At 41.5% G+C, this 121,269-nt stretch overlaps 2 protein-coding genes across 16 annotated transcripts; both read right to left on the reverse strand.

Moving 5' to 3' along the window:
• Window positions 1–18,336: 18,336 nt before the first annotated feature.
• LOC106604587 (PDZ and LIM domain protein 1) lies at window positions 18,337–35,048 on the reverse strand. 2 transcript variants are annotated; one of them, XM_014199376.2, is made up of 8 exons: window positions 34,630–35,048; window positions 34,224–34,344; window positions 31,578–31,729; window positions 26,605–26,689; window positions 25,458–25,645; window positions 24,478–24,614; window positions 22,994–23,108; window positions 18,337–19,348 (listed from the first exon to the last, which is right to left on the reverse strand). In XM_014199376.2, the coding sequence occupies exons 2-8, from the start codon at window positions 34,314–34,316 to the stop codon at window positions 19,162–19,164; spliced, it is 957 nt and encodes a 318-aa protein (XP_014054851.1). In that variant the 5' UTR covers window positions 34,317–34,344; window positions 34,630–35,048; the 3' UTR covers window positions 18,337–19,161. The 2 variants fall into 2 exon arrangements, with proteins under 2 accessions (XP_014054851.1, XP_014054859.1); XM_014199384.2 differs by having other exon boundaries at window positions 34,567–35,048.
• A 4,739-nt stretch (window positions 35,049–39,787) lies between these two features.
• On the reverse strand, window positions 39,788–119,290 carry sorbs1 (sorbin and SH3 domain containing 1). Of its 14 annotated transcripts, XM_045719267.1 has the most exons (27): window positions 119,130–119,270; window positions 85,264–85,306; window positions 83,770–83,865; window positions 82,958–83,074; window positions 81,785–81,894; window positions 81,296–81,440; window positions 79,736–79,890; window positions 79,263–79,323; window positions 79,034–79,111; window positions 77,364–77,399; window positions 77,044–77,140; window positions 75,639–75,753; window positions 73,993–74,076; window positions 66,316–66,365; window positions 62,940–63,115; window positions 55,948–56,024; window positions 55,480–55,653; window positions 51,173–51,219; window positions 50,787–50,901; window positions 50,217–50,342; window positions 49,740–49,934; window positions 48,955–49,503; window positions 48,088–48,186; window positions 47,425–47,471; window positions 47,287–47,339; window positions 46,848–46,954; window positions 39,788–44,772 (listed from the first exon to the last, which is right to left on the reverse strand). In XM_045719267.1, the coding sequence occupies exons 3-27, from the start codon at window positions 83,801–83,803 to the stop codon at window positions 44,722–44,724; spliced, it is 2,898 nt and encodes a 965-aa protein (XP_045575223.1). In that variant the 5' UTR covers window positions 83,804–83,865; window positions 85,264–85,306; window positions 119,130–119,270; the 3' UTR covers window positions 39,788–44,721. The 14 variants fall into 14 exon arrangements, with proteins under 14 accessions (XP_045575223.1, XP_045575199.1, XP_045575238.1 ...); XM_045719243.1 differs by having other exon boundaries at window positions 47,287–47,471; window positions 119,130–119,290; XM_045719282.1 differs by lacking the exon at window positions 47,425–47,471.
• Between the last annotated feature and the right edge of the window lie 1,979 nt (window positions 119,291–121,269).

The following is a 121,269-nucleotide window of genomic DNA, read 5'->3' on the forward strand; positions in this document are numbered from 1 at the left end:
AAAGCCAATTTGACATTTGCTAAGTACATTGTTTTCACTGAGGAAATGTACAAGTCTGCTGTTAATGATAGTGCAGAGGATTTTCTCAAGGTTGCTGTTGACGCATATCCCATGGTAGTTATTGGGGTCAAATTTGTCTCCACTTTTGTGGATTGGGGTGATCAGTCCTTGGTTCAAAATATTGGGGCGATGCCAGAGCTGAGGATGATGCTAAAGAGTTTAAGAATAGCCAATTGGAATTTGTGATCTGTATATTTTATCATTTCATTTAGGATACCATCAACACCACAGGCCTTTTTGGGTTGGAGGGTTTGTATTTTGTCCTGTAGTTCATTCAATGTAATTAGAGAATCCAGTGGGTTCTAGTCATCTTTAATAGTTGATTCTTAGATTTATATTTGATCATGTATATGTTTTTGCTGTTTGTTCTTTGTTATAGAACCAAAACGATTGGAGAAGTGGTTTATCCATACGTCTCTGTTTTGGATAGATAACTCTTCATGTTGTTTGTTTAGTGTGTTCCAATTTTCCCAGAAGTGGTTAGACTCTATGAATCCTTCAATTACACTGAGCTGATTTCTGACGTGCTGTTCCTTCTTTTTTTGTAGTGTATTTCTGTATTGGTTTAGAGATTCAACATAGTGAAGGTGTAGGCTTAGGTTTTCTGGGTCTCTGTGTTTTTGGTTGGGTAGGTTTCCCAATTTCTTTATTAGGTTTTTGCATTCTCCATCAAACCATTTGTCATTGCTGCAAATTTTCTTAGGTTGTCTGCTTGAAATTGCTTGATTTTATATGAAAGCTGAGAGGTCAAATATACTGTTTAGGTTTTCTACTGCCAATTTACACTTTCAATATTACAGTGAAACGTTTTGTCCAGGAAGTTGTCTAAAAGGGATTGAATTTGTTGTTACCTAATTGTTCTTTGGTAGGTTTCTACACTACTTTCCTTCCATCTATAGCATTTCTTAATATTAGGCAGTTCCTTTGGATTTGATGCCTCATGATTGAGTATTGCTCTGTTCAAATAGACTGTGATTTTGCTGTGATCTGATAGGGGTGTCAGTGGGCTGACTGTGAACGCTCTGAGAGACTCTGGGTTGAGGTCAGTGATAAAGTAATCTACAGTACTACTGCCAAGGGATGAGCTATACTGTAGGTGTACCTACCGTAAGAGTCCCCTCAAAGCCTACCATTGACGATGTACAGACCCAGTGTACGACAGAGCTGCAGGAGTTGTGACCCATTTTTGTTGGTTGTTTTATCATAGTTGTGTCTAGGGGGGCATATTTGGGAGGGAATGCTGTCAACTCCAGGTAGGTGTTTGTCCCCCTGTGTGCTGAGAGTGTCAGGTTCTTGTCCAGTTCTGCTATTCAGGTCGCCACAGACTAGTACATGTCCCTGGGCCAAGAAAAGATTGATATCCCCCTCCAGGATGGAGAAGCTGCCATTTTTAAAGTATGAGTATTCTCCGGGGGGGGGGGGGGGGTAGGGGTAGAGGTAACACACATGAGGACATTTTTCTCTGTTGAGATCATTTCCTTACTCTTTTCTAACATTCTTACATGTAAAATGTTCCTGTTTTGACATTTTCCTTTCTATCCAGTTGTAAAATGTTCCTGTTTTGACTAATTTAATATAGTGGGTTAGGTCTGCTCTATGCTAAATTAGCATACCCCCTGAGTCTCCTCCCTGTTTCACACCTGGTGGTTTGGTGGATTGGACTACCAGCTCTCTGTAACCTAGAAGGCAACCAGTGGGTCCGTCTCCTCTATACCATGTGTCTTGGAGGATGACAATGTCTGTATTTCCAATTTCTTTGATGACGTCTGGGTTCTTGCTCTTTAGGCCAAGGGCAGATGACCTCAGACCTGGTATATTTCAGGATGAGATAGTAAAAGCTGTGTGTTCCGTAGTGTCTAGTGTTGTTTTCGTGTGGTTTAGGCCTGGACCATTACAGTAGGTGAGAGCAGAGCATGTTCAGCATCGGATACATACCTCTTAGTTTGCATAATGGAGCTTAAGTGGGTGTATTAGCGGAGGTTTGGCCTGTTGCTCTGCTCACCCTGGCAATATGTGCAACTGTCATGTTGAGGTCCTTGCTGCAGGGGCGGGGGGTATGGGGGGGGGGGGGGCAAAAGGGTCATAGGTCTGATATTGGGGGGCCTATATAGGGTGTGGTGGGGGATGTGGCTGGTGATGCTGTGGTTCCGGGTGTAGGTCTTCTTGGTTTTGAGGCACTTCTAGCTTCTGTTGCTAGGGCTGTTGCTAGAACTTGCAACATTCTGACCGGATTACGTAATGAACCAAGGTATCCGTTGCTATGCTGGTTGCTTGGCTCTATTTTACCTCATAGCGAAGGAAGGAGGATGCGGGCAGTTTTAGTTTTATTTCACTGCATAAATGCTCGCTCAGTCCGCGCAAAATTATTACCTCAGAATTGCTCTCCAAGGACGATGTTTTTAATGGTGACAACCTGCTGACTACATGCTGCTTCAGAGGACCGAAAAGCCTGGAAAGAGAACAATTTCTTTACCATGTATTTGTCTTTATATGAGTACGTATTGTTAACTAGGAATAAATAATTGAAGCTGTTGTTACATTGACGTTGCTAGCTACTGTACTTAGTTAAATACCACAGCCTGCCTAGTCAGCTAGCCAGCTACAGTAGTTTGCCAGACAGTTTTATTTAGCTAATGTTAGCTAGCAAGCAAGCTACTGTGACTGTTATTGCAGCTTTCTGTTTGTATGTAGCTTGCACTTCGATGGCATCCCTCGAGGAGATTTTCTTTCCTCTTTACAACCAGGTGAAGTACTATGAAGATGTAAGGGAATTGTAATGTTTGTGCTTTTCTTTTAATTTATTTCTGTCTTCTATTCATGTGCTGTTCTAATAACCAATTTCTTTGTTAATGCAAGTGGCTGACTGTACAAATCCTCACTTATCAGTAGTTGCAATTTGGCAGTACGCCCAGACCTTGTTTTGAGAACAAACAAAATATATCTCAGTTTCAAGGTCTCAGCTTAGAGAGAAAGAAGCCCTGTGGAGGTATGTGACGAGGTATGTGAGGTATTGGTCTGTCACATGTAATGAACCAGTATTGGTCTGTCACATGGATGAAACAAAACGGTAATGATTAATTAATTATGCTAAATCATACAAATATAACTTGTCTGTGTATCGCCGTATATAAGACAACAGCTGGGACTGCCCAAAGAGAGCTCCTGAATGACATGTGTACTATGGTGCATTGAGCTGGTTAGAAACCCTCCAGCGCGCTGACAATAAACAACGATTAATTTAAGATTGACTTTGAGTGTCCCTGTGTAAGAATTTCCATGACAATTTGGCGTCAACAAACAGGATGATAAAAAAGAGCGTGCAAAGCTGTCATCAAGGCAAATGGTGGCTATTTGAAGAATCTCAAATATAAAATATATTTTGATTTGTTAAACACTTGTTTGGTTACTACATCATTCCATCCTGTTAGTTCATAGTTTTGATGTCTTCACTATTATTCTACAATGTAGAAAATAGTAAAAATAAAGAAAAACCCTTGAATGAGTAGGTGTTCTAAAGCTTTTGACTGGTAGAGTATGTATGGAGAAATGAAAGAAGAGAACTATTTCCGAATATGCTGTTAAATAGAACCAGTGTAAATATCTAAACCACTGTATGAATAGAACACTCATCTAGAGGAGGAATTTGTGATGTAACACAAATGTATAATAGTTTACTAGAGATAAAGTAACATAATATTGAGAATAATGGGTTATTATGATGATCTGATTGTCACTGGCGTCGAAAGGATTAGACCAAGGCACAGCGTGTATAGTGCTCATCTTTAGAGTTTAATGAATGCACTTCAAACAACAAAATAATAAACGCTCAAACAGTTCCATCAGGTACAACAACTGAACGGAAAGTAACCACCCACAAAACCCAAAGGAAAACAGGCTGCCTAAGTATGGCTTCCAATCAGAGACAACGAAAGACACCTGCCTCTGATTGGAAACCATACTCGGCCAAACATGGAAAACGAAACATAGAAATAGAAAACTAGAACAAATTCCCCTAGAAACAAACAAACCCCAAAACACACAAAACAACCCCCCTGCCACGCCCTGACCATTCTACTATGGCAAATGACCCTTTTCACTGGTCAGGACGTGACACTGATGGAGTAAGAATAGAAAAAGAATAATAATATATAACTAACACACACACACACACACGTAGACATACTTGAGTGGTGAAAAAAGTATTCTGAGGAATGTTCAGAGTGGTCCCTTTATGGATCATTTGAGAAATTATAAGAGTTAAAGCTTTGTACGGGACTTGACTTACTCCTAACCAACTCCTAATACATGCTTAGAATATTTCCTCCACCCTGGTAATGCATTTTGAAATAAGCCCACACCTTGTTAAATAGAACCAATGAATGTTGAACATGATTTTCTGTTAACTAAACTTAAAAGGCAAAAATGTATTGTGCTCCCGATGGAGTTTTCGTTGATATCCCAAATGATGACGTTATAAACCAATTCATGAGTAGGAAAAATGGAATTAATTAATATTTGTTAGTGGTAAAAACATTTTTTGGTGTTGTTTTCAACGGTTAGAAAGTATGCTGTACACAAATGAAAGTTTATATCATCAGAGTTTTCGTTGCACACATGTAAATTCTCTTGATTAGAAGAATTGTACTGAAAAACCCAATGTAAACCTGATACACAAAATGTTTGAAGTGTTTGAAATATCTTTAAATAATGTCTGAGGTACAGGAAAACAAAAACTCACTAAATAGGGCTGACTGACCTCTGATCTCTGTTCTGACTTCCTGGTGAGGCCTGATCACCCTTACTAGGAAGACAGGAGACATTGTTTTTTTATGGGCTATGTAAAAACAAATAATTAAGACATTTATAATTTATCAATAGTCTGATGTGTGATTCGGACCACGAGAAGGACAGAGAGAGAGAGAGCTGCCTCTAGTCTATTTTACCACTACCTTATGGGATACCATTATTTCCTTATGGAGTTATCAAGAGATAATTCTATTTGATTCATTCTAATTTGTTTATTTTCGATTTATCAGGCAGTGTTGTTGTTTTTCTTTTCTTGTATTGCTGTTGTTGTTTCCTTTTCTTTGTTTTTGTCCTGCTTCAATAGCAAATCTCACCAGATTGGGTCTGCTGGAGGTCAGGATTTCTCCCTAAGGATTAGCCTTCTGACTCCCTGACCTGTAACTCTGCAGTGAGATCGCCAAGATCAGAGAAATTCACAATTCAGGGTAACATTAAGCAGTTAACTTCAATTAGATAATTGGACAACCATTTTTCAACAACCATTTTCCATCTAACTTTAGCTAGTTGCAAGCTCATATTGAGGTGTCTAGCTATAAGTTAAACCTGATCAATCAAATGGATAGGTGTAAGCAATTATGGTAATTCAAAATATCCTTAACGAGGTGTCTTCGCTAGACAGATACAAGGGGGGGGAATTGGTGAAGAGGAGAAGGAGGCCGTGCTGACCGAGATGCATGCTGGCCATTTCAAAGCACATGATTGCCAAAATCAACCTGCGCTTCTTCTGACAGGGAGTTGTCAAGGAGGTGGACAGCTGGGCAAGTGAAATAACCTTTTGTTTATCGATCACATTCTATTATATCTGAAATTATTATGATTTCAATGAATGTCATATCAGAGAGCACACAATGTTTCAATTTGACAGTTTTTGCTTAAAGGTCAGTACCCTGTCTAGCCTGCCAGAAGTTTGAGATGGCGAGGACTGTGAAAGTTGTTTCACCATGGCACATGATCAGTAAGTGTCCCAATTCAAATTATGCCCTGATAAGTTGTTTTGTAATGGTTTCTTTATTTGACCACAGCAGGGTTCAATATTATAGAATGTGTGTTTGTGTCAGTACCCTTACAAATATGAAAATCTGCATACTGTATGACACAGATACGGGTAAGAATAAAGTAATCTCTCTAACACTTTAATTAAATGTTAGGGGTGGACCTCATCGGACCCTTCACGAAATTCAGGAATGGCAACAGCTGGTGTCTGACGGCGACCGATCACTTTACCAAGTGGGTGGAGGCAATACCCATTAAGGTCAGTAAAGGAAGAGTACGTGCTTAACTCTCAATTCCCTTCTGAAACCCATTAAAAAAGGGTGCTTGGAACCAAAAATAGATTTTCGTTTTGTATGATACCCATCAAGGACGAGACTAGAGAGGTCACCTCCAAGGCGATGGTGGACATCTTCAACACCCACAGTTCTAATTGAGTAACTCAGGTCATAAACACTGGAACAAGGTACGGATGTTACAGGTTATATTCTGCCACCAATGGTTTGTTTCATTTATTTTTTGCTATCATACATTTTTTCTTCCATGGTACATAATCAGACATATTTCAATATCTTACATTGTCAATAGATATCGGTTTCCTATCCCGAGTGCAGACGGGAGCCACAGCTGTTGACTGAGGTAAACAATGCAATTGTATATACAATTATTGCATATACTGTAGTCTTTCAAATTGTGATTGACTTAGTGTTGTTGTTTGTCTATTGCTATTTTTGTATAACGTACTTTCAGATCACTGAAACCCCACCTGATGTGGTGGAAGTTGTCGAACCAGATCAGAACGTCTTGGAGGACCACCTTCAGGCACGGACTGAGAAGGATGTGGAGGTTTTTAAAAATGATTGTCCGCTGTTCATTTATTTTCTGGCCCGCCAAGAGATATGCAAGAAATGTGTTTGTAATATGAAATATAATTGCATGTATTCCTGTCATCAATCAAGGTGAGACTGAACACGGACAGGGCGCAGGAGAAACAGAAGGAGAGCTACCGGAGCAGAATCAAGAAGGGGATCAAGTGCTACGACATCTGGGAAAATTACTTGGTTTGGAAGAAGGACAAAAGGAAGGCGAGACCTGGGAAACCTCGCTGCTCTTTCGCTCATAGCTGGGGTCACCATCTGTTAAAGTGAATATCAAAAATCTCAAAAACGATTTGCATTTGCACACAAAATAACCTGAAGCTAGGTGAAGTTTCCCTAACACTGATATTTTTCTCTTTGTCTTCCTAGGGTTACCTCAGTGGAAGCCAACAATCTTCTACAGTTGGAGCAGTTGGACAGTCGACCACTGGAAGCACTGATGCCTTACACTTCAGTGAAGCCCAATAGACAAAGTATGTTAAGCTTTGGTTGACATTTGAGAAAGCAAGAAATGGGATTTACACTAAGGTTATCGAAATGTACCTCTTCAATTTTCCTCTCCAAATTACTATTGGACCATCGACTGTCCGAGCCCCGCAGGAGGTATCCCGTTCACCAGAACCAGTGAGTTCAGATCAGTCTGATTCTCTGTGCTCTGAGTCGGAGGGGGACCAGCTTGAGGTAGGCTATACCTTCCAAAAGTGTTGAAAAGTATACATCTCCCATTTATAACACTGCACTAATCCATCACATTTTCTCACAGTAAGGTGTGTTTGCTTGTTTACGTCTCTGTCTCCAACCCTGTTCCCTTTAACTCTGCTCCTGTTCTTCAGGACCTAGGGGTTTTGCCCAACACCCAGACGTGGATCCACCAGATGTCCTCCATTACCAATCACCCTCCAACTTTTCATTACATCATCTACAGCTACTGTTGTTGTCATTATCTGTTCAGGAAGTTTTCTTGCTCTATCATACTGGGTACATAATATGTTCGATACACAGATGAACTTAAAACACTACATTTACATTTACATTTTAGTCATTTAGCAGACGCTCTTATCCAGAGCGACTTACAGTAGTGAATGCATACATTTCATACATTTTTTTTTGCTGGCCCCCCGTGGGAATCGAACCCACAACCCTGGCGTTGCAAACACCATGCTCTACCAACTGAGCTACAGGGAAGGCTAGCACTGCAAACACTCAGAACAAAGAGAGCAGCACTCTTCAAGTCCCCCTTCTGAGACTGGTTGTCTATTGAGAACAAGTGATAGCCAGAACCTCCCACTCACACAGCAACCACCTCCTCTATATTCCACACACCATAATTCAGTATTTTAGTCTATGATTGCCATGTGAGTGCACAAACAAATCTGTGAAAATTAATTAATGACAACTGTACCAAAACCTATCAAAGTTTATGTATTAAAATCTTAAATATTGCCAGGTTGGCTTTCACAGCTGTTTCACAAGGTGTTCATTATTGTAAGTTGTAAGGTATCCCTTGATGGTATTTATTTGTTCCACATTATTCATTGTTGTATCCTAGGACCTAGAATAGATCCATATATATTCAACCACAAGGGTGTACCAATGAGCTCTGTGAGACATATTTCTTTAAATAATAGAGTACTACTGAAATTATATTACTTCAATGTAGACAAGGGAAAGGCAGGTTAAACTAAAAACATGACAGCCAGACAAGCCAGTGTATGAATCAAACGGATTTGCATATAAATGGAGTGGAAATTAGCTGACTTCCTGATCTGTAAGGTAAGTAACTTAATGTGTCAAGCAGATGACACATTTTCTTTACCATTTCCCGAAACGTAGCAACATTTAAGACATGGATTTCATGTTGTAATGTTAACAAGGTACCCAAAAGTTGTTCAAATTAATGTTTTCCTTTTATTAGCTAAACAAAGATGGTTTGACTCTCCTCTTGGGGCTGCTCGTCTGCTGAGCAGTTTGAGGATGAGGTGTTATCAGACTCACTCAGGATGGGGGGGTCGTCACCAAGAGAGAGCTTTTCCTGCTGAGCTCTCTCTGCATGAGGATGCCCTGCACGATTACTGTCCCAGACTTGTACACGTTGACAGAGGTTGTTTCAATTTCTAGTGTCTAATATTCTGAGTTTCCACACTGGGCCAATACCCTCTGTCTTGACATAGGGGTAGTGTGCTCTTATAGCACTGTGCCCTGCCAGGGGATAGTCTGTGTGGGAAATTGCTTACATTCCCCTCTTTGTAGCAGTCAGCAAATAGTGTCTCTGAATTGTCCTTGAGAAGCATCTTTTTTTACTTATTGCGTGCAGTATTATTTTTTACACTACCGGTCAAAAGTTTTAGAACACTCATTCAAGGGTTTTTATTTATTTTTGCTATTTTCTACGTTGTAGAATAATTGTGACCACATCAAAACTATGAAATGACACATATGGAATCATGTGTGAAACAGTGTTAAAACAAAATAAATGTTATATTCAATTAGCCACCCTTTGCCTTGATGACAGCTGCGGTATTGGAACACCAAGTCTAGGACCAAAAGGCTCCTTAACAGCTTCTACCTCCAAGCCATATGACTGCTGAACAATTAATCAAATGGCCACCTGACTACTTACATTGACCCCCCCCCCCATTTATTTTGTACACTGCTGCAACTCGCTGTTTATTATCTATGCATAGTCACTTCACCCCTACCTACATGTACAAATTACCTCAACTAACCTGTACCCCCGCACACTGACTTGGTACCAGTACCCCATGTATATAGCCTCATTATTGTTATGTTATTGTGTTACTTTTTATTGAAAATGTTTTACTTTAGTCTAATTGGTAAATATTTTCTTAACTCTTCTTGAACTGCACTGTTGGTTAAGGACTTGTAAGTAAGCATATCACGGTAAGGTCTATACTTGTTGTATTCAGCGCCGGTGACAAGTAAAGTTTGATGGGATTTGATTTGTTTTGGTGTCCATGGCTCTTCAGCGAGAGCATAAATGTAAGCACAAATGCAGCAGGGCCACATGTATTCTACAAGAACCACCAGTGGTCACCACTAGCATCCAGCTCCCCACTCTGCTGGTCACCATTCAGACAACCAGCAAGTGCTGCCCCAGCCAGAAGAACATGAAGCAGACACTGTGCCTGCGGCCTGACCAGCTAGAGAGACACAGAGACGAAATTGTCAATTACTGTACAGTACTTTACAGATGAAACAGAGTTTTGAAGCATGTACTGTGTGGGCTTACTTACCTGTGCAGTGCCTCCTCTTGCTGGGTCCAAGGTGGCAGGTAGCTCCAGGGGTGGACAGCCTCCCACCCATCCATCCAGGAAAAGCTCAATCTCAGTCTAAAATCCTCCAGAATAACTGAACTCCCTGGCCTTGAGGTCCTGGAGGGGCTCTGGGTGTCTCCTCCGCCACTCTGCCCTCATCCCCACAGGGCCAAACCCCTGGTGCCCCCAGACACCTCTGACAATAGGTCTCTCACTTGGTCTCATTGGGCCCACAACTTTTCCACAGTCAGCCTCTTCCTCCCATCCCTTTTGGTCGTCCAATCATCTTCTTGTCTCTATCCTCCATGGTCTTTATCTTTTTGCTCTTTGGGTGCCTGAAGAGGGCACAGCAAGACATGTTGCTCCCTTGCTTTTTGAAACAGTGCTGAGCACAATATCAAAACTGTGGTGTATTGGGGTCGTGCCACAGAGCATCATGTGTTGAGATGAACATGTTTAGATAAATGGTTGAACTAATTCCTGTCTCCCATCTCATCATTATTGAAGTGTAATAAAGAAGTGGTTATGAAACTCAGGAACTATACAGGAACTATTCTGTCTGTAGGAAGTCGGTTTTGACATGTTTAAAACTGTTATTTTCTGTGGTTTTAGTCTAGGCTAATGTTAGCACAGTGTATTGCTAACCGAAGCAAGTGCATAGTCGAGCTAGCTAAGAGAGAGAGAGTTAGCCTCGTCATGGGCGGCAGAAAAGGTTTAGAGACGAAAGTTGGAGCGGGAAAACAACATGATTGAAAAGGGAGGAATATACAGTGAGTAAAGGAAAGGACGTATTCAACTGTGAAGATGAACTTTGGAATTAAAAACGGCTAAATTAGCGAACTTGAAGATGAAACATCAGTGAAGTGAATTAAGTTCACATGACTGAGGAAAATATTGCCGTGGTTGGGGACTATATTAAAGTGAGTGACAATCAGGAGTCTCTTGAGAAACAAAAAAAAATTGCTGAAATTTTTTGGAAACATTGAACAGTTTGATGAAGGTATTGGGCAGTGGAGCACATATACAGAATGGCTTGAATATTTTGTTATTGCAAATGACATCGATGAGGACAAAATTGTGCTTACATTTTTTTGTGTTATGGGGCCAAACACATATCATTTACTACACAATTTATTGGGGATATTGTGGAAATACTGAAAGGAACACAACCATTTCACCACAACCATTAGTTATTGCTAAAAGGTTCCACAGAAGAAATCAGGAAGAGGGAGAATCAGTGTTTGCTGCTGCGTTAAAGAAACTATCAGAGCACTGTGAGTTTAATACTGTTCTAAATGACATCATTAGAGACAGACTAGTACAGTTGAAGTCGGAAGTTTACATACACCTTAGCCAAATACATTTAAACTCAGTTTTTCACAATTCCTGACATTTAATCCTAGTAAAAATGCCCTGTCTTAGGTCAGTTAGGATCACTACTTTATTTTAAGAATGTGAAATGTCAGAATAATAGTAGAGAGTGATTTATTTCAGCTTTAATTTCTTTCATTACATTCCCGGTGGGTCAGAAGTTTACATACACTCAATTGGTATTTGGTAGCATTGTCTTTAAATTGTTTAACTTGCGTACTATTGTTTGTACAGATGAACGTGGTACCTTCAGGCGTTTGGAAATTGCTCCCAAGGATGAACCAGTTTGTGGAGGTCTACCATTTTTTTCCTGAGGTCTTGGCTGATTTCTTTTGATTTTCCCATGATGTCAAGCACTGAGGCACTGAGTTTGAAGGTAGACCTTAAAATACATCCACAGGTACACCTCCAATTGACTCAAATGATGTCAATTAGCCTATCAGAAGCTTCTAAAGCCATGACATCATTTTCTGGAATTTTCCAAGCTGTTTAAAGGCACAGTCAACTTAGTGTATGTAAACTTCTGACCCACTGGAATTGTGATACAGTGAATTATAAGTGAAATAATCTGTCTGTAAACAATTGTTGGAAAAATTACTTGTGTCATGCACAAAGTAGATGTCCTAACTGACTTGCCAAAACTACAGTTTGTTAACAATAAATTCGTGGAGGGGTTAAAAAACTAGTTCTAATGACTCCAACCTAAGTGTATGTAAACTTCTGACTTCAACTGTACAGTGAGGGAAAAAAGTATTTGATCCCCTGCTGATTTTGTACGTTTGCCCACTGACAAAGAAATGATCAGTCTATAATTTTAATGGTAGGTTTATTTGAACAGTGAGAGACAGAATAACAATGAAAGAAATCCAGAAAAACACATGTAAAAAATGTTGTAAATTGATTTGCATTTTACTGAGGGAAATAAGTATTTGACCCCTCTGCAAAACATGACTTAGTACTTGGTGGCAAAACCCTTGTTGGCAATCACAGAGGTCAGATGTTTCTTGTAGTTGGCCACCAGGTTTGCACACATCTCAGAAGGGATTTTGTCCCACTCCTCTTTGCAGATCTTCTCCAAGTCATTAAGGTTTTGAGGCTGACGTTTGGCAACTCGAGCCTTCAGCTCCCTCCACAGATTGTCTATGGGATTAAGGTCTGGAGACTGGCTAGGCCACTCCAGGACCTTAATGTGCTTCTTCTTGAGCCACTCCTTTGTTGCCTTGGCCGTGTGTTTTGGGTCATTGTCATGCTGGAATACCCATCCACGACCTATTTTCAATGCCCTGGCTGAGGGAAGGAGGTTCTCACCCAAGATTTGACGGTACATGGCCCCGTCCATCGTCCCTTTGATGCGGTGAAGTTGTCCTGTCCCCTTAGCAGAAAAACATCCCCAAAGCATAATGTTTCCACCTCCATGTTTGACGGTGGGGATGGTGTTCTTGGGGTCATAGGCAGCATTCCTCCTCCTCCAAACACGGCGAGTTGAGTTGATGCCAAAGAGCTCCATTTTGGCCTCAACTGACCACAACACTTTCACCCAGTTGTCCTCTGAATCATTCAGATGTTCATTGGCAAACTTCAGACGGGCATGTATATGTGCTTTCTTGAGCAGGGGGACCTTGCGGGTGCTGCAGGATTTCAGTCCTTCACGGCGTAGTGTGTTACCAATTGTCTTCTTGGTGACTATGGTCCCAGCTGCCTTGAGATCATTGACAAGATCCTCCCGTGTAGTTCTGGGCTGATTCCTCACCGTTCTCATGATCATTGCAACTCCATGAGTTGAGATCTTGCATGGAGCCCCAGGCCGAGGGAGATTGACAGTTCTTTTGTGTTTCTTCCATTTGCGAATAATCGCACCAACTGTTGTCACCTTCTCACCAAGCTGCTTGGCGATGGTCTTGTAGCCCATTCCAGCCTTGTGTAGGTCTATAATCTTGTCCCTGACATCCTTGGAGAGCTCTTTGGTCTTGGCCATGGTGGAGAGTTTGGAATCTGATTGATTGATTCCTTCTGTGGACAGGTGTCTTTTATACAGGCAACAAACTGAAATTAGGAGCACTCACTTTAAGAGTGTGATCCTAATCTCAGCTCGTTACCTGTATAAAAGACACCTGGGAGCCAGAAATCTTTCTGATTGAGAGGGGGTCAAATACTTATTTCCCTCATTAAAATGCAAATCAATTTATAACATTTTCGACATGCGTTTTTCTGGATTTTTGTTGTTGTTATTCTGTCTCTCACTGTTCAAATAAACCTACCATTACAATTATAGACTGATCATTTCTTTGTCAGTGGGCAAACGTACAAAATCAGCAGGGAATCAAATACTTTTTTCCCTCACTGTATGTGTGCTACGGAGTCAAACAAGTCACGCCAAATAGAAAACGCACCAGTCACTTGAACACAAGTTCGGAGAAACACCAGAAATGACCCAGTGTTATGTGAAGTGATGGACATCATCATCAAAGCTAGAGCAGAGCCGCAGGGGATGCTCTGGAACTGAAACCTTACCTTTCAAGTATAACTGAGCTCTCAGTACAGTCCAGTTGTCTGCTGTGGGGGAGGAGAGTAATCATTCCGCCTGTTCCTCGTGTCAGAAGATTCGCAACGTACCTCAACGTACCTCTATCTGTGAGATTGCCCAGAGGAGGTGTGGTAACTCATACACGTCAACTTCGCAGGTCCATTTGAGGAAAGAATATTTCTCGTGGTCATGGATTCTCATAACCAGTGGCCTGAGGTTGCCAAGCTTGGGGAAGTGTTTAGTCGATTCGGATCGCCACTTCACCTTGTTAGCGACATCGGGCCGCAGCTAGTGTCCCAAGAAATGCCCACATTCCTACAGGTGAATGGTGTACAGCACATCAGGTCTGCCCTGTACCGACAGAATCAACCGTGAGTGGTCCAGAACTGCTGATGGGTGACACCCTGACCCAGTAGTTGTCACCTAGGGGCTCACAGTCCCCTTCTCAGGACTGTTGTTCATAACGGGGACAATTTAAAGGACCCCCCCCCCCCGAAGAAGTTGCCGCCACTATTTCTACGTAATTTTCTGTCCTAGAGACGAAATGCATGTTTAGGTTCCACCTCAGAAAAATGACGAAGGCTACTTATACATTTTCACGAATTGGGTGTGGGAATTTCCACGACAAGTTGATAAACATCAACAAATAGGGCACTGACAGCTGTCAGTGTAGCTAGCTAGCTAGCATGCTAACCTTATCTAACTAGCTATCTTGCTAACCTTATCGAGCTAGCTAATGTTATCTGTTGTTGCTGGGGTTTTTTTTTAACTACAGCGTATTCAGAAGATTAGCCAGCTGGCTCTATGGCTGGTTCTGGAGATACATAGAGGACTCATCTTTGTATCTGTACCATGGGCAGTGCCACTATCTCCATTTTAAAGTACTTTTTCTTTATTGGCTGATTGTTCCCAACTCATAGGAATCCCCACCCAGTTGGCTACTTTAAAATGGTGGAAGCCCTCAATGGCAACTTCCATGCTAAAACAGGTTATATCCATGATGAGTCCTCTATCTATCTCTATGACAACAGGGACAACTCCTATATAAAGTTGCTTTTTTCAAAGTTTCCGTAATGCCACGTGAGATCACTTACAGTGAGCTCCAAAAGTATTGGGACAATTACATTTTTTGTTGTTGTTTTGGCTTTGTACTCCAGCACTTTGGATTTTAAATTATACAATAACTATGAGGTTAAAGTTCAGATGGTCAGCTTTCATTTGAGGCTGTTTTCCATCCATATCAGGTGAACTATCAGGTGAACCGTTTAGAAATTATAGAACTTTTTGTACATAGATACATTTCCCCAATTTTATTGGACCAAATTTGCTTATGTGTATTAGAGTAGGAAAAAGTTAAGTATTTGGTCCCATATTCATAGCACACAATGACTATATCAAGCTTTTGACTCTACAAATTTGTTAGTTGCATTTGCTGTTTGTTTGGGTTGTGTTTCAGATTATTTTGTGCCCAATAGAAATGAATGGTAAATAACGTATTGTGTCATTCTGGAGTCACTTTTATTGTAAATAAGAATAAAATGTTTCTAAACACTTCTACATTAATGTGGATACCACCATGATTACAGATAATCCTGAATGAATCGTGAATAATGATGAGTGAGAAAGTTAGACGCAGAAATATCACACACCCCAAAAAATACTAACCTCTACTGTTATTGTAACGGTGAGAGGTTAGCATGTCTTGGGGGTATGATATAAAATGCTAACCTCTACTGTTATTGTAACGGTGAGAGGTTAGCATGTCTTGGGGGTATGATTTAAAATGCTAACCTCTACTGTTATTGTAATGGTAAGAGGTTAGCATGTCTTGGGGGTATGATATGTGTGCATTAATAAACAATACCATGCTGAGGGGTGGTAACATTCAAATAAAATCCAGCCCTGAAACGAAATCTGGGTTGAAAATGTATACATTAAAAAACAAATTTTACATTTAGATTTTAGTCATTTAGCAGACGCTCTTATCCAGAGCGACTTACAGTTGTGAATGCATACATTTCATGCATTTTTTTCTCCTTTTTTTTGTACTGCCCCCCCGTGGGAATCGAACCCACAACCCTGGCGTTGCACACACCATGTTGGCGTTGCAAACACCATGCTCTACCAACTGAGCCACAGTTCATATCATAGGAAAAGACACCACATTCACATGGATTTGCATGAAGTGGGCAGTTCAGATGTCACTTCAAGTCCAAATACACTGCTCAAAAAAATAAAGGGAACACTTAAACAACACAATGTAACTCCAAGTCAATCACACTTCTGTGAAATCAAACTGTCCAGTTAGGAAGCAACACTGATTGACAATAAATTTCACATGCTGTTGTGCAAATGGAATAGACAACAGGTGGAAATTATAGGCAATAAGCAAGACACCCCCAATAAAGGAGTGGTTCTGCAGGTGGTAACCACAGACCACTTCTCAGTTCCTATGCTTCCTGGCTGATGTTTTGGTCACTTTTGAATGCTGGCGGTGCTTTCACTCTAGTGGTAGCATGAGACGGAGTCTACAACCCACACAAGTGGCTCAGGTAGTGCAGTTCATCCAGGATGGCACATCAATGCGAGCTGTGGCAAGAAGGTTTGCTGTGTCTATCAGCGTAGTGTCCAGAGCATGGAGGCGCTACCAGGAGACAGGCCAGTACATCAGGAGACGTGGAGGAGGCCATAGGAGGGCAACAACCCAGCAGCAGGACCGCTACCTCCGCCTTTGTGCAAGGAGGAGCAGGAGAAGCACTGCCAGAGCCCTGCAAAATGACCTCCAGCAGGCCACAAATGTGCATGTGTCTGCTCAAACGGTCAGAAACAGACTCCATGAGGGTGGTATGAGGGCCCGACGTCCACAGGTGGGGGTTGTGCTTACAGCCCAACACCGTGCAGGACGTTTGGCATTTGCCAGAGAACACCAAGATTGGCAAATTCGCCACTGGCGCCCTGTGCTCTTCACAGATGAAAGCAGGTTCACACTGAGCACGTGACAGACGTGACAAAGTCTGGAGACGCCGTGGAGAACGTTCTGCTGCCTGCAACATCCTCCAGCATGACCGGTTTGGCGGTGGGTCAGTCATGGTGTGGGGTGGCATTTCTTTGGGGGACCGCACAGCCCTCCATGTGCTCACCAGAGGTAGCCTGACTGCCATTAGGTACCGAGATGAGATCCTCAGACCCCTTGTGAGACCATATGCTGGTGCGGTTGACCCTGGGTTCCTCCTAATGCAAGACAATGCTAGACCTCATGTGGCTGGAGTGTGTCAGCAGTTCCTGCAAGAGGAAGGTATAGATGCTATGGACTGGCCCGCCCGTTCCCCAGACCTGAATCCAATTGAGCACATCTGGGACATCATGTCTCGCTCCATCCACCAACGCCACATTGCACCACAGACTGTCCAGGAGTTGGCGGATGCTTTAGTCCAGGTCTGGGAGGAGATCCCTCAGGAGACCATCCGCCACCTCATCAGGAGCATGCCCAGGCGTTGTAGGGAGGTCATACAGGCACGTGGAGGCCACACACACTACTGAGCCTCATTTTGACTTGTTTTAAGGACATTACATCAAAGTTGGATCAGCCTGTAGTGTGGTTTTCCACTTTAGTTTTGAGTGTGACTCCAAATCCAGACCTCCATGGGTTGATAAATTGGATTTCGGTTGATTATTTTTGTGTGATTTTGTTGTCAGCACATTCAACTATGTAAAGAAAAAAGTATTTAATAAGATTATTTCTTTCATTCAGATCTAGGATGTGTTATTTTAGTGTTCCCTTTATTTTTTTGAGCAGTATATATCATATTTTGACTAAAACAATGACTTGACTTAAATCGTTGTGCAACATCATGGGTAAGCTCTGGCCATCGTCTTTCAACTCTAAAAAGTAGATATCTACTGGTGTGGGTGTTGAAGTAGGATGGGATATGTGGTGTATTGAGGTTGTGCCGCAGAGCATCATGGGGGTTGTAGGTGTTGAGATGAGCGCGTTCAGATAAATGGTTGAACTAATTCCTGTATCCCATCCATCATTATTGCATTGTTACAAAACCACGAGACAAAGGCACAAGCCTGTTGTGACTATCACCATGCTTACATCATAGAATTAATGTCCTGTAACCTGATGTTATAAGTGACTTAACCAAGTGGACAACCTGTTACGGTTATCAATGCAATGTGTGTTTTCATAATAAAAGTTTTAGGAAATTGAATAAAAACAGAAAGTAGTTCTAAATGTAGCTTATTTTTTGGGGGGGTTTATAAATAAATTGTCCCCAAAATATTGTTGGCAAATTGAAATTAAGAGGAGAAGTGTACATATATCAAATAAGAAGCTAATATTTGACCAATAATGAAAAGTCAGCTCTGAAGAACATTGTCCTAAAAACCCAACATTTATGCACACTTGATGAACCAACTAAACAAATGGTCACGGTTTGAGATTAAATATTTATTCAGTCATAATAATTACATTGATAGGTGCAAAGTAATTTGGAAGACCAATACAGCATTTTCACTATGAAAAGATGGAGCTCAGCAAAACATGAGAGTTTTGTTTATGATTCAGAGAATCCACCCAGAAGCAGGGCTACCAGAAGCCTGGATCCAACCACTATGAATGAGTCAAATCTAAGTACAGTCAGTCGCTACTGTATGTTCCTTGAAATAAGCTTGGTCACAGCCTGTTTGAGAAAACAAACCCAAAACATTTATTAGCCTACTGATTCAAATGCAAATGTTTTGGATTCCTTGAATTCAGACTAAACCATGTATGCCACACAAATTCATAGCATTTTTTGGTTCCTAAATGTATACACATGTGCAAATTATTATTTGACGAATAGCAAACCTCGTTAACATTGCATGCCTGGAAGTAACAGTATCCAGGCATAATACAATATAGCATTTTACAGTCTAGATTATAAACTAGGTGGTTTGAGCCCTGAATGCTGATTGGCTGACAGCCGTGGTATATCAGACCGTATACCACGGATATGACAAAACATTTCTTTTTACTGCTCTTATTATGTTGGTAACCAGTTTATAATAGCAATAAGGCACGAGGGTGTGTGGTATATGGCCGCAATGCGTCGTGCCCGAGAACAGCTCTTAGCCATGGTATATTGGCCATATACCACACCCTCTCGTGCCTTATTGCTTAAATGTGCCATCTTTAAATGCTGGAATGGTTTTCATGGCATCTTGAGACACTAATATGTCATGTGCAGTTTGAGGCCGTGTTCAATGAGCAGCTCTACTTGGGAAAGACAGTGACCACATCATAGCCTTCGGGTGGAGTCACTCGCTCACGTGCGTGTTTCTCACAGTAGATCTGGTCCTCCACAAAAAAATGTCCCTTCTGTTTCAGGTTGAGGTCACAATCTGAGCAGGTGTAGCACTCGGGGTGACGGAACTTGTCCCGTAACTTGACTACCATCCCCCTGTGTATGGGAAAGAAGAGATCACATACTAAATGGTTAGGTCAAATAAATAAATAAAAAAATCCGTAAAACTTATGAAAATCCTCTTCATAATGCATTATTTACGCAGTTATAATGCTTCATGAGCATGCACTATAAATGTATGACCTAGGCGCTCCTAAATATCTAACATTCATAAAGCATTATGAGAAGGCAGCATAATACCCCATGTAACAGTCTTATAATTAAGCAATAAGGTACGAGAGGGTGTGGTAAATTGCCAATATACCACCGCTAAAGACGGTTCTTACGCATGACGCAACGCGGAGTGCCTGGATACAGCCCTTAGTTGTGGTGTATTGGCCATATAGCACAAACCCGAGGGGCCTTATTGTTATTATAAACTGGTTACCAAGGTGATTAGAGCAGTAAAAAGCAATGGTGTCATACCCGTGGTATAGGGTCTGATATACCACGGCTGTCAGCCAATCAGCATTCAGGTCTCGAACCACCCAGTTTTAATGCTGTTAAAGCCCATACAGGTCATTAGCATGGCTAATAAGGAGGTATACATTATGAAGAGGGTATGAAGTGTTACAGGCTGACTACACCGCTCGCGTCGTGTGCGTTGCAAAATACATTTTGAAATCTATATTATTAAATTATTGCACCCACACTGCTCGCACGTGCCAATGAGCTTCTGCGTTGCCAAGGGCTAAAATAGAAGTCAGTTCTATTTGTGACGCAGAACACGCTGCAAGTCCAGCCTCTCCCATCTCCTCATTGGTTTATAGAAGCAGGCACCCACATGCCATCTCCTCATTGGTTAAACCCACGTGGGTGACTGAAGGACGATGAGGTCAGTGGTGGTAATGCACCTAATTTATGAAAGTTGCCAATCGCAATAAAAAGTCAAGAGAAGAAAAAGCCTAGAAGGAGATGACTAGAAACGATTCGGTTGACCGTTTTATGTGTGGATTAAATGTCGGAGTAGAGGACCTTGTGCATTTCAGGTAAAATAATAACTCAATGTTTATATCCCAGGACAAATGAGCTAGCAACAGCAAGCTAGCTGGATAGGACAAATTAGCTAGCAAGTGAAATTGACTAAATGTTTAATGCTTTTCGACCTGTCCCCAAATTAATGTAATTGGTTCAGAGTTAGTTTTGATATTTTAACCTGCCTGTCGTGATCGCGTTTGGTGTGGGGGGACAAAATAAATGTATGCACGATGGCGCACACGCGCAGCCGGTTTGGGTTCAGTGTTATATCTAAATGTAAGACACACAAATGGTCTAAAATACATTAACATGTTCATAGAAGCATGTCCTTTTTCAGCTCAAAATAGTAAGACAAATTGAAACAGATGCAGTTTTTCCCTACCACACAGTGACTAACACCATTCCACCTTCTTGGATCATGATAGGCAAAACACCTAATCTTGTCACCCAATCCACCTTGAAGGTCACACAGAAGGCATGTCCTAGCACCCTTTAAGTGTCTCTTAAATTAACACTTCATAACCAAGAGTTAACAACCCCTCAAGTACATAGCTGTTGGCAGCATGCTCACAGCATGGCTCTATATCAGCCAATTGAATTGACATATGACAAAACACTTCTGAAGGGACATTCTAGAAGAAACCACAAGGAGTAGACAATTACCAGTAGGGAAAAAGTAAAAACGATAAGACTAAGATATTTCATTTTAGGGGGCTGTCATACGTTTCAACCAGTCAAATCACGTTCGTATGTATTCCTCAGAGATCCTAGAACGTAACCAGACTTCACTATATCATTAGGGGTGTAGTATATCCTATAGGACACCATATTTGGTCAGAGAGCGACGCCTTCATGTCACGCTGATGACGCGGGTGGTCTTCACTTGATCGACTCTAACTTAGTCAAATAAGCACCAATCAGGGTCAAACAAAGCTAGCTAGATAGCCAATGTGCTGGGCTTTACGGGAGTATCGGAAACCCTGTATCTGTTGCAAAATGTAGCTGCTAACCTTGTGCAACAGCAAGTCTTTTCCTTTTAGACAAAAATGAGTTATGAAGCTATGAAAACTGATTGTTTTGCAAATGTTGAACTTATAGTATCCCTATTAACGGCAGGTCATGTGCAAAAAAGCCACTTCAGAGCAAAAAAAATATATATATAAACATTTTTTAAAAAATCAGATCTGAGGATTCAGATTGAGGTCGCATATGAAATGCTGGAATTGCATCAGGATTGAGAACCACATATGAATGTGGAATAAATCGGAACCCAAAAGATCAGATTTCATGTGGTTTTTGCTGTTTACACATTTGGGGGAAAAAAAAAAGGAAAAAAAAAATCAGATATGCCAATAAATCGGAATTGGGCTGCCTGTGTAAATGCAGCCCATGAGACAGGGGGCTCTATTTTAACAAACCTAACACAATGGTAAATCTAAGCACTGTCGGTTTAAGCACTGGTGGTAGCGCTATAGGTCCGGAGGTGTGTCAGAAATATTTTAGCTATTTTCACAACAGGTCTTAGAAGCACAATAGCTGGCGCTAGTGCGAAAGTGCTGGGTTTTGATGAATAAACAAGTTGTAGGTGTGACAAGGGCTTGGCCACTCACTGGCCAATCAAGACACTCCATGGCTTAATACTGCATGCGTTCGTCTCAAGTTCTGTAGGTTATTGACAGTCTTTGCACTGTCATCAACTCCAATTCTTCTGGGAGCATGGAATATTCTTGTCCTAGTCCACTGTGGATGATACTACAGTTTATTAAATAGCATAGGCTACATTAACGAGTGATAGCAACAGTAAAAAAATAAAAAAAATCATCCAGTGTTTGCTTGGTGTTGACAGTCAACATTGAAATTGGCTTGAACCAGCCTTCATTAAAGTAGGAGAAGTGTAGCCTACCACCCTTACCTACGGGAAAATAACTTAAATGTTTCTAAATTCGAGAGTCACCGGGGATGTCCACTCACTGTTTTGTTGCTGCCAAACTTGAGCTTTTAATAAAGCTTTGATGATTAAGATTTATTTCAAAGCGGTCTCACAAGCCAAACCCATTATCAACCGTCTTGGCGAATGCATTGGGCACCAGCCCTTCTTGAGAAGAGAGGAGGCTTTGCTTGTTTTTTTTAATCCAATGAAATGGGGACTAAACAGTCATGTTTCTAAATATGAGGTTTATGGGCACTAAATCTCTCTTGTTCCATGTGCATTATGCATCACTGCTGGATAGGCCGCGCTTCCGCTGTCAAAATCCATGCAATTAACCATTTGCGTTACCGCTAAGATCAGCTTTCAGTTGGTCTTAAATATCCCACCTGTGCATACTGAAATTGACACTTTGGCGCACGTTTTTAAGGAGACACCTCAGATATTCCCACCACAGCGCAAGCATGTAACACAGGTAAATTACCAATCTGGGCGCTAGTGTTTGAAACTAGAAGAGAGCCGGCTTTAACAGGACGAAATTGCAAAGGAGCCTGTGTTTGACAATTGTGCTGGCTTAACGCTGGTCGAAAATAGAGCCCAGGTCCTGTGTTGATAAAGCATCTTAGTGTAGGAGTGCTGATCTTTGATCTCCTCGTCAAATCACTGTGAGCAAAATGAAAAGTTTACAACATTAGCATGAGATCACGATTGTTTGACTACTCATATGCTGTACTTACACAATCCCTGATCCACATTTGTCACAGATTGGTAACTTGTCTGCATTTCTCACTGTTGAGCCAATTTTTGTGGCAGGCGCTTTCACACTCTTAAAACCAGAGGTCTTATCAGGATCTGCAAACAAGAGGAGATACACGTTATCATGGTTTGTTAAGCCACAACACTGCCATAAAATATTTGGAAAACCCTATAAAATATGACAAAGGCTCTTTAAGAAACAAGATTCTCTGGTCTGATGAAACCAAGATTGAACTCTTTGGCCTGAATGCCAAGCGTCACATCTGGAGGAAACCAGGCACTGCTCATCACTTGGCCAATACTATCCCTACGGTGCAGCATGGTGGTGGCAGCATCATGCTATGGGGATGAACAGAGCAAAGTAATGACAGATCCTTGAAAACCTGCTCCAAAGTGCTCAGGATCTCAGACTGGGGCAAGGTTCACATTCCAACAGGACAACAACCCTAAGCACACAGCCAAGACAACGCAGGAGTGGCTTCAGGACAAGTTTCTGAATGTCCTTGAGTGGCCCAGCCAGAGCCTGTACTTGAACCAGATCAAACGTCTCTGGAGAGACCTGAAAACAGATGTGTAGCCACACTCCCCATTCAACTTGACAGAGCTTGAGAGGATCTGCAGAGAAAAATGGGAGATACTTTCCAAAAACAGGTGTGACAAGCTTGTAGCGTCATACCCAAGAAGACTTGAGGCTGTATTCGCTGCCAAAGGTGCTTCAACAAAGTACTGAGTAAAGGGTCTGAATACTTATGTAAATGTGATTTCAGTTTTTTTTGTCATTATGGGGTATTGTGCAATGATTGATTGGGGGGGGGACTATTTAATCCATTTTGGAATACGGCTGTAACGTAACCAAATGTGGAAAAAGCCAGGAGGTCTGAATACTTTCCAAATGCACTGTATACACTGAGTGTACAAAACATTAAGGACACCTTAATATTCAGTTGCACCTCCCCCCTTTTTCCTTCAGAACAGCCTCAATTTGTTTGGGCATGGACTCTACAAGGCATCGAAAGCATTACACTGGGATGCTGGACCATGTTGACTCCAATGCTTCCCACAGTTGTGTCAAGTTGGCTGGATGTCCTGTGGGTGGTGGACCATGCTTGATACACACAGGAAAATGTTGAGTGTGAAAAATCCACCAGCGTTGCAATTCTTGGCGAAAACCGGTGTGCCTGGCACCTACTACCATACCTTGTTTTAAGGCACTTAAATATTTTGTCTTGCCCATTCACCCTCTCTGAATGGCACACAAACTATCCAATGTTTCAAGGCTTAAAAATCCCTCTTTAACCTGTCTTCTCCCCTTCATCTACACTGATTGGTGGATTAAGTGACATCAATAAGGGATCATAGCTTTCAACTGGATTCACCTGGTCAGTCTGTCATGGAAAGAGCATGTGTCCTTAATGTTTTGTACACTCAGTGTAAATATCAGCTGCATGTGTGTGTGAATAAGTACCTGACTCCAGAATCTCCTGCAGCACTTTGAATGAAGCTGACTGTCGAGGAGGCTCATCAGCCTCTTGGTTTTCCTGCAGCATTTTGTAGACCTCAGAGTCTGCCACTATTGGTGGCAGAAAACCGGAGGGATCTGGGCTGAAAAACAAATTACCACAATCAATACTAGTTTACATACAATGAGTCCAATACTACACAGGCGTAGTCAAATCACGGACAAACAAATGATGGTGATGGGGCCTCACACATCGCTATGTTTCCTTGAGCCACAGCTGAAGTTGAGTTTGACTTACTGTAACGCATACTGTAAGCATTTAACAAGGGAAAATGCAGTACATTCTGCTACAGTAAGACACATCGTCACTTGAAAAACATTACCCAGTGGGTAAAACCAATAGCTCCCCGAAATATCTGCATTGACCCTTTTCACACGAATCTCTTCTGACTCATCACATTTTTACATTTACATTTAAGTCATTTAGCAGACGCTCTTATCCAGAGCGACTTACAAATTGGTGCATTCACCTTATGATATCCAGTGGAACAACGACTTTACAATAGTGCATCTAAATCTTTTAAGGGGGGGGGTTAGAAGGATTACTTTATCCTATCCTAGGTATTCCTTAAAGAGGTGGGGTTTCAGGTGTCTCCGGAAGGTAGTGATTGACTCCGCTGTCCTGGCATACGTTGCTGTTACTGTTTATTATCTATCCCGTTGCCTAGTCACTTTGTCCCTACCTACATATCTACCTCAACTACCTCGTACCCCTGCACATTGACTCTGTACTGGTACCCCGTGTATATAGCCAAGTTATCTTTACTCATTGTGTATTTATTGCTGGTGTTCTATTTTTTTTTTCTCTCTGCATTGTTGGGAAGAGCCCATACGTAAGCATTTCACTGTTAGTCTACACCAGTTGTTTACGAATTATGCGACAAATACAATTGACGTTATTACAACCAGCTGGGATAGATCCTTACATGGTGCTGGGCTCATTAGCAGCAGTGCCGATGGTTTTCACGTCATCCATGGTCGCGTTGAAGTCCTTGATATTCTCTGAGGAGTACAGACCGGCAGGGTTGTTGTACTGATTGGTTACCACCTTGGGGCCGAACCCAGCGAATGGCGGGGCGCTCCTGTTGTGGGTGGAACCTATGCGTTTCACCTCCTGCAAGTTGTAGCCAGGGATACAGAAAGTAACGCGTACTGGAAAAAAAGTATTATATTCTAAATATAACTCAACTTTCAATGCCATCGCTCACACAGATGCCTTGATAGAAATAGTATGACAGTTACTTGACTAATTTGTGGATATTAGAGGTAAAGAATAGCATTGTCAAAAGGTTATTTGGGTACCCCCTCAATATCATAATAGCGGTAAACAAGGGGCCGGCCGAGACAAAATACAGTGAGCACACCATGCAGCACACCATTACTGTACGCAGTTAGTGAAAATACAAAATACCTTCAAATCTAGCTCATGCTCCATGCATATTTTCACAAAGACATAAAAAAAAGTGGCAATTTGGCACACTGGCGGTGGCTCCACACAACAAATAAATGCATCACACTGATTATCCAATGAAATTATTTAGAGAGGCGAGTTACCCGAAAGCTTTGTAGCACACCAGTGCTTTATTTGCCATGTTTTGCTAATTCACTCACACATCGTTACTCTCGCACATCTCAGGGGTGTGTGGCTGGGTTGTCAATAAAGTGAGAAATAAAGTGGCCCCATTAGCTTTCTGGAAACTCACCCCAGGTCATTTGTTGGATTCATTAAGAAACAAAAATAACCAAGTGAAACAACATCTAAAACAGCTTGTATAAGTAAAACATTTTTCTATGTATTCTGTGACCAAAATGCACTAGGTTTGTGACATCCCTGAAAGCTGTGGAGCACTGACAAAGCACATGCTTCCTACATTAATTCACACTTTGGTCTCAATTTTCCATTCAGTAAGCAGGAACTGAGTCTTGCATCAGAACTTGGCTGATAAAACTATGGTCACCTAGGGAATAATCTGTTGAGAAGTAAACAATGACAGGGACATACCCATAAGTCAACTTAATGCCTCATTTCCTAAAGCCATCTTTGGTCTGAGTGAAGTAGGATGTAAGACATACCTGTGGCTCAGATGCAAGATTCATCTTGTAAGAGTTGGTCTTTCCTTCCTCAGAAGAGAGCGGTGACCACATTTTAGATTCGGATCTAAAAGACAGTCAAACACAGTATTCAGACTTGCAATAAACAATATTCAGACATACAACTAACAATACTCAGACTTGCAATGAATAGAGATATCCAAAATATAATAAAAATGAGTACGGAGCAGTCCTCAAACGTGTTGATGGGACAACACCCATTTCTAAATAACCTATTTTGAGAAAGTACCACTGCACAACAGAGTTATGCCATGTTATAAAACTAAGTTTGATTGATAGCCGTTAGTTATTAACCATAATTAACTCCAAATGCCATGATGCCATAATTACATTTCAAGTATCAACTCCAACAGAAAAAAAGCATCTCGACATGATTTACCCGTTTCTTGCCTAGTATTTTGTTTGGTACAGCGGGGGTTAATATAATCCTCACTGTGTGCCTATTCAACATGTTTCAGGTTTTATTTGCAATCTCCATGCATATGAACGTGACAAGACTGACAGCTTCTCTGATCCTGGCAAATGTATTTTTCGGGATCATTATAATGGAAACGAAGGTAAGAAAAAAAGGAAACGTACATACTTTGCTATCATTTCAGCTGCTTAATGTGATTGTGTTAGCTTTAGTTGGCTAGCTAGCAAGCAAAGGAGAAGTAATGTTAGTTTAGCTATCCTCCATAAAGATTTTATTGACAATCAGCTGGTTGTTGCCCATTTATAAATTATTTCTAAAATCTTTAATTAAGTTATTGTCTGCCATCATTGAACCTCTACTAGCTAGCTATATGCCAATGATTTGTTTAGCATGTGGAATTAATAGAATGAACAACTGGTGGAAGGATAAAATAAAGTGTACTCATTCAAATAATGCTAATGAAAACGTGTTTTTTTTTATTATGTTGGCAACCGTTTTATAAAAGCAATAGATGGGTTAGCTGACAAGTCACGAAAACGATGTGTGCGTTTCCATGGGGCAGATGTCAGCATGATGTTGTGATTCTGGATGGCCAGATTGCTAGCAAAAATGCCAAGAAACTGATTTGTGGGTAATCGTCAGTGGCTCATTTCAGCACGTTTCATCTCGTTCTTTATAGCATGTCTTGTTTTGAGGTGTTTTGACTGATTTCATGTCAATGCTAATATGGCCCCCCCAAAAATATTTGCTAGCTAGCTAACCAACAACTGTAATGATGTATTTGAGAGACAATGCTTATTGTGCAAATGTATGTTTTCAATAAACATTGGAGACGAAATATAACTAACACGTTGTCAACAATCCAAGCCAACCCAGTCTGTTTTTCCCCATCGTAACGCACGCATCAGTTTTGTTGCTAAACAACCAACCCATCTATAAAAGGCATGAGAACCTGGGAATTATCGTTTGATGACTCCCTCCGGGAAGATAGCGCCGACGGAGATGGCAGCATCACAACTAGCATTTAGGAATCTTTGCAGTATTTTTTATGTACTATATTTTACATTATTAGTTCAGGAAATGTTTTGTGTCATTACATACAGCCGGGAAGAACTATTGGATATTAGAGCAACGGTAACTCACCAGAACTACCAGCATTACTACAAGGAATAGGACTTCCCTGGAGCGGATAAATTGCTCTGGGGAGAGTGAACAAAGTAACTTATTCCAGAGGCCAACCCCCCCCAAAAAAATAGCCAGCGGAGGAGAGGCACTCGAGGTGGCCTGCTGGTTCGACTTAGGAGGCGCGCACACACACCCACTGCTTCCGAGTAGATTCCTCGCTAATGTTCAGTCTTTGGATAACAAAGTTGATGAGCTTAGAGCAAGAATTTCATTCCAGAGAGACATCGGGGCCTGTAAGATACTTTGTTTCATGGAAACATGGCTCTCTCGGGATACTCTGTCGGAGTTGGTAAAGCCAGCAGGATTCTCGGTACATCTCGCAGACAGGAATAAATAACTCTCAGGGAAGCAGAAGGGCGTGTTTCATGATTAACGACTCATGGTGTAATTCTAGGAACATACAAGAACTCAAGTCCTTTTGTTCACCCAACCTAGAACACCTGACAATCAAATGCTGACCATATTATCGCACAAGAGAATCCTCCTCCGTCATTGCCACGGCCGTTTACAACCCCCCCTCAAGCCGATACCATGACAGCCCTTAAAGAACTTCTGTGGACTTTATGCAAACTGGAAACCACATATCAGGAGGCTGCATTTATTGTAGCTGGGGATTTTAACTAAGCAAATTTGAGGACTAGGCTGCCGAAGTTCTATCAACAGATCGACTGTACTACTCGTGCTGCTAAGACTCCTGACCATTGCTATTCAAACTTCCCGAATGCTTACAAGGCGCCCCCCCCCTTTCGGCAAATTTGACCACGACTCCCATCTTGCTCATCCCTTCCTATTAGGCAGAAACTCAAACAGGAAGTACCCGTGCTAAGAACTATGCAACGCTGGTTGGACCTATCGAAATCCACACTTCAGGATTGTTTTGATCACGCAGACTGGGATATGTTCCGGGGTAGCTTGCGAAAATAATCTAGACGCATACAGTGACTGAGGTTATAAGGAAGTGTATAAGAGATGTAGTACCCACTGTGACTATTAAAACCTACCCTAACCAGAAACTGTGGATAGATGGTAGCATTCGCGCAAAACACCGCATTTAACCATGGCAAGGTGACTGGGAATATGGCAGAATATAAACAGTGCAGTTATTCACTCCACAATGCAATTAAACAAACTAAACGTCAGTATAGAGATAAAGTGAAGTCGCAATTCAACGGCTTAGACACGAGACGTATGTGGCAGGGAGTACAGACCATCACCGACTACAAAAGGAAAACCAGCCACGACGCCAAGACCGACGTCTTGCTTCCAGACAGGCTAAACACATTCTTTGCACACTGAGGATAACACAGTGCCACCGACACGGCCCGCTACCAAGGACTGGGGGCTCTCCTTCTCCGTAGCCGACGTGGGTAAAACATTTATACGCGTTAACCCTCGCAAGGCTGCCGGCACAGACGGCATCCCTATTCGCATCCTCAAAGCATACGCAGACCAGCTGGCTGGTGTGTTTACGGACATATTCAATCTCTCCCTATCCCAGTCTGCGGTCCCCACATGCTTCAAGATGGCCACCATTGTTCCTGTACCCAAGAAGGCAAAGGTAACTGAATTGAATGACTAATCGCCCCCGTAGCACTCACCACTGTCATCATGAAGTGCTTTGAGACTAGTCAACTATCATATGACCTCTACCTTACCTGCCACCCTAGACCCACTTCAATTTGCTTACCGCCTCAATAGATCCACAGACGATGCAATCGCCATCACTCTGCCCTATCCCATCTGGACAAGAGGAATACCTATGTAAGAATGCTGTTGATTGACTATAACTCCGCATTCAACACCATAGTACCCTCCAAGCTCATCATTAAGCTCGAGGCCTGGGTTTGAACCCCACCCTGTGTAACAGGGTCCTGGACTTCCTGACGGGCCGCCACCAGGTGGTGAAGGTAGGAAACATCCCTTCCACTCTGCTGATCCTCAACACTGGGGCCCCAACAAGGCTGCATGCTCAGCCCCCTCCTGTACTCCCTGTTCATCCATGACTGCGTGGCCAAGCATGCATCCAACTCAATCATCGGGTTTGCAGATGACAACAGTAGTAGGGTTGATTACCAACGATGAGAGCCTACAGGGATGAGGTGAGGGCTCTGGGAGTGTGGTGCCTGGAAAACATCTTCTCACTCAACGTCAACAAAAGGAGACGATTGTGGACTTCAGGAAACAGAGGGTGCACCCCCCTATCTACATAAATGAAACCGCAGTGGAGAAGGTAGAAAGCTTCAAGTTCCTCGGCGTACACGTCACTGACAAACTGAAATGGACCACCCACACAGAGTGGTGAAGAAGGCGCAACAGAGCCTCTTCAACCTCAGGAGGCTAAAGAAATTTGGCTTGTCACCCAAAACGCTCAAACTTTTACAGCTGCACAATTGAAAGCATCCTGTCGGGCTGTATCACCACCTGGTATGGCAACTGCACCGCCCGCAACCACAAGGCTCTCCAGAGGATGGTATGGTCTGCCCAACGCATTACCGGGGGCAAACTACCCGCCCTCCAGGACACCTACAGCACCCGATGTCACAGGAAAGCCAAAAAGATTATCAAGGACATCAACCACCCCGCTATCATCCAGAATGTGACGTCAGTACAGGTGCATCAAAGTTGGGACCGAGAGACTGAAAAACAGCTTCTATCTCATGGCCATCAGACTGTTAAACAGCACAGAGGCTGCTGCCTATAGGCATAGACTAGAAATCACTGGCCACTTTAAGGATTGGAGCACTAGTCACTAATAATGTTTACATATCTGGCATTACTCATCTCATATGTATATACTGTATTCTATACCTTAGTCCGTTCCGCTCTGACGTCGCTCGTCCATATCTGTAAAAAGTCTTAATTCATTCCTATTTAGATTTGTGTGTATATGTTGTGTAATTTGTTAGATTCATTACCTGTTAGATACTACTGCACTGTCAGAGCTAGAAGCCCAAGCATTTCACTACACCAGAAATAACATCTGCTAATCATGTGTATGTGACCAATAAAATGTGATTTGATTTCCTAACAGCTGTTTCCCGCTTTCGCCTCGGGCTTAAGAACAGCCCTTAGTCGTTAGTTATCACACGATAATCCCCGGGTTCTCATGCCTTATTGCTTAAACACATACATGAAGTTGGTACATCAACATTTAATCTCAGACCTAAACAAATCCAAGATGGACCCTCCTTCCCCCTTTAACAATATGAACCACACAAATCTGTATCCCTTACATATAACCACATCAGGTGTAAAAGAGTTGGTCCATGACTCAGTGCTTTTTAAACTCATCCGAGTCTATGGAAAGCTGCAACACGTCCATGCAACTCCCTACCGGTCAATAGAAAGGACCATTTCCTCTAAGCAGCCCTTGATCTTGTTCTGTGCCTGCAGGTGAGTCATGTTCTCAGTGGGCTCTCCGTCTATGGCCAGGATCTGATCCCCGATACACAGATTGGCCTGTGCAGCCCTACTGCCATGAGTGACCTGAAACATACAGTACATCATAATCATCAGCATCAACATACTTATCAAATTTTAAACTGAGTAATCTGGGATTAATCTATGACATTTCAGGAGAACAAGGCTCATTTGGCAAAACGTGTGTGTGTCTCATGGCAGGTTGTTATGTGGTAAACATGGGTGCAGTCTCAGTTGTTGTCAGAAAGAATTTGTAACACTTGATGATGGTGACTAAGAATTCAAAAGGATGTCTGAGAAATTTAAGAAAGAGCAAGAATCTGTTTTACAATCACACCCATGGTTGGGTAGGTTAGGTTATTTTCTAAATGTAATCCGTTACTTGTTTCCTTTCCAAAATAGTAATCAAAAATGTTACTTTTGGATTACCCTAACTCAGTAACATAATCTGATTACTTTCAGTTACTTTTGCATTACTTTTCCTTTAAGAGGCATTTGAAGACGACAAAAAGAATCCATCAAACGCGTTTGGTGTTGGCGTTTTTCGTCATGAATCTTGTTCTGGAGGCAGCTCTGCAGTGGTCACTAGCTGGCACAGCCACAAAGTCATAAAATCTGCTTTTAAACCTAACCCCACTGCTAACCCTAATGCCTAACCTTAAAAAAAGCTTTTTGGTATTATTCTATTTAGCTAATTTTGACTTTCCAACTGACCCATCTAGTGGAAATCACTCAGTTCTGCCTCAAGAACAAGACTCATCCCAATAAACGTCAACCTGTGCGTTATCATAGTGGACTGATTTGTGGCCAGACTTGCTCGCTCAGGTTGAACAAATTTACATTTGGGTTATTTTTTTCAATAGTGAATTGAATGTCATTGAGAAAACAGAAAGGTGTCATAACATATTTTTCTGCAAAATTCTTTCAGAATTCAAAAGTAATCCAATAAATAATAACATTTTCAAAAGTATCAATAATCTGATTACAATATGTTTTGCTGGTAAATTAACGATTAAATGATACTTTTTTGTAATCAGATTACATGTAATCAGTTACTCCCCAAACCTGAACACACCTAATCATATTGTTTGTGGTCAAAGATAAGAGTTTGCATAGCTGTCATTCATTTGGTTACATCTAAAACACTTCAAAGGGTTCATGTCCTTTATACTTAAGCCCTCAATACACCTTGCCAGTGTTTCCTCAATATGTACTTCTGAGACAACCATGTGTGCTAAGCATTGAGGACAAATATTGACATTTTAGTCATTTATCAGACAGTGATTTACAGGATCAATTATGATTAAGTGCCTTGCTCAAGGACACAGTGGCAGATTTATCACCTAGTCTGCCCAGGGATTCGAACCAGCAACCTTAACCGCTAGACTACCTGCCACCCAAATATTATTTAGGTTGGGGAAGACAGAGCAGCTCAGTGCTATGAAAATCTAGGAGAAACACTGCAGTCTCAAGGCATGTGATGTCTTGCTCTTCAGTTGTTCTGTGGGTGTTAGAGTAGACAATCCATAGATTAAGGCTGTACATTGCAATATGAATGTCAATATGCACAATAGGCTGGACAATGAGGTAATTTCCCACAGTCATAGTAAGGACTAACACACTAATATTTGTGTAAACTGTTTAAAGTTATGTTCTGTGGGTGTCACTGAGTAGACTGATACCACATTCATTCATCCACAATCCATAGGTACGGCTGTACAGTGAAATAAAGTGTGCCAGAAATGAAATTCAGCAGTCTAATAAATCCACAGTGCAATTTCAAGTAACTAATTAGTATTGTATTATTTATTTAACATTCCAACCTTATTTAGCATTATCTAGTCCAAATTTGGTATGATTTCAAATATGTGCATTACGTTCAGTAACCAGGTTTCCATCCAACCTTTTTATGTTGGATAAAAACATGTCATGACAGGCCAGATGGAAAACGGAAAATTTTTCGGTTAACTTTCCAAATATCAACAAAACAAAATGGACAAGGTGGTATCTTTTGGTGTTGGTAAAATTATTATGACAGAAATGTCGGTGGAAATGTTTTTATGTGCACATTTTGATATAATAACCATCATATTGAAGTACATTTTGACACGCGATGACATGTGGTCCTCCCACTACGACTCTTCAGGAAAGCATGGAGTATATTAAGCTACAGACTAAATAAATGATTAACTTCACAGGGTGGTGAGCTTGATGCTACTTTCCAATAAATATTGAGGGTCTTATTCTGGTGACATGTAAATCAATGCTTAGTTGCCATTTGACAAATAACATTAATCTCGCTCTTCAGTCCATAATAATACTCTCATTAAGTATGTAGGCTATAGCGCACTTGGCAAAACACTCCCTATATGATTCAATAACAAAAACATGTGGAGAAAAAAAATCTGTAGAGTTAAATGTGATGGAAACCCCTTCAAATTATATATATTTTTTTTCCGGTACATGACAATTTAACGCAAAATGTATGTTTATACGCCACCGGACAAGGCCAGATGCAGTTACATTGTAACAAAAGTGACAGATTCTCTGAAACACTTACCCGCGAGATAGTCAAGGGTTGTTCAAAATCCTTCCCACCAACTAGACGGAATCCCCACGGTCCAGGACCTTGCACGACAACTCGTAGAGGCATAGCCTTCTTCCAAACTGGCTGAAACCGACTTTAAAAATACAAATTCTTAGACAGCCTGTCCTGCCAGATATGACATTTGTTATCAAAATGAACAAACTTCGAGGAGGCTACTTTGTAGCTAAAAGGAAAGGAGCGGTTACTATGGCAAAGCTGAGCGAATCGTTTTAGAAGTTTCCACGCCGATAAGTGCGGATCTCCTAAATTTGTTCAAGGATGCGCCATAACGTCGTCACACTATATGCAAGTTTACCATTTATGGTTGAGACATATCACAGGATGTGGAATGTGCCACTCCCAAAACTTGAATTCCTACCATTCGCTCCACTTAGTAGGCTACTGCCGACAAACTGAAACATGTCCCCGTGAGTGTAGGCCTATTCTAGACTTTTGCATTGTAAGTCATCAACAATGTGAGAACATCATTATAAGGTCCAGGCAATACCTGCCAAATTTAAGGTGATATGTTAACTTTTTTTTATAAAAGCATGGAACACTTGCTGCTTTTTTACACTAAGCTGTTAACATCATTCAGCTAATGTAGCTGCCTACCTAACATCAACAAGCGTGATGTAGCGCAACAATTAAAAATAGACACCAAAAGTAAAGTTCCCGGCGATCATAGCGATCTGACTCCCCCCTTCTGTCTGAACTTGGAATATTCCTGTTCGCGGGCTTTGGCCACTGACCCTCAACCTGGTTGTTCTGTTCTGCGTTGTGTACTATTCTAATAATTTGAAGTGTGATGGAATAACCATTTTAACTCTCCTACACTAAATTCACGAAAATACGAAGTATACATGCAGTAGACACTATTTCTGTGCAGTGATGCCAATTTAGCAATTTTGTTGCTAGATTTAGCAACTTTTCAGACTACCCTGGCAACTTTTTTTTCAAACAGCACCTAGCAACAAATTTAGCTACTTTTACAAATTTATTTGGAACTTTTAGCAACTTTTGAAAAGTGACTCAAACGCTAAAATGCACGCAATTTCCCTCTAAATGACAAAAACGATGTTCTGTCACACACTCAGTCACAACACACGTGCCTGGATGCAAAAGTGCGTTGTGAGTGACGTCAGTAGCAGGGGCTCAGCTCGTGCACAGGCAGCAGCAGGCCAGCAGCAATTTCAGCAAATTGCAAATCATTGTTGGCTGACTGCAGCAGCAGTAGTACGGGTTCGACAAGCCAAACCCAATGAATATAGTTGCTCATGATTGTTTGATCTTGAGCAGAACTTACAACATCAATCAACATGTCTCAATCAAAATTGTACAGAAAAGAGTGGGAGTCTGTACCTGAACAAATGTCAAATCATATTTTTTGCCGAGCTGGCCAGTCAATTTGAGTAACGTTATTGTGTATTCAACGTAATGACATCACAACGTCATTTAACAACAAATCAACGGTGGGTCAGAAGTTTACATACACTCAATTAGTATTTGGTAGCATTGCATTTAAATTGTTTAACTTGGGTCAAACGTTTCGGGTAGCCTTCCACAAGCTTCCCACAATAAGTTGGGTGAATTTTGACCCATTCTTCCTGACCGAGCTGGTGTAACTGAGTCAGGTTTGTAGGCCTCCTTGCTCGCACACGCTTTTTCAGTTCTGCCCACAAATTTTGTATGGGATTGAGGTCAGGGCTATTGTGATGGCCACTCCAATACCTTGACTTTGATGTCCTTAAGCCATTTGCCACAACTTTGGAATTATGCTTGGGGTCATTGTCCATTTGGAAGACCCATTTGCGACCAAGCTTTAACTTCCTGACTGATGTCTTGAGATGTTGCTTCAATATATCCACATAATTTTCCTCCTCATGGTGCCATCTATTTTGTGAAGTGCGCCAGTACCTCCTGCAGCAAAGCACCCTCACAACATGATGCTGCCACCCCTGTGCTTCACGGTAAAATATGTATTCAGTATAGACAAGAAAAATACAACAATGTGTGTGTTATTAGTTTAAGCACACTATGTTTGTCTATTGTTGTGACTTAGATGAAAATCAGATCAAATTTGATGACCAATTTAAGCAGAAATCCAGGTAATTCCAAAGGGTTCACATACTTTTTCTTGTCACTGTATTCTCCCCAGCTGTAAGATCTCTAGACAACGTCATTGTGCATTTTCCCAACACCTCCTACTTGGAGGTCTGAGCAGAACAGCATCAAAACAAATGTCCACCTATAACACAACAGCAATGTCAAATCTGTTCTCTTGTATGATTTGGAGTGTTGCTGGGTTGTCTAGAATGACATGAGAGGGATGGAGTCTTTCAGCAATGGATGTCTCAACAGAGTCTGCTGCATCTTCTGACTGAATAAAATTCCCTACAGTAAGCTATACAAGAAGACAGGTTGCCTAAATGTCACATCAAATCAAAGTTTATTTGTCACGTGCGCTGAATACATTAGGTGTAGACCTTACAGTGAAATGTTTACTTACAGGCTCTAACCAATAGTGCAAAAAAAGGTATTAGGTGACCATAGGTAGGTAAAGAAATAAAACAACAGTAAAAAGACAGGCTATATACAGTAGCGAGGCTATAAAAGTAGTGAGGCGACATACCCGACACCGGTTAGTCAGGCTGGTTGAGGTAGTATGTACATGTAGATATGGAGTGACTATGCATATATGATGAACAGAGAGTAGCAGTAGCGGGGTTGAGAGAGTAGCGGGGTTGAGAGAGTAGCAGTAGCAGTAGAGGGGTTGGCGGGTGGTGGGTGGGACATAATGCAGATAGCACGGTTAGCCAATGTGCGGGAGCACTGGTTGGTCGGGCCAATTGAGGTAGTATGTACATGAAAGTATAGTTAAAGTGACTATGCATATATGATAAACAGAGAGTAGCAGCAGCGTAAAAAGAGGGGTTGGGGGGGGGCACACAATGCAAATAGTCCGGGTAGCAATTTGATTACCTGTTCAGGAGTCTTATGGCTTGGGGGTAAAAACTGTTGAGAAGCCTTTTTGTCCTAGACTTGGCACTCCGGTACCACTTGCCATGTGCTAGTAGAGAGAACAGTCTATGACTGGGGTGGCTGGGGTCTTTGACAATTTTTAGGGCCTTCCTCTGACACCGCCTGGTGTAGAGGTCCTGGATGGCAGGCAGCTTAGCCCCAGTGATATACTGGGCCGTACGCACTACCCTCTGTAGTGCCTTGCGGTCAGAGGCCGAGCAATTGCCGTACTAGGCAGTGATGCAACCAGTCCAGATGCTCTCGATGTTGCAGCTGTAGAACCTTTTGAGAATCTCAGGACCCATGCCCATCAAGAGACTATGACTCCGATGGCTTAGCCACAATGTCACACAGAAGGCCCAGATATAGACTCATTATGGACTTATGTCCCAATGTGGATGAAGTCGATCTTTGCCGGCATATGTGGACTCTCTGGCTAGAGGGTCTTGTACACTCTGATCTACTATGACCTTGTTGGTCATCCATGCCTTGAATCTTGGTCACATACTGTATACTAGACCATACTATCTTGCCTAAATTGACAATTTGTCTGGCCTAGATGGTCATATGCACTCCAACTGTCACGGCTGTTTGAAAGAGCGGACCAAGATGCAGCGTTTTCGTAGTTCCACATGTTTTATTTAAATCAGTGAAACCGAATGCAACAATTAACACTTTAGGTAAATACAAAACAACAAACCGTGACGCTGGAGGAACATAAACCTCACAAAGAACAATCACCCACAAACACCTGTGGGACAAACCTAAACTTAAATAGGACCTCCAATTAGAGACGACAACCTGCTGCCTCTAATTGGAGGTCATGCCAAATAACACCAACATAGAAATACAAACCTAGAACCAAAACATAGACATACAAAAACCAGACAATCACGCCCTGACCTAATCTACCATAGAAAATAACACTCACTATGGTCAGGACGTGACACCAACCTTCTACTCTGTACAGCTAAAGGAGGTTCCGTCCATCTTTTCTTTGTTTCTCCTTTGCTGCTGCTGCTGCTGCTGCTTGCTCTTTGGGGGTTTAAGCTGGGTTGTTGTTAAGGACTCCATGACAATCGTTGTGAAAAGGGCTATTTAAATAACATTTGTATTCATTGATTTTGATGTGCTGCACCAATGCATCATTTGTGGAAGGATTTTCTCCTTTTCTGTTCCTTTCTTCATGATCTCAAAATGAGCTTGATTGATGTTATCTATCTAGACTGTTACTACAATCATAAACGAGAATTGTGAATTGCTCCAAAATGGAAATGTTCTCTTCTGAAATATAATTTGAGGATTGGTGAGTGGCATTTGGCACCCACAAGCACTTGAGGTACACTGTACGTGCCCATGAAATCACAAAGGCCCTGGGTCCAGACAATTTCAAAGGCCTTTCTGTGTTCCGTGAATTTAGTGTCATGTCACGCAGTATCTACATTCACAGCTAGGGGAAAGACGGCAGCAGTAGACAACTGTATGGCACAGAAATAATATTCTGTTACGTACGTTTCCCATGGCAGTTCACCATTATATAATAATCTGTTTATGATGTTGTACATGGCACCGTTGTAATCATTGACCATCAAAACGTAGACATTACATTTTCTATGTTATAATGTTTGGTTCAGGAGATATGATGCAAAATACATTATTTGGTTATGGTGGAAAATGTTTTTTTTTTTTTTTGCGATGGCTCCATATTTGAAAATGTTCAGGGCCCCAAACTGTGCAAGTGTAACAAGTTTCATGATTTTATGAAAAAGTTTACATTTTAAGAGTAAGATAGTAGACAAGCAAATTAATGTAGGCCCTACACAGAAACTGTCCTACTAGGCCTACTGTATTGGGGCCTCCCAGTGCATGATCGAGTAGGCCTAACAAAGCAATATAAATCGTTTGAACTGTATTGATCACTTTCAAATCAGAGGTTCAATTGGGATGTTGTTGGTGGTGTCAGCCTCACTGTAGCCAAAATGGTTTACTTTTCCATGATCATTTATGTGAAACATACGGCCCACAGATCGGATCCGGCCCACTAAGGGGTCCAATATAATCAATATACTTTATTAGAATGACAAACTAAACTGTGTAGGAATGATAATGGACCTACATTTAAACAGTTTCTTGACTGTGTCCAGCTCACTAATAATCATCCAAATTAAATAAATATAGACAGTCAGGGAGTATTGAAAATTTAAAAAATGATGGATAGAGCACTACAGTTTGACAGCGAGGAAATATAAAAACATTTCAGTGCAGCCCTTCGGACCTTGTGGAAGACCGAATGCGGCCCCCGTGGCAAAATGAGTTTGCACTGATTATATAATCAGCGTTATCCATGACATCTCAGGTTCTCTGGAGTATACCTGCGTCTGCGAGTCTGTTCTGTGTACAGTATGGGTTTGTGAGAAAATGATCAGACTAAGCTTAGTCCAAAAACATTTTTTTTTAACCCTTCAGTTGTTTCAAAGTTAGACCTATTACATGACATTAGACACATGGTACTTCAGGATGCTTTATATAGTTTATTAAATATTGCATAATACCAAAATCACAGCAGTAAATAGTGTTGTCTTCATTTTAATATTGACACTGAAACAGCACTGCAAAAAAAAAAAGCAAACAAACAAAACCTGTTGCAGGTTGTGCATCTTGGCAAACTAAAGAAAATAATATATCTAGTATTGTCACACACCGGATAGGTGCAGTGAAATGTGTTGTTTTACAGGGTCAACCATAGTAGTACGGCACCGCTGGAGCAAATGAGGGTTAAGTGCCTTGATTATTAATAATTTATTTGAAGCTGTGTTACACTTTAGTCAAGGTACTGGTACAGTAGTGGTACTTAGTACATGTATTCTCCCATCAAGGACTAAATCTAATGGTAAAAACAATAGTAATATCCTTAAATATGACATATGGATACATTTCTGTAATAATCAATAAAAGCAAATGAAAATTAGGCACAATTTGTATCTGAAATAAGGCATTACGATCCTCACAAAATGGCAGCGTAATGTTACTTCATATGCATCAAACTGTCTGTGCTAAATAACTCTTCACTCTGTGCTTTGCCCCCAAAAAAATCATTCAGGTAAATAAGCTGGAACAACTGATAGAGCTATATGTGACTTTTCCCATCACTTGGATTCCATACTTCTTTATTATACATATTTACAATCCTTATTGTGCCAGGCTGTTTAATGGTTTACATGTTCATTCAAGCTGAAAGCACTGATCCTTTTTACATAATGTGTGTATACAGTACTCCACAATCATACATTCATACATCCTGCGATGTTTCACGGAGCACATTATCACATCAACATTCTACACGGACTTGTAAGGCTATCATACGATTCCACAAGAAGAGTGATTGCTTGTTGCCATAGTCTAACAAGCAGCCAGTTTGACATGGAACAGACCTTTCCTTATTAAATTGTCCCTGGATCTTTATAAGCTTTGTTTTGACTTCGGATGTCTGTGTTGGAGAAGGGTAGTATCTATAGTGCAAGTGCTAGCATGGGGGAACCACATCATTAAATAGAACACATTGTGTTATACTGTATCTCTATGTGGTAAACAGCTCACAGCTGAGTCATAATACAGCCACCACTCAGATTATCCTTCAGAAACATAAATTATGGCAGTTATGTACAGCAGACCAAGGGGAAATGTAAATGTAAGAAACACTACTTACAAAAACACATGGATGGCCATACAGTCGAACCACATGAGGCTGCTGAGGGGAGGACGGCTCATAATACTGGTTGGAATGGAGTAAATGGAATGGTATTAAACACATAAGAACCATGTGTTTGATGTGTTCGATACGGGTCCATTGATTCCGTTCCAGCCATTACTAAGAGCCCGTCCTTCCCAATTAAGTTACCACCGGCTGCCTGTGAGTAGAACACCTCATCTATGCTTCACTGTTGCCGCAAAATACCTCTTGATAGTCATATGAATGATTTAGAGACAAACTCAGCACAATGTAACTGGTTTGGTAAAAACAACTGTCACACAAGACTATTCTCATCAATGTTGGCTGTTGGCTATAAAAAAGCTAGGGATAAACGATGTTGAATGTTTGAGTGTTGTATTGTCTCATGTCAATGACAAACATTGTAACAGCTTGACAGAATTAAGCTTTCTATTCCTTTCAAGTACAACAGACAAATGAGTAAACAGGCAGAGCTGTACTTCATTGTAGAATAAATATCTCACAAGGTAACATGATAGGGGGTAGCCACTTAATAACTCCAAACCACGTCCCAATCTGGTCAATGCTAATCATCACTGCACTACTGTAGCTAACTTCATCAAGTGGAAAAATAAAGATATGTAACATATAAATAATCTTAATCAGTATCACTCCAGGAACTAGATAAACAAAAAAGGTAATACTACTAGTTAGATGTTGATAGTCTTACTGATATACTCTAATTTAAGTTATACTGCCTAGTGAACCTAGACTGTCACTCATGACATTTAGGATTTCGCTGAAGAACACATAGCAGTTAGTCATAAAGAGGAAGAAGTTGATATGACCAAGTTAAGAGAGAAGAAAGTAGAGCTGCCACAACACAAGGCATCCTTTTTTCAATCTACCAAGTTTTCAGAATATACAGTATTCTGACATGGTGCATGCCTTTTACCAGTTTACAAATCTGATGAAGCTTTCAAATTGGGGACCTCTGTCCTCACAGGAAGATGCTTTGATATCTCCTCACAGGAGATGCTTCGATGCTTTGATATCCGAATTCAAAGCAACCTTCCTTGAGGGAGTAGTCCAGCTCAAAGATAATTAGTCATGTTTTTCTTGTTGTGCCTAGACCTCAACATAATGATGGCACTAACCTTTTTAAGCGAAGAAAATTACATGTCCGATAAAATAAAAAATAATTTGTCGCTAAACTTTCCAAATGTTTATTTTTTTTGTCAGTCAAATTAATAATGCGAGAAATGCCGGTGGTAACCTTTAATAAGAAAATATTGATATAATATCATATCGAAGTTAACTTGGGAGTCATGTGACATGTTGTGTGGTTGTCCCACTACAACTCTGGAAAGCATGCAGTTTATTAGGCTATAGATTAAATAAGTTATGATGAACTTTACAGGGTGGTGAAAGTGCATGGAGATGAGCTTAATGCTCCATTCCAATAAATATTCTAGTGACATGATAATTGATGCTTGGCTGCTGTTTGACAATTAAAATAATCACATCATGTAGGCTAGCCTACTCGCACTGTATCTGCAAACTGTTGGCTAAAAGCGCACGTGCCAAGACCAGAGTGGGCATATTCTCTATATAACACAACATTCTTGTGACAAAACCATCAGTAGCGTTGAAAATGCGATGGAAACACATTTCACTTTTTGGGGCATGGGAATTTAAGCGCAAAAATTATATTTATGTGCGCTACGTCATCACGCAGAGCCTTTTCTCCACAACAAGTCAATTTGATTCAAACACATCTCTGGTGGGAAAATGTGCATACTGTTTTTATGCGGATTGTCGAATATTCACATTCAAATCTATCGCCAATTGGATGGAAACCTAGCTATTGATACAGTTAAGTGCTTAAAAAAAAGGTGGCATACCACGCCTGTCCTGTGGTTCCACTGGAGCCAGTTTAGTTTAGGCAGCTGTCTGCCACCAGCTACCTCACAGGAATCACAGAAGATCACACTCACTCACTCATTAGCTCATACACACACGAGCTATCTTCATCAGGTACATACATAGCACTGCCAGTCTTCCTGATTGCATTCATTACTTCATCTGACAGAAAGCTTAGCTAATATGTTTGATCATTGGGATTTCTATCATGCAGATGAACGTGCTCGAATTATAGTACAGACCTTGAATAGATACCAGAGGCAATACTAAAATGGCATTGGAAGCTTTTGGACTACATTGAGGTAAGAGTGTTCTGCTATTTGTATAAAGACTACAAGACTACATTGTCACAAACATAGCTTTCTAACTTTTAGTGCATTCTGAGCTAACAAAATCAAGCCATTCCACGATGATACACAATATAGCAGGCCTATAAATTTGTTTCTTTAAGTTCGCTGTCAGGTCAATGTTTTTTTTTAATTTAAACCAAGGAATATGGTCTGTTGGACACTGTCCAAGTATGTCCCATCACATACAGGCTGGTACATTCATGGTATGTCCAACCAAACACTACTGGTTACTGGGTTATACTAGGGGGAAAAAATGTCTTCTAGACGGCTTAGCAAGTCATGTCAACCTTCAAATATATCTGCATTCAAAGTTAAATAAAAATACTTTTCCCAACATAGGTCCTGAAAGGTAGCTGATGAATAACAGCTCCCATCTCTCTTAGTGCATCAACTACACATTTGAGCCCTCCTGATCCATCATGGAGGTTATAAGAACCGCTCTCTTGATCCATAAACTGCTCTGCTACTGCCCCCTCATATAGATAGACATTCATGTGCTTCAAAAATACTTCGTATAGTAGTTAACAAATAACAAGAACACACCGCAAGTACTATACCCACTGTATAAGAATATACACCGAGTGTACAAAACATTAGGAAAACCTGCTCTTTCCATGACAGACTGACCAGGTGAATCCAGGGAAAACCTATGATCCCTTATGTCATTTGTTGAATCCACTTTAAATCAGTGTAGATGAAGGGGATGAGACAGGTTAAAGAAAGATTTTTAAGCCACGAAACAGTTGAGATATGGATTGTGTATGTGTGCTATTCAGAGGGGGAATGGGCAAGACAAAAGATTGAAGTGCCTTTGAACGGGGTATGGTAGTAGGTGACAGTCGCACCGGTGTGTCAAGAACTGCAACAATGGTGGGTTTTTCACGCTCAATACTTTCCCTTGTGTATCAAGAATAGTCCAACACCCAATAGACATCCAGCCAACTTGACACAATTGTGGGAAGCATTGGAGTCAACATGGGCCAGCATTCCTGTGGAACGCTTTTGACACCTTAAGTCCATGCCCCGATGAATTGAGGCTGTTTTGAGGGTAAAAGGGGGTGCAAGTCAATATTAGGAAAGTGTTCCTAATGTTTTGTACACTCAGTGTATACCGCAGTGTGTGACATTGAATTGTTTTACAAAAAATTCCATTGTCAGAATATCATATGATAAATTCAGCCATGTACTGTGCAGGACGTGGTTAGGGTATGTGTACACCACGCTGATGATTGGGCAGAGTGTCAACAGCTAGCTTTCTCCTATCGTCAACTCATGCACACTAACATACCTCAGACCAAACTGATCACTTACATTAGACAAACGTATTCACTTGACTAAATGACTGTCCTAATTTAAACAGTCAATAGTAATAGTAATTATTTCCCAACACTCAACAGGCAACCAAGGGTTAGAGCTAGGTTCTCCTCACACTATAAATGTTTGTTGACAGGTTATAAGTTGACCTCTTTTACGTAATTTCCTGGAAACGTGCCAAACTGTTTTGTCCTCTTCGAGGTACCTGAGAACGAAACAACAACAACATTTGTTAGTCTTTGCAATCAAATGTGCCTACTTATGTGATATAATAGCAACCACTACCATTGAGTATATAAACATAAACGCATACGTTTTGAACTCTACGGGCTCTATTTTTGGGCCAAACGAACGCTCTTTGGCAATTTCGAGTTGTTAAAAACCAGAGCTTTGCTATGGCGCCAGGGTTCGTAATTGACCTGTCTTATATCAGCTCGCTTGCGCTGTGGTGGAAGGGGTGGAAATATTTGATGTGTGTCATTAAAAACATATGCCAATTTCAAGTAGCGCTACTGGTGATATTTAAGATACTAAAAGCTGGTTTTAGCAGTAATCCAATTGGTTATGGCATCGTTTTTGTCAGCGGAGGCGCATAGTAGCCTGATCAGTAGCCTATAACCAATGTTTTATTCAAATATATTCCAGCAGCAAAAGAGTCAACTGCCATTACCGTATTTCTTCATATTGGACATTATTTTTGTCCATGCAGCTTCTGTGAAAGGTTAGGACACATTAGGCCTATGTGAGATTCCCATCGAATGAAAGGTGTCAGTGACTGTAGGAAGTCTGTTTAGAAACATCAAGTTATTACAATAGACTGCTTATTGTTTTTCCTTGATCATTTTGTTAAAAAAAAAATAGTGTCTTACACTTTCATCTGTTGGACCTAACTGTCCAATCGCAGGAATTCCAATCGCGGTGCTTAGTGCAGAATATGCTTGTAGCCTAGGCTATTTGCCTGTTAATTTGTTTACCTTCCACGTGGCAAAGCCACTAACAGGCTATATCAATGGCAATGGTAGGCTAATCTTATTATAATGTCCGGGCAATATCCATTTGTCCATGGCTCGAACATACAGTGCATTTTTGAAATGCAAATGCAATGTGTGTAGATAAATATTTGAAGCCCCCCCCCAAAAATACTAGATTGGCTAAATGTTTGTTATAACTAGGCCTATTGTAGGGTTACTGTATACTATTTAATAAACAATACTCAATGTATAGGACAAACATCCATGCCTCCTGCCGAAGTGCCCTTATGCCTAGGTGTGCACCAGTGGAGGCTGCTCAGGGGAGGATGGCTCATAATAATGGCTGGAACTGAGCGAATTTAATGGCATCAAACACGTGGAAACATGTAATTGATTGATTTGATACCGTTCCACCTTTTCCACGAGCCCGTCCTCCCCAATTAAGGTGCCACCAACCAACCTCCTGTGTATAAACAGTGAGAGTGGACATTCCCCCTTTCTCTTTATATTCAATCTTTATCCAGCTCCTGTGAAAAGTTTGGATGTGCGTAAAACCCTCCATTGTCTAAGTTGCCTTGTCTGTATTATAAGCCCACGGGGAGTAATTATGGTGCCTGTAACTATTTAGACATAGCCCCATTTTTATTAGAATTATGCACTGTCTTTTTAGTCCTCATCAATAACCTAGTGAATTTAATCTTGCTTATTGACTACTTTTGGCATGTCCATGTCCAATTTACAGTAGGCCTAGCCCCTACAGCCCCTACAAAACAATGTATTTCCATATTGAAGCAATGCAATTTGAACAATGTGGACTGCAAACATATTCAACATATTTAGCAAATATGGGGGAGGCTATTTAACAAACTAGGAGTTGATGACAACGCAATACATAAAAGACCGTAAATACACAACTTAAAGTGACCACATATTTAGCCATTGAGCACGTTCTGATTGGCCAGTGAGGTGTCAAGCCGCGACGCACCCACACCTTGTTTATTCATCAAGACTCAGCTACCGCCTGCTACTGCGCCAATAATTCCGGTTGTGAAAATAGCTCAAATATTTTAGACACACCCCAAAACCTATAGCGCTACTGCCAGCGCTAAGATTGACCATTGTGTTAGGTTTGCGAAAATAGAGCCTGATGTGTTTGAACCTCCTCTATATGCACATTTCTGAGAAACTACCCACATGGCAGTTTTACCCTCTGCTGTCACTCTGCTGTCACTCTGCTGTAACCCTATATGGATGAATGTGACTATGACCATATCTTTGGGGAATCCATCCTGAGCCCCCAGGCACATACCAACAAACCAGCCATCATCGCACTTCTCCATGACACTGACAAGATCTCCCTCCTGCAGCTCCAGCTCATCTTCATTCTGTGGCACGTAACTGTACAAAGCCTGGAAACTGTAGGATAACATTACATGAAGTCAGAACTACAACCACAAAAGGACTTGAGAGACATAGTATCAAAAAAGAAATATGAGATGCATTTACAAGACCAGGGTAGTGTTCAATAGACACCAAATGGATTAAAACCAACTGAAACAGGGAGCGACTACTGGGACTCATTTTAGCTTTCTATTGCAAAGCATTTTAAACTCTTTTCCGTGGCATGCCCTAATGAACATGACTCGGTTGAACTGGGGCCTTAAGTCAGAGTACAACAGTAAAACAGAAACCAGAGTATCCAGAGCTCAGACTAGACGTAGGGACAGACGTCAGACGGCCATACTCACATTCCACAGCTGAGACGGCTTGGCTCCGGGCTGCTACTGTGGGACTGGGGTTGCTGGGAAATGATGAGAGATTGTTTACTGGGGTGGAGTCTGTGGAGGACAGAGTCATTGGGGTGGGGGGAGAGGGTGCTGCAGTACCTCACCGAGGTCTCGGCTATATTCATGATCTCATTACACACCGCCTCCTAGTGACAGTGGTCAGGTCAGAGGTCAGAGAGAGAATTCCCAGTCAGCCCAGAAGGAGAGATGAAGGAGTTGGGTAGAGGGGCAGGGCAGGGAGTTAGAGGGAGGTAGGAGGTCCAGTGAGTAGCAAGGCAGAAAGGGAGGGATCCGTTAGAAACCAGGAAAAACCAGGAAAGTCGTGAAACACCAGAAGAGATGGTGGTGGAGTCCGGCCGAGGGGTAAGCATGGAAGAGCAAGACACTAGAGTGAGTGGCATATAGAATGAACACAGTCACAATGAACTATTAGTTCATGTCTGATACTATTCAAAAGATGATATGCACAATTAGTGGGGAGGAAAAGATGACAGCAAGGTCATGCAAAAATGCTGTCATATTAATCTTATTGACTTGTTCTTCACAGAAACTCAAAGTAACAGCCTGTAGCTGAGTTGGGGTTTAGGATAAACGATTAGTTAAGTGATGAAGTTCAGTTAAATTAACAGTGATGAGTTAAAGCAAGCGATCATCATAGATCATGATAAATAAATCCCCACCACATATTTCTTATCCAGAAATACCAGACATATCACTTTTCAAACATTATCGTCGCCCACAAAAGGCAAATCAGCACCTTACCGTGAATGAGTTAGCATTCATGTTGTTGGCCTGGATGTCAAACAACATGACAGGGCTTCTGGAGGTTCTTCCATGGTAGTCGCTATCATTCTTCACCAGCTGTTAAGAGGAACACACACATTAGACTCTATGGTTCACAAATAGGAGTTCCCCACTGGGTACAGATGTCAATTCAACGTCTATTCCACGTTGGTTCAAATTACATGGAAACAACGTTGATTCAACCAGTGTGTACCCACTGGGTGATGTCTGGAAGATGTAATTCATTTCCAACAGCGTGCTGTAAATACAATCGTAGTGGAAGTCAATTTACACTGTTTGTTAGAAAAATCCATAGACATATCTCTCAAACAAAAGTTATTTTCTATAAAAACATTCATACATTTGTTTCAGATTGTTCACAAACCAGTCTTAATCCTCAAATAGTAATCAAATTGGCTTCTCTATGACAATATTTTCCAATATGATGGTATAATTGTGGGGGTCAAGAATCTGCAACCCCTCTGAATCATTCAACACATTACAAACATGGTTTCCGTTCCAAACACCTGAGATAAATCTTCATATGAAAACCCAATTTAACACTCAAACATGTGCATGTTAGTAGCGCACACACACACAAAAAAAAACATGCAGACCAAAATATGACACAGGAGTCGTTAAGCTCTGCTTGACTGCATTGGAGGAAGGTCAACTTTAGGTCAACATTACAGTTAGTCGTCATTCACTATCTATTGCACAATTATCTATCTAGAGGCAGCGACAACAGAAACATCCTATTATTGTGGCTCATGGAGGGAAGAACTCCAGTTCTAACCACAGTGAGCCCGAGATGCAACACTGCACACCATGCAGTTGATCAGATACCTCTGCAGGGCTATTTCGCCAGCTGCCCAGGGCTTCGCGGCCAGTGCCCCTGTCTCCCTCTGTCCCCTCCCCCTCCATCAACTCCCTCTCCAGGATGCTCAAGGGGCTGGCCCCTGTCAACCAGCTCTCCAGGCCCGCCCCTCCACAGGGGCTCAGGCTGCGGGACAGACGAGGAGAGGGAGGGGAGAGCAGGAAGTCCTCCCCCTGGGGCGGGGTGAAGGTGAGGTAAGGGGTGGCCGAGCCAGGGCGGGGCGGGTAGGGCGGGGGCAGGGGGGAGGCGGAGGGGGAGGCCATGGGAGAGATGCAATAGGGGCTGCCGTAGATGGGGGGCACGGGGCTGGCAGACTTGGAGGGGGGCAGGTACTCGCCCCAGCGGTAAGACACGGAGGGGAGCGGGGGTAGAGGAGGGGTGGGGGCAGTGGGGGGGCTGGCACCCCCTATGGTCAGGGAGATCCACTCAGAGGAGATGGCATGGACCTCGGGGGACACAGAGCGGCGGGGGAGGGGCAGGGGGGATGTGGTGAGCCGGTTGTTACGGACACGGTTCAGCTTATAGACCAAAATGACCATCCAGAGAGAGGAGGACGAGGGACAGAAACGGAAAGATTAAACATTAGACATGAGTATGAATAAACAAAACACAAATAATAAAGTTAAAATAAATACAATACTAGTCCACAAAAGTAAACAAAAAAAACTGAGACAAACTTGGAGTGTATAGGATTGTTGTATTCCTGGACATACAGCTATACAAGAGAGTGTGTGTGTGTGGAGCGTGTCATTACCTGAGGGGAAGCATTGAGGCTGCGGTGAGGTGATTGGCCAATGGGGGGGTCTGGGTAATCCAATCCATTCTTTACTCTGGGTCGTTTGTGCACCTCTATGTAGGTGACTGGGAATATACCCTGACGATTGGTGCCAGAGACTTTGCCCTCGTACCAGTTCTCATCGACCCTGCGAATCAGGATGATCCTCTCTCCCTGTAGACACACATTGGCATCCCGTTAGCTCATTTAGATGCATGATATAACAAACCATTATACTGTATAAGATAACATAATATAACATTAAAGCAAGCACAAACTAAACACCATCAGCACACACAAGATTTCTGATAAGCATACTGTATTTCCTGTATCCTGAAACTATGACGGTACTATGTTGCAATACTTTGTGATTTCCGTCTGTATTACGTAAAAAAAGGAACAAAAATGTTACAACTGCTCCGAACCTCAATACCCTTAAAACCTAGTTCTTTTTACCTTTCTGAAAGACATCTCCACCACCGTGTCCCCTGTAAAGTTGAAGCGTGCAATGGCCTCTCCATACTCCAGCACCTGCACGGGGGCACTCTTCTTTGGCTGGGCCTTCTCCGTGGGGGGAAGGAGCTGGAGAAAACATACACACAAAGCCCAAAATACACATCGGTCAATGTCAATGTTAGGATCTAGTGTCAAGTTCAGGAGGCAATCAGTCAAAGTCAATGATAGGTACTGTAACAGTGTCACACTCAAGAGGGAACACTGTAGTAGAACATTTTGCAACAGGAAACAAATATCTGCGTTTTTCCATGGACAAGGTGGCACCTCCCTGTTTCAAAACAGTTTCTTCTTATTGAACACGACTCCAGTGAATATCAATCATGGGCCTCTTCCACGGTTGAACTTTTCAACTGACTGGTGTCATAACCTTGAAGAATTGACTTGTGTCATAATAACACTGCAATGACTGGTCAATTTGGCACATCAGTCTGTACCGTACTGTAGTGAGTTCCATTTAGTAACAAAAAGGTCAGAGTTCATTTTCAGTTACAATATTGGAAGTGTTTGCACCTCAACATAACTCCGTGGGAAGATGCCGACTCTGCCGTGATGCTCCCCTTCAAACCAATTATTATCCACCTGTCGAATGATGTACACAATGTCTCCCTTTTGAAATGGTAACTCCCTGAAAAAGAGATTAAAAATATGAGCAATATGACAAAAGCAGAAATATGACCACATATCAACCACATGAAACATTTCACTATAAGACTTTGAGGTCTACCCACGTGTAAATTGCTATGTGAGAGTGGAGATGAATATAAACCACCAGTCAGTCACACTAATGCCTATATTGTACAGTCACACACCAAGGCTTATATTTCGCTGCAGCTTAACGTATTTTGTGCATGTTCTTGAAATCACTCATGATATGTGCGTCAATGAGTTTTACCCACTTTAGAGTCTCCGCTCTGAAGTCAAACCGAGCCAGGGCTGGAGTTCTCTGGAAAACAAACAAAGCAGGGACTGTTAGAAAATAAGGATGGATAAAGGAGCCTGGACTCCCATGCCCTGTGGCATGTACTGAACATTGGTTATTCAGTTCAGGCTGGCCTTGCATGCCAGGTTGCGAGGTTCACACAAATCTTCCAATTTATGTTCACGTGAATTACTGCTGGTGCTTACAGTATATCTTTATATCCTGTAGTAAGACATTATTTATTCATAAAAGTTGAGGCACATGAAAAAAATCTCTTGTTCATGTCAAGCTGCAATAAACATTTGTTTTCTTCTCCAAAGCATATAAAGCACTGCAAATTAACAATAATATAATAACATAATATGATTCCCGAATGTATAAAAACAAACATATAATCCAGAGTAACAATTTGTACTGGTCACATACAACGGTAATTAGTTAAAATGCTTAAATGTTTTTGGGTGCTAAATTTAACTTCTGAGCTCATCTGGTTTTTAGTTGTGCCCTTTCAGTGTCCCTGATCCACTGAGAATATTCTAGCAATGACAGGAATGAAACGACTCATGTGACTGTTTCTGTACGGTGGTGGTAAATACTGAGCTACTGTGTCAAACAGATGCCAAAAGAGCAGGCAGGCTGATTAAAATGTAGTAAATGTGTGTGTCAGGGAAAACAGAATGAAAGGCAGATTTATCATGATGACATACAGTACTTTTGGCAGATTTATTTAGCTGGTCCCTGAAAATAGAGTAGAGAGCATACTCTTTGTCGTCCGGGTTTGGCCGGAGTAGGCCGTCATTGTAAATAAGAATTTGTTCTCAACTGACGTGCCTAGTTAAATAAAGGTTAAATAAAACATTTTTTTAAAAACTTTTTGGAAGTGTATGGTATTGTAAAAAGGTATGTTGAGACGGTAAATCACAAACATAGTGGGTGAATAAAACTGTAGAACCTATATTGTGCTAACCTGTACAAAGTGTTATGTTGAACCTTGGAATGTGTTTATAGCTACAACTACTATCACAATAGCTTGATTCATCCATATTCAGGCAAGCAAGGTCAAATCATGATGTAAATATATTTAAATCGTTGTAGTTAGAGGAGTCATGCCCACAGGGTCACATGCCCCTCAGATCTGTACTGTTTAAAAAATGTAAACTACCCAGAAATATTTTGGGTTGTTGTTATTTCTCTGTAATACTACTAGCCACCTGGCAATTTGATGAAGTTGGCTTTAGCTAGCCCAGATAGGTTCCCAATCTCCCAACCTCATAACGACAGTGCCTTCATAAAGTATTCACACCCCTTGACTTTTTCCACATTTTGTAGTTACAGTGGGATTAAAATGGATTTGTCATTTTTTTTGTCAACAATCTACACAAAATACTCTGTAATGTTAAAGTTGAAGACAAATTCTAACATAAGAAATGAAAAACCTGAGTCAATACATGTTAGAATCACCTTTGGCAGTGATAACAGCTGTGAGTCTTTCTGGGTAAGTATCCAATAGCTTTCCACACCTGGATTGTGCAACATTTACCATTATTATTTTCAAAGTTCTTCAAGCTCGGTCCAATTGGTTGTTAATCATTGATAAAAAAAACATTTTCAGGTCTTGCCATAGATTTAATTGTTTTGCCACATTTTTTTGCAGTATAACTTTAGTGCCTTGTTGCAAACAGGATACATGTTTTGGAATACTTTTATTCTGTACCTGCTTCCTTCTTTTCACTCTGTCAATTAGGTTAGTATTGTGGGGTAACTACCATGTTGATCCATCCTCAGTTCTCTCCTATCACAGCCATTATACTCTCTTAAAGTCACCCATTGGCCTCATGGTGAAATCCCAGCGATTTCCGATTTCCCTGAGCGATTTCCTTTCCAGCAACTGAGTTAGTTTGGAAGGACGCCTATATCTTTGTAGTGACTGGGTGTATTGATACACCATCCAAAGTGCTCAAATGGATATTCCAATGTCTGCTCTTTCTATTTTTACCCATCTACCTATAGGTGCCCTTCTTAGCGAAGCATTAGAAAACCTCCCTGGTCTTTGTGGTTGAATCTGTGTTTGCAATTCACTGCTCGACTGAGGGACCTTACAGATAATTGTGTGTGTGGAGTACAGAGATTGAGGTAGTCATTCAAAAATCTTGTTAAATACTATTATTGCACAGAGTGAGTCCATGCAACTTATTATGCGACTTGTTAAGCAAATTTTAACTCCTGAACTTATTTAGGCTTGCCATTACAAAGGGGTTGAATACTTATTGACTCAAGACATTTCAGTTTTTCATTTTTTATGAATTAGTAAACATTTCAAAAAACATAATTACATGTTGACATTAAGGGGTATTGTTCAATTTAATCAACTTTAAATTCAGGCAGTAACACAACAAGATGTGGAAAAAGTAAAGGGTTGTGATACTTTCTGAAGGCACTGTAGCTACCTACCAAGAAGCCATTTCAGGCTATCAATCAAGTTAAAGAAGCTATACTGAACAAAAATATAAATGTAATGTAAAGTTTTGGTCCCATAGTTCATGAGCTGAAATAAAAGTTCCCAGAGATCTTCCATACGCACAAAAAGCTTATTTCTCTCAAATGTTGTGCAGAAATAAGTTTACATCCCTGTTCGAGAGCCTTTCTCCTTTGCCAAGATAATCCAGCCACCTGACAGGTGTGGCATATGAATAAACTGATTAAACAGCATGACACAGGTGCACCTTGTGCTGGGGACAATAGAAGGCCACTCTAAAATGTGCAATTTTGTCACACAACACAATGCTACAGATGTCTCAAGTTGAGGGAGGGAGCGTGCAATTTCGGTCTTTAATAAAGCCCTTTTGTGGGGAAAAACTTATTCTTATTGGCTGGGCCTGGCTCCCCAGTGGGTGGGCTTGGGCCCATGCCCTCCCAGGCCCACCTATGGCTGGCACCTGCCTAGTCATGTGAAATCCATAGATTAGGGTCTAATTAATTTATTTCAAATGACTGATTTCCTTATATGAACTGTAACTCAGTAAAATCGTTGAAATTGTTGTATGTTGCGTTTATATTTTTTGTTCAGTATAGCTTGTCTAATTATCTTAGCTGGCATGCCTGCTAGCAAGGCTGGTAGACTTCAAAAATGACTACCAGTCAGGAGGATACAGACAGCTCATGATGTATGCTTAGATATGCAGAAAAATATACTTCTTTTTTTACATAGAATTAAGCATAACGATTATGGTTCTAGATTGCAGGAAAAAGCTGTTTCAGGTGTTTGAAAAATACTTTTGGGGTGCATGACGCCCCTGGTTATAGTCATCAGTGGGTGTTGACCCATGTTGAACGTAATAAGCAGTAAAAAGGCAGAACAATGATTCAAGCCAGAGTTACTAATGCCCTAATCACCGTAACATCTGACTCAAATGTACAGCGTTTGCTTCAACCCTTTGAAGTCTGGTCAGCTGACAAAACCATCTGTGAAAGCAGGAACCCGACTGTCTCTCCTCCCCTCACACACACAGTACAGTACAGCATACTCACACACAGTACAGTACAGCATACTCACACACAGTACAGTACAGTACACACACACATCATGTCAATGATATCATGTCACCATGTGGGACTGTGGGTGAATTAACCTTGTCGGAGTGGGCGCCCTGATTCTAGTTTGTGAGCTAGGCAGGCTACTGCCTGGGAAGGTCTCCCACTCAGAAGTACAAGATGGGATGGGGGCGGGGGTATGTTGACCTCAAGTATCCTCACTGGAAGCCCGAGGTAGGGGGGGCGTGGGGGAATCTATCAAATAGCGCACCTCTAACTTGGATTTTACGAATTGCATTAGTACTGTAATACTGTGAATATATAGTTTCACAGACATATTGTTGCATTTCTTTCTGGTTTGTATGAAATACTTAAGAATAATATAAACCCAGTCTGCACACCACCAAGGTGAAATGGTTTAGTCTTGAGTCTTGGTTGACAGTGTTGGGGGATGGGTAATGTATTGATGCTCGAGTGCCAAATCGACACAAATTTGTTTCTATTTGTCTTTGTTAATTCTTCTTGATATCTGAGTCTTATTTTTTGTAAATATTTTTAAATGTTATGATTACTTATTTTAGTTGTTCCAAATGTCTGAATAAAAATGACAGTTGATGCAGGATGGTGCTTTTTTTGGGGGGGGGGATGAAGGTGGGGTTCCCCAGGGAGCCATACAAGCTAGATCCGCCACTGCACACACACACCAAAACAGCTGTCATCTTTCACAATGAGAGGGATGGTACTGTACTGTACCTCTGATCCGGATTTCCTCTTGTCTGCGTCGTTGATGTTGATGTTGAGCAGGTCTCCGAAACGTTCGTTAGTGATGAACTGATGGTGGGTGGGAACAATTCCCGTGTGTCGCCTCGATGCTGTGTCAGCCTCCTCCTGCTCCCTCTTCAGCCGCCGTTGCTCTTCCAAGATTTTCTGTCAGGGAAACATACCATTATCTGTCATTTATTTAGCATTTTACTCGTTTTTGCATGCCACATTAATAGTTTTAAGGACCACAGACACTCCAAGATGGAGGATGGAAATGATCAGTAAAGCAATTTGAATATTGTGGAAATATTTCACAGTTTTAGTTTATGCTGGACAGTTTTTAGTAATATTTATTGTTCAAAAGGAGAGTGAAGCCCTATCAGATTTTGTTGAGAGAGGACTACAAAATAAATGTTGCAGAAACAAACAAACGATAAACAAGCAATAAACAAACATTACCTCTTTATCTCCATGGCGTCTCCTGACCACCTCATCTAGGCCGTCACCAAGGTCTCCTTGGGTCAAGGAGTCTGAATCTAATACAAAAAAAATAAAAAATTATGTCCTGAAATTCTCCAAACGGGATTCAACATTTTCCCATAACAGAGTTCATCAATAGTGCTGCTTTCAATATCTATAATATTTCAATAAAAAAAGAAATAGCTCTAACCCTATTGCAATATCACTATTCCAATAGATCTATAAAACTTATTTTGACAATGCAAGGGAACACTGTAAAATATCGAACTAGACATGCTCCGAAGAAAAGGTGTCCGTTGCAGTATGATAAAGGAAAGATACACACACTGAAAAAAATAACATATTCCCACATGCACAAAACAATAAACACAGTATGACTCAGCTTTATTTAGCTTGTTTTTATGAAAAAAAATACTAGAGGTTGATGGCTATAGAGGAAACAAAATACTGTACAAAACATTCAGATTAAAAAAAATTGTGACATGATATGGTTGATGTACAATGTAAATGCATATCACCCATCACCAATGAGTCATCTGATTTCCACACTGACATGTTTAATTTCTTCATCCCAGTTATCCCTAACTGTACTACAGTACTCATCTTGCTTCCCACGCAGCCATTAGCAATAGACATTTCACCATTCCTCAAACCAAACACCATTAGAAAACCCCTACAATTACCAACCTCTGAGACATAAATCCATGTATTATTACACAGAATATAGACAGGAAGTACCAATACCAGCTATAAAGAAATAAGAGGGAAGCACAGTCTCTCTACTTGAAATTCCAGTCTTGTCAGAATGATAAAATGGAGGATGACAGATGAAAACAGACCCGACACAGCACATTTGCTTACGCCAAAGCTGACAAAAACCGAAAGCACATAGCCTTATAAAAGATATGGTAACGCATTACTTGAGGGTGTATACTGTATGCCATATGCATTGCCATAACAATAGCCTACACCAACATTACATGGCATTTTACATGAAGATCAATACATTTGTATCTAAATGAATCCCTTTTAGCCAATCTACTTTAACACAATTCAGAGAAGTGTCATGTAGGCCTCTGACATTTTTATGTAGCTATGTATAACTCCTTTAAGATGTGTCACTGAATAAATATATTACCAAAAGTTGTCAGAATGCACTAAAGTTACAAAAGTGTTTTGTGATGGGTTTATGGAAAAGAATGTTTGTCAGGCAAGAAAATGTAACCAAACACTGCATTGTTACTGTGACACACCACACAGACAAAAAATATGGGAGGTGGTAGCATCACGTTGTGAAAAATACAGATAGAATGCAAAGAAGAAAAGCTTGGAGAAAAAAAAACACAATGAGTGGCCATAGAGATCGGCAACGGGTGTGTGGGAGAAGGGACACTCAGGTGAAAATATGGAGAGGAGATAGCCACCTCTGCGGTGAGCTGCTAGCGGCTGCAGAAGATTCCCATTGGCGTCCAAGACTCCCCTATTAGTCGGGTTGTTGTCACTGTCGGACGGTGCACCTTCCCCGTTGCCCAGCTTCTCCAGCACCTCCAAGGAAGAGAGGCGCGGTGGAATGACGGGCCCGTGATCATAGAAATGTGTCTGTGACGTTTGACCTGCCATCACCTTAGTGGCTGAGAGAGTCTTTTTGGCCTGGTGAGACCGGAGAGGCCTCTTCACCCTGAACGGTGCAGGGCCCATGAGGAAGAGGTTCGAGGGGAGAGAGGAGGAGTTCTTTATTTTCTCCTGGGTAGAAAGTTTGTCCTGCTGGGCCGTGGCCTGCTGCTGCCTCTCATGCCGCCGGATAGTGGTGAAGCGGGTATAAGAAGCTGGGCAGGAGCCTTTGCACTTGCTGCTGGGTTTATGGTGGTGGTGGTTGTGTGGGGAAGCGGACGGGGTGACTGGTGCTGGGGGACTGTTTGAGGTTCTGAAGATAGTGACCTTTGGGGCTTTCTCTGTTGGTACTGGGGCTTTCTCTGTGGGGCCGTGCTTCTCTGTCTCTGACTCAGTACCAGAGAGGGACTCGGCTCTCAGTGTGTCACTGTACTCAGAGGATCCCACCATCTCGCTGCCTGACAGAAACGCCTTCACTCGGGCTGCCTTGCCGTCCGTGTCCTCGAGAGGGCAGCCTTCTGTTTGCCCAGTGTGCCCTGGGACAGTGACCAGCAGCGACTCAGCCGAGACAGCGGACGCCATGAAGAGGTCGGCGGGGTTGTGGGTGAGGCTCTGGCTGGTGGGTAGTGTTGGCATGGAGGAGGAGCGTGTGGGAGACGGGCTGGAGTGCTGGATGATCAGCTCAAACTCTGACACTCGGGACGACACGGCGTCCCGCCCGGGAATGTTCTCCCCTGCCTCATCCCCCTCCCCATCAGTTCCATTGACCCCCACCTTCTCGAACAGGGAGGTCAGGCTACGGACACTTCCGTGGGGGCTGGAGCCCACTGAGCAGGAAGGCCTCTGGATGCTGTGCATGTTCCGATACAGAGTGGAGAACTCAGATGTGCTCCTTCTAGTCGCAGGGCTGCCATTATTTAAACCAGCCTCAGAGTCAAGGGGGAGACCATTAGAGTTTTTGTGTGTGTTTGAGTTTAGTCCACTCTCCTGGGCCTCTGCGCCTGTGCTCCCTGTGTATATATCCTCACAGCTGTGTGCCTTTGGGTGCCTGGCAGGCGCAGTCCTCCTGTCCTGGCTGTCAACACTAGGGGGTATCAGCTTAGGTTTGAACTTAGAGGGGAGGATTTGGGGTATGCAGGCTTTGGCAGCAGATAAGGGCTTCTTATTCTTATGCTGGTAACCTAGGGCATTACTGGCAAGAACTGATCGACTATTTACAGAAGAGCATGGTGAAATTATATAGCCATTCCCACCTTGATAATCCACTGGCAAGCATGCAGGACAACAGAATAAACAGCATATTAGGTTAATGGTCACAAATTCACACACACTGAAAATAACACAGGGTCAACACATTTCTAAAGTAAAGACAATGTCCATCAAAAGTTGATGAGGGAGAAAAGAACGTGATGCATTTCACATCAAGTAACAAATTACTTTGTTATACTATTAGTAATGCCACTTGTAAAATGCTTTGTTTTTAGGTGGAACAGTGAACATGTTGATTCTGAATAGCGCTAGAAATGCACGTTAAGTGTCTCGTAAGTTTCACTGGAGCTGATATGTTTATTCAATCACAATTATTCATAATTAAATGATTAGTGATCGTAAGCAGTAACATAAAAGAAGTGAAACAACAGAAAGGGCAAAGAGCAGGGCAGTAGGTCATGCATGAAATGCTATGTGATGTAATGTTGGTACGCTTGCTGTTCGGACATCAAATTAAATAACAGATTACATTTTCAAATATTTCAATAAACCTCAGAGCAGAATCCACAGTAGCTGTGATATCAGTATGAACTAAAATGATGCAATAAACAGCTCATAAGAGTTCATAAGAAATACAAACTACTCTATAAGCCTCCGTTGCCCATCTACGCACTACTTACGAACTAGGCCTCAGCATTGAGGAATTGGAATGCCCTTAACTTTTTGCAGCTAACCCAGAAAGCCCTTCCAACTCCAGGGTCCATCACAGGACACAGTCTCAAATAGAACTGTCAAAACAGCAAGGTCATACACGCCCCTGTGAGCGACTACACCATAATATTCTGGAAGACACACCTGCTGAGATGAGTCGTCATGGTTGACACTCACCTCTTGAGTGAGAGATGTGCTAATAATGCCACATACTATAATGTGCTAGTCCTACCACAATAAAGAATGACACAACCCAGTAGGGAATGATGACCCACACCTGCCACCAGCTGTTGTGATAGCAACTCTACAGGGATGTTGCCTACAGCAGAAGGCTGTAAATGCTCATTTACATTATTCTAACGAGTCTGTATTTTTGGCTCAGTTATATCTACCCTCAGTATTCTGTTTAAGCAACCCCACACTGAATAAGTTGAATACTAATGTTATTTCCATTAATATAACATTATACAGTGGCTTGCGAAAGTATTCACCCCCCTTGGCATTTTTCCTATTTTGTTGCCTTACAACCTGAAAAAAAAAAAGATTTTTCGACCGGTTGTATCATTTGATTTAGACAACATGCCTACCAATTTGACGATGCAAAATATATTTTTTATTGTGAAACAAACAAGAAATAAGACAAAAAAAAACAGAAAACTTCAGCGTGCATAACTATCCGCTCTCCCCCCAAAGTCAATACAAAACTTTTGCAGCAATTTCAGATGCAAGTCTCTTGGGGTATGTCTCTATAAGCTTGGCACATCTAGCCACTGGGATTTTTGCCCATTCTTCAAGGCAAAACTGCTCCAGCTCCTTCAAGTTGGATGTGTTCCGCTGGTGTACAGCAATCTTTAAGTCATACCACAGATGCTCAATTGGATTGAGGTCTGGGCTTTGACTAGGCCATTCCGAGACATTTAAATGTTTCCCCTTAAACCACTTGAGTATTGCTTTAGCAGTATGCTTAGGGTCATTGTCCTGCTGGAAGGTGAACCTCAGCCCCAGTCTCAAATCTCTTGAAGACTGAAACATGTTTCCCTCAAGAATTTCCCTGTATTTAGCGCCATCCATCATTCCTTCAATTTCCACCAGTTTCCCAGTCCCTTTTGATGAAAAACATACCCACAGCATGATTCTGACACCACAATGCGTCACTGTGAGGATGGTGTTCTCGGGGTGATGAGAAGTGTTGGGTTTGCGCCAGACATAGTGTTTTCCTTGATGGCCAAAAAGCAACATTTTTATTTCATCAAACCAGAGCACCTTCTTCCATATGTTTGGAAGAAGTCTCCCACATACCTTTTGGCAAACACCAAGCGTGGTTGCTTATTTTTTCTTTCAGCAATGTCTTTTTTCTGGCCACTTGTCTGTAAAGCCCAGCCCTGTGGAGTGTACGGCTTAAAGTGGTCCTATGGACAGATACTCCAATCTCCACTGTGGCGCTTGCAGCTCCTTCAGGGTTATCTTTGGTCTCTTTGTTGCCTCTGATAAATGCCCTCCTTGCCTTGTCCGTGAGTTTTGGTGGGCGGCCCTCTCTTGGCAGGTTTGTTGGGGTGCCATATTCTTTCCATTTTTTAATAATGGATTTAATGGTGCTCCGTGGGATGTTCAAAGTTTCGGGTATTTTTTATAATCCAACCCTGATCTGTACTTCTCCACAACTTTGTCCCTGACCTGTTTGGAGAGCTCCTTGGTCTTCATGGTGCCCCTTGCTTAGTGGTGTTGCAGACTCTGGGGCCTTTCAGAACAGGTGTATATGTACACTGAGATCATGTGACAGATCATGTGACACTTAGATTGAACACAGGTGGACTTTATTTAACTAATTATGTGACTTATGAAGGTAATTGGTTGCACCAGATCTTATTTAGGTGCTTCATCGCAAAGGGGGTGAAAACATACGCACGCACCACTTTTCCAAAAAATCCAAAATCCCAACAAGTTATTTTTTTAATTTCACTTCACCAATTTGGACTATTTTGTGCATGTCCATTACATGAAATCCAAATAAAAATCAATTTAAATTATAGGTTGTAATGCAACAAAATAGGAAAAATGCCAAGGGAGGCAAATACTTTTGCAAGGCACCGTAAGGGGACGTTACAATTATAGCCACTAGAAAGGCCTAGGAAGCAAAGTTCTGTGACAACAAAGTGTGCCATTATTGTTTTAAAGAGCATGAAGCAGGACCACATGATGAAGCTCTCTCTGCACTTTATCTTGCTCTGTTGTAATGTACTGTAACGAAGTGTCCACAGAGCTGAGGTGCTGTGTCTCTGGCAGGCCATAATGAGAGAGCGTGCAAGTCAGTTGACTTTGGCTCAAGATGACTCTGGGCGGAATTCCCTTTATAGCGGTTTCCACATTTTATGGAAAAGGAACTTCAGTCAAGACTTTTATCGGATAGGGACTTGAACTTCAGTCAAGTTATCTGGTATCTTTGTTTCACGATACAGTACTGACCATCTAAAATAATTCTGTAGAGAACAAATATGTATTATTAATTGAGGAGCGCAGACAGCTTACATAAACTAATAATACCTCTACAAAGAATACATTTGTGCATCTGCCAAAAACAAAAACAAACTCTAAACGGACTGGTGCAAAGGTTAATTCTCTTACTTTTAGACTTCAGGACTAGGCCTTGCATGGCCAGTTGGAATTCTGGCTATGTATTGGGGCAACATTGCCACACGCTGCCCGAACGGTCCCTTCCTTTCTCCTCCCCTTCCCTCCTTTCCTCTCCCCCCCTCGCATTTCTCTCCCCTGGTCATGTGCGCAGGAATTCCATCCTCTGACCTCCCTCTGACAGCTGACTTCCTCATGCCTAACCACCCGGCTGCGTCCCTGTTGTTTATCTCACCCCTGTCTGGCCCAGCCTAGAAAACCAGAGCCCTGTTTATCCCCCCCCCTTTCCTCCCCATTAGTCCCCTCGCCTGGACCTTTGCTCCCTGGCTTTAGAACACTCTGGAGCCCTGCCCCTAAGCCTCTCCAACGAATGCTTGGTCTGCAGAGGCAGATAACTGTAGGATGAGGGCACAACCCAAGGTTAGCTTGATAGCCTCCATTGATTTAGCAGGAAAACCTTCAACAGCCTAACTCTCGATGGATTTCTAAGCGGATATGGACAGTTTGGTGAAACATCCATGATATCAATGATTTAAAAAATAAAACGGCTGAGAAAAGATTTATGCTGAAAGATGATTGGCCTCTGGTGTGATAACCTGAAGCAAAAACACATGTGGATTTCAACACAAAGTTAAAAGGAAACACATGTATCCCTAACAGATACTTTTATGATCCAACATCCCCATCCCCAACATCCCCATCCCCAAGTCATTTGGTTCCATCTGAGTGGTAAAAACCCCTTTCAGAGTCCCACTGTGAAGCCAGTTCAGTACCCCCTCTTTACTGGCCGCATGTGTGGAGTGGAATCCTACCTTTGGAGGAGGTGCTGGCATGGCGCTTGTTGATGGCCCGCAGACCTTGCAGGGGAATGTCACCACCCTCCAGGACGCTCTTGTAAACATGGCGGTCACATTCTGGAGCCGCTGGCTCGCTGCTGGATGATCCTTCATCCTTCTCCACCTCGCTGTGTCCGGCCTTACACCCGGAGCTAGAGCAAAACACGGAGAAAATATTAAACCTAAAAAGCAGCTTGACTCAGAAAGCCTAATTAGGACAAGACTATATGTTCACACAGCCAGCTAGCTAGAAGAAAGCATGCTGTAATACATGCCAGTGTTGGTAATTAAGTGCAGTTTAATTGAGTAAAACAATTTGAGTAACATGCATTTTATGAAAAGATAAAGCACTTTTATTGGCACAATTTTGTGAGCTGCCATAGACTTATCTTACACAATCTGTGGTTGATTACTTGTTGATTCAGGCTTTTTGTTCATTTTTATTAGGGAAACATGAGGAGTGTAAAGATTTGGACCTAGACGTAAAATAAAACAGCACTCTACTTGTGCTCACTGCCCTTAACTTTGCATTCCACGGAGGCCAATGGGAGAGATTTCAAATATTATTGTCTGAACGTTCCTACATGTTACTCTGCTATGCATCTGTACTTTTTTTTAACGGTTACTCTACTTCAAATGCCACTGTCTCAGGAGAGAGTTTGATGCCTCCCTGTCTTTCTATTTATGCTGCCATGCATGAGAGGAGGCCATTAAACTAACAATTTCCAGTAACGTAGTTAATAATGTGGAAAAATGTAACAAAGCCTGAAAACAACGTTTTTTTGAGTGGAGTAAATTCAGCACAGTGAATTACTCCACCCACCCACAGTATCTCTGCAGGGTAACACAACAGTAGTCTATTTTCCATTGCAGGATATTACACTTTCCTGTCCTGTAAATTAACAATAAAAAAAAACATTTGGAGACACAATAGACATCTTTGAGACCAGAAGTGAAGTACAGCGAGGCGTGAGGAGAGTAGCAGGTTTTCCCCAAATGAGTTTGGCCCTTTGACATAATGCCAGGTTTAAGTGTAGTTCCTGCAGTTGAATGACCAGAAGCACCCTCTAGTGGCCTCATGGGTGAAATGTTATTCATATTTTTCATAATTAATCAACATTAAAAAAAAGTGTTTATATCAAATGGTTGTTCTATTGGAATGCAAACTCAAAATTGAATACATTTCAGCTCTATACTGACATGGTACAGGTGTCTTATTTTTTTTTAAACCCATTTACCCATAACCATGTTAAATCTACCATGTTTAAGACCAAGAAACACTGTGTGACCTTGATTTAGCCCACTGCAGTAAAACGTTAAGAGGAAGAGCCATGCCTCCTTTTTTGTTTATTTAAACCCCTCAACAATAACCTTTTTCATAGTTCAGAATAACCAGCCATTTGGGCTACTGCATTCATACTCAATAAAAACCTGTACTTTATACGGTATATGCAAGTATTCAAATAAGGTACCCCTTACCAGGCTACAGGGGCTGTATAACGCCTTGGCACCATCTCAGGTGGTTTCCTGGGAAGAGTCTATGTGAGGTCATAAGACATCCCATTGCCTGAGAGGGAGCCAGTGGCCCCAGAAGTAGGCTATGGAGCAGTTGCATAACTTCAGTTATCTGAAGATGTTCTTACCCAATTGCATCTAACCAGCTGGAATCAATGTGATACAAACGTATTGAGGAAGAGAGTTTGATCGTTACTGATGGATAATATTGCAAGGCTAAGAATAGTTTGATAGTAGCCTACCCTGTTTGTAAATGGCAATATTGGAAATATAAGCCTACTCCTGATAGCATCTCAATCAAATGTGAATAGTCTAACAATTGAATACTGTCTGTACACGTCTGTTGCTAACCTATCTGTTGCTAACCTATCTTGAACTCAGCCAAAAATATCTATTTTGGTCCCTTGTTTATACACGTCTGTATACAGTAAGCAATGTGGTATACAACAATGAGGTAAATGTGTACTAGAAAGTTGTTGAATATAGGCTAGGCCTTTAATTTCAAAGAAACCCCAGTAAACTCTCACCCCCTAAACATGTGTCTCGTAACCCTTTGAGGAAAGCTTGTGGGACTTATGGCTTCATCTCAGGAGTTTACCATTTTAAACGGATTTCTTAAACAGATGATAGGGTTTGTACACAAACTGCTGTGATGCAATACTTGCATCATAAACATTAATAAACATTATCAAATCAAAACCAGTTTGGGCCAATGAAGCAGTCTGATTGTTTTGTAGAAAAAACATTAAAGTAATGTGCAAATGTGATTGGCTGTTAACCAGAAACCGTTTTAGCATATTTGAAATGCCCATAACAACTTGCTGGCAGATGATGCGACAAGTTACTAAACATATTTCTTAGACTTTTACAAATAAATGTACAAAAAGAAAAGGGGAAAAAAGGCTTTAGACTGATTTAATGCTTTCAGAAATCCATCTAGACAATAGAAATAAGTTAAAACATGCAGCGTTCATAAAAATGATGACATAATATAATAAGTACACAGACAGATGTATCTGTTAATTAACTCATTCCAATAAAGTGCATGGCATTATCAATAACCTGTGTTACTTAATATCCAATGAGCTGGCGACAATGAACGACGTCAAAGATCCTTGAGGAAAAAGAAACTATTCAAAAGAGTTAGGGAATATCATGCTGTGAAATCCAAATAGAAGTTTCGGGAGAGATGGAAAGTTCCAAACAGAAATGGTGTGAGAACTTTCTGCCATTGGACCACAAGAAATTCGCCATGGCAAGGGCTAGAATTCCCCAAATAAATCTTTGCTGACAAAAAACAGAGATCAAAGTCGTAACGCTGCTGGTTTGCTTATTGATCGAACACCCACTTCCATATCAAAGTTATTGTTGTTATAAGATTTCAGGCTGGCTTCACACACCCACTCTGGGGAGATAACGGATCAAATTACGTAGCTGTAGGGCGGAATAGAGCGGAGTTCCCTGTCTCTCTCCACTCACAAATGTCATCCAGGTTTGACTCGGGGGCTGTTTGCTTTCAGCTTTAAATAAATCGCCATATAGTAGCCATGTCCTCACCACCACTACCTCCCAAAACCTCTCCAGACAGAGGACACACTGTACTGGCAGCTTTTACACTCGTTAATAGGAACCTCTCTCTTACGCTGTCCCCCCCTCTCAGGAAGCAGCAGGAGTCTCCCCCCTTCCCTAAATGGGGAAATCTCCACAGGGTGTTAAAATGCTTAAAATCCCCTGCTGACAGCACTCCTAAAAACGTGCCCTAAACACAGACAAACACACATTTTGGAATGGATAAGCACAAGACAGAAGCATAGAAGTAAGAGAAGCATGGACTTACTACTGCTGTAGTTCGGCGGGTGTTTCCAGGGGGCTAAAAGAGGGGGCACTCTGCAACAGACCAAACAAAGAAGTCATTGATAAATCCACAGGAAGGTCTCTTCCAACTAGAATAGAAGCAGGAGCATTAGCTGTGGTGACTGGCTCTCTTTTCTCTTTCTCGTGTGTCTGTCTGAAGTGTCTCCAAAGCCTGGGATTGGTAGCTCTGCTGAACGAAGCTTTTACACGGAGGAGCAAGCGTGTGTTTTGGCACGCTTGCAAGTTGGAGAAAACAAGCGGCAGTGAGGAGGGGGGTGGGCGTGCGTCGGTCAGGGGCGCCCATGCGGGGAGGGGGCTGTCACTAGGCTCAGCCAATGAGCTGGTGTCCCTCACAGAGGGCCTCTCTTTTGTCTGGTATTGAGTCACTATCATTACCACTGGACCAGACCAGGGGACAATTAACCAGCTGGTGGTGCAAGCAGGTCAAATTACACACCCACACATACACACACACACACAAATATCATCACAGTATGATGTTGATAACAACAATCTCAAAACACAATAAAAGCCTTGAGAAACACAGTCAGAGGCATTAACACACAAATAAAGTCAAACTGACACAATGCCATGTAGTAGAAGCACAGGCCGACATACACAAACAAACAAGGAAAGGGTGAGTGAATACGTTTGTTTCTAGGACTTTGCCGTGCGAGCTGACGAAACACATAGTTATCGTATTTGGTGTTATTCTGGGGCGGTTACTAAAACACAAAAGAGCCATTCGCTGGTGGGGTAGCACCCGCTAGCGCTTTGAATGGTTCAGAGCTGGCTAATTTTAGACCACTGTTTCTGTTGCTTTTCTCCATGCGGACATCACAGAGTGTAAAAATAACAGACATGACAGGCGGGCTATGAATAAAAGCATAAGTGTTGTTTGCAAATAAGATTACACAATCCCAAGCGCCAGCCTGGCTCTTCTAAAAGCACCTCTCCCCCAACCATACATGTCTACCCCTGTCCCATCCCAAACAGATGACCATACCAGACCAGTAGCATCCTGCACAGGCTCATTTCCCACAACATGCCTTCCCTCTGGTTGCCAGGGGAGGAGGATCATTAATAACCTTTCAAAATGAATGCCTATCTTTATAAGATCAGAATTCCGCCTGGCAGGTATATAGACTAATCTATTTATAAAGCCAAATGTTCCACAGGCGCCCTTCTTCGAGAACATGCCACCGCCACTGAATTATGTGTCTTTTCACTCCCTTGTCTTCCTATCCCTCTCTGTCTGACAGAACTGGGTTCAAACGCTTTTGGAAATCATTTCAAATACTTCAGCTGGGCTCGATTGAGCTTGCCTGGCGCAATGGAGCCAATATAATAGTTGCAAATCTGCAACCCCACACATCTGGCACTACAAGAAGGCTAAAGTAAACAGTAAAGTATTTGAAAGACTATAAATAGTATTTGAACCCAGGTCTGCTGACTGATCTCCCAGTCCCTCTCAACAGGGGATGAAATAGATGGTGTCCCCTGGTACTTGTGAGTAATTGAGCTGACACTACACTGCTCTGATGGAAAATAATCATGAAATAGGAGTGAGAAGACTTATCTGAACTAAAGGAAGGGGATCTCATTCTGATTATTTACAAGAGATTTACAAGCCTGGGGATTCCCAGGGATCTTCATTACATGTATGGATATGTGTTTAGTGTATGGCAGGTGAAATAACAATTACAAGCTGAAAATACTCATATTTTGGGTGGAAAATATGATTTATCCTTCAATGTGAAACATTCCATATAAAGCGGAGTACAAAATAATATTACTAACGATGGAAAGTTCATATGCATGATCAATTGTCACTAGCATGCCAAGATCCCTGAAGTCAAACAAGGACTTGAGACAAATATTGCCAACATCTGATGTCTCTTTGTGTGTAATGTGTGGTTTCACTGGAAATTAAGGGACACATAAAATATTTAAAGCTGTTTACGAATCTAGGCGGATGAAGGTACCGTGAATTCCTTTCTCTTGACCCGTCAGTGGAACACGGTGTAAACAATGTTTGCACATTTTCCAAACAGGTGTCTGTGATGACTTTGCTGCAAGGTGATATATATAGGCCAACATTGCAGGTTGGGGATCTGGGTGCTTTGTTTATTCACATTCAAAAATAGCAATCATGAGTGTAATGGGAGCCTTTCCTTCCAAAAGTAAATGCTTATTTGTTAAGACAAGTTCTTATAAAAAAAAAATCAGCTCCCCTTGTTACTGTTATAGCTATATCTTTATCCCCTCAGCACGAGTACTTAGAGATAAAGGTTAAGTCTATAAGTGAGGTTAAATATGAAAACAATGAGCTGAGGGGGATTATGGGTTACTTCCGGTCGAAACGTTAAAGTCGCGGAGAGGTTCATAATATCTGCGTCCCAAATGGCACCCTAGTCCCTATGTAGTGCGCTACTTTTGACCAGGGACCCTCGGGCTCTGGTCAAAAGCAGTGTACTATATAGGGACTAGGGTGCCATTTGGGATGCCCCGCCATTCAGTGTATGAATCCGTACAGAGACTGTGGTCAGAGTCCGACACTGTATTAATGACCCCACATGCAGCTGCCCTCTCAGTGACAGCTTACGCCAGACAGACTAGTCACTGACGCAGTCACTCAGTCGGGACACAGAAGGCCAAAACTTTCTTGCTAACCATAGATATGTATGGTATTTTGCTTCCGTTTCACCTTGTATGTCCATGGAGCTGTGATTGAATGTGACTGTAATCATATGAATTTCGAGGCCTTTGACTGTGAGCTCATGCATAAGTCGTGACCTTTGTGAAGTATTAATGGTTGATGTGATTAAACAAGAACGTCAGAGCATCGATCTGGTTATGACCATGATTTTGGAGCGACAAGGATTGTGATCATAAGACAATGCACTACAAGTATAAACAGGTCAGAAAACCGCTTTATCTATTGTTAGATCGATACGCTGTCAAGAAACCATTAAGCTCCTGGACATAGGCAAAAATAATAATAATTTTTAAAAATGATACACACACACACACACACACACACACACACACACACACACACCCAATCAAAAGTTTGGACACACCTACTCATTCAAGGGTTTTTCTTTATTTGTACTATTTTCTACATTGTAGAATAATAGTGAAGACATCAAAACTATGAAATAACACATATGGAATCATGTTGTAACCAAAAAAGTGTTAAACAAATCAAAATATATGTTATATTTGAGATTCTTCAAAGTAGCCATCCTTTGCCTTGATGACAGCTTTGCACACCTCTTGGCATTATCTCTAACAGCTTCACCTGGAATGCTTTTCCAACAGTCTTGAAAGAGTTCCCACATATATTGAGCACTTGTTGGCTGCTTTTCCTTCACTCTGCGGTCCAACTCATCCCAAACCATCTCAATTGGGTTGAGGTCAGGTGATTGTGGAGACCAGGTCATCTGATGCAGCACTCCATCACTCTCCTTCTTGGTCAAATAGCCCTTACACAGCTGGGACGTGTGTTGGGTCATTGTCCTGTTGAAAAACAAAAGATAGCACATTTGGACTCATCAGACCAAAGGACAGATTTCTACCAGTCTAATGTCCATTGCTCGGGTTTCTTGTCCCAAGCAAGTCTCTTCTTATTATTAACGTCCTTTATTAGTGGTTTCTTTGCGGCAATTTACCATGAAGGCCTGATTCACGCAGTCTCCTCTGAACAGTTGATGTTGAGATGTGTCTCTTCCTTTAACTCTGAAGCATTTATTTGGGCTGCAATTTCTGAGGCTGGTAACTCTAATGAACTTATCCTCTGCAGCAGAGGTAACTCTGGGTCTTCCTTTCCTGTGACGGTCCTCATTAGAGCCAGTTTGATGGCTTTTGAGACAGCACTTGAAGAAACTTTCAAAGTTCTTGACATTTTCCGTATTGACTGACCTTCATGTCTTAAAGTAATGACGGACTGTCATTTCTCTTTGCTTATTTGAGCTGTTCTTGCCTAAATATGGACTTGGTCTTTTACCAAATAGGGCTGTCTGCTGTATACCACCCCTACCTTGTCACAACACAACTGATTAGCTCAAACGCATTAAGGAAAGGAAATAAGGAAATAAATTACACATTAACTTTTAATAAGTCACACCTGTTAATTGAAATGCATTCCAGGTGACTACCTCATGAAGCTGGTTGAGAGAATGCCAAGAGTGTGCAAAGCTGTCGTCAAGGCAAAGGGTGGCTACTTTGAAGAATCTAAAATATAAAATATATTTTGATTTGTTGAACACTTTTTTGGTTACAACATGATTCCATATGTGTTATTTCATAGTTTTGATGTCATCACTATTATTCTACAATGTATGAAATAGTAAAAATGAAGAAAAACCTTTGAATGAGTAGGTGTGTACAAACTTTTTGACTGGTACTGTATATATTGTGAAAGAAAACTCAGGTTTCCTCCTTAAGTTGATCATCATGTGTTACATGGACATACATGGAGTCTAGAGTCACTAGACCTTCTAAGAAGGAGTCATCATCCCATGAGCACTCTAAGAACTCATAGAGGTTACAAGCAGCCTGTGGAGTCACCATAACCAAGAAGAGATATGCCAATCAAACCCCAATGTGCCGGGATGTCTAGCCCACCCCTTGAAGGTCAAATACTACACATACCAGGTGTAGCAGGAGCTTTGAGTTAGTCAGACATCAAATTGAGCTCATCTGGAAACCATCCTACTTGGAGGCCAAGTTTTTAGTACTACCCCCTCCTAATCCTAATATAACCAACCAGGAGTTGCAGGACAGGAGTTGCTGGAGTCTGAGTCAGACAATACTTTCCATGGATAACACTGACTTAAAGAGAAGGTTGGATGAGAGATTCTTAAGCCTGCCCTGCTGACGTGAGAATATGATCTCATGTAGTCAGTGGTTCCGCATCATATGATCCAGGGTGTGGTTTCCAGGCAGACTCCGCTGTGGAGGTTGGCCCTGACTGACTTACAAAGCAGAAAGCAAGGAGACAGAACATCTGTTTGTGGGCAGCCAGTGAGTCTGAATACCTGTCTGGTGCCAACCGGAGCCCAAGGCACGTAGCCTACCGGTATTTGTCAAGCTGCCTACTGTATATCAAACTTATGATTCAACTTTGACAACATGCCCTCACTTGGAAAAGATACTATAGTAAATACAGTGCACTTAGAAAGTATTGAGACCCCTTGACTTTTTCCACATTTTGTTACGTTACAGCTTTATTCTAAAATGTATTAAATTAAATGTTTTCCTCATCAATCTACACACAATACCCCATAATGACAAAGTGAAAACAGCTTTTTAGACATTTTTGCAAATGTATAAAAAATAAAACACCGAAATACCTTATTTACATAAGTATTCAGACACTTTGCTATGAGACTCTAAATTGAGCTCAGATGCATCCTGTTTACATTGATCATCTTCGAGATGTTTCTACAACTTGATTGGAGTCCAGCTGTGGTAAATTCAATTGTTTGGACATGATTTGGAAAGGCACACACCTGTCTATATAAGGTCTCACAGTTGACAGTGCATGTCAGAGCAAAAACCAAGCCATGAGGTCAAAGGAATTGTCCGTAGAGTTCAGAGACAGGTGGGGTAGGGTACCAAGAAGGGTACCAAAAAATGAATCAAAGAACACAGTGGCCTCCATCATTCTTACATTTACATTTTAGTCATTTAGCAGACGCTCTTATCCAGAGCGACTTACAGTAGTGAATGCATACATTTCATACATTTTTTTTTTCTTTTTTTTTTCCCTGTGCTGGCCCCCCGTGGGAATCGAACCCACAACCCTGGTGTTGCAAACACCATGCTCTACCAACTGAGCTACAGGGAAGGCATTAAGTTGGTCTTAAATGGGAGAAGTTCGTAACCACCAAGACTTCCTAGAGCTGGCCGCCCAGCCAAACTGAGCAATTGGGGAGAAGGGCCTTGGTCACAGAGGTGACCAAGAACCCGCTGGTCACTCTGACAGAGCTCCAGAGAAGCATGGTGGTGGCAGCATCATGCTGTGGGGATGTTTTTCAGTGGCAGGGACTGGGAGACCAGTTAGGATCGAGGGAAAGATGAACGGTGCAAAGTACAGAGAGATCCTTGATGAAAACCTGCTCTAGAGCGCTCAGGACCTCAGACTGGGGTGAAGGTTCACCTTCTAACAGGAAACGACCCTAAGCACACAGCCAAGACAATGCAGGAGTGGCTTCGGGACAAGTCTCTGAATGTCCTCGAGTAGCCAAGCCAGAGCCCAGACTTGAACCCGATCGAACATCTCTGGAGAGACCTGAAAATAGCTGTACAGCGACGCTCCCCATCCAACCTGACAGAGCTTGAGAGGATCTGCAGAGAAGAATGGGTGTGCCAAGCTTGTAGCGTCATACCCAAGAATACTTTTTTTAGAATAAGTAACGTAACAAAATGGGGAAAAAGTCAAGAGGTCTGAATACTTTCCGAATGCACTGTAAACCAGACTAGACAGCACTCCTTGATTCAATAAGGGCCTGTCATGTAATGATTGTGTGGGCACTGTAATACTCTTTTCACACTACCGGGTTGAGCCAAGCAGAACCAAGCTGTATTGTGCTGGCCTGGTTTTATCTACCATAGTTGTCAGAGTCTCTACTGGAAAGGACCACGTGAAAGGAAAATATCTGAGCCAGCACAATACGGTTCGTGTCAGCATGATTGTGTGAAAAGGGTATAACAGTCTTGAACTAAAGTATTACCCACAGTTGAATCACCTTGCCCAGTCCTCTGGGGTATGCTATGCGTCCTCATTTGCAGGGTGTCCATAAATGGAACAACAAAAAGAGTTCCACATGGGTGCTGAGTTAATGACATGGTACAGGCGGCATGGTGCCAGTGTTGGCATAGCCTTGACGATCCTGTTGTAAGGGACAAAATGCAAAGATGGCCAACTGCACCCACAACAGCTGTAGCGTTCATCAATTATTCTTTATCATCATATACAGTAGCAGTAGGACACCTAACCCGAATTGGGTATATAATTAGCCTAACATATGGACAATGTTCAAAAATGGAAATCATCTAATGACCGGACAGGAGACACTTCTACTGTAGGTCGTCATACAATGCTCAGCTGCCAGCATAGTTGATATAGCTAAGTTACAATCCAAACACAGCAAGCCTCACAGATGAAGAGCAGTCACCAAGATATACAGCATGGAAGGGGATTTAAAAAAAAATATAAGACAGCACACTTCCAGGGGTTATTGAAGTGGAGAGATGGAGTTGGTCTTCAATGTATAAAACTTGCCAAATTAAAATAACAAGCAATGATAGCATAAAAACAATTAACTGCATTTCTTTGCCACAGACCCACTTCCGACTGATAGTAGAAAGAATAACATAACAATGTGTTGTATATACAATGATAGAGCTATATCTAGAGTTGATTGACTACCTAGAGCTGGGAAAAGTGATCGCAGGCAATAACTCAAGGTAAGGCCCCATTACGCGTGTTTTAGGAGGGGATAACGTTTTGGTTAATGTTGAGTAAAGGTTTGCAAATGTTGTTGGAGTAGTCCTTACGGACAGACATAGTTTGTTTAGGCATTTAAACATGGATGTTATTACCACATGCATTGTTTAAATACACCGTCACTTTAAGACTGCGACCACTTACCGCTTTATCAAACTCCATCTCTGAAAAGAATCTATACCAAGGCTCATTCTCTAAATGTACATCTTCTGGACTTATGTCCTGAGTCTACAGGGCCATGGCAACAAGGAAAAGAGGAGAAAGACAAAGAGAAGACAGTTCAGACAGCACATCATTTACAGACACAGGCAATGAGGCTATGACACATTCTTGATGTGATCCAGACAACATTCCCGACATGATGAATTTCTAAACAAGAGTTCACAATCAGAAATAATTCCTAAAGATTTGTCTTTATGTGCCGGTGAATTATCCAAGGTGAAAAAAAGAAGGACATTTTGCAATTAGGATCTTATACTGATTTGTTCTCAAATGTATAAAGACATAGAATGCACTGTGTGACTTCAACAAATAATATGAAGCAGTCATCTGAACCGTACTCAATTCTAGTGTGCAGTGTGTGCATACTGTATGTGTAAGAGAAGATAAGCAAGTGTAATACTACATGTTTTGATGGGTCCCATCTGCTTTGTATTCTTATTTGTGAAATATTCAGATTTGACTTATTCTAAATATTAACATAAATAGTTTACTAACATGCCAATTTGATTTGATTTGTTTATATCGATCATTGAGCCACAATGGCAATGAGAAAGACAGGAATCGACAGAACTACAGCTACAGTATAATAGGCTAAATGAAAGTAAGAGACCGTATAGTCCGCCGCTAAATGCTGCCAGGAACCTGACACAGAACCACTGACCATGGTCTGTAATTACAGAGACTGTCACGTCACATGCAGTGTCCGTCTGACAATGATGGACAGCATGAACAAGGCCTTGTTCTCTACTGTTCAGTATGTGGTGCCACTGGGATTGGTCCAAAACCGCATCATAACCCCTAATAGCTCACCATAAAAGACAAACAATGATTGCATTATGATATAATCAAATAGCTATTCTACTGTAGATGAGATGCAACTCTATTCTATTATGTATGAGCCACACAAAGAGGCTGCTAGCTAAACCAACTGTCAGCTTAAACATGTATGCAGCATTTATTTAAAGGCCTACTCCTTAATGAATCTCACGAGGCATTTATAAGTGATACCCTTTAAGAATCAATGGATGCACGCCATTAACAATGACTGTAAATATCACAGTGGGCCTTTAATTCCTCTTTGATGGAGTTGATTCTATCATTTCAATTGAAACCTGGTAGTGCACACTGTATTAGGGCAATGATCTACCTACCGCTATTCATATTATCAAAGGTAATGAAAAAAAGAGACCCCCACAAGGACATTGCCCGATGTCAAAATATCCATTGCATTATTTATTTTTACAGGCATTTGTTTGACTCCTTTCCCGACAAATTCAAGCCAATTCAAGCCGTTGGTTGAAACACTGCAAGACAATGGCCATGGCTTGTAAGTGATACATCCACACCACCAGATAGGTCATCTGTCGTTGTAATAGGATCCCCCTTTAGGAATGTTGTGCACATGGAAATTCAGTCTATACATACATTGCCTACTAGGAGCTGCCTTAGTTAGTGAAGCAGCCACCTAAGCTCTTAGAGGGAAACAGCTTACACAACATGCGTAGTATAGAGACTGCAGAGGCAAACACAGAAACACACACGTGGCACTGGATGCATGGCTGTCGTACCTTTCTCTCCAGTTTCAGCACCGATGATTTTCCCGGCTCGTACTCGAAGATGCTCTTGGGCTCGGCACGGTACTTCCTGGTGTCTACCTTTTTGTCAGGGGGCTCCCACTCGTTCCTGCAGGAGGGAGGGGAGAGCAAATCCCTATCATGTCAAGCAGTCTCCATGGCAACCGGCTGGGGCTAGTTTTTTGGGTGACAGCTCCATCATCAACAGCGTTTTCCCGTACAGTAAAGCTCGTGCCCCTCCCACTCTCCATCTCTTTTTCCTGTTGTTCCCTCTCTCGCTTTCTCCATCAGAGCTGTCTTATAATTTTGTTAATAAATAATAAAATATACAGTCATGTCAAGGCATGAATCAAGTCATGCTAGCTAAGTAAACTGAACCAAAGACCCTAGCTGCATTTCCTGAGAGAATACACCACAAGGTGTGGTCAATGTCATCTGCTTCAGGATATAGAATTCCACTATGGTTCCTTTGGTTCCACTATGATTCCACTGGGAATAAGCAAAGACTAAAACAATTGGGTGTTGCATTGAATATTTTTACGTAAGTTCGAAACAAATGCTTTCTATTACACCCGTTAGTTACGGATCAAACAGCTTATTGTAGTGGGAAAATCCAGGTATTTCAGGTAATGTTACTTGTAAAAAAAAAACACAAAAGTAATTGTCAAAGAGCAGAGAGTAATCCACAAGCGGTCAAACAAACAAATGCGGCCTCAGAAGGTTCACACGCTAGAGGTACGGTAACTAGAGGAAACATGTACACACCAAGGAAGGCACTAGAGCCAACCAGGCATGCCATTCCCAGCGTCCGTGCGCAAGAGTTTATCCTCTATCACCCGTCTTCCTTCATGAATGAATCACTCATCTCCACACGCCTAGGAGAGTGGATGTTCTTTGTCAGCACTAACATTAAGGGGAGAGGTGAGGAGGCTGTTTAGTCACATCTAGTATGACAACAAGCACCTGAGGTAGTAGAGGTCAGAGAGGACCTAACTGGAGGTTACCATGGTTACCGCGATTCAACGATGTACTGCTCTGTACTCGTCTACTTCTAATTCCTAAAAAAACAAACATCTAATATAAACACAACATTTGAATTCTTGAATCTTTGACAAGCATGTATTCAAGTGTGTTGGTTACATGTTACGTGGTGTATGTATACTGTACCTCATTAAATATTCACCATCACACCAAACATGAATATAATCGTATACCTCTTACTGTATCTCATTACAGTCCCTCGGGTAAAAGTGCTACCAAAAATGCATCCCCTTGTGAACTGCTCTGCAGAGGCAATGAATGTGTTATGAAGAGTGAGTTCAATGGGTTAAGAGGTCTTCGAGGATACACTATACTACAATCCATGTGAAAGGGAAGCAGCAATAGAAAATAGACTTACCTTTTGGAAGGTTTGAGGGAAGAGGACCGGGTTGGCACAGGCATCGACAACCTATGGTCAACTTCAGCAGCACTTTTTGACCGTGGGACCCCTTTCACTGAAAATAAACACACAAGAACAGACACTGCTATGAAAGCAGCTTGTAATGTTTAGCTTAAACTTAAATAAACTGACATCTCTTCTCAGTGATGAAAGTGTCTACTGTACAATTTGACTGTATAGTAAATTTAAACAAAATCCAAAGATCATGCTATTGAGATCACAATAGAGATATCATATTGATTTCTCAATCTATGAGAATGACAATTGCCGAAACTCACCATCTTCCACAAAACCGTAGGGGGAGGGACCATCATCTGAAAGAGAGAGAAAGAACGTTATTATTTATTGACTATAAACATGTACTTACTAACATACACAAGGTCAATCCACTGGCAGTTCCACTTGTATAGGGTCTAAGCTATGCAATGTTAATCAAGGGTGACCCAATCTATTGTCTGTTAAATTAGCTTGTTATGGTGGTGCTACATATGTAGTTACTCAGTATAACCAGTAGAGGTCACTTTGGTAGCAGCAGTGCCACACTATATTGACTGCACTCTGTAAACTGCTGATTATAGGTCCGAGATTGGGAAACCCTGCCTTAACGCATGTTCGAAGTTATATAGAACAGAAGTGTGATTTAGAATAAAAATGTATACAAAAAAAAATATTGGGGGGATTACAGACCAAAAAGGCACACTATAGCAATAACATGCATCCACAACAATAGCTTTCCTGGAGGGGCCATAGTTTTTTATTATAAACATCTAATCATGATGGCTGAAAATGAATTCTCAAATTCAAATACATTATGCTGATATATACAGTATGTATTTCATGTATTTCTGCTGTAACACAGGGTATAGCCAGAACCTTATATCACATGTAAGGCTATAAGACCCGGTACAGCTCTTCAAAGGGCACAGTAAGCATCTCTTCCTCTTCTGTAATTGCCCAGTACAGTATGTCCTTTACTCCATTAGTTGAGACATTATATTTCTTCAAACACACTCTAAATAGAGTGCGTTTCATAGGTTGTGTCAGTCAGAACCCTTTGGAAGAAGCATCACTTCTCTAAAAATGGATCCAATCGATTAACATCTTCATGAATAAGTAATGCTGTTCTTGGAAATCCCGGAATAGTCTACACATTTCGTACAAACCTTCTCCGATCAACTATTTGATTTATTTATCAATTGATTGATTGAGTCAGTGAATAACAAGACATATCAGCTTGCCAGGAAGCAGACATGAGCAGAAACAAAGGGAAAGGAAGTACATTTATACACAGTACATACTGTACACAACTGCATGCAAGGGCATTTATGATTTAAAAACAACTGTGAACTGTCAGATAGATAGTACAAACAGCTAAATAACTGAATACACATACACACACAAATAGAGCGTTTTTACACTGACTAGACTGATTTAAACTAATCTAGTGTAAAAAGGCTAACAATACACAGTAGATGGAACACAGGCCGTGTGGTCTACTACTGCCTGGACAGTACATTCAAAGCCTCTCTGTCGTGCTTGGTTGTTGTAATCCATGCACTTGAGCACCATCTAGTGGCTCATATCTAGCTACAGTACTGCATCTTTCGTTCAGGAAGAACTTGGACTTGCCTGTACATAAATATATACATTTTAAAACATGAGCACAGCTTCCAATCCATTGTGTATGGATTAGTTCATGCGAAATGTTATGTTTTGCATTCATGTTCAATATCAAACAGTTAAAGTGAATTCGCAGTGTAGTTTTCTATTAGTCTCACTCTTAGTTTCGCTAAGCAATCAAGTGCTCAATTTACTGACCCATTTTCAATTCTATCAAGGCAATGGTAAGTAAGAAAGGAGAGTCAATGCAGTAATAAGGTCATTATAAACAAGGGATTATAGATGATTAGTAAAGTCAGGAAGTGGAGCCATGATTGCAATTGAGTACCTGTGGTTTTCATCTGTCTAGGATCATAGAATTCAGGGAATATGTAGGTGGGGCGGTATGGGTTTTCCTCAACAGGTTCTGAGCGAGGCGACGGAGACACAAAACACACACAGCGTGACAGCAATGAACACACTCACAGACTCACAAAGACAACGGCTTGACAGAAACAACTGATATCAAGTCAAACACACGAGAACAGTGAGTTTGATTTTCATTATGATCCCCTTACCTGGAATTCTGTGTATTTGTTTGAACATGTTCTTGTACCAGTCCTTGGACTTCTCTGTGTTCTGAAAAGAACATAGTCATGGTTTTTGCCATATCTAAAAATAAACAGGGGTTCTGACAAATATATGGGTAAGAGTGGATTGGCAGTCAGGCATATTGATTTTCAACACTGTATTCCAATAGCTGCGGGAAGTAGGGGTGCTGATAAATCAGAATAAAAAACGTAAAAAAATATCACAAAAGTACTATACTGGGCATTTATTACTCCTGTATGAGCGGACCAAAATAGCCATCAGCAGCACGGGTAGAACCCCCCAGCCCTAAATATCTTCCTGTGGCCATGTGTACTTCTCAGCATCAAATTAAACATTCCCTGTGAAGATTATTTTAAAAAGGTACAAAGTAGATTACAATGTTTTTGGGCGTCATACACAACTCATAACATCTGGACTGTACATAGGTTTGTGTTCTTACCCGTACTGGCAGGTTGGGCTGGTTCAGTGGGCCCAAGACAGGGGATTGTGAGAACCTCATCCTCTTGCCGTCCATATCTGGGTGTTGGCTCTGTTCTCTCTCTGCCCCAACTACAGGTCCTGGATCAGACAATTTGTCCCTCTCTGGAGTGGGGTCTGAAAAAGCCAACATTGCTGTGTCAAAGGGAAGAGAAGCCCTACAGTGGGTTCTACTAGTAAAAATGGGTTTCGATGAGTAAATGCACTGTACTATAGGTCTACATAAATGGTGGGCAACTAGTTTACCCCATATAATCCACATACTATGCAAATGATATACAGTAATTTCAATGGTGAAACATGATTATGAACAGATTACCATAATTTCCGGACTATTGAGCGCACCTGAATATAAGCCGCACCCACTGAATTAATATTTTTTTAATATTTTCAACATAAATAAGCCGCACGTGTCTATAAGCCGCAGGTGCCTACCGGTACATTGAAACAAATGAACTTTACACAGGCTTTAACGAAACACGGCTTGTAACAAAAATAAATAGGCTTTAACGAAACACGGTTTGTAACAAAAATAAAAAATTAGCAGTAAGCTTTAGTTGTCTTATTGCACTGAGTCAATTCTTCACGCTGCTGTTTCCAACGTCTTATCATCCACTCATTAAGACCAAGCTCCCGTGCAGCAGCTCTATTTCCTTTTCCAACAGCCAGATCAATCGCCTTCAACTTGAAAGCTGCATCATATGCATTTCTCCGTGTCTTTGCCATGATGAGGGTGACAAAATGACTACCGTAATCAGAATGATGGGAAGTTTGAGCGTGCTCGATTTAATCTAAACAGTAAACAAAAAAGCTGTTTGACCTTAACCCGTTCGGCAATTTCATTGGTCTAATGAAAGCTTCATGCCGCCAAAAAACTGAGCACGTCACAGAATCCATATATTAGCCGCGTCATTGTTTAAGCCGCGAGGTTCAAAGCCTGGGAAAAAAGTTGCGGCTTATAGTCCGGAAATTACGGTACACACAAAAACCACGGCAATGAAAATACTTAGTTTGAGATACCAAATTATATATAAAAGTAATTTATCAATAAGATATCATTGAGTACTCTCCATCCGTGAGATAAAAAAAAATCCAATATCTCAGAGCAGGAGCATGAAAACTTGGCGCATTGGGCCGACGGCAAACATATTCAGCATGCCGTGTCAATATTCAGCATGCTGTGTCAATATTCAGCATGCTGTGTCAATATTCAGCATGCTGTGTCAACTGCAAAAAGCATCCCAGACACGTGAATGCACAAAAAACAATGCAGCAATGTCTGACAACTAAACAGATACTGATAACAAAACTGCTATTGGCACACAAAGTGAAGGACACGGAAGCATTGTTGTACCTGATTGATCTGATGTTCCATACTTTTGATTTAAAAAAAGCTTTCAGTGTCAGAACTGTCCATTTAAACAAATCAATGGAGTCCATACTTCCCAGTGTGGTCAACTGTTTGCATGGCAATTTCACCCATAACCCACATACAGTACTACCCAGAATCAGGGGTGCTTACCTCTGTTGTGTTGTAGCAGAACTATGGTTGGGTTGACAGTTTTGGCGGTGGATGGGTAGGCAGAGGGAGCCTTTGTTGATGTAATATGGTTCTGAATGTCAAAGGCAAGAAACTGGTGTTCTTCTGTGCTCACAGGAGAACTTCCCTGGAAATAAGTGAATAAAACTCGTAAGTGATGCTGTTCATCTTTATTAATGAACTTGTAAGTGATGCTGTTCCTCTCTTATAGAAGTTTTGGATAATAACAATAAACTAAGTAAAAGGCCAAGAAGTTGCATATTAATACAGTCTGGTTTTGCAAAGAAATAATAACTTCAATTGACTCGCAACAGCAAAAATACACCAAATATAGCTATTTCTATCACAATTAAATCTGGTTTTAATCACATTAAACAAGCATAGCATTATCCAATTTACAGTATTATCCCATAAATGCCAAAAAATAGGGGAAATTAACAAAAGCTTATTCAGTGATTAGATAATACATACCTGGGGTTGAGTTCTGTTGACTGTAGGTAAATCAGCTGTGATGTCGTGGAAGCATCCCTCAGCCAATCCCGTTAGAGAGCTGTCTCCATTGATCTGGCCAATCCAACTACCTGAAATGATCCCAAAACAATCTCATTTTGGCCTGCGAATAGCAGTGCGAGACGATCCTCTCAGAAACCTAACAATACTGAAAGATACACAAACTACTGTACTCTTGGCAATGTTTGTCTTTTGGCGATGAACCTGTTTCAGAGATTAACACCAAACTACAAACATGAAACAATTAATCCTCAATTAAATAAATCACTGGATAATCCTGCAGGGACAAAAAGCTTCCCATAGTGCTTTTCCCGTACATAGATGCCAATAACCCCATCGAGAAATAAAAGAATGATTCTCCCACAATCTGTGAACTTTGTCATCAGAACAAGGCGCCTATTCAGTGGTCTGTAAAGGCCGTTTGTTCCAATGGCCTTTATATTCAGGCTCGCAAATAAAGCATCTCCCCAAAAGCCTTGGCCAGTCTCCAGCCCAGTTCTAACATGCTGAACGCAACAAACAAGTCCACAGTCAAGGCCCTGGTTCCAAAGTGGAGTGTGGGCAGGTCCGAACAAAAGGGGTCTTTGACGAAACGCATGGAAATATGAGCAATCATGGTCAATGATTCTGTGTTGTGCCGGGCAACCAAACATAAATACACTTAAAAAAATGTGTCAAGTTCTCACTTTAATATCAAAACATACTGAAATATGTGTATAAGTGAGCCCAGCTGAACTTCATGAAGTATATAAAACATTTTAAGACTTTTATGAACAGAAAAGCTTGTGAATACAGTGAATTCTTCTCCATATCCATCAAGATCACTATGGAAAACAAGTGACTAAATAGTCATTAATGTTAGTGACTCATACTATGACATAATCAATATATTACAATATGCTATTTTGTTAACGGGAACATTTCCTTCCACTTTTAAATAGTTTGTCTTGTCAGCTATTACTCCAGCTAGACATCAGCTAACTAACCTGACCACTTTCACAGAGCGATGCTAGTGTATCACTCGACTCTGTGTTAGAAAGAAAACTCAACATAATATCAGAGATATTAGATATAATGCACATATGATGTAATATCTAAGGCTTGAGAGCAGCTGTAGCATTCTGTTTGACTTACTTGGTGCTGTTTCGACATTGGGTTCTTTACTGTCGCAGTCCTCGTCGTCTATGTGTACCAGAGTGGCTCTCAGAGTCACGACCCCCTTCCCTTTACACACCCTTGTAGGGTCCAGCTCTATAGACAGATAGACAGGTACATGCCAGGATGTTACCACTAGACTGACTTAACATTGGATGCCCATAGTCACTCATTCTTCAATGCCAAAATGTGTGAGACAACCTCGCAATTCTACACTCTGTTTTGAATCTATTCTCAGTAAGCTTCAAATCACCACAGCTCTATTGCCTCAGGTCCTGAGGGAATCCATGTTACCTCAATCCCCAAATTATAAAAATAGAATGTAAATGTCAAATCCAGACCACCACTAATACTCCCCACATCCATATCATTAATTATCTCCAAACACCATCAGTCTGTCATTATATCCAATTAGTACAACGGTGGCGCAGCGGTCTAAGGCACTGCCTCTCAGTGTTAGAGGCGTCACTACAGACACCCTGGTTCAATTCCAGGCTGTATCACAATCGGCCTGTGATTGGGAGTCCCATAGGGCGACGCACAATTGGCCCTGCGTCGTCCGGGTTTGGCCTTTGTTCTTAACTGATTTGCCTATTTAAATAAAGGTTAAAAAAAGACACTACAGTAGCTTACAGTTGTTTAAAGTGAATGCACATTGTTAGCAAGTGAGTATTGAAAGGATCCTTCTCGGTATATCCAGTGTGTCAGAGGTGTCCTAGTGTACAGGCTGATGAAAGATAAATGAGACGGAGGATTGGAGGGGTGGAGGAGGAGTTAATGAGTGTGTTCACCTGCAGCCGGAATTAGGTCAGGAGAGCCTTTCATGCTTGTCAGAGGGGTGATTCTGACTGCAGACAAACAGCGAGGACCTGAGGAGACCGGAGGAACTACCGAAACAACAGACAGTGTACAAGGTGTAAGCTGGGGACAAATTGTGAAAAGTGAACAGGGGGAATAGGATACAGTTGCATTGGCAGGGAGGGGTGTTAAGTGTATTAACTGTCAAAATCAAGGTAGCCCTTTCCTGCAGTCAATGGCCTCATGGGTGGAATGTTATTAATATTTTTCATAATTTCATAATTCAAAAAATATTATTTCAAAAAACCGAATGAAAATCCGCTGTCTCTATGTCAAACAGTATTGTTATATTTCAATTCAATATTTTGTGATGTATGTATGTGTAATATTGGAAACTCAAAATATAATACACTTCAACTCGATATCTGACATTTTACTGTACAAGTGTCTTCTTTTTTTTAAGCCCATAACCATATACGTGAGGTGTATACTTTGTCTCAAAGTAGATTTGTTTAAGACTACCAAGAATCCCTCTGTGTGACCCTGATTTAACCCACTGCAGTAAACGGTTAACCAGAAAGATGCACTATGTATTTTTTGTTAACAAGAGAGATACCATCCCCTCTCAGAACCTCGCCATTCCATCCCTGGGTGTAAACAAATGTATTTACCTGAACCTCGACCAAGAATGGGGTAAGCCAAATAGTAAACCCCTGTCTTTCTGTATTATACAACAGATTTGGGGGAATTTGGGGCTGATGAGCACTGCAATACTTAACATTGTAAACAGTTATTACATACACAACATTCTCATGAAAGAAAAAACACCCATCATTTGAGACAAATAACATCGAGGTGAAGTGGAGCTGGAAGATTGCAGAAAGGAGCTGATAGTGACAGATCGCTGTAACAATGACCTTTGGAAACATAAAGGACAGTGGACCACTGTACTTTTGACAACAGAGAACAGAACTACAAGTGTACAGTAACAGATGTTACAGACAATTATTGTTTAACTATTTAAAAAGATGTGTAGGCTACATCACATACAGAATGGTGATGAAATCTTGCATCTTACCATGCAACTTTCCCTCTGATGAGTAGACAGCATTTGTGTGTCCCGTTTCCCTTAAACTGTCAATGCCTCAAATGCATGCCCACTCTAACATGTAGCCTACTGTATGTTAGCCCTCCCTCATAAAATAGCACTTTTGTTTTTGTTCATTGCTTTTGCTTGTTTCTTAATGCTTACTTGATTGACTAGAATGTATGGTTAGTGTTGTAACATACGATAGGCATATTTCTGGTGTGATTATGCTGCTTCAATTATCAAAATGAACTTGATCATTACACTCAACCAAATGAACAGGCATTGTGATCAAAGATAGGATTGAAGACCCTAAACATCACTAAAGCCTTCTGGGACCACAGAACTGAGCTATGCAGTATAATGAGAGATATGAGAAAAATAAGGGGATGAAACTTACTGTAGGATTGTTCAAATCTCACACTGCCCTCTGTTGGACAGCCCTGGAACAAAAGAAAGTCAGAGGGAGAGTTATTGTAGAGGAAAGCAGACTTGAGCAAAATGCATTAATTTACAGCATAGTAGTCATTTTTTTTTTAATGGGCCATCATGGGAGACCAGGAAGTGTGAGCAGCAGTTTGTTTCTAGGCAGGAATAGGCTGGGATATAGTCGAAACTGACAGTAATCAGGGACGGTGGAAAACATTTGTTTTGACCGGGGGGTGTGGGACCTCCTATGTGCGCACGCACAATTTATTTATGAGCATAATAGTAAAGGCATGTCATTTAGCTGTAAATGTATTACCTTTTAATATGGTATGAACACAGCCAGGCATGATGTTTTCATCTGATTGTCAAACAAATCACTTAAAAAAATAGGCTACCTGTGCACGTTTTATACACTATATGGTCATGTTACCCTGCTCAGAAGTTGCATGCATCTGACAGATCGCTATAACATACTGTATGATGTGGTTAACAGATACGTAAAAATACCTATCCAGGCGTTGTAAGTATCTTGGCATGCGTCAGAGGAAAGGGCAGAGGAAAGCACATTATAATTGACTGATGTGGACGTATTCATACCACTTCACTTTTTCCACATTTTGTTACGTTATAGCCTTATTCTAAAATGTATTAAATTAAATGTTTTCCTCATCAATCTACACACACTACCCCATAATGACAAAGCAAAAAACGTTTTTTTAGAAATGTTCACAAACGTATTAAAAACAGAAATATCACATTTACAAAAGTATTCAGACCCTTTCCTCAGGACTTTGTTGAAGCACCTTTGACAGCGATTACTGCCTCAATTCTTCTTGGGTATGACGCTACAAGCTTGGCACACCTATATTTGTGGAGTTTCTCCCATTCTTCTCTGCAGATCCTCTCAAGCTCTGTCAGGTTGGATGGGGAGCATCGCTGCACAGCTACTTTCAGGTCTCTCCAGAGATGTTCGATCGGGTTCAAGTCTGGGCTCTGGCTGGGCCATTCAAAGACATTCAGAGACTTGTCCCAAAGCCACTCCTGTGCTGTCTTGGCTGTGTGCTTAGAGTCATTGTCCTGTTGAAAGGTGAACCTTCGCCCCAGTCTGAGGTCCTGAGAGCTCTGGAGCAGGTTTTCATCAAGGACCTCTCTGTACTTTGCTCCATATATCTTTCCCCTGATCCTGACTAGTTTCCTAGTATCTGCCACTGAAAAACATCCCCACAGCATGACGCTACCACCACCATGCTTCAACATAGGGATGGCACCAGGTTTCCTCCAGATGTGACGCTTGGCATTCAGGCCAAAAAGTTCAACCTTGGTTTCATCAGACTAGAGAATCTTGTTTCTTATGGTCTGAGAGTCCTTTAGGTGCGAGCTGTCATGTGCCTTTTACAGAGGAGTGGCTTCCGTCTGGCCACTCTACCATAAAGGCCTGATTGGTGGAGTGCTGCAGAGATGGTTGTCCTTCTGGAAGATTCTCCCATTTCCACAGAGGAACTCTGGAGTTCTGTCAGAGTGACCATCGGGTTCTTGGTCACCTCCCTGGCTAAGGCCATTCTCCTCCGATTGCTCAGTTTGGCTAGGTGGCCAATTCTAGGGAAAGTCCTGGTGGTTCAAAACTTCTTCCATTTAAGAATGATGGAGACCACTGTGTTCTTGGGGACCTTCAATGCTGCAGACATGTTTTGGTACGCTTCCCCAGATCTGTGCCTCGACACAATCCTGTCTCGGAGCTCTACGGACAATTCCTTCAACCTCATGGCTTGGTTTTTGCTCTGACATGTACTGTCAACTGTGAGGCCTTATATAGACAGGTGTGTGCCTTTCCAAAACATGTCCAATCAATTGAATCTACCACAAGTGGACTCCAATCAAGTTGTAGAAACATCTCAAGGATCATCAATGGAAACAGGATGCACCTGAGCTCAATTTCGAGTCTCATAGCAAAAGGTCTGAATACTTATGTAAATAAGGTATTTCTGTTTTATTTTTTTTATAAATTTGCAAACATTTCCAAAAACCTGTTTTTTATATATATTTCCAAATTACACACGTTTGACGGTTTTCAAGGAAAAGGAAATGAAAAGCTGTGAAAACGCTTTTCATAAAAATGCATTTTTTATGTGGTAGAAATATGTGCTTGAAATACGCTACTATCGCTGACAAAGTCTTGAGTGTCCAAATATGTATTTTTACTTCCGCCGTATTTGACAGTAATGCATTTGAACATGAAAAAGATGACATTGTATAGGCCTACATGGATGGATCAAGTAATCATATTTGAACTAACATTTTCATTAATCACTTTAACACACTGATCTGTAGTCCTATCTGTGCTGCTTTCACTGATGCATAAAATAGCTGCATCCAGCTTATGAAAGAAAGGCCACCCCTATGGTTGTGCTACATGCTGAAACAGGATCTAACACGTCCCGATTCTGAGTTACTTTAAGTGGAACAAGAGAGACCCAGAACACATCAATTAAAACACATTAACAGAACAAATGAGCAGCCTAGGAAGGTATGTAAGGGTATTCACCTCATTAGTCATTAGTGGTATGATTATGTACACAAACAATACCAGTGTCATGACTCTCGAGACAAATTACTCCCGCTCTCACTCGAGACCCCATTCAGGGCCAGCTCAATGGGCCAGCTCGATCAAGAAACAAGCCCTCAGGCTTTGTCTATAGACTCTGATACAAATGTTACAAAGCAAAAGGTCAAAAACATCGCAATAGCCAATTCCACTCAAACCCCGAATAGTCGATATGACACATCACGTAGTTGCGAACAACCACTCCACTTTGTGGGGAATATGACCATAAAACGCAACTCAAACAGCCCATACTGTACGAGGCCGCCAGAACAGGAAACAAATCTAGTTGTAAACCTCCCCATGAGAACAGAGAGGAGAGGACAGGCCCCTCACCGTGGATAACCTTAGAATACATCTGAGATATCACTGAGGTGTACCACACTGGTTGTAAAAGAAGTCCAGTGGACTTTCCACCTCCAAAACAAATGGCAACAATAATCATTCCTTGCCATGTGTAATCTCAAGTACAATGCAACTAGTAAAATGCTCTAATCATGTATTCCGGTAGGATAACATTTCCCTTTGGGTACCAGTACCAATGCCATCAACAGTCAGTCCAGCCAAACTCAGTAAGAAGGTTAGAGACCTAACAAGTCAAATTGCCCTTGATAACAGCGACAGAGGAGATAGTAGTCACTCAGGTTGCAACATGTGGAAGGGAATCTCCAGAACACTATTCTGATGGTTAACACATATGCCACTAATAAATAGAACCCTCCATTCAGGAGAAGTCATGAACCATGATCATACCGGGTACGACTGGTTCAGTGCTTATAGAGTACTTCCGTTGTGAGGTTAGCTCCTCCGTGGATAACATAGCTATGAAATAGACTCCATACCTATCGCCACTGCAATGGTGTAAGACAGTGACTTGCAGTAAAACCACTACAGGTCCCCTTTGCATATGGTTTCAGGTCGACACTGATTCTCACTGACCTCCAGGCACTAACATGAAAATTATCAGACGATGTCAGACTCATTCTGAACAGGTTGCAGTCTACCAGGATACTTGGTGTTCTTTCCCTTGGAATGTGCGCTTGTGTAAGAACAAACACACTGTACAACGGAACATTTAAATTAGGATTTATGCTAGGATCACTTAAGGGTTCGAGCAAAATACCAGCCTTGGTAAAGTTGAAAATGTACCCTGAGGCCTTTGACTCTACAGCTACCGTACTCACCAGTTTCTACCCAGAGGTCCATAGGTCATCCCCGTAGACTGTCTGAAGCTGGTGCCTTACAGCTGTAGACTTATCATGTAGTTATCAACTAAGTATAGTGCCCTAAGCAACACACCGCTAAGTAGGAATGCCCAAGATATGACATTAGACACAATGCAATGACAGAGTCCTTTAGCCAAGACCATGGACGTATATGGAATACAGTCCAATTAGATGATTAACTCTTACATCTAGACGTTCCGCTAGCGGAACACCTGCTCCAATATCCAATGATAGGTGTGGCGCAAATTACAAATTCCTAAAAAATCCAAAAACGTCCATTTTTCAAACATATTTCAAACAAATAGCGGCGTTTTGTTCGTGCGTTGGAATATTATCACTTTTTTACGAGAAAAATGGCATAAAAATTGATTTTAAACAGCGGTTGACATGCTTCGAAGTACGGTAATGGAATATTTAGAATTTTTTTGTCACGAAACGCGTCAGGCGCGTAACCCTTCTTTACCCTTTCGGATAGTGTCTTGAACGCACGAACAAAACTGAGGATATTTGAACATAACTATGGATTATTTTGAACCAAACCAACATTTGTTATTGAAGTAGAAGTCCTGGGAGTGCATTCTGACGAAGAACAGCAAAGGTAATAACATTTTTCTTATAGTAAATCTGACTTTGGTGAGGGCTAAACTTGGTGGGTGTCTAAATAGCTAGCCCTGTGATGCTGGGCTATCTACTCAGAATATTGCAAAATGTGCTTTCACCGAAAAGCTATTTTAAAATCGGACATAGCGAGTGCATAAAGGTGTTCTGTATCTATAATTCTTAAAATAATTGTTATGTTTTTTGTGAACGTTTATCGTGAGTAATTTAGTAAATTCACCGGAAGTTTGCTAGTTCTGAACGTCACATGCTAATGTAAAAGGCTGGTTTTTGATATAAATATGAACTTGATTGAACAAAACATGCATGTATTGTATAACATAATGTCCTAGGATTGTCATCTGATGAAGATCATCAAAGGTTAGTGCTGCATTTAGCTGTGGTTTGGGTTTATGTGACATTATATGCTAGCTTGAAAAATGGGTGTCTGATTATTTCTGGCTGGGTACTCTGCTGACATAATCTAATGTTTTGCTTTCGTTGTAAAGCCTTTTTGAAATCGGACAGTGTGGTTAGATTAACGAGAGTCTTGTCTTTAAAATGGTGTAAAATAGTCATATGTTTGAGAAATTGAAGTAATAGCATTTCTAAGGTATTTGAATATCGCGCCACGGGATTACACTGGCTGTTGCGTAGGTGGGACGATTTCGTCCCACCTAGCCCAGAGAGGTTAATCCAACCGCGGTGTCAGATTTCAAAAAGGCTTTACGGCGAAAGCATACCATACGATTATCTGAGGACAGCGCCCAGCACACAAAACATTACATACAGTTACCAGCCAAGTAGATTAGTCACAAAAGTCAGAAATAGCAATAAAATTAATCACTTACCTTTGATGATCTTCGTATGGTTGCACTCACAAGACTCCCAGTTACACAATAAATGTTTGTTTTGTTCGATAAAGTCCCTCTTTATATCCAAAAACCTCTGTTTCGTTGGCGCGTTTTGTTCAGTAATCCAATGGCTAAAAGGCAGTCACAACAGGCAGACAAAAATTCCAAATAGTACCGGTAATCCTCAGTTTGTTTTTAGCCTAAATAATCGATAATATTTCAACCGGACAATAGCGTCGTCAATATAAAAGAAAAACAAGAAAGGCGCACTCTCGGTCGCACGCAGGAAACAGCTCTGGGGACATCCCACTATCCACTCACTCAAAGTGGTCATTCAGCCTCATTTTTCAGAATAAAAGCCTGAAACAATGTCTAAAGACTGTTCACAACTAGTGGAAGCCATAGGGAACGGAATCTGGGTCCTCTCTCTTTAAATGGTGGATAAGCTTTCATTGGAAAAACAGCCATTTCAAAATAATGGCATTTCCTGGATGGATTTTCCTCAGATTTTCGCCTGCCATATCAGTTCTGTTATACTCACAGACATTATTTTAACAGTTTTGGAAACTTTAGAGTGTTCTCTATCCAGATCTACCAATTATATGCATATCCTAGCTTCTGGGCCTGAGTAGCAGGCAGTTTACTTTGGGCACGCTTTTCATCCGGAGGTGAAAATAGTGCCCCCTACCCTAGTGAGGTTAAACAACTCTTCCCGTGGTGCCCCAAATTCTTAATGAGTTAATTGTTACATGATTAATTTAATCGAGTAACAATTAAACATAGTGTGGCAAAGAATGGCCGACTGCCAAAACTACAATTTCCAGAAGCAAGGGGAACCCTCAGAAGGTGGAGCCGACCCACAAATAAAGGGTCAAGACAAACCAGGAAGGGAGAGAGAGGGCTGGAAGGATCTATGAACCAAAGAGAAAGAGACAATCTATATTGGCTGGATTTACCATGTATGAGCTGGACTGGTTTGGACTTACCTGTTGGCGTTTAGACCTGGACCTACCGAGAACCAGATTTGTGTACCGAACCCTGCTATCCTTGACCTTGCCTGTGGCCTGGGTGGACCAGGATGGAGAAACAAACACACAGGTACTGTCATGTTCGAAAGAACTTTAATTCTGGGCTGATTTTGGTGACAGTTTCCCACTTAATTTGTGACAAACGCTCCTAACCTTGAAGAGGTTTGCCACAATAGTTAGGTTGATTTGATAAATAACAGTCATCAGATTAATGATAGTCACGTCACGACACCAGAGTGATGCGTATTACCGCTCAATACAGTGCTGCTATTGCTATTCAATGCACAAAGAGTAAGGGAATACATCAGACCGAGTCCTTGTGCGACAGCTAAATGTGTCCTCCAGGAATGGTGCACAATACACTAAGAAAAGAGGGTTCCTCAACGGTTCTTTGGGAAGGGTGAAGGTTCTATGTGGAGCCATAATAACTCAAATAACCCTTTGAGCCTTTCAATAGTTCTTTGCGGTTCAGAAAAGGGTTCTTTCCTCTTTTAGTGAGAATTCAAATGTAGGGGCGGGCTACATTATAATATTTTGGGGCATGGTTTGCAAACAGCTCTTTTTGTGCAACCGAGTGTCATTCAAGTTGATCTGTTATGTTTTGTCATTACATGTTAAATAAAGGTTAAATAAAAAATATATAATATACCCAGGAATAGATATTGTGGATCTAAATGTTTTTCCTCATAATCCTGGACCATCATCTTATTACCTTTGCAATCGCCACAAATAATTTGCTAAGACCCCAACCAATGAACCCAAAGATTCCTAGATGCCCTTCCAGACTCCCTTCACCTACCCAAGAACATCGGAGTACAAAAATCACCTAACCGAGGGCCTAAACATAACTTTGCGTAATAACCTAGATGCAGTTGCAACGCCAAAAAATTAAATAAATTAAATGGTCACAAGAAATGAGCTCTCCCTTCCAACAGGACCCTAAGCACACAGCCAAGACAACGCAGGAGTGGCTTTGGGACAAATCTCTGAATGTCCTTGAGTGGCCCAGCCAGAGCCCAGACATGGACATGATCAATCATCTCTAGAGAGACCTGAAAATAGCTGTGCAGCAATGCTTCCCATCTAACCTGACAGAGCTTGAGAGGATCTTCAGAGAAGAATGGGAGAAACTCCCCAAATACAGGTGTGTCAAGCTTGTAGCGTCATAACCAAGAAGACTCGATGCTGTAATCGCTGCCAAAGGTGCTTCAAGAAAGTACTGAGTAAAGGGTCTGAATACTTATGTAAATGTGATATTTCCTTTTTTTAATATAAATTAGCAAAAAAATCTAAACCCGTTTTTGCATTGTCATTATGGGAAATTGTGTGTAGATTGAGGAAATAAAACAATGTAATCAATTTTAGAATATGACAGTAACGTTAAAAAAAAGTCAAGGGGTCTGAATAGTTTCCGAAGGCACTGTATATGCATTTTTTACTTAAACAGATATGCTAGTTCTAGGTCCCAAGAAACAATGAGAAACTGACAATCAATCTTGATGCTTGTACAGTCGTCTCAAATAAAACTTTGAAGGACCTCGGCATTACTCTAGACCCTGATCTCTCTTTTAGCAAGCATAAACAATATTTCAAGAGCAGCCCTTTTCCATCTTCGTTAACATTACAAAAACCTTAAACTGTTTGTACAAAAATTATACAGAAAAACAAATCCATGTTTTTATCACTTAGAATAGACTATGGCAATGCTCTACTCTCGGACTAACCGAATAAGGCACAAGGTAAACTTCAGCTACTGCTAAATACGGCAGCTAGAATCTTGAATAGAACCAAAAATGTTTATTATATTACTCCAGTGCTAGCCTATGGCTTCCTGTTGAGGCTAGGGCTGATTTCCAGGTTTCACTGCTAACCTACAACATTACATGGACTTGCTCTTACCCATCTCGCCGATTTGGTCCTGCTGTACACACTAACGCGTACGCTACAGTCACAACACGCAGACCTCCTTACTGTTCCTAGAATTCTAAGCAAACAGCTTGAAGCAGGGCTTTCTCCTATAGAGCTACATTTTATGAGATAGTCTGCCAATCCATGTGAGAGACGCAGACTCGGTCTCAACCTTTAAGTCTTTACTAAAGACTCCTCTCTTCAGACGGTCCTATGATTGAGTGTAGTCTAACCCAGGGGTGCGAAGTTGAATGGCAAGGCACTGGAGTGACGAACCACCCTTGCTGTCTCTGCCTGGATGGCTCCCCTCTCTCCACTGGGATTCTCTGGCTCTGAAGATGTTACCGGGGATGAGTCACATGGCTTGCTCACTATCTCCCATTCTTCCTGTCCTCAGGCTTGAGCGGTGGCGAAGCCTTTGTGGGCAATACTCAGCCTTGTCTCAGGGTAGTAAGATTAGTGGTCTGTGTGGCGGCTGGTGTGGGGGCTGTGCTTTGGCAAAGTAGGTGGAGTTATATCCTGCCTGATTGGCCCTGGACTGAGGACTACCTAGCCTGGCGACTCCCCATCCCCAGTCCACCTGGTTGTGCTGCTGATCCAGTTTCTGCTGTTCTGCCTATGGAATCCCTGCACCTTCTGTCTTGACCTCTGAATGCTTGGCTATGAAAAGCCAAAGGACATTTACTACTGAGGTGCAGGAACATTTGAACATCTTGAAGAATTATCTGGCCTTAATGGCCATGTACTCTTATAATCGCCACCTGGCAAAGCCAGAACAGGACTGGCCCCCCCTCAGAGCCTGGTTCCTGTCTAAGTTTCTTCCGAGGTTCCTGCCTTTCTAGGGAGTTTTTCCTAGCCACCATGCTTCTACATCTGCATTGCTTACTCTTTGGGGTATTAGGCTTGGTTTCTGTATAAGCACTTTGTGACAACTGCTGATGTAAAAAGGGCTTTATATATACATTTGACTGATTGATTGATTCAACATATAATAATAACAACCTATGGAATTTTAACAATATAATATGACTAACCAGAATAAAAAAAAAACCCTGCATGGTTATTGAAAAGGTTCTTTATTGAACCTTTGAGATTAAGGAAGATAAACCCAGCAAAAAAAGAAACATTCCTTTTTCAGGACCCTGTCTTTCAAAGATAATTCTTAAAAATCCTAATAACTTCAGAGGTCTTCATTGTAAAGGGTTTAAACACTGTTTCCCATGCTTGTTCAATGAACCACAAACAATTAATGAACATGCACCCGTGGAACGGTCTTACAGATGGTAGGCAATTAAGGTCACAGTTATGAAAACTTAGGACACTAAAAAGGCCTTTCTACTGACGCTGAAAAACAACAAAAGAAAGATGCCCAGGGTCTCTGCTCATCTGTGCGAATGTGCCTTAGGCATGCTGCAAGGAGGCATGAGGACTGCAGATGTGGCCAGGGCAATAAATTGCAATGTCCGTACTGTGAGACACCTAAAACAGCGCTACAGGGAGACAGGATGGACAGCTGATCGTCCTTGCAGTGGCAGACCACGTGTAACAACACCTGCACAGGATCGGTACATCCGAACATCACACAGGTACAGGATGGCAATAACAACTGCCCGAATTACACCAGGAACACACAATCCCTCCATCAGTGCTCAGACTGTCCGCAATAGGAAGAGAGAGGCTGGACTGAGGGCTTGTAGGCCTGTTGTAAGACAGGACCTCACCAGACGTCACCGGCAACAACATCGCCTATGGGCACAAACCCACCGTCGCTGGACTAGACAGGACTGGCAAAAAAGTGCTCATCACTGACGAGTCGTGGTTTTGTCTCACTAGGGGCGATGGTCGGATTCGCGTTTATCGTCAAATGAATGAGCGTTACACCGAGGCCTGTACTCTGGAGCGGGATCGATTTGGAGGTGGAGGGTCTGTCATGGTCTGGGGCGGTGTGTCACAGCATCATCGGACTGAGCTTGTTGTCAATGCAGGCAATCTCAACGCTGAGTGTTACAGGGAAGACATCCTCCTCCCTCATGTGGTACCCTTCCTGCAGGCTCATCCTGACATGACCCTCCAGCATGACAATGCCACCAGTCATACTGCTCGTTCTGTGCGTGATTTCCTGCAAGACAGGAATGTCAGTGTTCTGCCATGGCCAGCTGAAGAGCCCAGATCTCAATAACCTTGAGCACGTCTGGGACCTGTTGGATTGGAGGGTGAGGGCTAGGGCCATTTCCCACCCAGAAATGTCCGGGAACTTGCAGGTGCCTTGGTGGAAGAGTGGGGTAACATCTCACAGCAAGAACTGGCAAATCTGGTGCAGTCCATGAGGAGGAGATGCACTGCCGTACTTAATGCAGCTGGTAGCCACACCAGATACTGACTGTTACTTTTGATTTTGACCCCCACCCCTGTTCAGGGACACATTATTCCATTTCTGTTAGTCACATGTCTGTGGAACTTGTTCAGTTTATGTCTCAGTTGTTGAATCTTGTTATGTTCAAACAAATATTTATACATGTTAAGTTTGCTTAAAATAAACACAGTTGACAGTGAGAGGACGTTTCTTTTTTTGCTGAGTTTAGAACCATTCTCCATTAAGGTTCTGTAAAGAACCATTCAAAAGGGTTCTATTTGCCCCAAAAAGGGTTGTAACCATAGCGTAACTGTTTTTAGGTGCTATATAGAACCTATAATTAATGGTTCTTCATAGAAAATTAGGAAATGGTTCTTAATATCACAAAGAAGGTTCAATTTAGAACCTTATGAGCATGGCTCTTTTATAGAACCTTTCAAAAAAAGGTTCTATATAGCACCAAAAAGGGATCCGCTATGGTTAAAATCCAAAGAACCCTTATTTGGCACTATCTATCTATCTATCTATCTATCTATCTATCTATCTATCTATCTATCTATCTATCTATCTATCTATCTATCTATCTATCTATCTATCTATCTATCTATCTATCTATCTATCTATCTATCTATCTAAAATCTGTAGAAAGAGAAGAGAGGGAGAACAGGACATATGTTAATCTGAGCTGCATCAGTGGAGCATGCAGCAACAAGGCCACATAAAAAGAGGCAGTGAAACACTTCCAGGTTGTCCTCCAATGTACATCACCAAGAGGACTGATTTAAGAGGCACTCAGAACACTCCCATTTATATTGTCCACTGCAGAAAAGGTTGGAATTGAGTTAAGATGCAAACAGAGAAACATTTGCTCTCTTTCTCCCACACGCTTGCACGCAAACCTACGCGCACTGTACACAAACAGACACACACAGTTGGGGTTCGATGACATCCTCCTGAAATTAGGGTAAGTGTTTTAAAACACTGAATCATAAATCTCCCTAGCAGACAAAAGAGAAGACGTGAGAGCTAACAGCTAGGTAAACACATCAGTCCAGAGATCGCTTTAGTCCTTATTAGGAAGAGGGATGCCTCCGAACAGAGAACGTCAGTAGTCGAGAGAGAGAGAGAGAGAGAGAGAGAGAGATCTAAGCACATCTGTGCAGGGACAGCCAGCAGTGCTCAGGCCAAGATAAACAGGAGACTGAGATAAACTGTATTCAAGTAAACCTCCAGTACTGAGAATCTCTACCTAAATGCACATTCTCTCGATCTGGACAATTTGAAATGATTTTAGAGCCTATTTAACTTCAATAAATACAGGTATTGTACTAAATTGAGAAACTCAAAACCCAATTTCCAACCAAATGAATTTTGGCTGTCTGTTTAGATGATAAAAGATAGTGCTCTGCTCTTAGATATCTAATGAGAAGTCTGATATAGGTCATTAGCTTAAGAGGCCATGAGGTGGCTTCCTGACAATTGTTTCCCGCCTCTGTGTGACATCAGCAAGACCTCTGGACATTGGTCATTTATTAGCAAAACGGGGGGGGTTGAGTTGGGAGAAAGAGGCTGAAACCTGACAACAGACGAATTGACAAGAGAATGAATGACAGCGACAGTGGATGGATATTTCTGCTGAAGATATGAATCCACTGCCATTCTATAATGAGGTAACTTTCATTGCGATATGTAATTATTTTTTTAATCCAACTCTTGCAGGTAGCCTAGCGGGTAGGAGCGCTGGGCCAGTAACCGAAAAGTTGCTAGATCGAATCCCCAAGCTGACAAGGTTAAAATCTATTGTTCTGCCCCTGAGCAAGGCAGTTAACCCACCGTTCCCCAGACTAGGTATCCCTCTTTCCCTTTCCTCTTGAGAGAGAATGTACCAGTCAAAAGTTTGGACACACCTACTCATTCAAGGGTTTTTCTTAATTTTTAATGTTGAAGACATCACAATTATGAAATAACACATATGGAATCATGTAGTAACCAAAAAAAGTGTTACATCTGAGATTCTTCAAAGTTGCCACCCTTTGCCTTGATGACAGCTTTGAACACTCTTGGCATTCTCTCAACCAGCTTCCCCTGGAATGCTTTTCCAATAGCCTTGAAGGAGTTCCCACAAATGCTGAGCACTCGTTGGCTGCTTTTCCTCCACTCTGCAGTCCAACTCATCCCAAACCATCTCAATTGGGTTGAGGTCGGGTGATTGTGGAGGCCAGGTCATCTGATGCAACACAAACATCTGGGGCCGTATTCAGGCTCTCAATGGCAGTGCAGTCTATAGAATCTTAGTCATTATTATTATTCATTATTATGTACTACTTCTTTGAAACGCTTAGCTTTATAACATGCATTATGACATTGCATAATTCCATGGCAGCAGATTGACTGATTGCATTATGGGTAATGTCATTATACTGTTTCCAAATTGGCCTACAAATGCATACATCATATGCATTGTGACAGCACTGTTAACTGTAGCAACAGACATTCTATGGTATTTTGGCCTAAAATGAAGGAAATCTAAGCAAAATTACAGGAGCAGACCCCGTCACAAGTTTGTGGCTTATGGTATTATAATTTAGCAGTGCTGTAAAGTACTTAAGTACTACTTAAGTCGTTTTTGGGGTATCTGTACTTTACTTTACTATTTATATTTTGGACAACTTTTACTTTTACTCCACTATATTCTTGAAGAAAATAATGTACTTTTTACTCTATACAATTTCACTGACACCCAAAATTACTCGTTACATATTGAATGCTTAGCAGGACAGGAAAATGTTCCAATTCACACACTTATCAAGAGAACATCCCTGGTCATCCCTACTGCCTCTGATCTGGCGGACTCACTAAAATGCTTTGTTTGTAAATTATGTCTGAGTGTTTGAGTGTGCCCCTGGCTATCCGTAAAAAAACCAAAAAAAAACAATGTGTTGTTTGGTTTGCTTAATATAAGGAATTTGAAATCATTTATACTTGTACTTTTGATACTTAAAGTATATTTTTGCAATTATATTTACTTTTGATATTTAAAGTGGAACTGACAACATTGTATCTACTTTGTAAATATGAAACAAACAGACAATCATATCAGTAAAAACATTTCAAATTCCCAGTTTATGCTACAAAACCAACTTTGAGGTTTTAAAAATAGGTTATATATGGCTTTATATTCCATGACGTACAGTAAGGCATTGTTGGCAGAAGAGATGGATGCAGTTCAATGCATGATTAATATAATTCACAAATAGATTTCTTGGTAGTCCAAAAAATATTGCTATCAGGTTGTAAATCACAGCTGGCCTGGTACATTGTTTGCTGCCTTCACCCATTCGGGATGCACTATTTCAGTTTCAATGACTCAATATTTTGGACAAACAGATGAATGTAACTAAGGCTGTGAATGTCAATACAATCAATCTAGCAAGGACAATGATCACAAGTCAGTCATAACGTGGCTAATAGGCTAGCATGTCTATTTCTGTAGCTCTTATTCAGAAAGCTAAAAACACCAAGCCTACCATTAGCTAGCTAGCTGCTGGGAGGATGTCATGTCATTAGAGGAGTGGGTGAGTGACCGAATTTTTCCCCTCATATCTTTTTTTTTTTGTATGGCTACAGCTAGATGCAGGTGTCATTTGGTTACTAAGCAAAAAAATGGAATCGGTTTGCTAGCTAGCTGAACGACTGTTATCCAATTAGCATATCTCTTGCGTTTGTAAATTGACTCTGGCTATCTACTCTGATTTCAGAGCACTCTCATCTGAGTGTGCCAGAGCGCAGAATAACTGATGAATTTACTAACGTACAACAGCCACTGAATATGACTGGTGTCAGAAAAAAAGTAACAGTTAGTCACGAACACTCGAGGGAACATGTAAACAGTTGCTACTGCCTGTAAACACACATTCTAGTTCAGTGAATAATGGCAGGTCTGTCTAGACTCCGTTCCTGGACGAGAAAGATTTTCTTATTAGGTTTTATTTGCTGCAGTGTCTATTAATTGTCTATACGCACGGCCGCTTTCCCACTCTATTGTGCAATAGAAATTTCACAAATGCCTTACTATACGTCAGTGACAAACACTAAGAATTTATGAAAATGTGAAAATTACCATATCTAAGTGCTCGCATGTCAGAAAATGTACAAAAAAGTGTCATATTCTTCCTCAAGTAGTATTTTACTGGGTGACTTTCACTTTTACTTGAGAATTTTCTATTAAGGTATCTTTACTTTTACTCAAGTAAGACAATTGGGTACTTTTTCCACCACTATCATTTAGATTACATATTTATATTACATTACTTGTGTTAAACAATTTCAGTCCCTACAGGATTTTGCTGAAATTTGTTGTGATACTTGCAGCAATTCTGTCATTTTGCATGGCAATTTTGTCCAATTTGTCCCGGAAATGCGCCGATGAGGGAAAAGGTTTGTTGAAGTATGGCTTGATTGTGTCATGCCCTGATCGGTTTCACCTGTCCTTGTGCTTGTCTCCATCCCCTCCAGATGTCGCTCATCATCCCCGGTGTATTTATCCCTGTGCCAGTTCGTCTTGTTTGCCAAGTCAACCAGTGTTTATCTCCTAGTTTCTATTTTTCCCAGTCTCTGTTTTTCCTAGTCCTCCTGGTTTTGACCCTTGCCTGTCCTGACACCGAACCCCCCTGCCTGACCATTCTTCCTGCCCTGACATCGAGCCTGCCTAACGCCTTGTACTGTTTGGACTCGGACCTGGTTACTGAACCCCTGCCTGTCCTGACCTCGAGACTGTCTAACGCCTTGTACTGTTTGGACTCTGACCTGGTTTACGAACTCTCACCTGTACCCGACCTGCCTTTTGCCTACCCCTTGTGTTATAATAAATATCGGAGCTCAACCATCTGCCTCCTGTGTCTGCATTTGGGTCTCGCCTTGTGCCTTTATAGATTGAACCATATTGTGTCGTGAAATTGTGAGCCCTCTTTCTGTACGGCGGTGATGGGTCAGTTTTGTGCGATAATATCAATGATTTGACTGTTTTATGAGGAAAGAGTGGAGTGATTGGTCAAATTTGAAAGCTCTCACATAATATGTGGGAGATTGCAATTATTTTTTTGCAAAATCAACAACCGCAAAATCCTGGAGGGACTGCAAATTGACATTTACATTCCATATTGTTATACAGTGGGGTCTGAAGTTATTTACATCCTTGATAAATATGTGGAAAAATGAAGAAATAATTTAAAAGTATGTGGACACCCCTTCATATTAGTGGATTCGACTATTTCAGCCACACCCATTACTGACAGGTGTATAACATCGAGCACACAGCCATGCAATCTCTATAGACACACATTGCCTGTAGAATGGCCTTACTGAGAGCTCAGTGACTTTCAACCTGGCACAGTCATAGGATGCCACCTTTCCAACAAGTCAGTTTGTCAAATTTCTGCCCTGCTAGAGCTGCCCCGGGCAACTGTAAGTGCTGTTATTGTGGAAACATCTAGAAGCAACAACGGCTCAGCCGTGAAGTGGTAGGCCACACAAGCTGGCATGCCAGCAAGAAATGCTGACACTACACATCCAAGTATAGTAACAGGGGCACAAGAAATAAGAAAACCCATCAAATCGAAGGAGACAACAACATTGCACTCCTGAGTGTTTTTTAAAAAAGATAGATTACTCTCCATAAGGTGTGATTCAGGACTAACAGAGAAAGTCCTATTCATTATACAGTAAATATTATCAGCAGAGGTTCCACAGCACAGCAGCTACCCTTCAGCAGAATCTTTTTCAAAACCAAGAATCATCTCCAAAGCGAGTTGTGAGCAAGTTGTGCAGATAGATAAGATTCTTGGAAGATGTCATGTGACAAACTCATCAATATTATAATATTTAAGGAGCCCAACACAACTGCTTGTGGGGTATTTATCATTTAAGAAGAGAACATTGTTTGCCAAAGGAGTACATGCCACTGTGTATATATACACTTATGGTTATAGAAAAGACATACAGGGGAAAAAAACACATCTTCTGCATCACTTCAATTTTTCCATCACTAGATATGTTCTATGGTGTTTTCAACACTAAGTACACACACTTTCCTTAAAACCCTCTCCTAAAAAAAAGTATTTCCATAAGACACAAAATTCTGCAAATACGTCACATTAAGATCACAGCTTACCAACAAGATTCTTTGCAAACCAGATCAACCAGCTTTGAGTAGGAAGCTCTCTCAGACAGTCACAACAGCCTACAAGACTCCAGACAGTCCCTCTTTAAGATCTCTCTCTCTCCTCAGTCTTCTGAGACTAACTGGGTGAGGTGATACGGACTGGCCCCTGCACCCTCTGCTTTAGGTGCCCAGTTCTGACCTTGAACCAGACCAACAAGGGAGTCTGGGGGTCTGGTTGCTTTCAGCACAAGGCGTACCCAGATGGACCTGTCATCGCATGCCACCTGGGAATGTGGCACCCACTCAACAGCTGCAACAGATAATTTCAAAACATTTCGCCCCTACATCCAAATCCAGTCCATGCAACATAGACTGGACATTACAAGATATTTGGATTTAGATACTGGACAACCCTTGGGCTTGACTCACAAGCTCCCTTACTGCTACACTGGTCAGTCATACTGTGTCATTTCACTAAGTTCATTATCAACATGTGGTCAACATCAACAACTATGGTCTCATTAAACTGTAAAACGGTATGGTGATTAACAGTTGGGAAGAATGTGATACTAGTACAGTATGTACAGTGGCAAGAAGAAGCATGTGAACCCTTTGGAATTACCTAGATTTCTGCATAAATTGGTCATAAAATTTGATCTGATCTTCATCTAAGTCACAACAATAGACAAACGCAGTCTGTTTAAACTAATAACCCACAAACAATTACACGTTTTCATGTCGTTATTGAACACACCGTGTAAACATTCACAGTGCAGGGTGGGAAAAGTACGTGAACCCTTGGATTTAATAACTGGTTGACCCTCCTTTGGCAGCAATAACCTCAACCAAACATTTTCTGTAGTTGCGGATCGGACCTGCACAACGGTCAGGAAGAATTTTGGACCATTCCGCTTTACAAAACAGTTTCAGTTCAGCAATATTCTTGGGATGTGAACCGCTCTCGAGGTCATGCCACAGCATCTCAATTCGGTTGAGGTCAGGACTCTGAATGGGCCACTCCAGAAGGCGTATTTCTTCTGTTGAATCCATTCTGTTGTTGATTTACTTCTGTGTTTTGGGTCGTTGTCTTGTTGCATTAGCCAACTTCTGTTGAGCTTCAATTGGCAGACAGCCTTACATTCTCCTGCAAAATGTCTTGATAAACTTGGGAATTAGTTTTTCCGTCGATGATAGCAAGCTGTCTAGGTCCTGAGGCAGCAAAGCAGCCCCAAACCATGATGCTCCCTCCACCATACTTTACAGTTGGGATAAGTTTTTCATGTTGGTGTGCTGTGCCCTTTTTCCTCCACACATAGATAGTGTTGTGTGTTCCTTGCAAACAACTCAACTGTGGTTTCATCTGTCCAGGTGCACTTTTTCAAAAATGTATTTTTTTTTTGGAGAGCAGTGGCTTCTTCCGTGGTGCCCTCCTATGAACACCATTCTTGTTTAGTGTTTTACGTATCGTAGACTCGTCAACAGAAACGGAACATGTTCCAGAGAGTTCTGTAAGTCTTTAGCTGACACTCTAGGATTCTTCTTAACCTCATTGGGCATTTTGCGCTGTGCTCTTGCAGTCATCTTTTCCTTACGGCCACTCCTAGGGAGAGTAGCAACAGTGTTGAACTTTCTCCATTTACAGACAATTTGTCTGGCTGTGGACTGAAGAACATCAAGGCTTTTAGAGATATTTTTGTACCCTTTCCAACTTTATGCAAGTCAACAATTCGTAATCTTAGGTCTTCTGAGATCTCTTTTGTTCGAGGCATGGTTTACATCAGGCAATGCTTCTTGTGAATAGCAAACTCAAATTTGGTGAGTGTTTTTTATAGGGCAGGACAGCTCTAATCAACATCTCCAATCTCGTCTCATTGATTGGGCTCCAGGATAGTTGACTCCAATTAGGGGTTCACATACTTTTTCCAACCTACACTGTGAATGTTTAAATTATGTATTCAATATAGACAATAAAAATACAATCATTTGTGTGTTATTAGTGTAAGCACACGGTGTTTGTCTGTTGTTGTGACCTAGATGAAGATCAGATCAAATTGTATGACCAATTTATGCAGAAATCCAGGTAATTCCAAAGTGTTCACATACTTCTTCTTGCCACAATATATTTTGCAGTAAAATTATCTAATGATCTAACTCCTGTAAACTCAATGTCACTGCCAGTGACTGGGAACAGCTGTTGTGTGCTGTAGCAATCTTTTAGTCTCCACATGTTTGAGAACTGCTCTCTGTTTGCTTTTTAAAAAATAAACAAAAGGAGAGTGCTACCAAGTGGAACTATGATAAACCTCACACAGCCCTGGATCCCTACTACATTTCTGAGTTTTCCTTAAATGTGATTAGTGTTCATATACAAAAGCTCTCACCACGAGGTCTGATATACTACATAGAGAAAGACGGAGAGCTGTTACATAACGTAGTTGACTTTTGCTTTGTCAACAAACGGCAGAGAGGAGAGAAGTTGTCCAGCGCTCAGTGTGGATCTCACTAAACAGCTCCAAACATGGATAGAAAGGCCCGCTCCAGAGAAGCTGCTTAGTCCTCTAATTGAGAGGTCCCCCTCTCTTCCATAAACAGCATCCACACAGGCTGTGAGCCGAGGCTTCTACACATTCCACACCACAGCCATTGGATGTTCAAGGGCTAGTTTTAAACAACTGCAACCTAAAAGGAAATGTATGCAACTTGTACATATTCTAGTGTTTCTGGGTTTCTAGTCTTTCAGGAAAGACAATGAGTAATTGCCGAGAGGGAAAATACGTCCAACACATACCTACTGGTCTGGAGTATTCTTTTAATCCAACATAATATATTACACGAGAAAATATGGATAAAGTTAAACACAATAGCAATGAAAATAACTGAAATCCACATAAGCACTGAAGGAGAGTAAATCTCTATTTGAAAATAATAAGCATCCACTAAAATGTGTGTGATGAATAGGGAAAAATAGGGCAACTTTACAGTATGTTCGAGTGGTGGGGTGAGGTGTCACCCATTTCGGAGAGGAAAAACACCCACCCAGTGAGTTGGTCTGGCCAGTGAAAGGTTATGGCTTCTGAGGTAAGAGGGTAGTTGTTGCTGGTGCTGCGGCAAGCTAGCATGGCCGTGAAAAGGACTGACAGGGAAGGCACTGGCATACCACATAGACACAACATCTCACATAGACATTTTTAGAGAGGGCACAACCTGACAGCTCACTTTTTAGAGCCAGTGTAAATAGAACGTCACCAAACTGACAGTTTACCAAGGACGATACGGTTGTTTCACAATGACTCTAGACTTTCCTCCGAGATCGCTTGGTAGAGAATACACAGAGAAGCACAGAGAGAGAGAGGACAAAAAAATTTGACAATGTGAGGCACCTGGCAAAAAGTACAAAACAATACAAATATGAAAGTGGGATTTTTTTTCTCTCAAAAATACATTATCAATCTTAAACATAGAATACACTACAATGGACTACATGATAATACAGATTGGATACCATTTGACTGACACGTAGAGTATTTTATTTGGTAATTCTGTAACTGGAAGACCTCATCTACACTATCACTGCCAGAGGACAAGCCTCACATTAAGTGTAGGAGGTGGATTCCTATTGGCTTAAATATTGGGGAACCTTAACATGTTTATGGGACTGTTGATGACTGTTCAGGTTATTTCTTGAGAGAGTGTTGAAAATGTCACCTTATTTCAGGGGGATGTTTGGACTTGGACATGGAATGCAAGCTTACTGTTCAATGTGTTGCATATTATAACTCCCTGAGTGGCTGTGTGACCAGACTACTTGATTATTTTGTCATAGGATACAGTAGCTACACATACCTAAAAAGAGCAATAATCCAGTAATTTCAAGTGCTTTGACAAGGTAGGCTCATATGAAAATAACATCTCTAAAAATGTATCAATATCTGCCTATTTTAAGGGTGCCACCCCCATGTCTATCTCTTTTCCCTGACACAAGCACTAAAGGGCACTAATAGCCTATTAACTGTCAGCTCCAAGAATGATAACTTCATTTATTTGGATAAGCAGGCACTCAGCTTTATCACTACAGCACACTACACATGCCTGGCTTTAACATTTTTGTTGGGAATTCTACCATGCCTGGATGACGCTGAGTGGGGCGCATAGCAAAACGGATTGCTTTTGGCAAAACGACAACCAACAATGCAGGTAGCCTAGTGGATAGAGCGTTGGGCCAGTAACCGAAAAGTTGCTGGATCGAATCCCTGAGCTGACAAGGTCAAAATCTGTCGTTCCGAGCAAAGCAGTTAACCCACTGTTCCCTGGGTCCTGAAGATGTGGCTGTTGATTAAGGCAGCCCCTGCACCTCTCTGATTCAGAGGTGGGTTAAATGTGGTAGACACATTCAGTTGACTAGGTATCCCCCTTTCCAAATGGTTTGTTTTTCCATCACCACTTGCAGAGCCAGCGAGGGGGTGACTAGAAATCAATCGCCAAACCATACATTGTCTATTCACTTTCTTGTTTACTCGCTTGCATTGGTGGGCTTCTCTTTGTGCACACCGACCTTGAAAAGCATAAAGCTTCAAGCAGCACGATCCACTTTGGCCAATGGGGGCAGATGGAGGGAGAAGGTTGCTAAGCAACAAGCAGTCACAGGATGAAAACAGAAACCTTTCTGGTGTCTCTGGCAGAAACCGGCTTGCCCAAAGACCCATCAGTTATTTAGAATAAACAGAATGTTGTGAACTTTTGCTTAGACCATGGTGTTAAACCATTGGTCTAAATTGGTTAGCTACTAGCTTTTCTCATAGGCCAACCTGGCCAAATTACCCATGATGCTGAGGATGGCCAGCTGAGCAGGTAATTATATCCGGTAACAAAATAACAAATCACCTGTCAGAGACCTTAAACTGTAGAGCCACCATCCAATCACATTTGGTCAGCAGGTTAATTTGGCCACCAGAGGTAGATTGTCAAACCATCCAACTGGTTGGTTGAATTTTTTACCCATTGTCTAAGTGGAGCGTGCCAATATATTTTTGCATGATGCTTCCTTGACTAGGCTACTGACGTCATACAAAATTCCAAAGGGTTTTCGCATACATTACCAAATTACACATTTTTTCTCATTCATTTAACACACATCCATGTACTTTAACTTAAAAAAGTAGGAGGATTATATAACATGTAATTTTGTAATCAGACATCATAAAAGTCAAAGGCAACGACTCTTGTGGTGTTGCCATATACAATGAGCTCCAAAAGTATTGGGACAGTGACCCATTTTTGGTTGTTTTGGCTCCTCCGTAAATAAATGATACAATGACTTTGAAGGTAAAGTGCACCCTGTCAGCTTTAATTTGAGGGTATTTTCATCCATATCGGCTGAACCGTTTAGAAATTACAGCACTTTTGTACATAGTACCCCCATTTTCGGGGACCAAAAGTATTAGGACAAACTGTCACGCCTTCTCCCTCTCTCCAGAGCTCGAAGTCACCGGTCTACTAACCACAGGCCCTGGCAACAATCATTACGCACACCTGCTCCCCATCATTACGCACACCTGCTCCCCATCATTACGCACACCTGCTCCCCATCATTATGCACACCTGCTCCCAATCATTACACACACCTGCTCCCATCATTACGCACACCTGGTCATCATTATCTCCTTGATTACTCCCCCTTTATTTAGCCCTCAGTAGACAGCAGTATTGTTTTCTATTACATTCTGTATGCGGCTTATGTTTTTGGACATCTGCATTGTGTTGTTATTAAACTCACCTTTTGCACCTGCTTCCTGATTCCCGGCGTATTACGTTACAAAAATTCACTTGTGTATTAAAGTAGTACAATTTAAGTATTTGGTCCCATATTATGCACGCAGTGACTACATCATAGCACGCAGTGAGTACATGAAGCTTGTGACTACACATTTGTTGGATGCATTTGCTGATAGAACAGCAGCCTCTGGTAAGACAATGGGAGGCGGCCTATGCATATTTGTAAACAACAGCTGGTGCACGAAATCTAAGGAAGTCTTGAGGTTTTGCTTGCCTGAGGTAGAGTATCTCATGATAAGCTGTAGACCACACTATTTACCCAGAGAGTTTACATCTATATTTTTCATAGCTGTATATATACCACTGTAGACCGATGCTGGCATTAAGACCGCACTCAATGAGCTGTATACGGCCATAAGCAAACAAGAAAACGCTCATCCAGAGGCGGTGCTCCTAGAGGCCGGGGACTTTAATGCAGGGAAACTCAAATCAGTTTTACCTAATCAGCATGTTAAATGTGCAACCAGAGGGAAGAAAACTCTAGACCACCTTTACTCCTCACACAGAGGCGCATACAAAGCTCTCCCTCGCCCTCCATTTGGCAAATCTGACCATAATTCCATCCTCCTAATGCCTGCTTAAAGGCAAAAACTAAAGCAGGAAGCACCAGTGACTTGGTCAATAAGAAAGTGGTCAGATGAAGCAGATGCTAAGCTACAGGACTGTTTTGCTAACACAGACTGGAATGTTCTGGGATTCTTCCGATGGCATTGAGGAGTACACCACAACAGTCACTGGCTTCATCAATAAGTGCATCGATGACGTCGTCCCCACAGTGACTGTACGTACATACCCCAACCAGAAGCCATGGATTACAGGCAACATCCGCACTGAGTTAAAGGGTAGAGCTGCCGCTTTCAAGGAGCGGGACTCCAACCCAGAAGCCTATAAGAAATCCCGCTATAGCCTCCGACAAACTATCAAACAGGCAAAGCATCAATACAGGACTAAGATTGAATTGTACTACACCGGCTCCGATGCTTGTCGGATGTGACAGGGCTTTGAAACTATTACAGACTACAAAGGGAAGCACAGACGCGAGCTGCCCAGTGACACGAACCTACCAGACGAGCTAAATTACTTCTATGCTCACTTCGAGGCAAGTAACACTGAAACATGCATGAGAGCCGTTCCAGACGACTGTGTGATCACGCTCTCGGTAGACGATGTGAACAAAACCATTAAACAGGTCAACATTCACAAAGCCGCTGAGCCAGATGGATTATCAGGACGTGTATTCAAAGCATGCTCGGACCAACTGTCAAGTGTCTTCACTGGCATTTTCAACCTCTCCCTGACCGAGTACATGATTCAAGCAGACCACCATAGTCCCTGTGCCTAAGGAAGCGAAGGTAACCTGCCTAAATGATTACCGCCCCATGGCACTCACGTCGGTAGCCATGAAGTGCTTTGAAAGGCTGGTCATGGCTCACATCAACAGCATCCTCCCGGACACCCTAGACCCACTCCAATTCGCATACTGCCCCAACAGATCCACAGATGACGCAATCTCAATTGCACTCCACACCGCCCTTTCTCACCTGGACAAAAGGAACACCTATGTGAGAATGTTGTTCATTGACTACAGCTCAGCGTTCAACACCATAGTGCCCACGAAGCTCATCACTAAGCTAAGGACTCTGGGACTAAACACCTCCCTCTGTAACTGGATCCTGGACTTCCTGACGGGCCGCCCCCAGGTGGTAAGAGTAGGCAACAACACGTCTGCCACGCTGATCCTCAACACTGGGGCCCCTCAGGGGTGTGTACTTAGTCCCCTCCTGTATTCCCTGTTCACCCATGACTGCGTGGCCATTCAAGACTCCAACACCATCATTAAGTTTGCTGACGACACAACAGTGGTAGGCCTGATCACCGACAATGATGAGACGGCCTATAGGGAGGAGGTCAGAGAACTGGCAGTGTGATGCCAGGACAACAACCTCTCCCTCAATGTGAGCAAGACAAAGGAGCTGATCGTGGACTACAGGAAAAGGTGGTCCAAACAGGCCCCCATTAAAACCTGTTGAGGATAGGGGGCAGTATTTTCACGGCCTGATGAAAAATGTACTCAAATTAAACTGCCAACTACTCGGGCCCAGAAACTAGAATATGCATATTATTTGTAGATTTGGATAGAAAACACTCTAAAGTTTCTAAAACTGTTTGAATGATGTCTGTGAGTATAACAGAACTTATATGGCAGGCAAAAACCTGAGAAAAATCCAACCAGGAAGTGGGAAATCTGAGAATTGTAGTTCTTCTTTTGAATCCCTATCGAAACGACAGTGTCTGTGGGGTCACGTTGCACTTCCTAAGGCTTCCATTGGCTGTCAACAGCCTTTAGAAACTTGTTTCCTCCTTCTCCTGTTACTGGGCAGAGAATAGTAGCTCAGTCAATGAGTGGACTGCCTATGGACAAAGGGCTTGGTTATGCGCGAGCCTGCGAGCGCGCCGTTCCTACTTTTTCTTCTGGAATGAATACGCTATTGTCCGGTTGGAATATTAGCGCATTTTTATGTTAAAAATACCCTAAAGATTGATTGTAAACAACGTTTGACATGTTTCTACGAACGGTAATGGAACCTTTTGACTTTTCGTGTCTCGATTTACGCTCGCGCATTATGCCTTTGGATAGTGATCTGAACGCACAAACAAAACGGAGGTATTTGGACATAAATATGGAGTATTTTGAACAAAAATAACATTTATTGTGGAAGTATGAGTCCTTGGAGTGCATTCCGCCGAAGATCAGCAAAGGTAAGGAATGATTTATAACACTAATTCAGAGTTTTGTTGATGCCAGAACTTGGCGGGTAGCTGTATAGCTTGCATTGATGGTTGAGCTATGTACTCAGAATATTGAACAATGTGCTTTCTCCGTAAAGTTATTTTGAAATCTGACACAGCGGGTGCATCAAGGAGTAGTGTATCTTTAATTCTTTAAATAATTGTTATATATTTTGTCAACGTTTATGATGAGTATTTCTGTAAATTAATGTCCTCATTCACCGGAAGTGTTCATTTTCTGAACATCACGCGCCAATGTAAAATGCTGTTTTTGGATATAAATATGAACTTGATCAATCAAAACATACATGTATTGTGTAACATGATGTCCTAGGAGTGTCATCTGATGAAGATCGTCAAAGGTTAGTGCTTCATTTTTAGCTGTATTTTGGGTTTCTATGACACATCTCCTTGCTTGGAAAATGGCTGTGTGGTTATTGTTTGGTTATTGTTTGTCTATGTACTGTCCTAACATAATCTAATGTTTTGATTTCGGCTGTAAAGCCTTTTTGAAATCGAATAATGTGGTTACATTAAGGAGAAGTGTATCTTTAAAATGGTGTAAAATAGTCGTATGTTTGAGAAATTTAAATGATTAGATTTTTGATGTTTTGTATTTCGCGCCCTGCTGTTCCATTGGCTCTTGGCTAGATGTTCTGCTAGCGGAACGTCCGTCCTCAAGAGTTAACATCGATGGGGCCGTAGTGGAGCGGGTCGAGAGTTTCAAGTTCCTTGGTGTCCACATCACCAACAAACTATCATTGTCCAAACATACCCAGACAGTCATGAAGAGGGCATGACAAAACCTTTTCTCCCTCAAGATTTGGCATGGGCCCCCAGATCCTCAAAAGGCTCTACAGCTGCACCATCGAGAGGATCCTGACCGGTTGCATCACCGTAAGGTGCTACAGAGGGTAGTGCGAATGGCCCAGTACATCACTGGGGCCAAGCTTCCTGCCATCATGGATTTATATAATAGGCAGTGTCAGAGGAAAGCCCATAAAATTGTCAGAGACTCCAGTCACCCAAGTTATAGACTGTATTCTCTGCTATCGTACGGCAAGTGGTACCGGAGCGCCAAGTCTAGGACCAAAAGGCTCCTCAACAGCTTCTACCCCCAAGCCATTAGACTGCTGAACAATTCATAAAAATTGCCCCCTCTTGTACACTGCTGCTACTCGCTGTTTGTTTGTTACCTATGCATAGTCACTTCGCCCCCACCTACATGTACAGATTACCTCAACTAGCCTGTACTCCTGCACACTGACTCGGTACCGGTGCCACCTGTATATAGCCTCGTTATTGTTATTCTTATTGTGTTACTTTGTATTTTATTTTAGCCTACTTGGTAAATAGTTTCTTCTTGAACTGCACTGTTGGTTAAGGGCTTGTAAGTAAGCATTTCACGGTAAAGTCTACACTTGTTGTATACGGCGCATGTGGCAGATAAAGTTTGATTTGATTTGAGTGAGTCAGGCTGTTGCTGAGTGAGTTTTGGGGAGGGCCGGATGGGGTGTGTGTGTGTCCACTATTGGCTGAGTCATGTGAGTGAGACGAGACAGAGCAGCATGCGCACGCTGTGACAACTTTTTACCAGTTGTAGGTAGGCTATTTAACTTGCAATTATGCAGGAGTGGAAGTTTAAAATGGAAGTCGTGTGCTTCTGTTATGGGGAAAAGTCCTCAATGAAACTGACATTAAATATAGAGAATGATACATTTGCATCAGTTGGCCATCAAATGTATATACAGGCTACAATAAATATGTTGAAATTACTATATCACTGGAGTCATTGAAAATAAATTTGTGCCACTTGTGTAACCTACCTGTAGCTGGCAAACGGATTTAATAAATAGCCTATAACTTCAGTGTATTGTTGTTTTAGCCTTGTGTTATTCTGCCATTATTAATGGCCATGTTAAGTTATTTAAATTGCCGATCAGTTGCACGCAATAGATTGATGGCAACAGTCAGTCAGATTAGGCTACAGGTATTTTTCTTTTTTATAAACACTGGCTGTTGTTGACAAGAATATTCAGTTCATATACATATTATTGATGTTTATTTCAGTGATTGAAATTGCGACCCCATCTTCAGTAGCCTATTCCAGCAGGATATTTGAAAACACAAGCACTTCTTACCTCGAAATTGCCAAGCTATTCATGTTGAATACATTTGTACGTATATTTGACCTAAGCAAGCTGCTAAATCGTTCAGTTTACATCTTGCCTAGGCTACTGTAGCCTATCTGAAATAAGATTTAGGCCCATCAGGGGCTATAGGCTACCAGCATCTACAGTAAAACTGTTTTCCCTTTGTCATTATGGGGTATTGTGTGTAGACTGATAAGGATTTTTATTTATTTAATACATTTTAGAATGAGGCTGTAGCGTAACAAAATGTGGAAAATGTCAAGGGTTCTGAATACTTTCTGAATGCACTGTATCTAAGCAAGACATGGCAAAGTTGAATTACAATCATAAACCCAGATTTTATTCTGAAGCCTATGCCTACTGAAATGACATGTAAATCTTGCAAATGGTCTTAACATCTGGCACATAATAACAGTACAATTGCCAGAAAATAGCCTAGCATTTGTTTTTTTGTCCAAGTGTTTCTTGCACAGAGATTTCAAGATCCTCTGTCCAACTTTCACTTAAACTCTCCTGGTGGATTCATCTATAGTTATGCACATGCGTAAAAGGGATTTATTTACAATTATAAACCGGGTTTGAGCCCTGAACGCTGATTGCAGTGGTATATCAGACCGTATACCATGGGTATGACAAAAAAATACTTTTTACTGTTCTAATTATGTTGGTAACCAGTTTATAATTGTCACGGCTGTCGTAGGAATGAGTGGACCAAAGTGCAGCGTGTGTGTCGTTCCACATTTTATTTATACTGTGAAACTATGCAATACATAAATAAACTGAAAGACAAAAAACAACAAACCGTGACGCAGAGGTGAAAATATACATACACTACTCAAAATTAATCTCCCACAAACCCAGGTGGGACAAACACCAACTTAAATATAACCTCAAATTAGAGACAAAGATGACCAGCTGCCTCTAATTGGAGATCATCTCAAACAAAGCCCAACATAGAAATACAAAAACTAGAACAACCCAACATAGAAATACAAAACTAGAACATAACAACATAGAAAAACTAAACTAGAAAACCCCCCTGTCACGCCCTGACCTACTCTACCATAGAAAATAACAACTTACTATGGTCAGGACGTGACAATAATAGCAATAAGGCACCCCAGGGTTTGTGGTATATTGCCAAAATACCACGGCTAATTGCTGTATCCAGGCACTCTGCGTTGTGTAATGCTTAAAAACAGCCCTTGGGCTATATAATATACCTCCTCATGCCTTATTGCTTAATCATAGTAGTCAGACGAGTTAAATCAACATCCATTGAAAGAAAATGATCTGGCGAGTTTAATAAGGGCAAATTATATTTTCTCTTCCAACATATTCAAATGTGTTTATTACATCATGTCATAGTTCGCAATAATAATAATTTTGATGAAAACCGAACTTTGCTTCTAATGTCGTTAGTTTATTGTATACATTTGGCAACTGTACTCTTGCTGTGGAAAAAAAATTTGGGAAAATTTTCAGGCCAGGTTCTGCGTGGTCATTGTTATAGAAATTTTAGCTAGACCTGGCAACCTTGTTTATGTGGAAGTGTTTTTTTTTTTTTTTTTTGTACCTTTATTTAACAAGGCAAGTCAGTTAAGAACAAATTCTTATTTACAATGACGGCCTACCAAAAGGCAAAAGGCCTAATGCGGGGGACGGGGGCTGGCATTGAAAATAAAATAAAAATATAGGACAAAACATACATGACAACAAGAGAGACAACACTACATAAAGAGAGACCTAGACAACAACATAGCAAGCAGCAACACATGACAACACAGCATGGTAGCAACACAACATGACAACAACATAGTAGCAACACAACATGGCAGCAGTACAACATGGTAGCAGCACAAAACATGATACAAACATTATTGGGCACAGACAACAGCACAAAGGGCAAGAAGGTAGAGACAACAATACATCACGCAAAGCAGCCACAACTGTCAGTAAGAGTGTCCATGATTGAGTCTTTGAATGGAGAGATAAAACTGTCCATTTTGAGTGTTTGTTGCAGCTCGTTCCAGTTGCTAGCCTCAGCAAACTGAAAAGACGAGCGACCCAGGGATGTGTTTGCTTTGGGGACCTTTAACAGAATGTGACCGGCAGAGCGGGTGTTGTATGTGGAGGATGAGGGCTGCAGTAGATATCTCAGATAGAGGGGTGTGAGGCCTAAGAGGGTTTTATAAATAAGCATCAACCAGTGGGTCTTGTGATGGGTATACAGAGATGACCAGTTTACAGAGGAGTATAGAGTGCAGTGATGTGTCCTATAAGGGACATTTTAATTTCACCTTTATTTAACCAGGTAGACCAGTTGAGAACAAGCTCTCATTTACAACTGCGACTTGACCAAGATAAAGCAAAGCAGTGCGACAAAAACAACAACAGAGTTACACATGGGATAAACAAACGTACAGTCAATAACACAATAGAAAAATCTGTATACAGTGTGTGCAAATGAAGTAAGGAGGTAAGGCAATAAATAGGCCAATAGTGGCAAAGTAATTACAGTTTAGCAATTTACACTGGAGTGATATATGTGCAGATGAGGATGTGCAAGTTGAAATACGGGTGTGCAAAAGAGTAGAAAAACAAAAACAAATATGGGGATGAGGTAGGTAGTTGGTTGGATGGGCTATTTACAGATGGGCTGTGCACAGCTGCAGCGATCGGTAAGCTGCTCTGACAGGTGGAGCTTAAAGTTAGTGAGGGAGATATAAGTCTCCAACTTCAGTGATTTTTGCAATTCGTTCCAGTCATAGGCAGCAGAGAACTGGAAGGAAAGGTGGCCAAAGGAGATGTTGGCTTTGGGGATGAGCGCTTGCTACGGGTGGGTGTTGCTATAGTGACCAGTGAGCTGAGATAAGGCAGAGCTTTACCTAGCAAAGACTTATAGATGACCTGGAGCCAGTGGGTTTGGCGACGAATATGTAGCGAAGACCAGCCAACGAGAGCATACAGGTCGCAGTGGTGGGTAGTATATGGGGCTTTGGTGACAAAACGGATGGCACTGTGATAGACTGCATCCAATTTGCTGAGTAGAGTGTTGAAGGCTATTTTGTAAATGACATCACCGAAGTCAAGGATCGGTAGGATAGTCAGTTTTACGAGGGTATGTTGGCAGCATGAGTGAAGGATGCTTTGTTGCGAAATAGGAAGCCGATTCTAGATTTAACTTTAGAATGGAGATGCTTAATGTGTGTCTGGAAGGAGAGTTTACAGTCTAGCCAGACACCTACCGTAAATTCCGGACTATAAGCCGCAACCTTTTTCCCAGGCTTTGAACCTCGCGGCTTAAACAATGACGTGGCTAATATATGGATTTTTCCCGCTTTCAATTTAAAAAAAAAAAAAACACATTATGTGACAGGCTCAGTTTTTTGGCGGCATGAAGCTTTCATTAGACCAATGAAATTGCCGAACGGGTTAAGGTCAAACAACTTTTTTGTTTACTGTTTAGATTAAATCGAGCGCTCTCAAACTTCCCATCATTCTGATTACGGTAGTCATTTTGTCACCCTCATCATGGCAAAGACACAGAGAAATGCATATGATGCAGCTTTCAAGTTGAAGGCGATTGATCTGGCAGTTGGAAAAGGAAATAGAGCTGCTGCACGGGAGCTTGGTCTTAATGAGTCGATGATAAGACGTTGGAAACAGCAGTGTGAGGAATTGACTCAGTGCAAAAAGACAACTAAAGCTTACAGCTAATTTTTTATTTTTTGTTACAAGCCATGTTTCGTTAAAGCCTATTTATTTTTGTTACAAGCCGTGTTTCGTTAAAGCCTATTTATTTTTGTTACAAGCCGTGTTTCGTTAAAGCCTATTTATTTTTGTTACAAGCCGTGTTTCGTTAAAGCCTGTGTAAAGTTCATTTGTTTCAATGTACCGGTAGGCACCTGCGGCTTATAGACATGTGCGGCTTATTTATGTTCAAAATAAATTAAAAAAATTAATTCAGTGGGTGCGGCTTATATTCAGGTGCGCTTAATAGTCCGGAAATTACGGTAGGTATTTATAGTTGTCCACATATTCTAAGTCAGAACCGTTCAGAGTAGTGATGCTAGTCAGGCGGGTGGGTGCGGGCAGCGATCAGTTGAAGAGCATGCATTTTAGTTTTACTAGCATTTAAGAGCAGTTGGAGGCCACGGAAGGAGTGTTGTATGACGTTGAAGCTCGTTTCGATCTTTGTTAACAGTGTCCAAAGAAGGGCCAGATGTATACAGAACGTCTGCATAGAGGTGGATCAAAGAATCACCCGCTGCAAGAGCGACATCATTGATATATACAGAGAAAAGAGTCGGCCCGAGAAGTGAACCCTGTGGCACCCCCATAGAGACTGCCAGAGGTCCGGACAACAGGCTCTCCAATTTGACACACTGAACTCTGTCTGAGAAGTAGTTAGTGAACCAGGCAAGGCAGTCATTAGAGAAACCAAGGCTGTTGAGTCTGCCGGTAAGAATAAGTTGACTGACAGAATTGAAAGCCTTGGCCAGGTCGATGAAGACAGCTGCACAGTACTGTCTTTTATTGATGGCGGTTATGATATCATTTAGGACCTTCAGCGTGGCTGAAGTGCACCCGTGACCAGCTCGGAAACCCGATTGCATAGCGGAGAAGGTACAGTGGGATTCAAAATGGTCGGTGATCTGTTTGTTCAGTTGGCTTTCGAAGACTTGGTGGCGAATCATTTTAGGAAGAGAGGGTCTAGATTGTTTAGCCCAGTTGATTTGTAGGGATCCAGATTTTGCAGCTCTTTCAGAACATCAGGTGTCTGGATTGGGGTGAAGGAGAAGCGGGGGGGGCTTGGGCCAGTTGCTGCGGGGGGTGCAGAGCTGTTGGCCAGGGCTGGGTAGCCAGGTGGAAAGCATGGCCAGCCGTAGAGAGATACTTATTGAAATTCTGAATTATCGTGGATTGGTGGCAAATCTGTTGGCGAATGGTAAAGAACATCTAGCCGCTCGAGAGCACCCTTCCCTGCCAATCTATAAATTACATTCAGGTCACATGCCCTTAATCAGGAAGCCAGCCCTGAGGCCGATTTGTCAAACAACTGTCTGAACATGGAGGTAACCATTCAGTGTGTCATAACTATTGTACATTCAGTCCCTATGGGTCATTCAGTTGCTTTCATGTCTATACGTGACATGAGGGTTTGTGCAGACAATCAATAATAGCATAATCCATAGCATTTGTCCAGAGGTTGTCGTTCTCTGAACATGAGGGGTCTATTGTTTGTTTCTTATTTAGCTCATACAGTAGGATGGTTATGCAGTAATCATATTTGCGTCCAACTGCAGAGCACAGTACGGAAGGTTGAGACAGCAGTATCTTGTTCATTGTGTCATTTTTACACCTACAGACTAATTAGAGAGAGAACCGGGTAGGCATATAGTGTACAGGGGAATGCAATGTACTAGAATGGAACATTGTGCATGCAAGAGATTATAATAAGAATGGGAATCTCAGAGCTCGGACTCATTTTTTCCTTCGCTCACACAGCCTATTCACACTCACATTTTGAGATGAATGCTAGTTTGTAAATAGACAACCATCCATCCACCCACATGTCATTATACTGTACGGTACCTTTTGTACAGTAGCCACAAATCAAGTTAAATGGGGTTACCTATCAGTGCCGCATAATATGCATTACATTATGCCCATACATACCACTGATGTTACTCATGTATTTACCTACATACTATGTTGCCATATGTTGTTTCTGCTGTAATGAAAACAGCTAGAATATTCTGAACCAATTAAGAGTAAACTAAGAAAGAGTTCAAGTGATGTTGTTCAATGTGCAGTAGGCCAATAGTAGACTATTGTCTTTTTGTAACCAGATAAAACATGCAAAGAGCGTTCCATGACAATAATAAACGTTACATGATTTCGTTCCATGATTTGGGATACTTCATTTTACCAAAACTATAGACTAGTGTCTAGCTTAGTGCGACACAAGGATGAGCAGCGGTCGTGTGTGTGGTTGCAGATAACAAATGGATGTGTCTTTACTGCAGTATAGCTTCAACACAACGACTGTACTGCCGTCTGAAGACCATGTCCCAGGCCATTTTGGTCCCACTTGGAATACAATAAAAGCCCACTAATGTAGGTAATAGGTTAATATTAGAATTAGAATCAAACACCCGAGAAATTACCGCAAGTCCCTCGTGCCACAGAATCAAACACAAATTTGTCAGGGCATTTGTTGCCAAGGGGGCGAAATTATCCAACATGGGCATGATGCAAATTTGCTTTTGTAGGCTATTTACAGTATCTGACGCGCAAATAAAGCATTGACAATAAAATGGCAAACGTTTACCTTTGTTGCAATCCAGTGTTGTTTATCAATATCGCTCCCACACACGGCAAAGAGGTCTGTGCTACAATGTACAGTCAGGACAGTGAGCTACACAGCAGCCACCAATCACCCCGACAACGCGTTGTCCCTCACTCCTTGCTCATAGGCTACATGCGTGTTTCCCTCCTTGAGGACAGGCAAAGGGAGGGAGGTGGCTTCAGGACTCATTGTCATGTCATGGGATATCTTCAAAACTCTTACATTACAGGCTTCTTACACATTTATGATCCTTAGAATGTTGATGGATCATTTAATTAAATACATTATTGTCAAATATGAAATCCATGTAAGATTAAATGAATGCATTTGATTAATTGCAGCGTATGAGGTGGTTGGTTGTACGTTTGGTGAAGTTAGTGGGGTTTTTTCAATTGTTTTTCTGACCACTGTGCATAGTGACTCAACAACAGGTGCAAATGTTAGAAATTAATACACCATAAGAGTAGCCTATTGGATCTGTCTTGAGCTTGTCAATAAAACGAATATGTTACTTGCTGTATGAAATACACTCAAATGTAAGCAAACAATAATGTGTTGTGCTCTGCAGGTTGACGATGACACTAAACATCAAAGCAACAGACAATAAACACATTATATTTAATTGTGTATATATTATAAAATATAGAAGTAAATAAATGTTTTGAAATAATGCCTAGCATGCCAAACATCGCCAAACAAAACATTGTATCTCATGTACAGAGCGCCACCAAGTGGCTGATATTGTACCATGCAGTATGAACAGTGTGCAGTGTAAAACCTTGTCGAGGAAATGAATGTTCATGTCCATGTCTTGCAGTGCACACCAAACATTAACGGAACCAGTAGCGACCCGTCATTCTGGGCAGATAAAAATAATAATAATAAAGCCGCAAACAAACATGGTCTCTTTTTTGTTTTCTAGAGTAAGGCAGCTCCAAAATGCAGGTGTTACAGCCTAGCTCAGTGCTTTCTGTGGTGGTAGGGCAGCCATCGGAAAATACTGAGCGTAGGGGTTGGTAATGTTCTCTAGTTGCGTCGTGATTGGCTTAGTGTTCTGTCACTAAGGACACTACGTCACCGCCAAATCTAAGGGTAGAGCCCGAACATTCAAGCGCCTTGGATGCTGCCATAGAGTTACATTAGAAGTGCCTATCCAAGAAGGGTCAAGGTCGTTGGCCACGATAAAAGGAAGTCAAATTAAGTTATATCTACAGCAGCTTTGATTGGACTCATCATGTCAACGTCATATTTTCAAAATCTTTGCTAGCAAGCTAGCAGTCATCATCATGAATCACGTTGACAATCTACTGGAAAATCCTTTTTAATCCTTGTCATATGAAGATAAATAATGAAGAGAAATTATAGATAAAACGTATCGGTGCTCATCGGCCATTGGACATAAACATTACGCAACAACTTGGAAATTGCAAATTCAATAATGAGTGGTTTGGAAGGAATCAGTGGCTAACTGCAAGCATTGCAAAGCAATCACTTGCCTGCTATTCAGTGGAGTGGGTGTGTGGTCCGAAGTTTGGGTTTAATGGTCTCTTTTCCAAGCTTAAAAGGATAAACATTCAACATTGGCCATGGTGTCAATCCAGCATTACTTCTGCCGCGCTCAAAACAACTGGAAACTCAGAATTGGTAATCTGATTTCAGTGAGTTCAAGACAACTGGGAACTCTGGGAAAAAAAACTAGCTCCGACTGAGAAAATATGTTTTGAACGGTCATCCAAATCGGAATTGCAAGTTTGGAACACGGGCCTCTTTCTAGCGCTCCGACCTGAAGATCCCTGAGGTCATCATGATTCAACCTTGTTTTTTCCAGAGTTCCCAGTTGTCTTGAAAGCATCATAAATCCAGAGAATGACAGACTTTGATGACCAAGTTTGATGACAAAATTTGCCCACGAAGGACCGCAGCACCAGCTTCCTGTTCAAGTGAGCACAGCACAACAAGCTGAGTCCAAAAATGTATTGTATGCTGCTGCATAAATTATGTAATATGTCAGGGAGATATGTAAACTGTAGCTAAGAAAGTAATATTAAGTGTATGTTGTGTAATAAGCTGTTAGTAGCCCATGTGCCTCACCCTAACAATTTGGTCCTGTTTCCCCTCCTAA

This window comes from Salmo salar, chromosome ssa01 (genome assembly GCF_905237065.1).
Source record: "Salmo salar chromosome ssa01, Ssal_v3.1, whole genome shotgun sequence".
Taxonomy (NCBI): domain Eukaryota; kingdom Metazoa; phylum Chordata; class Actinopteri; order Salmoniformes; family Salmonidae; genus Salmo; species Salmo salar.

What these genes read in the sequence shown, in the direction of transcription:
- LOC106604587 (XM_014199376.2), bottom strand. Translation starts at nt 34,316, where the DNA reads ATGCCTCTACGAGTTGTCGTGCAAGGTCCTGGACCGTGGGGATTCCGT. An exon ending in GCTAATGAGCCCAGCACCAT is followed by an intron (nt 24,615 to 25,457) that starts GTAAGGATCTAT and finishes TTTGTTTTTCAG; the next exon opens with CCCAGATCCCTCCGGTTTTC. An exon ending in AAATGTGGATCAGGGATTGT is followed by an intron (nt 19,349 to 22,993) that starts GTAAGTACAGCA and finishes TCCCATACACAG; the next exon opens with GGGGATGGTAGTCAAGTTAC.
- sorbs1 (XM_045719243.1), bottom strand. Translation starts at nt 83,803, where the DNA reads ATGAAAGGCTCTCCTGACCTAATTCCGGCTGCAG. An exon ending in TCTGCTACAACACAACAGAG is followed by an intron (nt 79,891 to 81,295) that starts GTAAGCACCCCT and finishes TGGCTTTTTCAG; the next exon opens with ACCCCACTCCAGAGAGGGAC. An exon ending in CTACGGTTTTGTGGAAGATG is followed by an intron (nt 77,141 to 77,363) that starts GTGAGTTTCGGC and finishes GTTTATTTTCAG; the next exon opens with TGAAAGGGGTCCCACGGTCA.